General features: G+C 39.0%; 3 protein-coding genes across 7 annotated transcripts; 2 read left to right on the top strand and 1 right to left on the bottom strand.

Moving 5' to 3' along the window:
* The first annotated feature begins 11,619 nt into the window (after positions 1 to 11,619).
* TTR (transthyretin) lies at positions 11,620 to 19,604 on the top strand. The gene is made up of 4 exons (XM_010201648.2): positions 11,620 to 11,688; positions 12,468 to 12,607; positions 17,545 to 17,680; positions 19,497 to 19,604. The coding sequence occupies exons 1-4, from the start codon at positions 11,620 to 11,622 to the stop codon at positions 19,602 to 19,604; spliced, it is 453 nt and encodes a 150-aa protein (XP_010199950.1).
* Positions 19,605 to 22,012: 2,408 nt separating this feature from the next.
* On the top strand, positions 22,013 to 27,420 carry LOC104557426 (transthyretin). 2 transcript variants are annotated; one of them, XM_061995606.1, is made up of 4 exons: positions 22,013 to 22,092; positions 23,042 to 23,170; positions 25,674 to 25,809; positions 27,313 to 27,420. In XM_061995606.1, the coding sequence occupies exons 1-4, from the start codon at positions 22,013 to 22,015 to the stop codon at positions 27,418 to 27,420; spliced, it is 453 nt and encodes a 150-aa protein (XP_061851590.1). The 2 variants fall into 2 exon arrangements, with proteins under 2 accessions (XP_061851590.1, XP_010199949.1); XM_010201647.2 differs by having other exon boundaries at positions 22,013 to 22,081; positions 23,040 to 23,170.
* Positions 27,421 to 28,074: 654 nt separating this feature from the next.
* Positions 28,075 to 65,541, bottom strand: B4GALT6 (beta-1,4-galactosyltransferase 6). Of its 4 annotated transcripts, none has more exons than XM_061994859.1 (9): positions 65,232 to 65,541; positions 46,369 to 46,485; positions 45,926 to 46,039; positions 39,055 to 39,179; positions 38,479 to 38,595; positions 36,702 to 36,889; positions 34,393 to 34,515; positions 33,432 to 33,533; positions 28,075 to 28,149 (listed from the first exon to the last, which is right to left on the bottom strand). In XM_061994859.1, the coding sequence occupies exons 1-9, from the start codon at positions 65,344 to 65,346 to the stop codon at positions 28,131 to 28,133; spliced, it is 1,020 nt and encodes a 339-aa protein (XP_061850843.1). In that variant the 5' UTR covers positions 65,347 to 65,541; the 3' UTR covers positions 28,075 to 28,130. The 4 variants fall into 4 exon arrangements, with proteins under 4 accessions (XP_061850843.1, XP_061850842.1, XP_061850844.1 ...); XM_061994858.1 differs by lacking the exon at positions 28,075 to 28,149 and adding an exon at positions 28,691 to 32,206; XM_061994860.1 differs by lacking the exons at positions 28,075 to 28,149; positions 65,232 to 65,541 and adding exons at positions 28,691 to 32,206; positions 60,599 to 60,670.
* Positions 65,542 to 104,954: the final 39,413 nt, after the last annotated feature.

A 104,954-nucleotide genomic window follows, 5' to 3' on the forward strand; every position in this document is an offset into this window, starting at 1 on the left:
CCGCAACAATCTCTACCCAGAGCCACTGGCCTTCATTGTCCTGTCTTTGAGAGTCTCTACACCCAATAGAGTGCCAGCCTACCTCACCCTCTCCTAGGTTCAGCTACTTTCATTAACATCTCAAAAAGTCTTAAATCTAGGTGCCTATCACCACGCTTTTTGCATTTCAGTCTCTTTTTCCATCTCTTTCTTACCTTTTTTTCCTTCTTCTTCTGACCATTTTTTTCTTCAGTGCTTTTTAACAAAAGAGCCTGGAGCAGCCAGGTAAGGCATCATCTTTTGCAACCTTGCTATCATTTTGGGGGCAGAGACACAGTTAAAAGACATGCTATAAGCTGCCTGACAGCCCTGCTCAGCCACAACTCAGAGTGACTGGTAAGGCTTCACGTCCTGCTTGTCAGTCAAACCAGCATCAGATTCTCCCCCATAGTCCATCTCCAGTGCCTTTTTCTTTGCCTATGTTGTGATCCTCAGAGAAAAGGCTCCAGTGGCAACAGCTTCCATCCACCCTGCACAGCTTGTTCCCCTCACTGTGGAAGGGATGGGCTCCATCCCAGCGCTGCTGCCCAGCAGCAGAGGAGACAGGGGAGGTAATCCCAGCCAAAGGGCAACGCAGCCAAGGGTGCTGTTAAAATGAAAGTTTAATTTAATATTTACATTTTTAAAGGATTAACTTTGTTTTACTGGGTTGATCTTCAGTCAAGGACATGGCTTTTTTTTTTTTTTTTCATTTTTACAGTCATGTTTTGCTGTGAAACTGAGCAGCCAAGACCTGCCCTTGTCAGACCCAGAACCCTGTTTGACAGAGTCACTTTGTATCACAACGTGACCCCAGCTTGCTGGAGCCCTGTGTTCTTCAGTCAAACCAACCATGGCGGCGTGTGTCTGGCGTGTGTCTGGCTGTAGATCTTCAAGGCTGCTGGATGCCCTGCCATGGGCCATGGAGCAGGGCCCCCTTGGGAAGGAGCTGACAGGGAAGCAAATGGGCAGAACAGGGCACTCTGCTTCTTCTCCTCTACTTTTTGGGGTGGTTGGCTGAAAGGAGCAGCTGGAGAAGTTCTGGCTTTCAAAAGAGCCCAGGGATTGGTTTCTCAAAGCAATTATATCTGTGTTAATAGATGTTATTAGAGTACTTATGGACCCCTGAGGGAAATAAACCCACTATCCACAAGCTAAGTGAGTGCACACAGCATGCAGTTGTGCATGTTGCTTCAAGCAGAGGGGATGTCGTGGTTTCATGTGGACAGGTTTTGGTAGCAAGGGGGCTACAGGGGTGGCTTTTTTAAACAAAGAGCTGCCAGAAGCTTCCCCTATAGCTGATAGGGCCAGTGTCAGTCAGCTTTAAGATGGCCCCATCACTTACCAAGGCCAAGCCAAGTAGCGATGAAGGTAATGCCTCTTTGATAAATGTATTTAAGAAGGGAAAGAAGTTTCTGTGCAGTTGCTAAACTGCAGCAGCAGCAGAAGGGAGTGAGAGAATGAAAACATCTCCACAGACACCAAGGAGAAGGAGAGGGAGGAAGTGCAGGAGCACTGGAAGAGAGATTCCCCTGTGATCTGTGGTGCAGCCCATGGTGAGGCAGCTGTGCCCCTGCAGTCCATGGAGGAACTTGGGGGAAGCAGAGATCCACTCGGAGCCTGTGGAGGACCCCACGCTGGAGCGGGTGGATGCCTGAAGGAGGCTATGACTCTGTTCCTGAAGGATTGCACCCCATGGACAACCCATGTTGGGGCCGTGTGTGAAGAACTGTAGCCCATGGAGAGTACCCACATTGGAGAAGCTCTTGAAGGACTGTCTCCCGTGGGAGGGACCTCACGGTGTATCAGTGGGAAGTGTGAGGAGGCCTCCCCCTCAGAGGAAGCAGTGGCAAAGTCCATCTGTAATGATCTGACCGTAATCCCCATCCTCTTATCTCTCTGCCACAGTGGGGGAGGAGGTAGAAACCTGGAAAGAAGGAGGGGTAGGGGGAGGTGTTTTAAGCTTCATTTTTTTCTGCCTCATTTCCCTGCTCTGTTTTGATTGTTCACTAATAAATCAAAGCCTTTCTCCCCCAGTTGAGTCTGTTTTGTCCATGACACTAATTGCTGAGTGATCTCCCTGTCCTTATCTCAACTCATGAACCTCCCATTATATTTCTCTCTCCCCTGTCCAGTTTAGGAGGAGGAGTGACAGAACAAATTGGTGGGCACTCAGCCAGGTTTAAACCACCACGAAGTCTCTAAAGCCATGTACAGTTCAGTGCTTTCACGAACTGAGTTTTTCTCAGTTTTAGCATGACATCTCTAGGTTTAAAAGAAAAAAAATAAAAGACAACAAATTACTCAACAGAAAGGAGCATGACTAGCAATTACACACTTTTCCTGCTACTTACAGCCTTCCTCACATAATGGTACCAAGAAGAAGCAAAATTAGTATGTGTTTCTCTTTTCATGTTACTTTCTGTACTCCATGGAGGAACCTCAATAGACTCTTTAAGCTGATACTAATAAAAGGTCTATGGTTCCATCTATAGTCGAATATTTCCCAGATAATAGTCATGGGGTTTGTCCATCTCAGGCTATGCTGCTTTCATAATTTTTCAAAGACTAAAGCCTTTACTTGCTGAGTATCATCTTTAAAGAAAAAGCTAAAAATTACTTTTTTCCCTGTCATCAGGAGCCCAATAGCTAACACTGTCAATAGCGTAGAGAAGTCTAACTCTGAGAGCAGTGGGAATCTTTTAAAGTTTGTGAAAGAAAGCGGAATAAAGAAAATAATTCAGACTGCATGTCATTTACCCTCTGTTGGGGGAGAATGCTGATTAGCAAGGGTAGATAAGGATTTAGATCTGACATTTCATAGCATTTTGAGCAATACACACAATCCTAAGGACTTGACTATTTGGTGACACTTGAGAGTTAGTTAAGGCAGTATGTGAACACAAAGCATAGTAGCTACTCTGCTAGATGTGGACAAGCTGCTAGCCTTGGTGCCCTCTCTGGGCTACATGAAAAGGGATTAAAATTCCTTTGAAACATGCTTAGGGGGGAAAATCACAGAGATGAAAGGGATTAAACAAATTTAGTTTACCAGTACATATTTCCCTAATCTCGTTTCCAGTGGCTCCAATATTATGGACTGTGATGCAGTTTCAGGAAGACATGGGATGTTGTGCAGTGCATCATGTAGTAATCAAGGGACCATAGTGCTGCAGGAGAGCACTGCCAGGGAGATGACTTTGGGCAGGAGGCTTTGTGAGGTCCCCAGATCAGCTCTGCACAAATGCCAGGGTAATGAGGAGCCAGAGTGGTCCGTGAGCTCTTGGTCTGGGAACTGTTATTAGAAAGGCTGGTACAACAATCACAGTTCTATACTATAAGAACTAAAAACTTTCTGGGATTACATTAGTTGAGCAACACTGAAATCCTCAGAGATTTGAAAAAACCTAAACTCAACCTCTGGAGGATAAAATGTCCTAAAAGGTAAAACACAACCTAGGCTTGTTTTACTGGTACATTCTACAGCATTATCCCTGCTATAGAATTTATAGATCACAGAATTACACAAATGGTAGAGGTTGGAAGGGACTTATAAAGATCATTTAGCCCACCCCCTCCTGCTCAAGCAAGTCCACCTAGATTAGGTCACTCAGGAATGCATCCAGGCGGGTCTTGAATACCTCCGGTGATGGAGACTCCACACTCTCCCTGGGCAGCTTGTGCCAGGGCTCCCTCATCTGAACAGGAAAGAAGTTTTTCCTTAAATGGAGCTTCTCGTGTTCCAGCTTTTGTCCTGTCACTGTCCTAGTCCTGTCACTGGACACTATAGAAGAAAAAAGTGTTGCCCCATTCTTTTGACATACATCTTTTAAATACCTGTAAGTCTTAATGAGATCCCCCCTCAGCCTCCTCTTCTCCAGGCTGAACAGTCCCAGTTCCCACAGCCTTTCCTCATAAGGAAGATGCTCCAGTCCCCTGATCATCTTGGTGGCCCTGCACTGGACTCTCTCCAGCACTTCCCTGTCCCTCTTGAGCTGGGGAGCCCAGAACTGGACACAGGACTCCAGATGAGGCCTCACCAGGGCAGAGTAGAGGTGAAGCAGAACCTCCCTCGTCCTGCTGGCCACACTCAATGCATCCCAGAATGCCATTGGCCTTCTTGGCCATGAGGGCACATTGCTGGCTCATGTTCAGTTTATTGTCAACCAGGACTCCCAGGTCTCTCTCTGCAGAGCTGCTCTCCAGCAGGTCAATCTGCAGCCTGTACTAGTGCACGAGGTTGTTCCTCCCCCAGTGCAGGACTCTGCACTTGTCCTTGTTGGACCTCATGAGGTTTCTCTCTGCCCAACTCTCAAGCCGGTTTAGATCCTGCTGAATGGCAGCACAGCATTCTGGGGAATACTGAAGTTCAGTCACTGGTGTATATAGCATTCAGTAGACAAATATGTAGCGTCAAGGGATCCTTCGGACAGGTCTGCACCCATCTTGAATTGCTGTGAGCAAGGAAAATGAACCTTCAGAGAAAATTGCTCGAGCTCTCCACGTCCCATGACAGTGAACAGTGGGAATAATTCCCCAACAGTTCCATGCTCATCCAGCACTGTGGATCACTCCACTTGCACGGTGGTTTTTTTTAAACACAATATTTAAAATCACTAAGGTCTCCAGGTTTGTAAACCAAGCTATTGGAATTAGGAACTCAGGGCTTTTACCTCTCTGACTTGAGTACAGGTATACTTTTTTTTTTTCCTGACTGTAGCAGAGATCTGGATGACTGCTGTAAGCCAGATACTGTTTCACCCATCAGACACTACGTACTTCATAACACATAGAGGGTCTTCAGCATGAGGTGGGTTTCATTCTGCTTGAGATTGTCCTAAACACACAGCAGGTCTCTGCCTCATTAGTAAAGCATCCCTGGATGCAGAACAAGTCCTGAACAGTCCCGTGACTGAACAGTTTCTCAGCAATGGCATATGGTTGGCCCATATACTATCCAGACCAAGAAAGAGAAGCTATATGCTTCCCAGGAAGAACACATACAGACACAAAGCAGGCATAAAATGCATATTCCAAACAGCAAAAACCAGATATTATAACAGCTATGATTGTATTTAGAACAGTGGTACAGCAGTCACACATACAGCTAAGTTGTAGCCCAACAGATACATATTTAACTTTTGTGCTACAAGACCAAGTTCAGAGATAGTGAGAAAAGAAACTGCTATTTTTATCCTCCACATGTGTTACACTGAACTATTCACAAGCTCACTATAAACCTGAGCATGTACCTGTTAGATGACTGGAATTCAGTCTCTCAGCTTGTCTGGAAGTAGGTAAAGAGGGTTATAAGCACAGTGGCTTAATCAGGGAAAGCATGCACATGTTGCCTTTGGTCATTCATTTAAAGAAACAGCCCATGTTTGCAGTACTGTAAGGCAGATACCACTTCATAAGAATGCATACTGGCAAGTTTGTGGGTTTATTTATATACGAAAGCATACTCCAGCAATATTTTCCCTTACAATATACCAAGTAATGACTGCCAGGTAATCTGCTGATTCGTGTAGTCCACAGCATTTCAACATGTACAACTGGGTTTTGTCCTTTGTAGCACAAAACTAGCTCGATTTTCTGGGAATGTGGTGGAAAGCAGTAAGAATCTCAGAGCTACTCATATGTTTTTATAAGATGCCTTCACCTTCACATATTTCCTACCTTGCTCACAGAGTCAGTTTTCACATCCACTACTGGTATAACCAGCAACACCTTTTGGCACAGGTAAGCTAGTGTAGGAGTAGTGGCCAGTCTACAAAGGTATTAACTCTTTCCTTCTGCTTATGTATCATACTGGTTGCTGGTTCCACACCACAGAAGCATCTAGCACTTCAACAGATTTTCCCTTTGAAATGTTGTAGTGTACTCTGGTTTTGGTCTTAAAAGTTGAGGAAGAGTGAACAGACAAAAGAAGGAAATTCAGATACTATTACTGTATTGTACACAAGGGTCAAAATCTGACCTGTTCTTTTGAGACATTTTTTTCTTTCTATCTCTCAAAAGGCACAAGGTTGTTTCCTCTCAGGTCCATTTTCACACGGTACACATTTGGTTTTGCCAGACCAGTGACAATGGTAAATGTACTTGGAAGCTGATGCAAAAGTTCAGTGAAGCCCGTAATAGATACAGGAAGACTATGACATAAAATGATTAGTACAGCATTTCCTCTGAGCTTTTGTCAGGAAGCAAGTAGGCACTGGTTCAATTGGTAAAAAGAAAGGCATAGATGTGTCACTGTCACTGGTAGCCTCCTGCTCAACAGCATGCCCTGAGGACTTTATTCCAGGACAGGTGGGGGTCTTAATTCGAGGTAGGACAGATAGGCAGGAGAGATGTAGTGGCTGGGCAGCCCAGGACACATGACAGAGTGTAAGGCATCCTAGCTGCATCCAAATTATTCCATGTGGTTGTCACTATATATTGATATCTGCTAAAGAAAGAATTGAGTAAACTGAATGACATTGTAGGATGATTAGCCATTAACCAATGGCTAATTTGGCCCTGTGCAAATTTGAAGAAGCTTTTGAAGAGACTACCCAGGTGGCCCTGCATGCTGGAAAAACATGCATTTCCACACACTTATTTGTATTCAGCTACAAGAATGAAGTGCCTTAGACTCAGCATTTTATAATCTTGAACAGCAAGATGCTGAGCAAAGTACAGAGCCGCCATAGCCTTAGCAAATATACACACATCCTAAGAAAAGACTATAATTTGACCCTACCATTCTACGATTCCACAGAAACTTTTTCATGGTCATAATAGCTAGAGGAAGAATTTCATTATCAAGTCTGATCTTTCATTGTCATGTCTGATCTTTGATTGTAATGTCTGATGGTCATTTGACATCTGTGGTTCACTGAGAATAAACTGAAAATTTATGAAGATTTTCTTAAAAAGTGTCATACACTCCTGAAAGAGCCCAGTCAAGACCCTATGAAAATAATGGGCTCCATGGTTTTACATATAAATAGATCATGGATTTTTGCAATCAGAAACATTTGTATCATACTGCACAAGTGTGCAAAAAAAAAGTTTATTAGCTAAACCATCTAATCACTTTGCTAAGAAGTAAACTGACCTTTAAAAACATTGATCTTGTAGCAAGTTCCAAGCATCTTTCAGCAACAGTAAAGGTTAAAGCATCATGGCTGAAATAAGGGTTATTCAGTTACCTTTGTGTACAAATTGATTTTGGTTTTTTTTTGTCATTGCTTGTCTAGACTGATGGAGTAGCAGATAGACATGAATATATATCAAAGTTGAAGAACAGAAGTTTGTTTCAGAGGGATCACAAGGACTATAGGGGTAGCTAACAATGTAATACCTTATAAATAATCAGTGTGCAGTGACCTTGGAGTTTAAACACTTTAGAGCAAAAGCTTGCTGAGATGAACAGGTGCCAGGTGAATTCATATGTTACAAATGCCTCAAAGCAACAGTCACCTAATTAGAGGTTTCTCTTTTTGGACTGTGGGTTATATCCCAGGATGCTTCTTGGACATAACCTTGAAATGAAAAAAAAAAAGTGCAATTTTATATCTGAAGCCCAACCTAACCCACCCATCTTCTAAACTGTTTGTTAACAGATACACTTCCCCATTAACTAAAATTGATACATGACACAAGATAAGGATGATTTTCTTATTTTTCTGTTTAAAATTAGTAGCAGTACTTCTCATTAAAATAGCCAAAGTTAGTCCTAGGAACAAAGAAATCTAAGAATGAACACTAAAACTCTACATACTGACATATTCCTCATAGAAAATCAAAATGGGCAGCTAGCTGACAAAGATGCACACAGCAAACACATCTGAAATGCCACTATCTTTTAATATAAGTCTTTACAAAATGAAATTCAAGCTCAAAAATGAACCTCCCTGGGTACATTTTCTTAATTAGAAAAGTATTATCCCTGGCCTTCCACAAGCAGAAAACATTACATCATTAGCACACAGTGAAATGAATGGAAAACCTATCACTGGTTTCAGTAGTTCCTGCATTGCACACTTGCTGACACGCCAGAGCTCTGCCACAGCAACTTGGTGGCAGACATCTGGAGTAGAACTCCAAGAGTTCTCAACTCCAGTTCAGAAAATGCAGGCAAGCTTTGAGAGTAAATCTCAGGTCTTTTCCTTTATGGCCCTATAAAATGTTACTCCAGAAAAGTGGAAAAGGGTATCACATTCAAGTCTCTATTATAGAAAGTATTTTTTCAGAGGTCAGTAATTCATTAGTTATTTGGAAAGTGCTAGGGAAATCTATCCAGATTACTAAATAGCTTACCATCAGCCCCTTTCACTGCAATGTCACAAGAGAAGCTTATAGGTTTTTATGGTCAAAGTCAGATATTCCAGCTTGTCTGAGCATTTTGTCATGTAGAAGCAGTTGGCTTTCTGAATAAAATCAAATAGAAGGGAATATAGCAGAGTAAGGAGCTTATCTATGTAAAACTAGCATAAGTGTGTGAGACCACACGGAAGAGACAAAAACACTGTAGTGCAGTCGGAAAAATCCTTGACATAAACAACAGTATTAGCAGGACGTGTTTGTTCTTGACTTGAATATTGTAATGCTTCGAAGCAGGGAACATGCTTTCATTAAAAAGAGGCATTAATTCTAATTCTTCAGAGACAAAATTCAACCACATTGGAATTCAGATAAGCCTTAAAGCATTTAGATATTTGAGGATTATGTACATTTTTTCCATAACTGGGGGTCTCTGAGTTCCTGGCTTCCATAAAGCTGAGGTTACCATGCACACCTGGGACTCTTTGCCATAGACTCTTTGCTCCCTGATTGCCCTGTATGCCAGGTGATCACTCGTTCTTCTGGGTTTTCTGTGTCCCCTAGCCCCCAAGTAGCCTTATGCTGTCTCTCTATTAGCTGTATAACCCTACTGTTTCTTCCACACCAGGATTCCTAAATATATATTTCTGAGGGGTTTTCAGTGATGCTATTCACTCTTTTCTGGCAACAGGGCTTTTATGCCATTGCTCTGTGCTAAGGCTCTGTGTTGCACCGCTTTCCTTGTGGCATGTCTCTTGCTAGGAGGCCCTGGGAGCTGCCCTGTTTCTTGCTTTTCATTGCAGCTTCCCTACTTCTTCAGAAGGCCAAGAGTTTCCTCCCAGCCCCACTTACTTCTCTATGCTCAGCCCCTTGTGATTCCACATTCCCATATTTTTAATCTTTATTCAGTTTATAAGCTCCAGACTCCCATGTCACAAAAAAAGTTTTAACAACAGTCAGACAACAGTCAATCAGTCCTTACTGGATGCTAAGCCTTCAACTTTCTTTTTTGCTCCCACATTCACATGTTTTGATTCTCCACTAGGCAAGAACCATTTCTCTCCTGAGCCCTCCCATACATTTTACAGAATGCATTAGCATATTTTGCCAACAGGTTGAGTCTGACAGTGAAAGAAGAAAAATCTACTTAGCCTTGGTTTCACTAGGCTATAGTTATTTTAAATTAGGTTCACATAGGACTTTAATAGTATTATGTACAAATTCCAGACTCTCTATGGCCTTTCAGATCAGAGAAAAAAATAAAGACTTTTTCCCCTTCTTATTCAAGTCCATTTGTATCTTGGAACTTAAGAAACAATCTAGTTATCTACAAAATGTGTGAATGGAGATTCACAAACACACAGTCTAATTTCCCTTCAGAATGGTACTCCCACTAATAGTCAAAGGATCCCTATATAGGCTACATCTGGGATAGCAAGAGTTGGAAAGAAAAAACCAACCCAGCAAATGGAAGAAAAAAAATCATGTTCAGGTTAGAACTCATGCTTCTTACTCACTTTAAAAATCAGCTGCCAAAAGGTCAACATTATGAAAGAGGAAAGTAAAACAGATAATGTGGACTGACCTGATTTTTCAGAAACTGGCACCTTGCAGAAAAATGTAGGAAATAATAGTTATGTTTTTGAATCATTCTCCCATGGGAGAGCAATTGCCCATACAGGCAGGTGCCAGTATCATTAGCTTCTTGGCATTATTTCCTTGCAGAACAGCTGAAAGCAAATGACAGGACAGTCTACTTGCACTAGAATATAGATTAATTTTCTGACATACAAAGGTTTACTACATCACAAGACTTTTTTGCCAACATTGACAGCAAAGTAATGAAGAAAAGTGTTGATGCACAGATCTGAAAGTAGTATTCCAAGATCTGCATACAATCCAGAAGCACCAATCAGACTGCAATATGAGTTGTTAATGCTAGGCATCTTGTATTGACTTTTACATGCATGCAAAGCAAGGGTGGAAGGTGACCTACGTATCAGTCTGCTTTGCTGTAAGCACAAAGGGCACTTTGATCCCAGTTCAGGAGATTACTGTAACACAGATTTTTTCAAAACCCAACTTTGCCTAAAACAGAACAACTGCACAAAGCAGCCTGAAGCAATGAAAACCACTGGAAAATGTCGACCTTCATCATAACCCAAGTTCAGAGGCAAAATTACTTTTTGCTAGAATACTGTGAAATCAGTAAAAATTAAGTATGCCAGTTCCTGAGAACAGAAGTGTAGATTCAGGGTTGTTTAGGACATGAGGGGAAGGAAAAGCTAAATAGTGCTGTTTCTTTGTCTTTCAACTAGAACAGGGTACAGCATTGACAATTTTCACATGACACAGTTGGAGAAACCCAGCTACACTATGCTTACTCTCCTAACTGACATCTTTTTACAGTTTAAACTGGGCTGAAAAACCTCTTACCTAAATGTACATTTCAGAGCATAATAATAACAACATTTCCAGCACAATAGGAGTTTGGCAAGTGGAATGTTAGCTAGGTGTTAAGCTACCAGCCCTGCGTTAGTTGCCTTGGCTCCTTCTGGGGTACATGGAAGAGAGGACTCAGTTCTCTGAAACAGGATAGATCTCTCTAAGTCTCTTGCCAGTGACAAAGAGGAAACTTCAACATCTACCTGAAGGTCAGGCAAGATGACTCTTTAGGAACTTCTGATGAGAGGCAGATGTTATCAGATCCTATCTAAATTAGCTTTTGAAAAGAAACATTTTGCCTTTTGCACAATCAAGGGAACTGATTGGGAGTCTATCTCCCAGCATGGACCACTGCTTGAGTCAGAATGAACAATGAACAAATTTCATTGCCCATATACTGAGTCTGCATCTGTATGTGGGAACTGTTCTTCAGAAAGCACTGAACACATTGAGAAAGAAACATGGAGCAGGTGCAGAGAAATCATTGGGGCAGTATCATGCACAACCTGAGCGCAAGGTAAAGATCTCTGGGCAAACAAAGGTCATTTGCATTATTTTGTGGAGGGTTTTCTACGAGTCTAATCTCCTCAGGCAAGGGTCATGTTTGTGTCCATTACTTATTCTCTTTGCTCTAGTGATCCTGTAGTCCTTCCATTGACTTCAATGGCAGTACTATTCATGGACTGACTCTAGGATTGGACTGTTTACTAAGCAAATAATCAGAATCAGCAGATTTGGAGTCATATGGGCACCCAATAAGCAGCCTGTTTTGTTGTCGGATTGGCTATAAAATCCCAAATCCTCTCAGCCCCTAGCTGCTGGCACCAAGGCTCACTAAGAACACACAGAATGGCCTTTCACTCTGTGCTCTTCATTTTCTTAGCAGCATTGGTATTCTCCTCTGAAGCCGCACCACTGGTGAGTCTCCTTTTATTCAAACTCAACCATCACAAGAACGATAATCTAGATTTTCTAGATGACTAGCATCCTTCTCACTAATGAAATTCTGTAACCATTAGGCTTTGCTGGAATATTGTTTTACTACCAGTTTTTAAGTAGCTTCTTTAGAATTCTTGATTTTTTTTTTTTCCATTTGTCCATCTATTTTAGGACCTTGTGAAAGGGTCAGGGATCTAGGAGGTGTGACCTTTTATTTCTGTCTGATATTGTCAGTTTGTGACTCACATCCTCTGTTTTCAATAGAGGTAGTTTTACCTTCTTCACCAAGCAAGTGCTTCTCTAAAGGACTAAAAAAGTAATTTTAAGTATGACTAAGGATTACTTATAGTATAATGAAGCTTAAGAAACAAATACTCTTTCAGCCCTAGGGATGTCATTGGTATTTCTTTGTTGGCTAACATACTCTGCCTGCACTTACAAAAATTTACTATTTTCTTATTGTGACTTCAGCAAAAAAGGCACACTTCGTATGATTTTCCCAGGGCTATGTGCAACTCTAAATATTTACTAAGCAATCTGGTGTGTGTTGGGGTGTACGTAATAAAGCTATCAGTATCAAGCTATACAATACTCTGCTTTAAGAAATAGATGTTTGCAAACCAGCTTTAAATATCCCTTGGCAAAAACTTACTTTTAAGTCAACGCTAATTCTGCCGTAAGAATCCATTTTTCTTTAGAAGAAGGTTTTTGCAGGACTGGTGAACAGCTCCTGTACAACTTCTCCTGCTTTCTCCAAGGTCACTCATGGCTCTGTTGATTCCAAATGCCCTCTCATGGTGAAAGTGCTGGATGCAGTCAGAGGAAGTCCTGCAGTTAACGTAGCTGTGAAAGTCTATAAAAAGGCTGCAGATGGAAGCTGGCAGGACTTTGCTACCGGGTAAGTTATATGGTCTTATGGACCAAGTTTCAGGGTGCCTCAGGCAAACAGTTGAGAAATTAAGGGAACAGAGCTGTGATTAAAAAAAGCAGTATGTTTTCTAGCACATCCCACTAGCATTCTTGTAATCACGTGAATTTTTGTCTAAAATCTATCAGATTCAAGTGCATATTTACCCATGACTGAAATACATGCTAATTGCAAAAATGTGTTGAGATGCTCATCTTATACTTGTAAGGGAATAGGTTTAATAATTAATTTTTCCTTTCTATAAAAACAAAGAAAAAATGCAAAGCCTATGTACTAAAATTTTATAAGTCATTCACACTAACCTACTGTCTTCACATGCAATGGATATAGAGCTTTATTTGCAGCAGCCACACAGAAAATCCTCTCTGTAAGCTTTGTCTGCACACATGCAAGTAATAAGCACATTATTCTCCTGTGTTACCAACTTGTTGGTTGGAAGAAACTCCTTGACTAGAAAGTTTTGAAAGAAATCCACTGAAACATAACACAGAAACACAACCTCAGCATTTCTTTGTGGTCATTTCTACATATCTGTATGGCTTTTGCTAGAATAACACCTTAGTACTCAAGAAAGCATTCTCAAAACATCACTGAGGGGCAAGCAATACTGCTATCTGTATTCAGAGGAATAGAGTTTACTAAAATTCAAGTAGGTGAGATATTCAGGCATTTCACTTTCACTGTAACAACTCACTGAATCAGATTTTTAAGTAAGTCAAGAGAAATCTTTAGTAACAGCACGATATTTAAGCACGTCAAGCACAATCATGGACAGGAACCACCAGAGTATCCAATTGTCTCTTTACTAGGATTTTTATAACACATTTTACATAAAAGCTGCAGAAAAAAAACATAAACAAACAGAGGGAAAGAGACTCTCAAAGAGAGAGATGCCTTCCTCTCCAGCTGAAGGGTTTCTTTTTATAAAAACAAAAAACACTTTTCCCCACTGAAAAGGAACAAGAAAGCTTAGGAGACTGAAGGAGAAACAAACACATCCACTTCCAAATGGTGTGTTAATCTAGTAACACACGACTCTTAGAATGGATTTATGTACTTTAACAAACAGAGAAACCTCATGGAAAACAACATATTGATTTAAAGGAAAGCAGAGACAAGGATAATGTCTTGTCCTTAGTGCGTATTTGTTTGGAAACCCAGACTACTTAGAATGTTTCATCAAATGCTCCTGAACATAATACAAAATAAAATTTACAGAGGAGCAAGACAAATGCAGTATCAGTTGAATGCCATCAGTTTTGGGACATAACTATTTTCTTGTTCAGTTTGCAGTTTGTCCAAGGAAACAAATCCCACAGTTCTTAGCCAACTTTGACACTTTAGGTCAGTACATCCCTGAGAAATTCAAATCACTTCTTCTAAAACAGAGATTCAGATTAACTGTAGGACAGTGAGAAGCATTTTGCTGTGGGAAGGCAGTGGAGGAACATTAAACTACATATTTTTACTATAAGTAAGGATTGTGACATCTCCTTTGACTTGCATCTTAATCAAGTGTGCTTTCAGCAATACTATTGACTTGACTTGATGCCACCTGTTTGAACTGGGTTTATCATATGTGGTTGCAATTTTTTTTCCTTTTAGGAGTTTCCCAGTGTTAAATCAGATGAAAATCTGAGTGACATCAAGGAACATAATCTATAACTACTCCACTCAGGATAATAATATTTTTAAGCTACAGTACCTAGAGGAGATGAATATAGAAAAGTTACATTTAATACAAATGTCTTAAAAGGGGTTTTGAATTTTTTTCCCTTTTTTGTTTGCTTTTACTTCTTTGCTAATACATTTTAGGGAACTAAGCAAATGTACCTAGCAACTCATACATTTGCAGTATTAGTATTTAAAAGCTAAGAAGGAAGTTAGCAGAGCAGCAGATGACTTTCAGAGGTTTATTTCAAAATTAGTCTAGCCAAATATATGCAGGAACAGATAACAGGTTGAGATGCACTCTGAGAAAGGCTTTAGGGCACAGAGAGATGGGAAACGTGATTTGGGTTCTATATGCTTTCCTCCCATGACTAGTTTTGACCTTCTCACTCCTCACATGTTTTAGGAAATATAGGTCTTATCACATAGTTTCAGAGTTGTAGTCATCAAATGCTGTTCCTCCCATAACCTAGGTTATAAATCATAAGAACAAAACAAAATATGCCAAAAAAACAAACAAACTGAACCAAGACTGCAGCACATTTCAAGCGGTTTTCCCCAATCACTTTTTTTTTTTACTCCAAAAATAGTAATTCATGATGCTGCGGTATTTCTTCAGCAGCCTGCCTCTGAGGGCAGAGCTTGTCTCAGTGCAGTATGTGTCCCAGTAGTTCATAAATGTCATTGCACAGACAGCGTAGATTCATCCTGGTCACAATATACAACTAAGGTCCAGACAGTGAAAAGGAGATTCAAGATTGCAGCCTAGGCTGTAGCCATAGTAACTAAAACCATAGCTTGTAAATTTTTTTTGCTGGAAAAGCATAGCTTTTTCAACTTAACTGTCCATCTTAGAGAAACTGCTGACAATCCACATCCTGTTAAGAACAAGTAACTGCATTGTATATATTCCACCACTCAAACAGAAATACAAGTGCTCTTCAGAAGGAATCACTTGTAGCATTTTGCTACAAGGGCATCCTCTGCCTGAATCCCATGCTGTCCTGGTGGCTGTCAATGCAGCAGTAATACTGCAGGGTTTGCTTGTGAGACTACTTGCATTGAATGTCTACTACTTAATAACTAAAGTCAAGAAAGTGCCATTTATTCCTGGTAGTGGGTGAGAATCTTCAAGTGAACTCGTTCCTGGTTTCCCAGCTGTTCTGGATAGTTAACATTTGCCACTCTGGGAAAGCACCATTCATCCTGCCTCCACTCTTTTCTCAAACTAAAACTTACTTGTTTACCTGAACAAAGACTTTGAGGTAGACACCATTTTTCCTTTGAATTGGTTTGTGTCTAAAGTACTGAACTTACAAGCAGGTGTATGTGAATTCCTAACTTGCACTCTGAACACTTCTGTAGGATCTCAGCAATTCTGTTTCGTGTTTTCATTGCCAATGAATTCTTCATCCTTTTACCTATTGCCTTGCTTTAAGGCAATATAGGTTAAGTCAAGAAGCACAATTAAAAAGAAAACAGATGCTTACACTTCACAAATTGCCTGTGGGCCATGTCTCTCATAGCATTTGGATTCTTGGCAGCTTTCGTCTACCCTGTATACAGTTTATTTCACTTGTATTGGACCAGTGAGACTTGTCAGTCTTGAAAGTGCTAAGCTTTCAATATAAGAAAACCTGAAAATTAGCATGCAATTTTCAATTCCGTTACTTCTTAATTTAAGCAGAAGCTCTAGGTCTACTGAGATGATCAGGGGACTGGAATATCTCTCTTATGAGGAAAGGCTGTGGGACCTGGGGCTGTTTAGTCTGGAGAAGAGACTAAGGGGGAAACTCATCAACACTTATAAGTACCTAAAGGGCAGATGCCAAGAGGATGGGGCAAGTCTTACTTCTGCAGTGTCCAGTGATAGGACAAAGGGCAACAGATGTAAGCTGGAACACAGGAAGTGTGTTCACTTGAACACAAGTGAAAATTTCTTTTCTGTAAGGGTGAGGGAGCCCTGGCACAGGCTGCCCAGGGAGGCTGTGCAGTCTCCTTTTCCGGAGGTTTCCAAACCCACTTAAACATGTTTCTCTGTGACCTGATGGAGGCGAATGTGCTTTAGCAGGATGATCTCTAGAGAACCTTTCCAGCTCCTACCATTCTGTAATTCTCTCTCATTCTGACTTTTTTCATTCACCATCATTAAACAAAGATGACAAAGAAGATGAAGAATGAGGCAGCAGCCAAGAAATAAAAGCTGCAATAGAACTGTGTCTGACAAGCAGCATGGCACTGCTTTCTCCCCTCCTTCTCCTCCTCCTCAGTCTTTCCTGCTTTCTCCCTAGTCAGCTATTCCTTGACAGAACATGAGAAACTTCTGCTAGTTCTTCAAGTCAATGCTTTCTAAATTTTCCTTCAAATACATAATGTGGTTATGAAGTGCTATAAATATCAAACAAGTATTCTCAGCAGAAACAAAAAAAAAAGCTTAAAAAAATCAGAAATAAAAGGAGGAAAAAATGGATATATGGTGTTTAGGAGCTAAGTATGCAAATATTTAAACAGCTGTCACACAAAGCTTTCCCCTTTTCAAATAGTCAATGCCAGCTGTATTTTCTTCCTGCTTTTGGATGTCATTCACTCATAGGTTTTTTTGTTATGAGCCGAGCACATCATCTCTGAGCTGGAAATTCCTATTGCTCATTTACACAGCACCCTGGATAAGAAGCCCCTGCTCTTTGACCAAGGCATTATAATTCAAATTAATAAAATCTTGTGATGATAAATTGTTTTTTCAAGACACTACCCTCAAGTTCACATCACTGCACAGGGGTAAGACCTATAGCCTCAGTGACAATAACTAGAGAACAAAATAATCTTCCACTAAAACCTCTTCGCTAATTTTAATTTGAGCTTTGGTGACTTGCCTTTCATCATTACAATCCTTTTTCTAAGTCACTAACACTTGGTTCTAGAGGGCACCTGGTACAAGTTAAATACGATATTAAAAAAGGGGCCTCAACTATAATTGCTGCTGTAGCAACAGAAATAAAAAAGCCAGTCAGCTTTGACTTTCAATGTATATGGATGAGTTGGTAGCAAGGACAGGCTCCGAAACATGGTTACAAATACTACGTAGAGAGGAGGGAATTATTTCAGATTATTAGAAGTCATTCAGTGTAGAATTTGGCTGTGCAGCACCTCTGATATTTAGTATTTCACATCAATGATTTCTGCTTAGCATCTAAATGACAGTATAAAATATTTATGTAGCTATCTTACTATTACAGGAAAACCACAGAGTATGGGGAGATCCATGAGCTCACAACAGAAGAACAGTTTGTAGAAGGAATATATAAGGTTGAGTTTGACACCAGCTCCTACTGGAAGAGACTTGGTCTTTCTCCATTCCATGAATACGCTGATGTAAGTATTTGCAAATATATCTAATAGCCTATGTACTGTGTAGTGGCATCAGCTGGAAAGGACAAAACCAGACTTTTAATACTGAAGGGACAGCATCATCCAGTGAAGCAGTTCACTGCCACATAATATTGGGCAAATAAAGGCAGTATATAGCTGGCTAAGCTAAAGGAACTAGCCAGCTTCTGGAACTGTGCTTCTTCATGTTTTCAGTCCAGTAGAGACCTTCGTTCAAAAAAGAGATACATTATTTAAAAAAACAGAAAAAAACAGTCCTTTTTTAATTGTTGTTAAAGGAATCTAGGGATTTGGAAAGCCTAGTTTTACGGGAAATAAGCTGTTCTTTAAATCAGAAGTATTTCCTTCATATTCCCTTCCAACCCTACCATTCTATGACTCTATGACCTGAAAAATTCCTTAATTGTAATACAACTTGTAATTACCAGAACAATGATTTCTGACATCTTTGATGTTAAAAAAAAAAAAAAGTTCAGTACTGAAGCATGCAATATGGGGGAAAAAAGCATAAAAATGTAAACAAATAACCATAGTGGGAAAGGAAAAGTTGGTTGTTTCATTGGTACTCAGATTTCATAAGCATGCCGATAATATAATCACGTATTGTGCCTCGCTTCGTTTTCAGCCCTGCACTGATTTATGTTGTGCTCCATTGTACTAAATTTACTTCACACTTCCAAAAAAAATTTGTTTAAATTCTTCAGGCTTAATCTGCCATTAAATTTAACTTTCCCCAAATTAAGTAGTATGGAGTGGCTACAGGTTGGGTGGCAGAACTTTTTAAACCACAAATTTACAAAGCTCTATGGAAGGCTAAAACATATAACTGAGGACCATGTCCATAAAAGTCTTAGTTACAGCTTGGGTCATTCAGGTCAAATAAACAATCCTTAAAAATATTCCCTAACCATTCAGATGTCTGAAAGTTGCTCAGGGCTATTGAAGAGCTTCACTCCAAAAAGTGCCTAAAAGCACCTGGCTGAGACTGTTCCAGACAGGCTGCTGAAATTTTCCTATGATGTAATAACCTACAGGTCAACAAACTAGCCTGAGAAGTGGGCAGTTCCATGACTGTGTACAAGGTAACTGAAGTCTGCAGTTCTCTTGACACAGCAGCTTAGACCTTGTCATGACCAGAACACAGGAGGGAGCTTTCCAGTTTTGTTTTCTGAACTGCATCACAGTTCAGAAAACAGATCAAATATTAGACTAAAGAGAGCCAAAGAAAGTAGGAACTTAGCTGAGGTGACTACACTTTCTTGGGAACTCCCAAGTTCTAGAGTCCACTTTGGAGAGCGGCAAGTTTGAATGACCTTAGGACAAAGGTCTCTCCTTGTTCTGCAAAGTCTAGCCACGCAGTTCTTAATGCAAGAACTGACCAGCTCTGTTGAAAAGAAGAAAGCAGCTGTGTGCTCCAACTTCCTACCTTGCTTGGACACTTCAAAGAGGCTGTATTTAAGTCCACTAGATGGGATTTGACCTCTGTCTTTCTTATTGGTCACTTGAGATACCTTCCTCATCCTCCCATTCCAAATCACAAACTAGTTTGCCTGACTCAAGTGTAGGCATCTCCACACAGTTTCACCAGAACTAAGGCTCTTTGTGGACCTTTGTCCCAGTCCAGTCTTCAGCAAGCACCACAAAGTAATGGGGAGCATTATCTATCAGAAAGGCAAATCATTAATTGATCAGGATTGGCAAAATATTCTACAGAGGAAATGGAGCATGCTCCCTAATTCTTAATAAGGTAGTTTCAAATGTACATTGCTCTAATCATGATTACAAAATTTCTCTTTTCCAGGTGGTGTTCACTGCTAATGATTCTGGTCATCGCCACTATACCATTGCCGCTCTCCTCAGTCCCTTCTCTTATTCAACCACTGCTGTTGTCACTGAACCCCAGGAATAAACATGTACTGTCATTACACGAACACCCTCCTCTGCTAGAACTATCATAGGCTTTTAGAAGCATTTTTTTCCTACTGCTAATGTGTAACTTTTTGCTAAGTTAGGGTTTTTTCCATTTTGTAATCTGGCAAACTTCATTTAAGTCAATAAAATGTTACTACTTTAAAACAATTTTGATTCTATTGATGACATCTAATTATGTTCTAAGGTGTTAGGATTTGCGTCCAAGTGCAAAAGACGTGGCACTTGATTTGGTTCTGTTATCTTTCCCCACTACCTTAAAAAAGTCTTCAAAAAAACCCTTAAAATGCATTGGCTCAAAATAAGGAAGTTACAGAATTGCATTACCTTAAATCTGACCTAACACATGTACTAAAAACAAGAAAGTCATACATGCAACTTAATTTACAAGCAGAAGAGATGGGCCCACTACCAAGTAGGTCACAAAGTAAACAGGAGAAATTCTGAACAGCTATCAGCAGAACAAACAATGTAGAACGGCTGTTGAAATACATATATCGAGAGAGCTAAAATCTGTGTACCTTTTCTTAAAACTTCAGGTAAACCCAAACACTGTCATTTCAAGAGGAAAGTTTGGAACAGGCTGCCCAGGGAGGTTGTGGAGTCTCTTTCTCCAGAGGTCTTCAAGACCCATCTACACGCAGTCCTGTGCAACCTGGTCTAGGTGAACCTGCTTCTGCAGGGCGGTTGGACAAGATGATCTCTAAAGGTCCCTTTGAATGCCTACCATTCTGTGATTCTATGATAATCAAGCTAGGAAGTTCAGAAGTAACTGCAATTAGCAACATTTTAAACAACTTTGATCTTTAACCCAGCTGACTACTGCATTCACGTGCATTCCAATTAAATCTTTAATAAGTCAAATCTCTAGCCATCATTTAAAAAAAAAGTCCTAACATAGAAGCATCACCTTAACAGTCTCTTTCTATTTTTAGAAACAGGAAAAGGTAAGCTGATTCAAACATTGTTGTTGAAAAACTGTCCAAGTACTTTGAGCTCTTTTGCAGGGATTCCTGTGGACTAATAGCTTGTTGCATTTAAAATATCCTCAAGCAGTGGAATTGGATTTTCTTAACAGGATTAGAGAAACTGCAGAGATAGGTACTGAAACCATGCCTTTCACAAATCATCAACACTCATCTGCCACTGACCTTGGAGTTTATCTCTACATCCCAAGCCTGCTAGGATGACTGCATACCAAGTGAATTCACAAGTTACAAAAGCTTGCCTTTAAAGTTTCGCTATTTGGTTATGATTTCTGGACACTTCAGTAGTTACACAATTGTTGTAAACAGTGCCAATAGTTTCAAAACAGCACCCATCTTAAAGCATGGAGATGTCATGGCATCCTGCTACTCCTGGAGCTTGAAAACCAGTAGGTTTGATTTGCAGTGGGTTGTGCCCAGCCATCAAAGTAGAACAAAAATTTGTTGACACAAATGTAGTCACTAAAAAGAAAAAACAAACCTAAAAACTTCTCTATACATAGTCACTCATTTGATTACAGGACACCCACCTGGACACGTTCCTGTGCAACCTGATCTAGGTGAACCTGTTTCTGCAGGGGGGGGTTGGACTAGATGATCTCTAGAGGTCCATTCCATGATTCTATGAAATCCAGTAAGAGAGTGGATGTACTTGTGTTTAGCCAAAGACCAGAAAGACATAGTTTAATTGCCAGGAGTAACATTTCCCTGAAATGAAACAGATGCTTCTAGGGGGAGTTGACTTGCAGTTGAACAGGGTAAGTCCTGAACTTGTACTGAATCTAAGGGACAAGTGATAGGACTTAAGATATTGCTTAACTGTGCATCAGAAATGGGTATGTAGGTATCTGGTTATCATGCTGGAAAACAAAACCAACTTACATTTTCCTCCAGGGGAATGCAAACAATAACTAGATAGCCCACACGTTTTCCACTGACCTTTTATCAGAGGTGGGAGGAAGGCCACCACAGAGAGAAATCCCTTAATATATAAACATGGGCTAGTCAATTAAGACAAGCCTCCGTCACAAAGAAATTGTCACTGAAACAGAAATTTCCAAGTTGATGACAAATTTCTAGTTCTCTCAACTATGATATCTATAAAGCACTATTCCTCAACAAGGTGAAAAACAGAAGAGAAACTGTTTCCAAGAAAATATTGGCAATATTAACAACATTTCCACAGGCAATGATATGAGAGATTTATTTTTGCAGGCAAGGTTCATGTTTGTATGAGTTACTTATTTTCTCACTGTTTACTAAGTAAACAGAATGAACTGGCATGCTGAAAGTCGTATGGGTTTTTTGGTAAGTAGCCTCAGTGAAGAGGCCTTGATATAAAAATCACAGATTCCACCAGTTTCTACTTGCTGACAGCTGAGACTTTCCAGTGGCAGGCAAAATGGCTTTTCGTTCTGTATTTCTTGTTTCCTTAGCTGGCCTGGCATTGCTCTCCGAAGCTGCACCACCGGTAAGTTTCTCTGGATTGAGGTCTCTCATACTGATGTAGTCCCAGTTGCTTTTTTTTTTTTTTTAAAGAGAAAACCAACCACTCAAAACTTTAATATAAGTGACAAATAGAATACTCCATTTCATTGCAATTACTTTTGATTTTATGGTTATGTATTGACTCTAGCTCTCTTTTGCTGCTCCTTTTCTGGTCCTTCTACTTTTCTAGTGATTAGTGAGAGGGCTTTCTAGTTAGAGAAACAGCACTTGTCATTAGACTCATTGAGCACTTGAAAAACAATGGTAAGGTCAGAAAGGAAAAAAAAAAAAAAAATTCACCTTACAGCCTTGGGTCTGTAAAAAGGAACTACTAGCCCTTATAACAGAATGAAAAAATTGGTCTTGTGAGGGATTTTGTTTCCTGTTGCGTGATCCATGCTGGAGGAATGCCTTCTCTGCTTTACCCACTAGAGTTCTATCCCATGCAAACAAGAAGGGATCTCAGCACTCACTAATGTAAACAAAGAACAGCACCAAATCCAGGATCCTGCTTCCAGAAGGCTCATATATTCCAGCAAAGCAAGACAGAGGCAGATGCTTCGGCCTGAAATTCTCCTTGTGTCTCTTTCTCCCCCTATTTATTCTTCCTCTCAAGCTCTAATCTTTGGGAAGATGAATAGCTGAGCAATCTTTGTGAGAAAGCAGACTTTCATGGAGCTCCCAGGGTGTAAAAGCCAGGAAAATAGGTGTTGGCACTAAAGAGCTCCCTTCGTCAATGCCTCAAAAGAAACATTAGTGAAGGGCTTCTGCATTCCAGAAAGGGGGTCTGAGGAACTAGGACATACAGGCAGTACATAGTGATCTTCTTGAGGAAAATATGGTATATTCTGTAGATCTAAAGAGTAAAACTCCTTACTGCTTTATTATGCACCATGACTTAACTTTCCTACAACATAAAAATTCTCTCTTCCTATCCAAAGGACTCTGCTGACTCCAAGAACCCCGTTTCTATAAAAATTCTGGATTCAGTCCAAGGAAGTCCAGCTCCAAATGTTCCAGTTAAGTTATATAAAGAAGCTGCAGATGGATCTTGGGAACTGTTAAGTTCAAAGTAAGTCATACCAAAATAATGAGTAAAAGAAGGAAAAGGCAATTGGAAGAGGACAAATAGCTGAAAAATCAGTTTCTCTTAACAAGTCTTTTTACTCAGAGGAAAGATAACATATTATTGAATGAATCTGCAGCACAGTCTTTTAACTGTACTACAATTTCAACTATGAAAATGGTTTTATGTTTTATAGTGAGCACAAGTAAGTATTTTAAAACTATCCTTTAATTCAATCATCACTTCTCTTCAATTTCATTACAAAGGATTACATTACATTTAAGTAACTCAGCAATGAACTGCTGCATTGTTATCAGAAAAATCAGGAAGACTCTTAGTTCATTTGCAACTAAGACTGCAGTTGAGAATCCTATCTTTATGAGCCATTTCCCTTCTTTCTAAGTGGGTTTTTGTTTCAAAAAGAGAACACACCACTGTTTTGAACATATATCACATGATATTTCACAGCCTTCTTTGCTTCAAGAAACAGGAACTAGCCAAGAGGAAAAAATCTTGGGATAAAGCTTTCTCACCTCCTCCCCCCTCAGAGAATTAACTACATCTATAATAAGAAAAAGAATCTCCCAGATATTTATATGTTGCCACATCTTTGAAAAAAAATACATAATTGTAGAATTTTAAATGTAATTACTTTTGTTTTTAAATTGCCCTCAATTTTAGTGTCCATGAATAATCCAAAATCTCAAAAGCAACTTTTACTTAAAGTATAATCTTAAGTGAAACTGAAAAGATTCTTATGAGGTACAGAATGGACAGTCTTTATTCAACAAGCAACAACCCACTTCCATACTTACCTCTTTTAAATAGTTGCAGTTTCACCTAAGACCTTTCCAAGTCCATTAAGAGTCTATTCTACCTAAAAAAGTGAGACAGGGCTCATAAGGGCTAAAGCTGACAAAAAATGCACGATTTCGTTAGTGGGATCTCAGACTCAGATGACTTTCTGTACAGTCCATGACAGTGGGCTGGCAGAAGCAACAGTGCTCTTACATATGTCCTCAAATAATATAGCTACCATGAAGGTCACGCATATTTGTACAAGGTGGGAAAGAACAATTTATTCACACTGTCCTACTTAAAATTGCCTCCCACCTCTGAAGTCAGAAGATAGCTTCACACATATTCTGTCACTGGAAATGTTTTACATTTTCAATTAAGAGGGTGTTCAGTTTACCTTCAAACCTGAGTTTAGAGGCTTCATATAAAGATATTTGGCTGAACAGCTGGATGTTGACTGAAGTCTTCAAAACACAAAATTTGAAACAAAGTAACCTTTAGATGAGGTATGCAGAAGCTGTGCTAATACTAAGTCAACCTCTCCAGCCTCGTTAATTTGTAAATAATGGAATGTTAGCAAGAGATTCTGAAATAACACCTTGCGCTTAGATATCTTTGGTTTTGGCTGAGAAAGCTTATTAGAAAAATGAACAGTTATGTAGCAGTGATCAATCTAGAAAACATAGAAAAAAAGATATGTGAATGGATAAAAAAAAATGTGACAACTCCAGAGTGTAAGGTACAAATGGTGTTCTGAAACTTCATAGTTCTAAGATATATTAAAGCATGAATCCCAAGTAGTGCACTGGACAATGAAAAACACTTTCTCTGAATGCTGTTTGAATAAAGCATGTTCAGAAAAAGATTTGTCAGCTTGAATACAAAACAGTGATTTGTAACTAGTACAAACAGGCAGTATTAGCATTGGGTTCTGCCAATAACCTCCTCAATCAAAAACCTAGTATTACATAACATTTCACAGAAACAGGTTGCAATCAAGACACAGGTTTGAGAGTCAGTCCTAAATTGTTCTGGAGCCCTAAACTGGTTGTGTTCAAAGACGTACAATTTCAAGCCAGTACTATTGCCTCAGATAGCACTGACAGCATCTTCAAATCAAACAAAACCATCTGTCTGTTGAGGATGGAAAACCAACTGGTCAATACAGACAATTGGAAATTCCATAAGCTACACTGTTGGCCAATTTGCAGTTATTTCAAACAGCAGAAATCAAATTTTAAACAGTCAACTCTAAAACATGTTCATACTGACAGACCAACCCCATATATTTAAATAAGAAAGAAAACTATGGAAAAATCAAGAGAATTGACCCTACTTACACAGTAAGCACATCATAGTTTCCATATTGGTTACAGTAGTGAAGTTCTCCCCTCTGAGTGGGTTCATCTAATTAACTCCAAGACTCTGCCAAGAGTCTATGAACAATAATGCCAGCTTTTGGCTCACCCCCAAACCATGCAGAGTAGTGACATGGCAGGCAGCCATCTGCTGTGGCAACTGTGGAAGGAGCAAATGTCAAGATAAGCTCTGAAACATCCATAATACAGATGGACGTAAGCCATTCCAGATCAACAGAAGTATTCATCACATTATTTAAGCTACACAACATCACTCATTCAATTACTAAGAACCACACTTTTCTCAGGCTTTTAACCAAAATATAAAAGCGCATTCTTCTGCCATCACACAGACAAACCAATGACAACGGAGAGCTCCATGAGCTCACAACTAAAGAACAATTTTCAGCAGGGGTATACAAAATCGAGCTTGACACAGCCTCTTACTGGAAGAGACTTGGCTTGAATCCTTTCCATCACCACGCTGATGTAAGTATTCATTTCTCCTGTACTCCTGTTACAAAGAGTAAGGATACTTTATATATCTAGCCTTCAATTACTAATTGAAACCTTTGTATCCATGTACTAATAAGTGAACCTAGTTACTAGCTTCCCCATAACTCCCAATAAACTAAGATCTTATACATTATGAAGAGGTTTTCCATCCTTCTACCTCTACTTAGGCCTGGGATTCTTTCTGTGACTATTTCTAGACACCTGAGGGAGAACAACAGGTGGAGTACTCTGTTAAGTCGCTTGGGAAAAGGAATATTTTTCCAATTTGTATTCAGTATTATTTACAGCTGCAGAATTTACAAGATAATAAAGTATAAACTGTCCTCTGGATGCTTGTATCCTCAGTTTACAACAGGGGGAAAAACTGTGTATCAAGCCTTTTTAGTTTGCATGGGACAGATAAACCGGTTAGAAGAAGGTTGTCCAAACCAGGTACCAAGTGAGGCCAGCTGAAGGGCTGGGGACTCCTTGGGGCTGTCTCCTTCCCCTCCAGTCTGACTTCTCAGTAGCAGCAGCAGTCCTGTATTAATAGCTTCCTGGACTGTGAAAGATCAGTGAGCATCATCAGCTGTACAATTTGCAACTGCTGCTCAAATAGCCGTTCCTCATCTCCTTGGAGAAAAAGTCCCAAATACCTGGGTTAAATTTTGATTCTGCATCCCTGAAATGGATGAGATGACACGAGTTTAATCCAGAGTGCAAGATCAGTCTTTCTTAAAAATAAGCCTCAGTAGGGATCACATTTTGCTCAGTTTACTAGTTGTTCCATATGCATATTTTTTATTAATGTTGAAATGAGCACATGCTATGCATCACAGAATGTTATTAAACTCTATTTTAAAAGTTGACACCCGTCATCTTGTAACACAAAATAATCTGATATGTAGAAGAAGAAATCGAAGGACAGACACGAGCTGATGAGGGAAGAAGTTAAAAAGGCTGTTGTAAATCATTTATATGTAAGGTCACCATCACATTGTGGCCAAAGGACTAATGCAGTTCTCTCTACTAGATATGCAAGTAGTATTGAAGAAATACTGCTCTTGAAGAAATAATGCTTCATATTTTGTCCTGATGATAGTTACCATACCGCTGTGTTTAATTCTGTTCCTCAAAGTCCAGGACTTCTTAAGAGCAATAAAAATATTCAAATATTTTTTCTTTTCAATAAAGACAATCAATGGGGTTCAAGGTAGATCTTCAATAAGGAAGATTGTCAGTTATGAGTACCAAACAAGGAAGGTCTAATTTGGGTAATAAATATATTTGATAACATTTTAAATAATGTGACATGTATGCTTTTTAACAAGGGGTATTTAACCAGTAGAAAAAACTGTGACAGACAGTCACAGATCATCACAAGAGAAGATATTTAAAAGTTTCATGGAAGGTTACATAAAATGATCCAAATAGTTCCATCTAGGCTCCTATCTACAGATCACTTCTCATTTGTCTTTTACTTTTTTTTTCTTCCAGGTGGTGTTCTCAGCTAATGATGCTGGTTATCGACATTACTCCATTGCTGTTTTCCTCAGTCCCTTTTCTTACTCAACTTCAGCAGTAGTTAGTGAACCAGTGGAATAGAAGCTGACATTTAAGCATGAAAATTCATATGTGTAAGTTAAAATTTCCATAAATGACAATTAGTTTCTGACTGCATCAACAGCTTTAGATTTCATAGTAAATCACTAACAGTCAAGCTTTTTATTCACTTTGTCAACTTTAGGAAGAATATGTATCGACTTTGTTTTCAAATACTCTTCTGAATAAAAGTATTTCTGTGGTCTGCAAGTACTGCTCTCCAATAAAAGTTTAAGGTTTGGAACACTAAGCTTAGAAAAAAATGCATAAAAAGTCCACTACTGAGATTCTGAGAATAAACCAGTCTTCCATGAAGTTAATAAAACTACAGTCCTTCTTGCAAAGGAAGTGAACAAAATATATCTGAAAGGTGCCTTGTGAAAAGCACATAAGTGTTGGATTGCAATTTACTATCATCTACATGTTATTAGTGAAGTCCACAACACATGAAGTCCTATGGGACTACTACCCAAAGCCCCACCCTAATCACCTGATAAACCTGCCTCTCAATTTTGATTTTTAAGATCTAGAAGCAAAAGCACCTTAAAAGATGACAGCAAGGTAGAATAGCATTTAAGGATGCTACACATACCTGCAGAAAAGTATATCCGTCAAATATACTTGAAGTTTATCCATGTATTTTCATAAAATTCTGCAAAGATCTTTGTCCCCAGTTGAAGTACTCCCCAAAATTACTTGCATACCTCTAGCCATCAGAAATTTTTGTAATAGCTGTAAGATACAAATAAAAATAAGAAGGATAACTGATTATTTTGAGAAAACCAGTTCCCTATTTAAAGCCAGGAGAAATATACAGATAAATCCTTCTATTCCCCATATTGCAGTCCATATATAAGGAAGATTACTCCTAAACAGAAATAAGTAGAGAAGAGCCATCAGGGGATTCAATAGACTAGCAACCCTACCTTGGAAAAGTGTGCAAAAACATTGAGTCATTCAGCCTAGTAAAACCAAAATCGGAAAGCATATAAACACCAATAAAGGGAAAATGATTTGTTAGCCCAAGGCTTGATCCCATCACAGCCTAACCTGATGTATTTGCTGGTCAAGTATCCATTCTTTTGTTGTTACTTTGAGAAACTGAGCCCTAGAAAAATGAGCATTTTGTCTATAAACAAGGAAGATGATGTTCTCCACAGAACCTCAGAATAAACAAACCAACACAATCTTTAGAACATTGTATTTCATAAAAGACAATGATAAAAAAGTACAAACATTTTAATGAACAACAAAAACCCAAAAACTATGGTAGTACACAGGAAATTCCCAGCGTTTGTTTCAGTGCATTTTTCATTAAGCCTATTTTACATACCTCTACAAATAAAATTATCTTAAGTACACTTTCTCTTGCAATGCGATGGATGCTTTTAGTATTTTTACATAACTGGATCATTAGTAACCCACTACAACGCAGCCATCAGTAAACATAACAATAGAAAAATAGACTGGCAAGATCCAACAAAAATGACATTTTGCACTTGCTTCTCAATATATTGTTTATAGGAAAATGGATTTTGTATTCTACATTTTATATTCTCCTACTTAACTTTGAAATACAGCAATTGGGCTTAAGAGTTTGTTAGCATATCAACCAGAGTCCAGTGTCAAAATTTCTGTAATTACTTGTCAATCTGCAAGACCTTCAGAATCTTGTAAAGTACTCCCTCTTTCTTCTTCCTCCACATTCACTCCTTGAAGACATCCTTAATTTGCTCTGTCAGCAATACAAAAGCCAATATGATTGACTTTTCTCAACATTTTACAAGAAATATGAAAATACCAAAAGGAATGTGCACAACTCTTAGATCTGCATCGCATTTATTTTGATTGAAGGCACTGTCTATGTTAAAATTCACTACAGAATAGTACTGAGTTCAAGCAGGTAGTATACAAACTCTATTTTGATGTAATTTAAGATGGTAACTTTTAGAACTTCCCAACAAAGGGATAAAAGGTATTTAGAGAAGAGTGTTGGTTAACAATGAGGAAATTAACATCCATCACTTTGGGGCACCAAAATGTAAACTTTAAGAATTCAGCTATATGTCATAATTCATTCACATACTGTTTTAAGTCACTTTGTTTTTTTAAGACCATACATGACTTATCACTTAGAGCTGTAAAGTTATACTATTTCAGTCACAATATATGTATAATATATGCATGTATATATGTATGAAATATATGTATATATGTATCAGAATGTTTTAAATTGCACATTAAATTTCACGGAATGCCTAACAAATGGGCACAAAAGCATGCTTCAGGAAACAGTGCAGACCTACGGTATCAAAAGATGTCTCACAATCATAGGTGTTAAATTGTAGGTGAACTTGTGCTGAAAACCAGGAATCACTTCAAAATTACATCAGGGATTTAAGAATTTATTCAACAGTTCTTAAAGAATTGTATTAGCCTGCTATGAAATTAGACTAACTTTATTTTGAAGATATAGTTGTTTATACAGTGTAATAATTATCTCTCCTTTATCCATATGCTTCAGGATATTCTATACACTCAGTTATGGAAAAATATATCAGTAGGTGATCAAACCACTTAAGCATGCTTTTGAAGGATATTTTGTTCACTTTACACTTGCTTTTTGTTATTTTCATTGCATTACAGCACTCCTAAAGCATATTAGATTAACCAGTAGATTTTAAAGGTTTAAAATATGCCCTACTATTGTTGTCAACTACTTAAATGAAATCACTACAATTCTACTAAATATTTGGGATGCCTACAACTAAGTTTATAACTTTACCGAGGAATGGCTAAGGGCAAAATTTGCTGCTGGGACATCAAAGAAATGAAAGGTGTTCATGGCAAACAAACTCAAATACACAAAGCACCACATCATCTGTGGCAGCAATTCAGGAAACCAACACACAGTAACGAGTTAAAGTTAGTATTCTTTGTCAACACTCTTACAGAACACTCCACGGATAAACAACCCTTATTACATACTGCTTTCCATTCTTCATGGGAGCAGAAGTCAGTCTTTGGTTCCTAAAGAGTTGAGTAACTGTGACAAACAAAACAATTTAGTAGATCTTGGTCAACATTGTTGCATTAACACAGAAAATAACTGATCCAGTACTTTTCCTTTGTATTAACAACGGACGTAAAAAAAAATTAGGAAAATATAAGAATGCTTATCACTGGAATACTTTTAGGTGGCACAACATTACAAGCAAACAATTACAAACAGAAAATAAGGAGATACGTTTCTCATTATAAGCCAAGGAAAGAGGCTTGTTACTCATACATATAAGATCACAAAAATAGAGAAACAGACAGGGCCAGTCCTTAGGGGGACTGCACAACCTCAATCTCATTGAAAGTCATTGACTTGAGGATGCTTAGTGCATCATAGAAGCACTCAGCACTCTACCAGAACAGGCCCTTAAATAGCTATATTGATTAATATATCAGGAGTGGAATTTTAAAAAGCACTTGGGATTGGCCTGCTTTCAGTTCTGTTTATGCCATCGCCATCACCATCACCAGTGGGACATTTTGACCAAAATCCCATACTGCGAGCATTAGAAATATTAGAACTATATTTTATTATTTTCATTAAAAAAAAATCTAACTTTAATACTCTTCCAGTAAAGACACATTTTTGGCTCTTCTGATTTTGAAGTAATAAAAGTGCTGTTTACTAGGATTTTTTTTAAAAGAACAATACCAAAAGACTATGCACCCAGACACATTGTTTTAGGCATTAAGATCCCTGACATTGACACCAGTGGCACACTTGGAAACAGAGTTCCTGCAGATCAAAATACGCAACAACTGCAAGATTTTCCGTAATACACATGCAATATGCATATAAACAGGATTTAGATGGCAGGCAGGAGATAATACAATTGTGCTGGCAATAAATAAAATTAAAAGCTTTCTTTCTACCAAATTCATATATGAAATTGGTTTTTCTATATAGATATGCAGGAGGCCCAGAGCTCAAAACTAGTATAACAGTTTACAGTCATAGCTGGCCAACAATTGCTATTTCCTTCATTTCACATAAGGTATAACCTTTTTTTTTTAAGCATACTTACATTTTATACTTGTCCTTTCATGCTAATAAAAACATTTGTATAGAATTCAAATGAGAACACACTCAAATAACATACCAAAGCATAATATACTGAGCAATTTAAAAGCAATGTACACACATTAATTTACATCACATATTTACAAGACACATTTTAAAAAGAAACAGAAACATTCATTTAAATAGGAGGGAGGGGCAGTTTAGTATAAAAAAAAGTGGAAGCCAAGGCCTCTGTCCCTACTTCCACAGAAGCTTCAAGTCCGTTTTCTGCAGTTTTCTTAGTTGAGTTGTTAAGATAAAGAATATGAAGAATGAAGGCTTGAACAGTAGTATCATGCTGTAAACATCTGAGTGGTAGCTGCTGGCTTTTCTTTCAGAACAAAATGCATGGTATATACAATCACTTAACTTCTCATCCCAAATGCATTATCAAATGGTCAAAAATCTCTAATTCTGCGCTCCTGTTTATAGTTTTCGGTTTGTCCTGTTTTACAGTGTCTATTAGTAGCTTCCAGTGTTAAAAGCTTCTTCTGCTAGGATAGCTTGTCATTCCACCTCCATCAATAGTCTCTAACAGGAGCAAGTTCTGGTATGAGATTAACAGTTATATTTTTATACAATCTACTGACAAGTATTTTAGGAGTATATATTAAATTGTTCAATCCATCAATATACTGACGTTCTCTGGAATACCTCAGAAGTTTGTATCTGCAGAGGGAGTTGGAAGAAGAAAATGTGAGAAAGATTTGCAAGAAATAATTCAATTGATGTTAGACGTGATACTGGAATAGTTCATTTTAAAATACATTTTCAATTTTAAAACTACATATCAGCACCTTGAAATCACCAAATTACCTACCTGAGCTTTAAAAGCAAACCACTTTCTGCTTTTTTTAATACACTTAGATGTTCACATAACCTAAGAACAATAACCTAACACTAAGAATAACTGACAAAGGCAGCATTTCATACATGTACTATTTATGGTCCCAAACTCAAACGATTTTTTCAATTTCATGTTCTTTGGTTACAAAGCTCAAAGAAGATTTATAAAACTTCCTTGTTTGTGATTATACGTTTAAATGTCTGCATTGTTTTCAATTTCATTCTTAAGGCTCCTGCATCTGCAAACATCTGAATTTGAGGTTATTGAAAACCCAGTTCCCCTCCCCAAGATTAATGAGATACATTTTAAAAGTTTAATATCACATATTTAGTCATGTGTACTGTACATGGCTATTTAAAAATCATGAATAAAGCTGCAAACGAAGATGTTCTCAGAAATAGACAACCATTGATAATTGAATTGAACAGTATTTCTAAACATCTGAAAACACATACCATAAACCCCTTTATTTTGCATTTCACATGCTAATTTTTAGGTATAGCTCATCTGCTGCATTGTGGGTGCTATTTCAGTCTAGGGCAGTCAGAACCTATGGGCCAGTTAAAACGTTTTGCAGCTTCGTAGGAAGAGAAATGAATCTCCAAAGAAAATAAAGGAAATGAGACCTGTATCTCAGTGAAGAATAAAATACAATGGAAGAAATCAGTCCTTGAGCACTTTTAAAGCCTGTTTTCACACAAAAATCATTGCTTCTACCTGTACTGCTTCCTTCTGTAAAATATCCAACTTAACCAGCTTTAGGAATGCTGTCAGCACTAAGATCCGAAGTATTAAGGAACCTTAACATTCTGCATCAAATATTATGACAATAACATTCTGAGACACAAGCTTAGTTTCTCACAGTCAAACAAGAAACATCTGGCCATCAAACATAACATATTTAGGAAAATACAAGTTTTAACACTAAAGAGGGAACAACATTAATAAACATCGACTGCTGATTTGTACATGTGGAAGATCTGTGGATGTGTAAGAAAAAAATCTTTTATCTTGAGCTAGAGTATTTGAACAGTTCTGTTTTCTTACCGTCCTAAAAACTGGACTTCACCTCTGTGATGATGAGGAATGGATTTGTACTTGCCTAAATCTCCCTCTGGCCTTGTTACATTGAATCCAGCATAGTGAACCCTGAAATGTAATACATTTATATTCTATGAAGAATATTAAAAAGATGTTTTTACAAGTTACAATAAAAGTCAAAAATATGTATCAAGTCTTTTAAAGATTTGCATTCACTGACATTTTCTCCCTAAAAAATCCAAAACACTTACCCAACATTTAAAAAAAATCTCAAACCTGCAAACCCAATAAAATGTTAAAGTATATTAATTTTGTATTTAGTATTTCCTGCTTTTCTTTTAAAGCACAACAGCATAAAAATAGTAAAGAAAAAGACTGAAAACATACTAACTCTTCTTTTAAAATATATCTCTGTATATACACTCATGCAGACACTGTTTCAACAGCTGATCTGCAACATATTACACCTATTTACTGTGAGCAGTAATACAGCTAGCATTGTTGTCCACTGTCCAATTTGTGACTATCAATACAGTCCTCTATCAATATAGTCTCAAATTAACCTCTTTCAAACATTCCTAAGATATGAAAGACATAAACTCATGCTTACTCTACATGTCTATGGCATGGTATTCCATGCTAGCAGCAAGAGAGATGTAAATTAAAATGCAACACAGAGAAGGAATTAAACTAAATAAGCTTAATACTGTTTTATATTATTCTGTTATTTGTTACTAGACCACTTAAAAGCCTGTTAGCTGCCTGTAGGCCAAGAAGAAAAAAAACACCATACTTATGTCTTCTAATGATATGTTCTGACATTTCTAAAGTGAACTCTTTAGAATTTGTTCATTTGAAACAGATTAAAAAAAAAAAAGGTGACAACTGACAGAAAAAACTCTCATGTTTGCACTCAAAGGATAGATACCACAAAACAATAAGAAAGTCATAAGCACTGGACAGTCACCTGTTCCAAAGATCATCATCTTCTCCACCCCATCCCCAAAAGGCATTTGGAAACCCATTGATCTTCTTGAATTGTTCCACTGTCAGGCCACTTACACCACCAAAGAACTCATTGTATGGAAGACTGAAAACAAAACACAAATCCTATATTATTAGCTGAACTTACATAGCTAGTCCTCTCTTTGAACAATATCTTTCAAAAACCACAAACTAAGGACATGAGCAGATGCTGAACGTAGTCACTAAGACAGACCGGTTAACAAATTAAGGGCATTAACTAACATCTACAGAAGACACTATTCAACTGGAAAAACTCTAATGAAAAAAATTACATGAGTAATACATCAACTCAGTAATGTTCATTCAAAACTATTCCACTGAACTTAAGAAGAACAGTACTTAGTGACAGTGAAATCCATACTTATCTAAAACATAGTTTTCCAGCTTTTAGAGCTCAACTTATGAATCAAAAGGATCTATGGCTTTTTTTTGTCAGTAAGCATGCAGTAATTACTAATACATACTACTAAGTAATAAGCAGTTGGCCAGGACAGCCACTATAGCTATATAACATAACATGCTAAGATCCAGGCAGGGTGATTTCCAGTTCTCAAAACATTTTGTCAATCTAAAATTAAAAAATAGATATTTAAGTATCTATATTTACTTCCATCAATATTGACTTGCATCCTTAACCCAGGAGCTGCTACAGAAAAGCGTGTTCCTTTTTCAGAAACAGCAGACAGTTTCCTCAAAAATTAATTAAAACATATTCCTCAGGACACTCTTCCAAATCTGGAACCTTCAAGGAGTTAGAACTATCTACAAAAACATTTACCATTGCTTAGGACACAATTGCTACACTGAAGGAAAAAAAACTCGAGAACGCAAGGGGAAAGAAAAAGAAATACAGTCACATAACATCTGATCTCTGTGGAAACACAGGATTCATCCAAATCTTAATAACTTTTGGGGAAGCTTGTTATTGTATATCCCTTTCAACATTTACCTGAAATAACAGATATTCTAACCCCCTCCCACATCAAAATACCAAAAAAACAAACACCTCCTCCCAAAAAGAGCCAACAGAAAACCACCAACAATCCAAAACCTACCCATTCATCAAATTAAAAACAGTTGGGGTATGACAGTTAATGGAACTGAGATTTTTATTCATATGTATATATGTGTAGTACATTTGTACCTTTTTGCATATATACATAAATATATATATTTGTTGATATGTTTTATAAACATGTATTAACAAATATTTACAAAACAGGGAAATATATATTTTAGACATTTTATAAATTTTATATATGTATATATAAATATGTATTTTATAGCTAAATATATAGATGAAATATGTTTATGGGTGTTTGTTTATATTTTTAAAATACATATAAAATCTTTAAATGTTTGACTGCTAATTGTCTGACAATCTGAAATCCAAACAGAGTTATGTTCTCACTGCATTACCTTTGATCTGTAACATTGACCACATTGTCAAGTTGATCAGCTTCACAAATAAGACTTCAGGATGGCAAATACATACTTGTAGCGAGCAATAAGCTATAGCTTTATATGAAGTGACTGGAAGAGTGTCATGACATAGTGGAGTGTTAAAAGGCAAGTGAAACATTATTAATGTAAAATGGCAGAAGGAAAGGAAATAAGAAAACTGCAGAACGAACCACATTCATCAAATATCAATGGAGACTTACAACAAGATACAAAATGATCTAGCAGTAAAAACAAACAAACAAACTTCTGTTTAAAAAGCACTACAGAGCAGAAAGAAATTTATGAGAAAATTAAGACAGACATCTTTCCTGGAGTATTTTTCTGCAGGTTATCCACTTATCATTGTTAATTGCTACTTCAAAGGCCTACATAGCAAGAAAAGATTTCTAACAAAGTAAGTTTCTTTCCCCTGGACACCCATAGCCTTTTAAAAACAAACAAACAAAAATTAAAACAAAGTCAATCTCTCTGCAATATGTTCCACATTGAAAATTCACAGAGGGTTGGAAGGGACCTTGAAAGATCATCTACTCCAACCACCCTGCCAGAGCAGGGCCCCCTAGAGTACATTTTAAGTAATAGCTCCAAGTTAGCAATATGTCAAATGTAGACACTAAACTTAAAACTTCCTTTTAAAGAACTAGATTTTTTTTATATATATAAATAGCATTGTAGGAGGTTGTTTTATTGATGTCACCTACTGTATATACTGCCACTAAATTTATACACACTTTAAGAATGTTTCTAGGTCTTTAAGAAACCCTGTGAATAAAGACAATTACTTACATGTACATGTATTTGTCCAGCTTTGCTGCAAAATGGCGTGGCATTTCTCCACATCCATAATAATTCCGGTCATTTTCAGGTAAGTGATCTACATCATGAAATATTATGCAGTCCCAGGTAGCATCCTTCATAGCCTCTTTGAAGCCAACATTGAAGAGCATTGCACGATTAAAAGGTTGTGTACCTGTCTTCAAACAGAAAACAAAGGAGACATTGCAAGAATCAAGAAGAAAGATACAACATTTCAGTACCATGATAAACACATCCTCTACTAAAGAAAGGAAAAAAACAACATTGACAAAGATGCCCATTATTCCTCCGTCATGTATCAAATCATGAAATATAGTTGATGGAGTTAAGAAGTCTGGATGTTCTCTTCTCTTACACAAAACTTAATGGCAGTAGTAACTCATAGCATTAATAACCGAAGCATCAAAACATGGTTGGTTTGGATTAATACAGCATGACATTGCAAGTTAAAGAAATACTGTTACAAACTAAAGAAATAATTGTGTTTCTTTTTAAAATAGTCAGCAGAAAAGATTATTGCAGTTGGAAGGGATGTACAATGATCATCCAGTCCAACTGCCTGATCATTCCAGGGCTGACCAAGTTAAAGGATGTTAAGGGCATTGTACAAATGCCTTTTGAACACTGACAGGCTTGGGGCATCGACCATGTCTCTAGGAAGCCTGTTCCAGTGTTTGACCATCCCTTCGGTAAAGAAATGCTTCCTCATGTCCAGCCTAAACCTTCCCTGGTGCACCTTTGAACAATTCCCACAGGTCCTATCCCTGTCTACCACAGAGAAAAGTTTAGCACATCTCTCTCTACTTCCCCTCCTCAGGAACCTGCGGAGAGCAATGAGTTTGCCTCACAGTCTTCTTTCATCCAAACTAGACAAACTTAGAGTCCTCTTCTGCTCTCCACAGAATATGCCTTCTAGCCCTTGCATTAGCTTTGTTGTCCTCCTCCTCTGGAGGCATTAGAGGATCTTCACATCCCTCTTGAACTGCAGGTCCCAGAACTGCACACAGCTCTTGAGGTGAGGTCACATCAACATTGAACATGGGGGATAATCTTCTCTTTTGATGGGCTGGTTAGATCAAGCTTGATGCACCCCAGGACAGGGTTTGCCCTCTTGGCTCCAAGGCATACTGCTGGCTCATGTTGAGCCTGTTGTTGACCAGCACCCTCAGATTCCTTTCTGCAGGGCTATTTCTCTATCCACTCTTCTCTCAGTTCATACTTGTGCCTGGATTTACTCCATCTAGTTGTAGAATCTAGCATTTGGACTTGTTAAATTTCACCCTAATGATAACAGCCCAACACTCCAACCTATCCAGATCCCTCTGCAAGGCATCTCGTCTCTCAAGGGAGACAACAGCACCTCCTGGCTTAGTACCACTTGCTAATGGTGCATTGAAATCCTGCATCCAGATTGTTGACAAGTATATAGAATCAAACTGGTCCTAGAATTGGGCCACGAGGACACCAGTGGTGACCAGTCACCAGGCAGAAGTCTTTTTCTCCTTGAAAACTTACAAAGACAATAGATTCAAAGAGGTCATGTTATGATCTATAAAACATCAGCCTGTATTTGTAGAAAAAAGCAGCAGGTATTTAGCTGCTGCTCAAACTGGGGAACGGAGCTGAACTTCCCTTTTTTTCATTTGAAGTAACAATTTTTAAACTCTTGATTCATCCAAATTGTGACAAGAATATAAAATCTTTAACAAGGAATCTCAAGAGTCATTTTTCAAGTCAATGCTGTTACCTGTTCAACAACATAAAAGGCAAATTCCAGCCGCTGCTTCTGCAACATTGGTATCAGATGACGGAAGAAGATTGGAAGATGCTCATGGCGATTCCGAAAAGGAATAAGGATTGCCACCTTCAAAAAATCATATCTTTATATTAAACTATTATATTAGCATTTTAAAACACTGATGTTTCAATATAGATCAAGTTTCCCATAGCTTGTATAGGCTTTTCAACTTTCACATTTAAATTGTCTCGGTGTTTTACACTTTTGTTTCCGCTAAGAAAGCGCGTTTCTCTAATAATGAAAAAAAAAGACGACAATGGAGTAAAATATAGGCAACATTTTCCCTTTATGTTCATTTGCTTCTAATTATACTTTAAGGAACATACACATAGGACAAGTTTACATTCATATGATAAATGTTTAGTAATAGATGATAAAGAACCTTTATAAGATCTTGATAATCTTCGGCAGATAGTATAGCCATGTATACCGTAACATAGTATACAGAACACATAGCAGTAAAATCTTGCAGCTGTAAACTTCTCATATATAAACAGGAAAAATCCTAGAAAACCAGCACCTCACCTTCCATCGTGGCTTACAGTCTTTTGGTTTCCAGTGTCCTCCTGGTTTGATGTCTAAGTCTTTTGAAAACAGTTTCTGAATTTCACCAAAACTAATTTCACTCATATTGACATCAATAAGGCCTCCTAAACAGATGGAAAATAATATAAATACTATTGGACTGATTAATAAAACAACAGATCTAAAGCTGCAAGGTATATCCTAGACAAATAGCATCAGAACTCTACCTGCAGATAAAAAATAAACTGACACTAACCTACTAATATTCAGTTTTCACAGAATGAATTTCAGTATTTCCCAATATAACCATTCCTTTAATAAATATTGTAAGCAAAATACTCATTTTACAGGACAGAACACACAAAGTAATTTGAATTTTGCACCTATTCCAGAAAATCAGTTATTTTTCAATTACCACTGTTAGCAATTCCACACGATCTGCACTATTGACCTGATACTCAAATTCTCTTGTCTTCCCATCTGCACATTGACAAAAAAAAAATTGGAAATGCATCATCACTACCGTCAACAAGATTCCTCTATATCCTCTAGATAACGATGCACACTACATGTAAAGCCTTCACCCTCTAATTCACCACTTTCTGATACCCAATTCATAGCAAGGGGTTGGAGTTGAAGTTTTTAACATTATGTAAAAGAGGAAGAATGACAAGACAGTTCTTATATTAAGCAGGTGCTTCTAACTTGATGGGTCATGACGAAGTTCCCTCCAGACTGTTTAAAAAGCAGCTATAGTAAACACTGAAATATTGGTACTATCAAAAGTACACAGGAGATAGGCAAATGGAAGTCAGCGGTATTTCCCTGTCATTGTTAGGGGGCAGGAGAAGGCATCCCAGTAAATATTTGGGCTTAGTATTCACTGCTTCCATTAGGGCTTACCATGCTGCAATAAAACATATCTACATGACCTTCCAAAACAGTAAGCTGAGGAAGCAGAAAGCCTTTTGAAGAACAAAATGAGAAAAAAATTATTTCAGCAATCAGATAAACACTGAAATCAATAGAGTGAAATTGATGGGAAAAAAAAAAGTATGGATTGTTACTGAAAGGAAATGAAGCACACAAACAAAATGGGAAACACCTGGCTATGCTGCCATATGCACAAAGATATTTTGATAGTTTATAATGGATTACCAATATAAGACAATAAACCGTAACATAACTGCACAAAACTGGCAAGTCTCATTCTGGAATGCATTAACTGCTTTTATATGAAAGCTGGAGAAGGTAATTACTAGTTTGTTTCATAATCAGGGTTTTAGCTGGTTAGGATGCTTCAAAAGGAAATCAAATCAGAGAAAGTCTACAGTACAAAAATTAAGAATGACAAGAGTTTTAGAAACTACATAGTCTAGAAAGGCTGAAAGTACTGGTTTAGCTACAAAGGAAGAGACTGCCAAAAGCATAAGTCTGTTCCAAGACAGAATAATTTGGTACATAGACGGTAACCAACTTTTTTTCCAAGTATCAAGAAGGGCAAGGAAAAATCTAACTTGGAGGAGAGTGGGGAAAAAAAAAAGTAAATGTAGGTCAAGTATTAGGAAAAGCTTAACAACTCAGTTGATCAAATGCTAGCATATACTACTTCTGGAGACAGTTGAAGCTACTCTACTGATTACTTACAATATTTTAAAACTACAAAATAGATTTTTGTAATATCTATTTAAGATAGTTTAGGTATATTCAACCCCAGCGTACTGAGGTGATCAAACTAGAAAAATCTGGATATTTCTTACAGCTCATTAAGAGCCAGCTCTTAGTCAAACTATGAGGTGACTCAAGCAGACTGCCCAAACTCATAATTTGAGGGGATTTTTTTTCATATAACTGAAAAAAATTATCTCCTTTCCATTTACCTCTCAAGTCAGTATTAAAATTATGGTAATTAAAGTCTCAATTATACAGCTTCTGTCTTGAAGTAGAGGTGTCTTGCTTACAAATTAGCACAGCAGTACTCAACTAGTGAGTTTTACCCTGAAAGACTGAGTCACACACAAAAGGCACTAGCTGGTCCTATTTTAAGAGCATGCGTACTTGGGACAAAACATGATTTCACCACGTTCCTTTCAAAATACAAATTTGTCATATTGATGTAAAAAAGCTATAATAACTTTAGATTACTAAGTAGGTAACATAGATGATTCAAGAGGCTTTCTCCCCTGGCTATCTATGAACCACCTACAACATTTCATTGCATTAAATACTCTTCAGAAAGTTTTATTTAGAAAACACAAGGGTGAGGCATGTATCTCTCTGCTGAACAGTAACTTACCCAATGAATAATTTTCTATTAAAATTACAATTTTTCTATTACATTAAGAAGGATAGAATAAATAGATTACTAACAAAGACGGAAAAGAAAGCAGCAAGGAGACATATACACAAATTCTGGCAGAATTACACAGAATCACAGAAGGGTGGGGGTTGGAAGGGACCTTTCAAGATCATCTAGTCCACCTCCCCTACAGAAGCAGGTCCACCTTGATCAGGTCACACAGGAACATGTCCAGGCAGGTTTTGAAAATCTCCAGAGAAGGAGACTCCACATCCTCCCTAGGCAGCCTGTGCCAGGGCTCCCTCAATCTCATGGGAAAGAAGTTTTCCTTTAAGTAGATATTTTATGTTCCAACTTCTTTCTATTACCCCTTGTCCTGTCAATAGATACAACAAAAACAAGTATTGCCCCATCCTCTTGACATATACCTTTCAAATACTTCTAAGTTTTAGTAAGGTTCCCCCTCACTCTCCTCTTCTCTAGACTAAACAGCCCCAGTTCCCACAGCCTTTCCTCACAAGGAAGACGTTCCAGTCCCCTGATCATCTTGGTGGCCCTGCGCTGGACTCTCTCCAGAAGTTCTCTGTCCCTCTTGAGCCGAGGAGTCCAGAACTGGATACAGGACTCCAGATGAGGCCTCCCCAGGGCAGAGTAGAGAGGAAGGAGAGCCTCCCTTGACCTGCTGGACACGTTCTTCTTGATGCATCCCAGGATGCCATTGGCCTTCCTGGCCACAAGGGCAGATAACAGTCAAAGAGGTGGATAGCAAAGATGGCAGAGTTGAATGCATCTGCACTCTGGCAATTCTAAATACCTGACAGTGCAAACAAATCTGTATCAATGATTTAAGGTAACGTACTATAGGTAAATTGACATACTAGGGTACCATAGCATGCTTCTAACTCCTGGACTCATAGATAAGTAGAACATATAGCAGACACCAACAGTTTTGAACTGATCTGGTAGACTTCAACTGCCAGATCCCTTGAAGGTTTCATTAAAAATACTAATTTACATGCAATTTTCAATCAGCATAATCATTCTTGTTCCGCTGGTTATCCAGAGATGACATTTTTCAAACTTGTTATTTGTTTTCCCCAAGTAGCTGGAGTATTTACTATTGGAATAATTTTAATTTTATTTGTTTACATGTGCAATGTTGTAGAAAATAATATCCCTATGATTTTGCAAGTCAAGCCTTATTTCTGGACTGAGCTAACTGCAACTTGGCTTAAGAAAATTTTCTCCATGACTGAAGTTCATAAGCAACAGCAGATTTATACTTTTGGGCTTATGTTGAAAAAAAATGCAGACAACAAGCACTGTTACTCTACTCTTCACTGAATAAGCTACTCTGAGATTAGAAAAGGAGTTATAATGGAATCTAGATTAGTGTAATAAAATCCACTATTTTTCTCTGGGGGGAGGGGGGAAGATAATCAGCAATTCGGTTTGACTGTCAGTGCCGTTGTTTGGTATTATACGGATCTGAACTGCTATATTAAATACTTAATTACTTGCTCATGCTGAATGACAGTCCACATCTTAAGTCAGGTGCTAGCCCAAAAGACCAGAGATTAGAGCTCTGGAAGGCATCACAATTACCTTCTGAAATTATTTCAGATTTTGTCTTACAAATCAGTAATTTACTTGTTTGATATTAAACATACTGAGTAAAATAAACATGTTGGCAGAAGAGATATTGACAGTCACTTCTAGTAACACATTTACACTAATTTACAAAGAGTTGTTGATTCTTATATATATATATACATACACATATATATACACACACACACACTTAACCATCCCTTGCAAACAATCAATGGTGAAGGTCAAGATAAAGCAATCATCAATGAGGGTGATGTGCCACTTCCTTTTTAATGTTTCAAACTGGCGTCCTATCTAACATTTCTTGGTCTTTAAGGACTTTCTCTACAAGCCAGAGGAGAGCAAACAATGCCCAGAATTTTGTCTGAATCTAAACAAGGGTAAGTTTACAGGGAAGACAAATTCACACAAAAATTTACAGTTCTTAAGGAGAATTTTTAAGAACATTCCCAAACAAAGCTATACTTTGTCTACAGAAATAACACTACAGGCTCAGTAAACAGAAAGCTGTCTGCTAGAAAAGGATCTGGGGTTGTTTATCAATTGTTGTCTGAACACAAGCCAGCAGAGTGCCTGTCATGGTTTAGGCCCATCCAGGGACAAAAGACCACGATTAGACTCAAGTACCACAGACTTCAGAATTCCTAAAGGGCAGGGAGGGCTTAATTGCCACTTATGGTCCCTGTCAAAACAGACTAGGCTATTCAGCTTGTGGAAGAAAACCGAAAATAATTTAATCCACCAACAACTAAAACATAACCATAAAACCCCAAAACATAACAAACAGAAAACAACACAGTGGTACAACGATGAAGAGCAAAACCAGCCCCAGTCAGTCTATTCCTGATGGCTCCTGCTGTTTGTTTCTCCTCAGGGCAGGTGGGCTCCATGCCAGTCCTCCCTGCTCCTCTGTGTCCCTCAGACACCCTGCAGCCCTACACAGGCCATTCCGACATGCATTCATCCCAAAGGCTGCAGCTCCTCTCCGCCTGCAACATGGTCACCTCCTCATACAGTCTCTCACCTGTCCGGGTGCACTCACAAATTGCTGCTGGTGGCTCTTAGTCCTGCCACGGCCCTGCATGGGTTGCAGGGGCACAGTCTGCATTCTCAACACAGGCTGTAGAGTGGTCTCTGGTCTGGTGCCCCTCCTTCCTTCCTCCTTCTCTGACTGTGGGGTCCACATGGTCGCCTCTATCTTGTACCACTCTTACACCTCGTCCCAAGCACTTCAAATTCCTGTCCTCAAATACTGATGGCAGAGGCACCAGATTGGCCCAGCCAGGCTGGAGGTGGGTCCAAACCCAAGAGCCAGGGTAAAGTCCAAGAACTCTTTACTGGGTCTGCACTGCAGCCCTCTCCCCCTGTTACCAAGTAAAAGCAGCTCCTCACTAAACCATGACAGTGCCTAAGTTCCCAAGAAGGACAATGGCATTCTGGCTTGTATCAGAAATCATGTGATCAATAGGACTACCAAAATGATTGTCCCGCTGTACTCGGTGCTGGTGAAGCCACACTTCAAGTATTGTGTTCAGGTTTGGGCCTCTCACTACAAGAAAGACACTGAGGTGCTGGAGTGTGTCTAGAGATGGGAAACAAAGTTGGCTGAAGGGTCTGGAGAACAAATTTGGTGATAAGAAGCTGAGGAAACTGTGGTTGTTTAGCTTGAAGAGGAAGTTGAGGAGAGACATGGTAACTCTCTAAAACTACTTGAAAGGAGGCTGTAACAAGGTTTGGGTCTGTCTCTTTGACCAAGAACCAAGTGATGAGGCCTCAAGTTGCAATAGGGAAGCTTTAGATTGCATATTAGGAAGAACTTCTTCACTTAAAGGGTTGTCAGCTATTGGAACAGGCTGCCCAGGGAGGTGGTAGTCACCATCCCTGGAGACATTTAAAAGACATGTAGATGCAGTGCTTACGGATGTGGTTTAGCAGTGGATGTGGCAGTGTTAGGTTTATGTTAGGTTTAACCATACTTGCACTCAATGATCTTAGCGGTCTTTTCCAACCTAAATTATTCTACAATTCTATAAAAAAATCATGCCTACAGCCTTTCAGACACATTACTAAATCAGGTTAAGGATACTGTACTACATCAAAGAATTCTTCCAGTCTCAGTTTGTATAACTTGCTTTAATTCTCCAAGACCTGCTTACAAGACTTTCTACATAAATTGAGATACTGATACTTCAGACAGCTGTGATATACAGCAAAACAAAACAACAATGGTAGCAAAGTACTCAACTCAGTTTCATATTTCTGTAGGACATCTCTCTGCAACTAAACACTTTCAAACAAGATAATTACAAGTTCAGATTCTAGGCATAAAGACAAATAAAGCCAGGGTTACATAATCAAGTTTTATGTATTAGCTTGAGATTTTAAACATCTGGGTTAAAAAGCTTAATTTTGAAATTTCCTGATGAGAAGTACTACTTCCTTGTTATGACAGGGCTTTAGTATTTTCTTACCTTCATCAATCCTCACTTCATTACACCACCTTGCTCAGTTTCCTGCATATTGAGGTAACTGGGATTAGCTGATGAAGATTTGAGAACTGGTTTCTAACTCGTGAATCTTTATATTAGGAATATCATTTCCAAAATGAAATTTAACTATCCTTCAAGTTATGTGACTCTGAATAAGTACTTTTTATAACATTAGAGTATTCCTGCATATTAATAAGAACATTTAGTATTTCACTTGTAGAAAGTAAGATGACTTTTAAGTAAAATTCAAAACACATCAAGTGACTAGTAAAGAGGCCAAAAGCTTTAGTAACACAACAGTTACAGGCAACAATCTGCCAAGCATTATTAACCATTCTCATATGTATTTAATTCATTACTTTCTGCTATCTATTTGGACTCTTACAGTTATATTTTATATTCAAATAATTGTATTTTGTTTTAAGTGCAATACAATTTACTAGAAAAACATTAAGATCAATTTAAAACTTACTCATGTAAGGCAGCTTCTCTGGACAAGCCTGGTAAGGAGAGTAAGTGAAGTTTTCTGGAAGATACATTGTTGTTTGAGCAACAGAGTCACTAGAATTGTTTCCTTCAGGGTAATCTTAAAAAGAGGAATTGATCTTTGTAAAAACCTAAGTTATCCACTGAATTTGTAACATATCATCATGCAGACAAAAGCATTAACTTTGCAAGAAATAAATTCCTAGCAGCATAATCAAAATCCCACAAATTTTACTGCACTAGAAAACCAGTAAGTAAAATATGTTTGTTACAGCCATGACAAATATTTTCTACTAAAATGAAGTAACAAACAGCAGCAATTGGGATTTCATTCCTGTTATAGAGAAGTAGAGTCTAGGTTTTCATAAGCTATGTCATTAATGTCTGGGCATCTTTTTTTCACAATTAAATGAAATAAAATAGTCTTACCTGTGCCATTCAGTGTAGTATTTTTGTTAGTGTATAATCGGATCATGTGTCCTATTGTTTTTACATTTTCTCTCAGCATTATACCACGAGCTTGCACCATAAAGAGATATGTGTTTGCTGATAAAACAAAAAGTAATTTTGAATTTTAATTAAAACAAGATATTTCCAAATTATTCTAATATTCATTTATAATGTGTTCAACATTTGTTACTATATCTGAATCCATGGCTAGTGAACATTAACCCTTTCATATTAAGATCTACAAAGCATGAAATATAACATCAACAAAACAGAATGGATTAATAACCACAGGTCTCTATAAAAACCCAACATTATAAAATGTCAATGGACATTTTATGACACTTTCATTTCTTTTTAACTTACAGAAAAACAATTGGCAGTGCCAAGAAACCATCGAACTTATGAATAAAACATTTATAGAGAGACAGATATATATATATATGTATGCATGTATGAGGGATCTAGCATAGAAATACAGGACAAAAAAGGTCTAGAAAACTTAGTCCCATAGAATAGTCCCGCTTTTTACTCATTAATGTAACTTTCAGCCTAAGTGTACTGCTATTCATTCACCAAAGCAGCTGCTTCATTATACAACTGCTACAAATCACTGCCAATCTCCAAAGTATTAATGTTTTATAATTATTTGTGAAATATTTATTATAGGCATCAAGGGTGATTAAATCAACATTCTGAGTAATTAGGAGACTTGCTAATAACAACAACATGAAAGATTCCTCTAGTTCAGTCTTGCACTCAGAGCTCCAAATCTGACAATTTTTTGTCCTAAACAGGTGAGATTAAGGTGGAAAAGAAGTTGCATTTATATGTCAGCAAGCAAATGTCTACCCAGGGATCACAGAGCTCAAAAAATTATGTAAAGGTGTAGTGGTTTTGTATGGGCCAGGTTTTGGTAGTGGGGATACTACAGGAGTGGCTTCTTTAAGCAAAGATTGTCCTGAAGCTTCCCCTGTAGCTGACAGGGCTAATGCCAGTCAATTCTAAGGTGGACCCACAGCTGACCCAGGCCTGGCCAATTAGTGACTGAGGTAACACCTCTGTGAATAACATATTTGAGGATGGGAAAGAAGTTGCTGCACAGTTGCCAAACTGCAGCAGCAACAGCGAGTGAGGATGTGAGAGCAACATCTCTGCAGACACTAAGGTCAGTGGAGGACAGGGAGGAGGGTGCTTAGTCCCTGAAGAAAAAAAAAAAAAAAAAAAAAAAAAAAGACTACCCTGTGACCTGTGGTGAAGACCATGGTGAGGCAGCTGTGCCCCTGCAGTCCACAGAGGTCACTGGGGAGCAGAGATCCACTCACAGCCTGTGGAAGACTCCACACCAGAGCGGGTGGATGCCTGAAGGAGGCTGTGACTCTGAGAAGTCCACCCTGGAGCAAGTTCCTGGCAGGACCTGGGTGCCTGTGGGGAGAGAGAGGAGCCCAGGCCAGAGCAGGTTTTCTGTCAGGACTTGTGATCCTGTGAGGGACTCAGGCTGGAGTAGTCTGTACCTGAAGAACTGTTCTCCCGGTGGATGACCCACACTGGGGCAGGGTGTGGGAAGCTGCCCCTGTGGGAGGCCCTGTGCTGGAACAGTTTGTGAAGAACTGTGGCCCACGGCAAGGACCCATGTTGGAGAAGTTCATGGAGGATCATCTCCTGTGGGAGGGTCCACACACTGTAGCAGTGTGAAGTGTGATGAGGCCTCCTTCTGAGAAGAAGCAGTGGCAAAGTCCATCTGTGATGAACTGACTGCAACCCCCATCCCCTGCGCCACTGCCAGAAAAGGACAGAGAGTCCCAGGTAGAAGGGGGAGAGGTGTTTTAAGATTTAGTTTTATTTCTTATTTCACTGCTCTGTTTTCATTGTTCACTAATAAATCAAAACACTTCTCCCCAAGTTGAGTCTGTTTTGCCTGTGATGTTAACTGCTGAGCGATTTCCCTGTCCTTAACTCACAAATCTCTCGTTATATTTGTCTCTCTCTCGTGTCCAGTTTAGGATGGGGAGTGATAGAATGACTTGGTGGGCATCTGGTTTCCAACAAAGACTAAACCACCACCAAAGGGAAGGACAAATTCCCTTTGCAGAACAGTTTTTACTCTGGGTAGCAAAGAAGATGAATGAGATCATCTGTCACTTCACCTACATTATGCATCCATTCATCTGGATGATTTGTGGCTCACTGTAACTAGTAACCACCTCAACCAAAAATGCTGTGAGACTTTGGAGGAAAGAATTAAACACACTAGAAAAAGAACAGATTCATCTTAATCTGATCTAAAGAAATTAGAAAAATATCAGGAACTGTACTTCACCAGATGATCCAACACCAGTGACATGACACAAATAACCCCAGATCAGCTGAGACCCTCGTGCAGCCCAACTCAAAGAGACTTGAACTACAGAGAACTGTTTATAAAGGACTGGGGCATTTCCAGAAGAAAATATAGTCACTAATTCCACCATGTTAGCAAATAACACTACTGACACCCACAAAGAGACAAACAAATAGTTTTTCAAGGAATATTATTTGCAAATCTACAATAACGTTTGTTTTAAAAGACAGGTTCTGAACACTCCAGGTGCTATGTATGGCATGTAATTCTAAAACTCTTGGCCAGTACGACTAGCTCTTTTGGCTAACAAGAGTTTACATGTGTGTAGAAGTTATGTAGTTGCTAGGATCCCAAAGTTTCTCAACACTCTCAGCCACTAAAACCTTGGTCTGATGACAGAGGTAGGAAATCCAACAAGAATGATTTGTATTGGATCCAAGATGATACCATTCAAATATCCTTACAAAAACCTTGCATAAAATCAAAATCAAACCAATTCAATATGAAGTAGCACTTCAGGGTTCCAATTACATTTGTAGTTTTCCATTAAAATTCTGTAAGGTAAGTCCCCACCCAGTTGCCTCCACTCCCCTGTAGTGGAATAAGGGAAAGAATCAGAATGACAAGTGACCAAAAACCAAAACAAACACCAAAACTCACCACCAGGAGACAGCATCTCCCAGTCCCCATGCAACAGCTACTTTAGGCAGAAAAAACCATACAGTTTTATTGCTGAGCAAGACATTACTTGTCACGGAATATCTCTTTAGTTAGTTAAACACTGTTAGTTTATCTGTTAACTACTTAGTTCACAGAGTGACAGAATTGTGGACACTGCAGCCAGTGAGTATACTCTCCAGCATTGTTACTGATTGAAACATTGAGACAACAGATTTGCTCCACAAGTCACCGCAAGGATTAGAAGAATATACTCAAACATGTTACTGTTGCAGTCTTGGGAACCTGATATAGTACAGAACTGAGATTAAGACCTTGAAACAAGCTCACAGAAAAGTCAAGTGGATCATATAACTGTTTTCAATTCCTACAGGAATCTTTACTGCAGTCCAGAAAATGCAGACGTAAGCCTTCATAAAACAGATTTTTCTGCAAAAGCATCTGCATCTCCCCTTTGTTAAAGGGCAACTTCTTCCTTCTGACAAACAGGACAAAAAATAGAATAGATGCAACAGACCTTCATGAGACACAAAGCTAGAAAAGACATTTCTCCCAAAAGCAGGCAACATGAAAAGACAGAATTTTTAAAAATGAGCCAGGCAAAATTTGCTGCCACCTTAGCCTAAGTATTCAAGAGCTGCTCTTGCTAAGAGGAAGATCTAGCCTTGCCAGGTTTTCACCAAGCTATACTTGTAATTTACCCCAATTCAACGTCTTCTCTTCCTGGCTTATCTGCCTGACATCTCACCATCCAGTTCTACCCTAATACATACACACAATGAAATATCTTCTTTTCTGTTGACTCTTTGTTACAGCTACCCAGGCCTCCAACACAATCATAGTTACAAGGAATACAGACCTGATCAGTGTATTTCACTGTCATTCAACAGTTGCTTAGGCAGTAACAGATGCCTGAGTAGCCAATTAATTACTTCAGAAGCTAAGAGCATCAGGCAAAAAGCAAAGTCATTAATTTAGTCCTAAAAATAAATCTCATTTATTGGCACAGGTTTGTCAGCAAAGACCTGTGAAAAAGAGCACAGTTCACAAATCTGATCAACCAACAGCAACAAAGCATTCAAGATAATCCACAACAGCCAGACGCATAACAGACAGATACATCTTTTCTGATCGTATGGTGAGGGAAGAAGACTGACAGCAGAATACCAAGGGCTGAAGTTTGATGACTTCCATAGCAATCATCTTTTCAGCTGTCATTGGTATTTCAATACTAGTCATCTTGCTGAGCTCAGCACAACCTTCCTCCAAATCTTACCTATGCTGTGTTAAATATGGCCATTAATATGCTGGGATACCCTTCAAGTCCTTGCATACTAAGGCCCACAGTATGGGGAATGAACATTACAACTGAGAAGTCTGTATGCAGTTCCAGGGCTACATCCTTACTGGGATCACAGACACATGGTGGTATGGCTTCCATGACTGGAGTCTTGCAACCGAGGGATACAGGCTGTTTAAAAAGGCAGGCGAAATGAGGAGGAGGAGTCATTCTGTAGCTCTGCAAGGAATTCTATCTGGAGACAGGAGACAAGTAGGAGCTTACAGGTTAAGATTAACCATGACATTATAGCAGATACTTGTTATAGTTCACCTAACTGTGAAAATCTAAGTGCACTGTAACCTTTACAGACAGATATGAAATCCTCACATTCACAGGCCCTGGTCCTCATGGGGACCTTCAAACATGCCAGTGGCTGCTGGAGGGGCCACACAGACAAATAAAAGCAGTCCAGGAGATTCCTAAAGTGCATTGTTGGTAATTTCCTGACACAAGAGGGATCAAAGACATTAAGTGCTGTGCTGGACCTCACACTCACCAAGAAGATGGTGCTAAACGGGCCTGTGACGATGAAAGGCAGTCTTGTATCCAGTAACCATGAAACGGTGGAGTTCAGGATCCTAGGCCAAGGAAATGCAAACTTGCAAACCTGGACTTCAAGAAAGCAGACTTCAGCCTCTTCAAGTATCTGCTCAGTGAAGTCCCATAGGATAAGGTCCTCAGAGAAAGAGGACAGCAAGAAAGCTGGATAATATTCACCTTCCTCAAGCTCAAGAGAGCTCCATCTCAATTAATACAAAATTAGGAAAAAATGCTGGGTGGCCTGCACAAATAAACAAGGAGCTCCTAGCCAAAGTCAAACAAAAAAAGGAGGCTCACAGAAGGGGGAAGCAAGGACAATGTCATAGGAATACAGAAACATCACTTAAGCATTTGGGGATGCAGTTAGCAAAGCTAAAGCCCAAATGGAATTAAGTCTGGCCAAGGATATCACAGACAACAAGAACAGTTTCTTTAAGTACAAAAAGACTGGGGAAAATGTGGACCCATTGCTCAACAAGACAGGGACATGGAAAAGGATGCAGTACTGAACACCACCTTTGCCTCAGTCTTTAGTAGCAAGGCCTGTCTTCAGGAATCTCAGATCCTGTAGACCAGGAGAAAAGGCTGGAGTAAGGAAGACGTACCTTTGGTGGAAGAGGATCAGGTCAGGGAATACTTAAGCAAACCTATGTAAGCCTATGGGCCCTGATGGGATGCACCCGCAAGTGCCAAGGGAGCTGACAGATGTTATCACAAGGTCACTTTTGACAATCTCTGCTCAACCACAGAGACTGGGAGAAATGCACAAGGACTGGAGGAAAGAGATCACTCCTATCTTCAACAAATGCAAGGAGAAGACTGATCAGCCTCAATCTGACCCCTGAGAAGGCAACGGAACAGCTAACCCTGGAAACCATTCCTCAGGTACCCAAGTGACAAGAACATCAACAAGACTAGTTAGCATGGCTTCATGAGGAAGAGGTCACGCTTGATCAACTTGATATGCTTCTATTATGAAATCACCACAGACAAGCTGTTCATGTTACAGGATAGATGAACAAACAATGAGGTGGGTCAAAACTAACTGACTGAGCCCAAAGCATGAGAAGATCAGTGGCATGAAGTCTAGTTTGAGGTCGGTGACTAACAGTGTACCCCAGCAGTCAATGTCATGTCCAGTCCTGTTTAGCACCCTTATTAGAAATCTGGATGACAACACAAAACTGGAGAAAGTAACCGATAGGCCAGAGGACTATGATGCCATCCAAAGGGATCTCAACAGACTGGAAAAGCGAGTTGACAGGAACCTCATGATTTTCAACAAGGAGGAATGCAAAGTTCTGCACCTAGGGAAAAACAACCCTATGCATCAATATATGCTGTAGGCCACCCATCTGGAAAATAGTTTGTCAGAAAAGGCCTTGGAGGTCCTGATGGACAGCAAGTTAAACATGTCAGACGTGCTGTTGCTGCAGCCACATCCAATGCCATCCTGGGCTGCATTGGGAAGAACGTTGCCAGTAAGTCAAGATGATCCTTCCCAGCCTTCACTCAGCACTGGTGAAGCCACATCTGGAGCACTGTGTCTAGTTCTGGGCTCCACAATACAATAGAGACATGGACATACTGGAGGGAGTACAACAATGGGCCAAGAAAACAACAAAGGGACTATAGCATCTCTCCAATGAGGAAAGGCTGAGAGCCGCGATCGTTCAGCCTGGAGAGAAAGCTCAGGGTGATGATATTAATGTATAAAGAATAGGTGTACATGTGTATAATGCGTATGAAGGCAGGGTGCAAAGAGGGCTGAGACAGGCTCTTTTCAGCAGCATCCACTGACAGTACAAAAGGCAATGGGCAGAGACTGAAACACAGGAGCTTCCATCTGAACAACAGTGTGGTGGTTTGACCCTGGCTGCATGCCAGGTGCACATCACACAGCTCTATCAAGCAAACCAGGGAGGGGAGAAAATAAGATGTGAGTCTCATGGGTTGAGATAAAAGCAGTTTAATAAAGAAACAGCAAAGCCACATGCATGAGAAGCAAAGCAAAGCAAATAAAGCTGTCACTCTATACTTCCCATCAACAGTGATGTCCAGTCACCTCCTGAGAAGCAGGGCACATAACAGCTACAGTACACATAACACAGTACATATAACGGCTGCTATGGAAGGCCAAAATGAATCATGTCTCCCCCTTCCTGCTCCTCTCCCCAAGTTTATATTGCTGAGCTGACGTCATACGGTATTGAACATCAACTTGGTCAGCCTGGGTGAGCTGTCCTGGCCATGCTCTCTCAAGATCCTGCCCACCCACACAGTTACTGGTGATGGTGGGGGAAGGAATGCTGGAGGGACAGTCTTGATGCTGCATGAGCAGTAGCCAAAAGATTGATGTGCTATCAATACACATTTTTAGTTATCAACAGAAAGCACAGCACTACAAGGGCTGCTGTGGAAAAATCACCACCACTCCAGACCCAATACAATCAGGAAACACTTCTTTACTGAGAGGGTGACCAAGCATCAACACAGGTTGCTCATGGAGGTTGTGGAGTCTCTATCCTCAGGCATATTCTGAAGCTGGGTGGACACAGTCCTGTGCAACTGGCTCTAAGTTGGACCAGATGGCCTCCAGAGGTCCCACTGAATCTCAACTACTCTGCAAGTTTCTTCCACTGTTGTCTTTCTGCATTTGTACCAATCATTGCTCCTGTCAAAGTGAAGGGAATGCACAAACCAGGAAGGCAAAATTTCACATCTAGACACAGAAAATATGTAACAATGTAACCACTCTGAACTAGTTTTATTCATATTTTACTTTTTTCACCGCACATGGTCAATAATAAGAAAGAAACAGTACTTCTGATTCAAGAATCCAGACTGTCACAGAGTTTACAAGGTAAGCAAATGGGAAGTGCAGTACATGATATACAACACACTCACACAGGACACCTATTTTGGTGTAAATACAACAGGCAATACTGCACCTAGAACAACTGCAGTGTGAGTATGAGCTCATTCTTAATTCAAATGATGTGTTTCCTAGCAATTGATCCAGATCTTTACCAGCAATCATGGACGCACAGATAAATATCGGTTATCAAAAGTCCTGGGTTTAAGGCATTCTTTAAATTTCATTCTGATAAAGTACATTAGGGCATTAAAGAGGTCATCCTGTATTTCAGAGAAGATGTTGAAAATACCAAATGGATCATTTTTTGTCTCCATAGCTCAGTAGTTAATAGTTTTATGTGTTAAGACTGGACACAAGACCATTTGGGGAAGGGGGATGCATTAATTCTTAAAATATAAAAACATCTGTTAAAATGGGTCAATGTTTTACATCAGGTAGCTTCCTGTTATTTAAATATTCACCCAAGGACTATTTATACTTTTATTCCTCTAGACAAAAAAAAGTCTCATTTACAAATCACTCTCCATTAAGGAATCAAGCTCCTTCCAAGCAGTACACCAAAAATTAAGAGTACTTTCCCAATGCTGCATTACTTTATCACTCTTTGGCTTCATAGTAGAAGTACAAACCTCAGTTTTATGCAGAAATTTACTAGTTCATCATGTTCTACACACACCCCAAAGCAAAGCCAAAACAATGTGTCACACACTTAGAAGCAACCAATATACTAAAGCACACAACAGAATTGAAGTTCAAACTGGATGAATGACTAAGAATAGTAGGAAGTTAGAATTGTGATTATTTTAAGATAGTCAGAAATTAATTAGATTACAAACTACGATTCCTCAAATGCCAAAGACGAACATACTTGGATATCACAAAATTCACTTAAAAATGCAGCTTTTATGATACAAAAAACAAAACCAAACCCCAAAAATAAAACAAACATATTAGAAAAAAGTGTTTTCAAGAATGCTTTTAAAGCAAGTAGTAAAATAGTTAACACTCCCCATACTTAAAAGATTTTTTTTTTCCTGGAAAGTCAGTGAATAATGTTGCTACAGTTACTCTAATAATGATCTTACTTTTTATCTGGCATGTTCAGATAGAAGATACTCCATAGACAAGCCAGCGATGCTGCAAAGTTGCAATGTAATGAACACAGCTTTACGTAAAATAGGTCTTGCCAAATGACCATTGCCCCTGAAGTTACTCATCTGCTAGCCAAGACCTGCTTTCATGGACTTCTGAAAAGCACATTTAACACACTGCATAAAAGATGACATGGATTTGAATAGGTTAACAGAAAGTTCTTCGTTAGTAATTGTTAAGTGGGGAATCATTTCACAGGGACATTTGTAGAACAAGTCCCACATGAACGTCTTGTCATCTCAAGGTTATACATTATTCTCATCAAGACTAGTTATAAATACACTATTGGCAAAGTTCCTGCATGTGAAATTAACACAAAAATCTTAAAGATTCAATTCTACAAACTGCTCAAAATATACAGTAAGAAGAGCCCAGCTGCAGATTGCTTCCTGAACATCAGAGTCACAATTCTAAGAGTTAGGACTATTTTCCATAACTACGGAGTAGAGATCCTAGTCTGTAAAAAAGATTCATTAAACTATCCTGCAGTGAAGGAAGACATTCAAAGTAATGTAATGTAAAATTGCTGTGAAATGGTTCCTAGTCACAAACTGAAATTTACGGTGAACATGAATAAATCTTATAGTAACTCTTCAGTTTTGATAGGATTTCACTTATTTTTACACGTTTGCTGTTAAGTAGAAAACATATGCAGCAATCAGAAAGAGGCAAACTCTATGTTTTGAATCATATTTTTCAACTTGATTTGTTGTTGAATATTTTACAACAGTTTTGCACTATTTATAACTTAACAGTAAATCCAAACTTATTTCATAGGGATGGTGAGACTGCATTGAAGTCAGCATACATATATATATATAAGGAAAATACACTAGAAATATACAAATGACCTCAACCTACTGAAAACACCATAACCAACCAATATTTCTGGAGGCTAACAGGGATTACTCTTGTGGTGTACATGGACAAATCCATATCAGATACAACAGAAAGGCTTCAAAATGGGTTTTAGAGGTGGTATTTTTTCCAATACTCCAGACAATCTCTGTATATTCACTATCAGAAATGACATGCCTAATGGATGAGTCCTCTGACTGCAAGTCTACAAAACTGAAAAAACATCAGTTCACTATCTACTGGAACTAGTAAAAGAGGAAATCTCCTTAATCAAGTCCCCATTTATGATTGAAGGAAAAAAAGAAAAATAACACAACTTAAAGCAAAATTTCTTTCTTTAGCAATATTTTTAAGGATGATAAGTGATACAATGTTCCACACAATTTCTAAAACATTTGACTCTATTCTGTCTTCCAAACTCAGGTTATTATTTGATAACATAGCAAGTCAGAAATAATTGAATAGCTAATTCAGAAACAGCATCCTAGAGAAATTTAAAAATCAGCATTTCTATAAGCACCAGCAATACAAAAGTAATTGTTTCATTTGGATTTTCTCTCCAGTCAAGGTAGAGTCAACTAAAAAAGTAAATTTTTCCTTTAATTTCTTCTATTTTAGCAAAATTTCAACTCCAACTTTAAAATACATACAGACATTTATTCAATTATGACTGTTCCAGGCAGTTCAACTTTGGATATCAACAAATACACGGTTTTAGAGTGACATTTTAAGACTAAGCCTTGCCATTTCTTCCAGAAATTTGTTTTAATTAATTAATTTACCAAGAACAATAGAAAACTGCAGTGACTGTAAGCCAGTTATTCCAAGTATCATCGTAAATTAAAAAGAATACCCAAAGTGAAGGTAAAGAACAACTATATATAAAATGGTGTACTAGAAGGGCTGTGGGCAGTAGGTCAAGAGAGGTTCTCCTCCTCAACTGTACTCTGCCCTCATGAGACCACATCTGGAATACTGTGTCCAAGAAGGACAGGGAGCTGCTGGAGAGAGTTCAGCACACAGTCACCAAAATGATGAAGGGAGGTGAGCATCTCCCTTATGATGAAAGGCTGAGGAAGCTGGGGCTCTTTAGCTTGGAAGAGACTGAGGGGTGACCTCACTAATGTTTACAAATATGTAAAGAGTGGGTGTCAGGAAGATGGAGCCAGGCTCTTCTCAGTGATGTCCAATGATAGAATAAGGAGCAATGGGTATAAACTGGAACATAAGAGATTCCAAAGAAACACAAGGAAGAATTTTTTCACTGTGAGGGTGACGGAGCACTGGAACAGGCTGCCCAGATGGGTTGTTGAGTCTTCTTCTCTGGAGACATTCAAAACCCACTTGGATGAGTTCCTGTGTGACCTACTCTAGTTGATCCTGCTCTGGCAGGGGAGTTAAGACTAGATGATCTTTTGAGATCCCTTCCAGCCCTTAAGATCCTGTGATTCTGTGAAAATGAACTGACCATTGGGTGTACCTTACTAAAAAAGCTTTTTTTTAATATCTGAAAGTCTGGAAATCATCCTCTCACAACAACTAGCACTAAATCCCACCGATGCACAATCGTTGCATAATTTGAACACAAAAGATTCCCCAAAACAGATTAAAAGATGTAGAAAAGCAAGCAGAGAAAGTCACTTACAGAAAAAGTATGAGTAATGAAAAGACAGTGGATAAGCTATCTTGCACCACAGAAAGATGTGGAAGTAGTGAAAGCTTTAGCCATGTCAGTAAGACACTATACTTCAAATAAATGTTTCCAGAGCATACACTTTCTCCTCTTCAGTGGATGAGAAGAACACATTCAAATAACCAGTTGGCTAACTGGTCTCATGTGAGGTCTCATAACTACTTTGTCCTCATGAAGTTAGTTGCACATCCTAAGTGCCTGTTCTTGCTTTCACTTTTCTGACTAAGAGTGACAGCACAAAACAAATATGCCAAGAAATCTTATACAAGCAAGTTTCCTGACTAATAACAAAGTACATCATCATCATGGTTGATGTCAGAAGGTTGGGGAAACACTTTTTTCTGTTGTATCTAGTGACAGGACAGGGGTAATGGAAAGAAGATGAAACACAAAAAGTTGCATTTAAACATAAGGAAAACCTATTTTACCAAGGGAGCACTGACACAGGCTGCCCAGGGAGGGTGTGAAGTCTCCATCTCTGGAGGTCTTCAAAACCCGCCTGGACACATTCCTGTGTGACCTGACCTAGGTGGTCCTGCTTTGGCAGGGGAGTTGGACTCTAGAGGTCCCTTCCAACCCCTCCCATTCTATGATTCTATGATATCTAAGGGCTGTAGGAAAACTATCAGATAGAGATGCAAAACAACTGATTTAGAAAGTAATACACACATTCATTCTGTTGGTAAAAGTGAAAGACAGTCATGAATGACTCAACTGCAATAATTTATTCAACATTAGGTGCTAGGAATGACCATGCTGGGCCAACAACATGGAAAAATCTTTGCAACTCCCAGGATAAGGCAGAAAACTTATCCATGAAACTGCCCGAGTTCATAATGAGCTCAAGCCATTAGTCAGAACACCAAGGAACTTTTTGACCTTTGGAAACCAGTGATAGAGCAGAATAGTGTGTAAGTCTTATACTCCTCTTTGCACAAGCAAAAAGAAAAGACTTTATTCAACAGGAAGTCATCTAAAATTTTTCTGCTAAAAGGTTTGATTGTCATTTGTGGAACCGAGTGAAAAAACTGCTATGAGAGCAAGAAAAAGACAATGCAGCTAATTAAATGCCTCCAAATGAAATCTTTAGCAACAAGAGAACTTTACTAAAAGATTATACCTGAAAACAGCTCACAAACAAAAACTAAGTCTGTAGTACAGACAATTCCCCGAGGAAATTATGGAAAATGGGCAGACGAGTTTTATTCACTCAAGAAACTTCTAATGACATGAGAACAATTCCCTAGAAAGAAGCAAAAGAAAGTAATGGTAACAAAAAGCACCCATGAAACTTACTACATCCTACAAAACCAAACAGCTTTTTATAAGATGTTATTTCCACACAGCATCAGAGGAGGAGAGCAACACAGAATTTATTTTGTTTCAAACAGGTTAGCTGTGTAATTTCCCTTTCAGTGCAGCCCTTGAGCTGCATTAAACCTACTGCCTTGTAGACACAGGCTCTATTACAAAACCTTCAGACAAGAAGCAAACAGTCAACAGTATACTGCCCTGTACTAGCAGCAGCATCACTAGCAGATTGATAGCAGCAATTATCCTCTATTCAGGGAGTACTCCAGTAAGAGACAGACATTAACATAGCAGAGCAAGTCCAGCAGAAATCTTCCAAGATGGAGCATGCAATATAAGAGTAGCAACTGAAAGAAATGGGTTTGTTCAGTCCTAAGTAGAAATAGCTAAAGGAAGATGCTTTTTGGGTTTTTTTGCTGTCTTCAGCTATTTAGTACAAGTGTGTAGAGAAAATGAGATTGAACACTTGGAGGTACTTAGAGAAAAGACATGAGGCAAGGAACACAAGGTGCAAGATGGGAAATTACGATTAGATACTACAATTTCCTCCCAGTTGTCAAACACTGGAAAAAGTTTCCCTGAGAGACTGCGGAATCTGCATCTCTGGAGTTACACAAAATTCAGCTGGGCATAAATCGTGAGCAATCTGATCTAGTAGGATCCGCTTTCAGCGGGAGGTTGGATTAGATAACTTCCAGAGGTCTCTACCAATCTAAATTACTCAATATGATCAAAGAGCCAGTCTTTAGAAATACCATAGTTGCCACAGATACCAGGAACAAAGAATATTAGCGCAAAGGCTGAGTCCATATCCATGGGTTTAGCATTTGGAAGCACTGGCAATGATTCCTCTTGCTGATGACATTTTCATCAGCAAGTTCTAAAAGGAAGGATATCACCCTTTCCTATGAGGAAAATTATTTCCTATTAACAAAACAGGAAATAGATTTATATCAATCTGTGTGTTAAAACCAATGGAAATGTTTCCAAGTTCTGCCCAGTCTGTACAGCTGGCCTTTACTATTTCAATGGCAACCCTAACCAAAGTTTTAGTAAGAGAAGCAGAAGAAAAACAGTAGCTTTTTTCCCCCCCATCTCAACCTCATTCCACTGATCAAGATTTCTAGTCACTCTCATCAAAGACTGCTTCTTCCCTGATCGCTGGACTGTTTCATAACCCATTCTTATAAGAATTGCAAAGATCATCACATTCAAGCTGGCCAAGTTAGATTGCAATTGTTGACAATACTGAGAGCTCTAAGGTACTCTTACAGCCAGTCTGGTAAAGGTTCTCAGCTACAGTAGGACAAAAAGGAATAAACCAGAGTACGAGATCGTTTTCTGAGGTTAGTTATGCTGTTGAATGCAATTTCAGTTACGTTGCTGATAGAAAATGGGAAAAGCAAAGAAAAAAATTACCTGGCAATACTCAGATTGGCTTGGCAGTGAAATACGATCAGCAAATGCTCTCTCGGTCACTGTGGCCTTACTGCTTTGTCTTATTCTCCTCATCTTTTAATCATTTCCACAACATAAACTTGAACCTAAATATGTCCTGAACAGCTGTCAGCACCAGCAGCAACTATTCAAGTCCTTTTGATCAGCACTGTTTTCTACACCACTGAAAAAGAAGGTTTAGCACCAAAGACTCTGCTCTCAGACAGCTTTTTCAGCATCCAAGTGCAGCACACACGGATATTTGTAAATTGCAGTGAAGTTTCAGAATCACAGTCCGTCTTCATTGACCAGTTAAACATCAGCAACTTCAGTCTGTATCTCTGCTTTTCATGTACCTGAGAAGGAGCACCAGATGAAGTACTGTCAGAAAAGTGGTCTTTCCGGAGAAGTAGCACCTGTTATCTTGCTATCAAATACCTGAGACTACCACAGGGGAAGAAGTAGCATTTAAACATTTTGAAGAGATTTTTCAATTTAAGTAGTTGAATTATTTTGCTACCATAATGCCTTAACATCCTATCCCCCTAGGTTTTACTTCAAAGTATCCACTTTATTGAATGGGGAAAATGTAAACCAGAAAAATAATTGTCTTCTCTAATCAGCAGTTAGAAATCAATATGCTTCCATGGTCTCCAGGCTGCTGAGGTAGGGTTGCAGCCATCTCTACCTCACCACAGCTTCTGTTTTTACAGATGATGGGAAAGGCTACACATGAACAACCCAAATATAGTGTATGAATTCTTCTCAACTATATAAACCCCTTATTTTTCTATCATGTGAAATATTACATGTATTAGCCTCAAAATACAGAACACTATGTGAAAATCTGAAATTTAAATGCTTCTCCTCTCCTCATATTCTGCTAATACAAGTTTCTGATAATAAAAGTTTCTATTTCCCAAAGAACAAGCATCCTGTGAAGCCTCTAAAGAAAGGAGTAATATATTGTACAAATAAAAATGTTAAAGTATTAGATAGAAATAACTAAAGACCTTAAAATACATAATAAAGATTTTCCCCTCTAAATGAATTGTCAACATTCCAAATTGACTCAAACTGCATTTGTCAGTTTGCTTTAAAAAAAAAAAAAAAGCTAAAAATACAGAAAAACATCATTTTGTAATTAGCATCAAAGACAGTGAATGTGACAATAACCTCTTTGAGAATTCTCAGTGGTAAGAGTTTACTTGTGCAGACATCTCCTCCCTTTGATAAGCCATGAACTGCTTCTAGGAGGGAATTCCACTCAGCCCATATAAATCCAAATTTTCAGACAGTTTTCACATCTCAGGAAGCCATTCTGCTATATAATCCACTTGTTTTTCCCCCTCCCACCTTCCAGTACACTGATGCTGAATGCAGGACTCTTTCTCGTTCTCTTTTGAGCTCCTCTAACTCTCAGGAAGATAAACCAGCCAGGGAGCAGCTCCACTTTTCTACAACACAATAAAAAATTTCCCCCTCTCTGCCATTATGCCTTGTAGTTCGTTGAGGAAGAAAATGTTCTGATGAATCAAAATATCTTCACTAAAGTTACATAAATATAAATTATGACAGATCCCAACCATTTATGACTTATCAGTAGAATGCATTTCAAGAAGAGCTGCTAACAAGTACGGTTACTGAACTTCCATAATCAACCTTAAGCCCTCCTCCTCTCCACATACACAAGCAGCTTTGACTTACATATACCTATTTCGTCACAGTCCCTGGAGAGGAGCAAGCACACCAAAATACTCTATTCTATCATGTAATGGAAAAGGTCATGTTCATTAGTCAAATCATGAAAGAATAGTTGTGTAAGGAACCGTTTAAAGTCATTGTAAAAGTCTTGTAAAACTGTAACCATAAAGTTTCTACAATGTGCACAGGTGCAGTTGACTGAGATGCTCATAGCCCGTACAATAGGTTGCGCATGAGCTGAAAAGAGCCAAGGGAAGAGTTCATGAGCGGGCCACTAGAGGAAGACTACTGACTTCATCCCAGCAACCACCTTACGACTACCAGGAGCAGAAGACCCCCTAGTAACAAGACAGGCACATGCACAGAGTACACCAGGGAGCGATGCACCGGACCGATAAGGACTGTATAAAAGGACGGTGAGACGGGGGGGGGTCGCACGCTGTTGGTGGAGCAGAGTCTCCCGGCCGCCCAGCCGTGTTTTGTTTATTTGCCACTTGCTTAATAAATTTGATCTATGAGTCACTTAAATTGGCTTGTGAACTTTTTCACAGCAACTAATATCATGATACGCAAGTGGCATAGTATTATTAGATGAATTAACTGCCTATAAATTTGGAAAGTGAGGCACTATTAGATTTTTTGAAAGTGTTCCATTCTTACAATTTACATTTCCCTCAATAATACCACCAGGATGCCTGACGGCTTTAGGATAACATTTGACCTTCTTTCTCTCCATTATACATAGTAACATTTTCAGGAATAAATTCCTGGAAAATAAGTATCACATCTACAAGCTGACAGGCTGAGATTACGAGTGTAAAATTTTCCTGTTGACCTTTACCATTTTCTGTATTCCCTCCCCCAATAAAACCAGCCCGGCACAGAAGTATTTTGAACTGAATACAAGTGCTACAGACAAAGATAACTCCAATAATGCAGGGGTTTGATTTGTTTAAACTGGATGAGGCCACAATACAACTGCATACAGAGTTAGGGCGGCACAGCATTGATCAGTAGCCAGAAAAAGCTGTAATCTCACAAACTCATGTAACTACTGATAATTTTTTCTATTGTTAAATCACAGTTTGAAGGTATAACTGCAACATTTGTGTCTGAGATAGCATGAGTGACCATTTTCAGTGCAATTTTTCATTTTACTTGAAGTCAATACAATCTAAACAACCCACCCCAAGAATAGTTTTGGTTCATACTGTTGCTTTCATCTCACTTCTAGTACAAAGAAAACTGAACAGACACTTAAACCCTAACAGCCAAGCATCGAGACGAAGTCAAGAAAGAGAAGTCTTTGCACTAGAGGCTCTGATTCTGAAAAAGGTACTGCATAAGCCGTGTTTCATGCCAAGAGGATGTATTTCCACGATACTTGAGGAAAGAACATTTAAATAATGAAGTAAAACTCCAGCTGCATACATTATGTAAGATATTAATAATTTCATTTATAAAGACATGAAAACTGCACTTTGCTTCTACAGCACACACCAACTGCTTGTAATTAAAATCTACTCCGATATTGCACTAGTGTCTCATAGTGTCTAAATGGACCCTAGCAGCATCATTCTCTCAAGACTAAGTTACATCCCTTTCAGCAGGGAATCACCAACAAACTCAAGAACTCCCACCCATTATATATTCTGTAATATTTTTTTATATTTATTTGAGCTGCAGTAATAATTGAAAGTCATGTTGATATTGTATGTAAGTATGAGAGAAATAAGTGCACCTTGAAAGGGTTTACAAACAGAAGACTGTGAACTAGAGGATGCCAAACCACAAAAAGGCACCAGCCAAAGGAAACAATACCTGCAGATTCAGTGGTCAAATCAAAGTGGACATTTTGTAATAATGACTGCAGAGAGGAGTTTTAAGCACTGAGGACAAAGAGCAAGATGGTTTTACAGGTATTTAGGTAGCACCTGACAAATAAAAAGCACAGGAGAAACTGACATTTTTTCCTGGGGGAAAAACAAAACAAAACACAACACATTGCCTAGTGAACAGATAGCCAACACAGGGAAACATTACAGAGCACCATGCAGGGTATCACTTGCTTTAGTTCACGGGTAAGGCTAACCAGTTCGGAAGGGATACATCCTTGAGAGAATGCCTGATGTACTCTAGAAACATCAGAGAAGCAAACTACCAAAAACAGTTTGGGTTTTTTTTTTTTCGTTTTGGTGGTTTTTTGGGTTTTTTTTGGTTTTGTGGTTTTGGTTTTTTTTTTTGTCTGACTCATATTTGTAGTTCTTTTACATAGTTTTTCTTAAAAAAATTCTCTCCCCTCTGAACTGGTTCTTCCAAGACTGGAAATTAACAAACTGTAAAACCTGAGAAGAGAGATCCCACTGACAGACAACAATTATTCAAATTGGTTCTCAATTTCTGCTCACAGGTGCTTTATTATTAATGCAGCTACTAACAACATAAAAGATGGACACACTTAAGGCACTCCAGTAGGCAGTTTCACAGTTCTTTCCTGGTTTCTACCATTAGTTTACAGCAGGACGAAACAGCAAGCTGCATTTTTTGCCTCCCTTTTCCGTGCTGGGAAATAAGAACAGTATTCACCTACCTCGCGATGGCAGATGAATCTTCTAGAGTGTTTGAAACCAACAGAACAAACATGCGAGATTAGCACGTTACCACCGGCATGACGGCACTCGTCAGCCACTCCGACTCTCCCTCGGCAGCGGGGCTCGCGCTCCGGCACCCCGGGCGTCCCTCGCCCGGCGCCTCCCGCGGTCTCCCCGCCCCAGCACCCGGCGGGACAGGCGGGGGGAGGAGGGTGCGCACCGCCGAGCCGAGGTCGCCCCCCGCCCGCTGGGCCGCGGCGCCCCCCTCCGCCCTCACACCCCCCGCACACACTCCCCCGAGGGGGCGGCTCCCCACTCACCGATCCCGGGGGCCACGTAGATGAAGTAGAGGCAGGAGGAAGAGAAGGAGAAGAAGAAGATGAAGGCGAGCATAGAGCGATTGGAGATCCGCAGCACCTTTCGAAGCACTGGCATCCTCCCTCCGCGCGGGCGGCCGCCCGCTCCGCTCAATCCTGGCGAACCGCGGCGGCGCTTCCCCAAGGGAGGCTGCCCGCTCCACCCATGGATCGGGCAGCGAGAAGGTGACGCGGGGACTCCGCTCGCCCCTTCCCTCCCGCCGCCTCCGCGGGAGCGAGCGGGCGAGCCGGGGGAGACCGGCAGGAGCCGCGCCGCGGCTGGCGGCGGAGGCGCCCTGTGGCCGGCGCGGCTGCCCCCCGGCCGGGCGGCGGGAGGGGGCCTACCTTCCTCCGCGCTTCGCCTCCGGGCGGGCTGGACCCGCCGCCGCGCCGCGCAGGTGGCGGCCGGAGCGGGGAGGGGCCCCTAGTGCTGACGCGGGGCTCGGGGAACGCTCCCGCCGCTGCTCATGCCGCCCGGCGCCGCGGCCGCCCGCCCTCCCGCCCGCTGCCTCCTGACAAGCGGCGGCGGTAGCGGCAGCAGCATCCCCGCTTACCGGGGGGCAGTTACCTCTGCGCCCAGCCCAGCCCTGCCCCGGCGCTCCCACCTCCTCCCGCACCGGCGCGGCCCCGCCTTGCCGAGCTCCTGCTACTGCAGCGGCTGCAGCGTGCGCGAGCCCCGGCGCAGCGGCGGACTGCAGAACTGCTGCGGCGGGCGCGCGCCCGCCCGCCCCGCGCTCTGGCGGAGGGGCCCGGGGGCGGAGTAGGGGAGATGTTGCGCTGACGGTGCCGCCGCTATACTGCAGCGCGCGACCGCCCTGAGCTGCGGCCCAATGGGAGGGCAGGGAGAAACGAGCCCGCTCTTCCGATTGGTTGGTGCGTGTACGAGCGCTCGGTGGGGCGGGGCGGAGGCGAGCGAGGGAGCGCGGCGTGGCCGGGGTTGGCGGGGCCTTTGTTGGGTGTGTTGCTTGCCTGAATCTTTCTGCCTGCTCCGGCTGATCTTGCCCTTCAGGCGGGGGGTACTTTTGTCGAGACTCGCCACCGCGCCTTTTGCGGGGCAGGGCCGGGTCCCGGAGGCGGGGGCAGCACGTGGCCGCTTGCGGGGGGGGGCATACCTCAGCCGTGCTCACTTTTCAGCGTTGATGCTGCGCTGCGCCGCTCGTCCCTTTCGTGGTCGGCACCGTCCCTCTGCCATATGCGGCCACGGCCGGATCCCGTCAGCAGCTTCTAATACAGTAGAGTTGGAAATGAGAGTCAGGGCTAGCAGACCCCACGGTTCTCCGCAGAGCAGATTATGAAACCGGTTCCTGAAACCAGCTGCACTTGAGCTTTCATATTTGCTGAATTCGTGTGTGTTAATCTACACACTCCATCAGCGGTTTGCTCCCAAGCCCGTTGCATGAAAAAGGTATTCTCAAAGTCGGCAACATAAGCTTCACATCGAGTTCTTCTTTCTTGCTTTAGCAACTAACCTTGGCTACCACAAGTTGTAAGGTGATAGGGTCAAGTCAGTGATCTCTCCAGTCCTCTGCAGAATGCTGTCACTGATGGGAAGATGTGTGCCAATGAGTTGGCAGTGGGCCGGGACATGCCCTGAGAGTGCACCTGAGATGGCAGCCAGATCCCATTGCATAAGAATCCAGGTCTGCATTGTTTGTGTTGAATTTATTCAGACATAGAGTAAAAAAGAATAGAGATGCAGAATTGCTCCCCCAGCTTACCCAAATACCATTTTCTCTCAATCTCTATACTTGCACTATGTTTTTTATAAAACATTATTGATAATGTAATTTTCTTTCAGTAATAACTGAGACAAATTATTTTATTTACTCAGATCAGCTCATGGTTAAGTAGAGTTTATCCTTGAGGCTGAGGGGATGACCTTATCACTTCAGTCACATGCAAACAGCTTTCAAACACTGCAGGCTTTCATGTCAGTGTTTTTGTATCATAAATGTAAAAAGCCTAAGTCCGTTGACATGTAAATGTCAGAGCTAGAAATACAAAATCATTGGTTATTTGATGTAGTGATGCAAATAAGTGATAGCAATAACAACACTGCAGGTCTACTCACAAGATCTTAAACAGTCAAAAAACTCACAAGATCTTAAACAGTCAAAAAGGGATTACTCTGTCCTGCTGGATGTTGAACAGGAACATTTCTATGTACAGTAGTCTACCGTACACACTAACAATCTTTAGCCACATCATGGAACTTCCTAATTGTCATTTTGAGACAGACCGTAGACATTTCCAGTAAGGATTTCCTTAGGAGAGAGAGAAATTATACACCTTCAGCTCTGAAACAGATTTGTCAGTAATATTTTGATGAGTGTTATTGCAATGGGTATCAGATAGATGGATAGACTGATACATTTTGTCACAAAATTGTTTCAGAATTGCCAGCAGCAGTTATGTAACTTGATGTATGTCATTTACTTTATTGAGCAGAGTGTAAAACTAGCTATAAAAATGCAACATCAAACTACTGTATGCATGTATGACTTAAATGCGAGACTTGAGCTGACAGAGAAGTACCCTATGGACATGAACTTGGGTTTGTGAAGTAAAAATGTACTGTATCTTTATGTCTTGCTACTATCTCACATTAAAGTAAAATTTATCTGTGATGCAGTGTTGCTACTGCTTTGTTTTTAAATAACAGCTGTTAATTTACTGTATTAACTGCAATAACTGAATATTAATTGACACATGCTTCTCTGGTATTCCACTTTTATTAGTATTTTCAATACTGTTTCAGATTTGTTTGTGTGCTGCAAACATAGAGACCTTGGAAGATCAATATGATGTCAACTTGCTGAAGCTTGTAAGAGATGAGTGAGATCTGTGGTACATGAAATCTTAAAGAGTGGCTCTAACTTTTGTGTGGAGGAACATTAAGTGATGCCGTAAATATCACTGTCTCTGCATAACTAAAGCAAGTGCCACATCTTAATCCCAACAGTATTAATTTTGCATTGATTGCTTAGACTGTTAGGTGCACTTTTGTAAGACTTTAAATGCTACCATGATAAGCATGAGAAAACCTATGGAATAATAACTTAAATATATAGAGTTGTTTGTGGAAGAATATCAAAATGGAATGTCAGAATATGGATGTGTCACACTTAATTGAATCTCCATCAGCAGGACGTTCCAGAAGCGGCAGCATGACTCACACACGGTGGTAGAGGACTAGGCCCAGGTATCTGCTCTGAAGAGACTTTGAAATATCCTTCATCCTCTTTAAATATTACTTTATTAGATAAAAAGATTACTACACAATAAGTAGCTCACTTCTTTGAATAAGTTGCAATACTGCAAATTACTTACTATTGTAAGAAAAGGAAATTCCATTACTTACACTTTGCTTTTTCTATATTTCATCCCGCAATGAAATTCGTGCAGAAAAGTTCTTAATTGTAGCTTACTCTGGAAGAAAATGATAGTTCAAAAAAACTCCCTCCTCTTTTCTGTTTTCAGTCTTACCATACAAAAGTGAATTTTTATGGATCAGCAAACAAAATCAAACAAGATCTCACCAGAGCAACAGCTGCAAAATCATCAGTGTCTCCAAAGCTACAATAATCAAAGCATCTGTCAGTTGTTCCTAAAGGTCATGTATTTCATCAGGTCTAACAAATGTTGCCATAGGAAGTATATGTGTGAAACTAAATGTGCTTCCCATGTTGCACTGGCACAATTGTGCCTGACAGTGTTAGTTATTGATCTGCTGGGGAAAAGTAACAACACTTTTTGGATAGGGTAAGAGGGAGAGGTTAGATGATTTTTCATCTGAATCACTTCTGGAATTCATCTGAAAGAGCCATTGGAGATTTATAATTGTGGATATAGGGTACCATGAGGTAACAGTTAGGAAGGAACAACAGAAGCCCCCAAAGGAAGTGAAAGTGTCTTAAACTACTTTAGTAACTGAGTGCAGAATCTGAGCCTGACACAAGTGCCACTGAGGCTGTGTCAGAGGTTTCACTATCCAAGGAATTAAAAGATAGTATTCTGCTTAAATACTTTGTTAGAGCTGAGGGTTAAAACAGGACATGTATGAATGTACTGTCTATATAACATTCAGTTGTAAAATCTGCAATACTAGTTTAAAATCTCACATTTTATTCTCCATGACATTTACTGCTACACATTTATGTCATTTCTTATTGCTCATATGCAGTCTTTGAATCATCTGCAGTAAATTATTGTTTAACCAACAGATTTTTATCTTTTGGATAATGATCTGTCTTGAGTCTGCCTTAACTCCAATTAATACACCTGTACACACTGTTAAGTTTTACCTGGCTGCCTCCATGTTCTATATTGCTCAAGCAGAAAGATTACAAGGTTCTGTCACAACTTTTTCTTGTCATTTATCTGTTTAAAATTCTTTTTATCAGCTATAAAGTATCAAAGTACCACGTGAACTTGCAATTTTTGCACTATCTTCTTTGATTCTCTAAGTTTGCTCATTAACACCAACATCACTGTGTCTTTCTTACACCCTACTTTTAAATTCCAATACAATCGTGTATTTGCCGTCTGGTTGCTGACTGTCACTTTGTCTTCACTTTCAGCTAAGCCAGCCCATCTGTCTTGTTTAAGCTGTAGTTAATAGTACAGCAAGCAGAATTATTCTTTCACAATGTTTTTGCAAGAACCCTCTCCTATTCACACCATCTATTCCCCAAACAAGCCTGGTGAACTGCAGCCAAGCCACAAATCTCCTTTGGTTCTAAGCAAACCCCTGAGCCATAGGCAAAAGTGTATGGTCAGCTTTCTCCTCACCACAGAAGATTCCATGAAATATTCTCCATTGCTTGGCTTCTTTTGGCATCCCTGCTTTAGTTTTCGTCTTTGCCTTTTCTGTTTTCCTAAGTGGTAGTAATAAAAATTAATACTTGAGCATAGTATGGTTTCATTATTAATCCTACATGTAGCAGTTACTTTGTTGGTATTGATGATAAATACCTTTGGATTTTAATTTACCTGGACTTAGCTGGATGATTTTTATTAATAACTTGTTGTTACATAGGGCAGCAGCATTTTGGGATCCTGTATAATAATTTATATGTAATTCCCCTTGCAAGTTCAACATGGAGTTGAAATGCCTTGAGTTAAAAAGCTCAGGGCTCACCCTGAAGCATGAGAACAGGCCTCTCAATTCCGAGAAAATACACAGGCTATAGTTTAAAGATTAAGATTTCTAAAGATTAAATCAAGTTATGCCAGGGTGTTTTAGATTGTAATTCATCAAGGAAAGTTAGTGTCCTTCAATGTGGCACACAAACACATAAAACTCACACCAATAAATGCTGAGAGCTGGAGTAATGTACTTAAGTTTGGGGTCATGTGACCTAACCTCATTACAACAGTTATAATCCTATTATGAAATCAAATGTCAAATTGAAAGTATTTTGAGAATGTTTTGGATTTTTCTGGTAGTACAACTTTGAATCTGAGACTTAATAAGTGCAGTCTCTGGGTTCTACATTCAAATACAAGTTTATAAGTGCATTGTAGTTGCTGCCAAAGAGTATTATCCAACAAGAAGGGCAGGGAATCTAGTTTCTTTCACAGTGGAAGAAAAAAAAAGAAACATTAGGCAAGGCCTTGTATTCTTTGTTTTCAGCATTCCTCTGATAAGTTTCTCAAGCCATGATAGTCTGTAAAATCATACTCTTTTATCTTTAATTAAGTTAATAGATAACAACCAGGTTTACATTTCTCTCATGTTTAACTTTTCTAGTTGATAACTCCTTTTTTTGGTTTGAAGTAGATTCAGACACATTTCTTACAAAAAGCCTCAATTTCCACTTTAGGAAATAATCACTTCTGTGGGAAAAAAGGCTACTTTTTCTGACACTAATCTTGATAGATCACAAGCAGTGTCCATTCCAGGGCTAACCCATGCAACATGCAGAACAGGGAGGAGAGCAGTTAGTTGTCATTAAGAGTCTCATCCTAGGATCTCATCTTTTTTTAACATTTCTGATAACCCAAAACAAAGTAATTTCTTTCAGTAATAGTTTAACAAAAATCAGAAAAAAATATTTTTGAGAAGAGGATTGTTTCTGAATTTTTAATGGTAAGTGTTGGAAAACTGCTTCCATTGAAATAATTTACTAGCCATTGTATATCCATCTACTAATAACTATAAAAAGTGCAAAGCTCCTCAGCCAAGTTGTAACACCAAGTTTCATAAAGTCAAGGGACAGAAATATATAATAAACTATTACATGCTCTATTAATATTTTATGGAAGAAAATGGAGCATGTAGTTAGGGGTGAGGTAAGATTTTAGCTCAACAAATTAAGTTACAACGCTCCTATTTAATAATTTGTCAATTTTATGCCAGCAGAAGAGCAGTTCATCAAAACCAAAATATTGAACATAACAGCTTAAGCAAAACTTTTCTTGGAAAAATGTGTCTGTTCAGAATGCCATTTCTGAGGATTTCACAGAACCATGGAATGGTAGGAGTTGGAAAGGACCTCTAAAGATCATCTAGTCCAACCCTCTGCTAAAGCAGATAGACCTTCAACCCACCATACCCCTAGTTTCAGGTGATCATCTAACAGACACTAGGCAACAATTTGGCAGCTGCAGAATTTCAGGAAGAGGTGCATGTCTATCTACTTGTTCGATTCTTCTACAGAACAAGAATGTTTGCAGGCCCTTGCTTCTGCAAGGTTGGAGTTTGGTACCCTGTAACTTTTGTCATTTCCATACTTTGTTGAAATCTGTCGTGATAAGGAAATCTTAACTGTCTTTATCTTTCCAGTGATAGAGCACTGATGGTCAATCAGTTTCTCAGAGTCAGTTCAGTTAGCTTTTATCACTAACTTCTACAGCATCAAAAGGGAAAAATAAAGGGAGATACAGCAAGTAAAAGAAGTAATTGTCACCTTTGGATTTACAAGAAAGCCTTTTACCAAAATCAGTAGGAGCAGAGGATTGACATTTCAGAGTATCATATGATCAAGTTAAGCCATTATCAAATCATTATTCATGATCAAAATCACCATGGCTGTGGTTGCTTTTGCTCTATAGCACATATCAGAACCACAGAGCCACAGAACACATGTTCTTGTTCAGTCCTTTTTTGATATTAAAGACAGACCTGTGCAATTAGATAGAGGGGATAATTCTGTTACATAATTCTAGGCCTTCTCACACAATGAACATAGAGAAAGAAGCACCTAATTTACATTTTACAGACTCTGCTGTTCATAAGGAGCCTCAGTTGACTAGACTGTGTGATTATTTACTGTGTTATCAGATGTTCATGAGATATCCAGAATCACAAATAGTCAACCATTACTGTGGGAAAACATTCATCATCTTAAGCAGTGCTGTCATGTAGCTTAAAAAGACTGAATGTAATAAATATTATCATCTTGAGATTAGGCAGTTTATAATTTTTTCTTTCATTAATGTAACTACTTGCTATGCCATAACATTGTAAGCATCTTACGTGGAAAGGACAGTATCTTGCCTTAGCTCATCTATACATTCAATAAAGTCATGTGTTCATACTTGTATGAAATCTCCATATCAAGGATAATAAATATTTTATTGCTGTCAAAGTGTAGTATGAGGACAGATTGATAGAGAGTAGGCTTACTATTTGAGTATCATGAGATTTTTTTGCATTCTAACTTGTAGAGGTGAAAAATAAGTGCAAAATGAGACATAATCACTACTAATCACATATCACATATTCACATATTCTATTTTTACAGGAATCAGAATTTAAGTGGCCTAAATTACTGGCATCTGAATTGGTCTGAGACCTCTTTTTCTGCAATTAGAGTAGTAGCTGTTCCTTAAAGCATTTCTGGAAAAGGAGTGTGACTAAGAAATCCAAACAGCAGACTGCAGGCTAAGCTTACCCTCTTGAACTGCTTCCCTAACTCCACTTTTAAAGATGTAATTCAAGTCTTGAAAATCAGAGTACAAAACTAAATCATGTAGTTTGGCTGTTAATCACTTCAGTGGTGAAATAAATTAATAGGAGATTTTGTGGAAGGCTTGAGGATTTTTACTTTGCTTTGTTTTTCATGGCTAACATCTTATCCCTAAAGATGCAATTCCTTTGCATATATAAATAGAAACAATCTGGTTCCACTCTTTCTACTGCAATTAGGAAAAAAGCAATCGGAATTTGTTAAACAGACTTCAGAGGGAGTCTTATGCCTTAGAAGACAGATGTTTTCTGATTAAACTTTCTATCATGGTCTCATTTAGAAATTGCACAAGTCACAAATAACTTTAGCAAAGGTTATAGTTGGTGCAATTCCACTGCTGTGTTCAGTTCTCAATATCATCTTTGTTTAGTTTATGCCATAGTGTTTAAATAGTTTGAACCTTCTTTCTTAAGAGGTGAATCAGTGCTACTGTCATCAGAAAAACTGTTTGGTCTACTGCAAACCTAAATAATAAAATCTAAAGTTTCCTAAAGTGTCATCTGGATACTTTTATGATTATGCTGTGCAAAAAGGGAGTGCTGAAACATAGAATAATAGAATAGTAGGGGTAAAAATGAATATATTTAATTTCATGAATATTTTCTTGTTCATGCAGAGCATGACAGTTGTGTAGAGATGATTGCGCTGACCATAGTTGTTGTTGCTTATGTTAACCACTACCAAATCTCCATTTATTTGCTTGTAATTTAAGTAAACATTAATTCATTAGGACAAAAAAAATCTGTGTAAATTGTCTTCCCTAGGTTGAACTTTTACCAACTTTATGAAAAAATACTAAATAAAAGAATGCCAAACTCTTCACCTCTCTTGTTTCCAAGAGAAAAACAGCAAGACCAATTGGTCATAATTAAAATTATCTGTGTTTTGAAAGAGGAATAGTGGCACAGCCAGCTGGAACTTGGCATTCACAAGTGGTTAGATTTATTTTATAACTACAAACTACAGCTAAGAAGTACAACAGTTGCCACCAGTACAGACAAATCAAAACAGAGTAGGAAAATGAGAAATACAACATTACCCTTAAAGCATCTTCACCCCCGCCTCATTCTTCCTGAGTTTCTACACCCAGCAAAACAGGGGCATGGGGGTTACAGTCCATTACAGATGGACTTTGTTTCTGCTTATTCTTAGGGGCAGGATTCCTTACACTTTCCTTGCTACAGGGTGGGGTCCCTCCCCACAGGAGACAGTCCTCCAGGAATTTCTCTAACAGGAGTCCATCCCACAGGCTACAGTTCTTCACAAACTGCCTCAGCATGGGTCTCATCCATCCTTCAGGAATGAACTGCTCCAGTGTGGGTCCCTCACGGCGTCACAAGTCTCGACAGCAAACCTGATCCAGTGTGGGCTCCCCTCTGTCCACAGCACTTGCCAGGAGCCTGCTCCAGAATGGGCTTCTTATGGGGTCACAGCCTCCTTCAGGCATCCACCTTCTCCCATGTGGGTTCCACTGTGTGTGGATCTCTGCTTTTCCATGTCCTCCATGGCTGCAGGAGCAGGGCCTGCCTTACCATGGACTTCACCACATACTGCAGGAGAATCTCTACCCTGGCCCCCAGAGTACCTCCTCCCCCTCCTTCACTGACATGGGTGTCTGTGGAGTTGTTTGTTTCATATTCTGACTCCCTTCTTCTGCTGTAGTTTTAGCACTTGTGCAGCAGCTTCTTCCCTTCTCCAATACGTTATTTACAGAGGTGTTACCTCTATTGCTAATTGTCTCAGCCTTGGTCAGTAGCAGGTCTGTCTTAGAGCCGACTGGCTCTGGTCCTATCAGCTACAAGGGAAGCTTCTAGCAACTTTTCACGGAAGCCACCCCTATAGACCCCCACTACCAAAACCTGGGCACACAAGCACACTACATCCATTCATGGAAAATAACCTTGAGATAGTCTTATAAATGTATAAATGAAAGAATGAAAATAAACCCACACACAAACTTCTACAACTTGCAAAAATATGTCTTTTCATCTGCTTCTTAAAGGTGATTTTTTATCTTGATCTGAAACAAAATGAAAAAAATGAAGTTCACGGAGCTCCATGTGCTTAGTAAGAACAACTGAAAAACACAGTGGAAATCAGCCTCCCAAAAACCGGTTATGTGAAGTAATTGTGTATTGTTGCTCTGAGAGTTTTTCACAAGGGAAAACATGCTAAGATTATTTTTTTCCAAATTCTCATGTTAAAAGCAGTAAGAATTATGAAATTCTTATGAGCTGTGGTTATTAAAATATTTTTTGTGTTCTACAATATAACCAAAACCAATCAAGTATTAAATATATTTAATTTTACTTAGGAATAAAGATTTGTTAAAACTAAAGCAAGAGCAGCATCTTAGAGAAATTCTTGAACATTTTCTGAGCATGCATCTACTTTTTTCCCCAAGATCTTTTAGTAGAATGATATTGCAAGCATTCAAATATAAACTAATAAGAAGACAACAGGAAAGGATATAAGGAGAAGCCATTCTGCATTTCAGAACACTTGGAGAGAATCACGCAGACCAAAAATATGGGTATGAAATTATATTTAAAGTGAGGATTAGTGACATGGCACCAAATGCATTTTCTTCTTTTTTTTTTTTTTGCCATGAGTTTTTCTGCACCTTCTCTTCTCATATCACTGGTTACCCTCTTTATATTTTCCAGCTGATTGCCTAAATTAAGAGTTCCATTTCAATTCTCCCAAGGAAAGAAAAAAAAGATGCAACTTAACTTCTGTGGAAAGCAAACACAGGCAAAACTTTACATTGCAGAAACTATGCACAGTGCAACCAGTCAATACTGACACAGTTACAAAACATCTATGTGATATGTTAGTTCAAGTTTCTAGTTACTTCTTTTCCTTTTTTTCCCCTAGCTTGCTTTTTCAGTGCACTTGTGACATTTGTGCTTTCACTGGTGGTCTTTTAATTGTCTTAGTTTCTTCCACAATCTCTTGAATGTTTTCATAATTTCATTTTTTTTTCCTGTATTCTTTTCAGTAAATACAGAAGTTCTCAAAAACATATGTGAACAAAAGAAACCTTTGAAAATAAATAGCCCTGTAAATCAAAATAAAATGTATCATTTATAATATTTGTGATTCAACATAAAATACTTTTTAGCTTTTGTTTCCTTAAAATCATATGTTTCTTTTAATTATTCCTGTATTCAGTGTGGCTTAGTTCAAGATCCTTAGCTCATGAGTTTAGATCTCCTTGTATTATACTGAGTGTAGAAAGAGTTTAAATGACCAAAATGCTGTAAGAGGCAATGCTAAATTACCATATTTCTATTATCCTAGATGCATAGGGGATATGCAGAAAGGTGGAGATAAAAATATCAAGAAAACATGCGCTTACAGTCCTGCAGGGAACTTCGTGATATTTGTGTCTGCACAGGTTTCATTGATGGATAAGGAATTAAGTACGAAATTTTTCAAGTGTTGTATAAAAAACTTATATTTTTCGTGGATAAATTCATGGTTGCAATTCGGAGCATTGCACCTCCAAGAAGTATTATTTAAAAGGGCACAAGGAGAAGCAAAGAGAGGCAGAGCTGTGGGTGTCTGTTTTAATGAAACTAAATGGGTCAGGACATTTCAGTTTGGAATCTGACAGCTACAATAAGGTAATTAGTGAATAATTATTCATTTCTTTCTTCCAAACACAGAAACTGAGAACCCTCCAGATAAATGGAAGCTTAAATCATACAAAAAGAAGTGTATTTTTATACATTGCAAAAATGAATTTTAGAGTTCACTGCCTCAGGTAGTTACTGGGGGCAAATGTTAATGTAATTTGAGAAAGATTAGTCAAAGCCACAGGAGATATATGTAATAATTACTGAGGCACTCAATGATCTGTCTGAATTTCTCATTACAGTAACCCCCAACCTGCTGATCAGAGAAGCTGAGGAGTTTCTGTGTCATGGAGAAGCAAATGCATCCGTCCACTTTCTTTGCATAGCCTTTCTGTCTGGGACAGCATAGTGAGCTAAATGAATCTCAAACGTTATGGACATTTACAAATTTTTCAGCATGAGAAATCACAGCAGGTTAATCAAGCAAGTAAGTACTCTGCTAATGGTACACAATAGAATAACATTTTATCTGTAAACCTAAAGTTGTGAACTTTTTACTGCTTTTAGCATAACAGAGAAGTTCATCCACATATACAAGAAACACATTACAAAGCTCACAGATCTGTGATACAGAGCCAAAATTTCAGTGGAAGTTATCAGACAACCTGTCCAGAGAACAGAACAAAAAGAATGAAGTCCTATGTTTGGAAGCAGGACTAAATAACTTGCAAATCTATTACTCAGCACAGACAACTGTGGATGTTGTCCACCTTGGCTTTAGTAAGGCATTTGACACTGTTTCCCACAGCATTCTCTTAGAGAAATTGGCTATTCTTGGCTTGGAAGGGCATACACTTTCCTAAGTGAAAAACTGTTTGGCTGGTTGAGTCCAAAGAGTCGTGATCATTCCCCTGTACTTGGCTTTGATGAGGCCGTGCCTCAAATACCGTGTCCAGTTTTGGACCCCTCTCTACAAGAAGGACATTGAGGTTCTGGAGAGAATCCAGAGCTGGGCTACCAAGCTGGTAAAGGATTTGGAGCATCTCTCATATGAGGAACAGCTGAGGAATCTGGGGCTGTTTAGCCTGAAGAAAAGAAGGCTCAGGGGAAACCTTATCACTGTCTATAACTACCTGAAAGGAAGCTGCAGCAAGGAGGGGGTCAGTCTGTTCTCCACAGTGACAAGCAATAGAACAAGAGGAAACAGCCTCAAGTTGCGCCAGGAGAAGTTCAGGCTGGATATTAGGAGTAATTTCTTTACTGAAAGAGTTGTCAGGCATTGGAGCAGCCTGCCCAGGGAGGTGGTAGAGTCACCATCCCTGAAGGTGTTTAAAAGGTGGGTGGATGTTGCACTTAGGGAGATGGTCTATGGTTAATAGAGCTGCGACAAAGGCTGGACTTGGTGATCTTAAAGGTCTATTCCAGCTGAAACGATTCTATGATTTATGCTCTTGGAATCCATGAGCCATGTTGCAATGTCTATGGTTGGATCACTCCATGTTAATTCTTAAATATTTTTATTTTACAGGATCAGCAGCTAAGAATCTGTATCACCCAAAGCTATAATTATTGTAGTTTTACTGAATATAGTAGAGATTAAAGATTACAGTTCAGATCAAACCATTTTGTTTAATACACACAACAAAACAATACAAAAGGCAATGACTTCAAACAATGAGGTTACAAAAGAACAAGGTTAAGAAGAGGAGCTGTGCCTAAGGCTCAGACTTATAATCCACACCGCTGATTTTGTAACTCACTGGATATTAGGAGGGCTTACAGTAGCTGGAAACATATGCATTCTTAGCCCCAGCAAATGCAAAACGCTAAGTAGGATTGCATAGGAAGTCTAAGCCAAGGCACATGATTGCTGCTGCCTGGTCCTGCTCTATGTTCTGTGCAGCTGAGAAAAAATAGCAAGGTCGGTGCATTTTTTTGTTCAAGAAATCCAGTCAGGTACCAAGCTTGGATTCATGATCTTTCCCTTACTCTTGTGTCACTGTGGACAATGGGGTCCAGGCCAGGAAACTGTGGAAAAATTCACCTCTGAAACAAGAAGCAGATTCCTGTATAGACAGAGCAGCTCCTCCTTGTTATGAGGAGTTCAGTGTGTTTATCTGGAATGAGAGGGAGGATTCCACATAGGCGGGGTTGCACCTTTTCATTATCAGAAACTTGCAAAGGTCCTAAAAAACAGACAGAGAGAAGAAGCAGCCCCTAAATGTGAACAGCCATACTCATTATCTGTCTCTACCACTCCAAAGTAACCAACTGAAAACTTACATTGCCAAGTACTGGCTAGCCCAGCTAAGTTCTCATTACTTAACAACCCCAGTCCAGCAAAATACATAACAAGTCCAGTCTGGAAAGATCATCTTTGCATAATAATTTTTGTCTTTTGTAGTGCAGGACCTTCTCAGCACCAATTTAGAGCTCCATCTCAACTGGTTCAGGACTCTTCACCTGATTTCTGTCTGACTCTTGCAACAGAGTTAGCACATGCTTCTCTCCTCTCTCCTCCACCACCCCATACACTCCATTTTAATGTTGTCTTTAGTATTGATATTTTTTTGCAAGCAATCTTCACATTCCATGATCTGAACAACTGTGGCTAACTGGTGACAAAGATTTTATACTGTTATTAAAGTTAGTAACATGTGTTAACCTTGCAATTGTGTTCATTGCTTTGTCTGCACAGGTACACTGCCGCAGTGAAAATACTCCTGTCTAGTATTCACTAGTAAAGCAGAGACGGGTACCACTTTGGCCTAAGCTACTCTCAATTAACAGTGTGTCATTTTATTGGAAATTGTGATATTAGCATATTTACTTTGCTGTCACCTTTGTGCCTAGAGACTGCTCTTTCTTCCAAATCTATTGATATGTATTGATACGAGTATGAATGTTCAAGTCAGGATGATGCAGAGGAGAAAGGAAGGTAGTGTCTCATTTTCCTAAAGAATGAGGATCAGAAAAAGAAAACCTTCCAAGTACCTGTCATAGAAGAGTTTATCCCTTTTCACTTCCAATTCTCACCATTTGTCTCCTGTGAAAAAAAAAAGATGTTTACACCTGCCTCAGCCATTTACTTAAGGCAATTTGCCCACCTTCTGTCTCTTCTTTCCTCTATGTTTGGAGGTCTGCCCCATCACCTTGCTGAAGGCCACACATAAAAATAGAATGCAAGTATCCCTGGCGTCTAGGAATCTGTTCTCTTCCACCCCAACTTCGCTAAACTGCTGAGGTTACAAATCATCTTTTAGCTTAGGCTGAGGAAGTGCAGTAACTTTTCACGCATAATTGTGGTTGGTTTTCCAAATTTTCACAAAATAACACAGGAGCTTCCCATACCTGAATACAGAAATGCTAGCTACACAATATAGGTTAATAGCTTTTAAATGCCTACTATTTATTTCAGGAGAATCTACCAACACTTTTGATAGTATGGGGTTTTTTCTGCTTAGGATCCGTGGTTGGAATGATGTACTTTAAGGTGGTATGCCATAGCAGACAAGACAAAGCCACTGGCATATTCTCTCCCTTCCTACTTTTCATTAGACATGACCATGCTTCCAAACCTTTATTTGTGTATCTATTGCTATAAAAAGTGCTAGATATATATGTATATCTATAAAAACAGACTTGCGCTACATTAATGGGCAAATGAAAAGGGAAGATGTTGGTCAGTGAAATAAAGTGGCAATTAAGGCTTTTTAATAATTTTTTGGACCTGTCAGCTCTCAAATTGAAATTGTAATGCTTTCAGATTTTACCAGGGTACAAATCGAGCACATCAGCCTTGCTGATGATTCAGATCTCATTTGTTCTGTTTCAGATGGCCTGTCCAGACAAGATAGCTTCAGATGTTTCAATGATAGGAACTAGCAAGGAAGCAGATTTTTTCTATGAGTACGTTGTTTTTCTAATTTGTTTTTCCTGGAAAAGATCTTTGTTGCTGCAAGGCCAGTCAGGTGACAGTGTGTGTTTATTTAGTCCATTGCCCTTATAAGAGACAGATTTTAGGTCTTAAACAATGTTTGAAATGTCTAAAAATTACAATATCTCAGATTAGGTTGGGGGGTTTTTTCCCTCTATAAAGGTTTTATTCCAGTCATTAAAAAGGCACATGTGAGAGAGGAAGAAACAAAAATGTTGATCTATGATTTATTTATTTTTATTTTTAAATCCTACTACCTAGTGAACTGATTCCTGCCAGGAATGCAGTCTTATCCATGACAGTGAACTCAGCAAAGTTAGCACTCATAAAAGTTGAAAGGATAGGGCAAGAGGACACGGGTTCAAGTTGAGCTAGGACAGGTTTAGATTGGGTATTAGGAGAAACCAAAATGATTGTCAAGCATTTGAACAGGCTGCCCAGGGAAGTGGTTGAGTCACCATAGGGACATAGGTTAGTGGTGGATGTGGCAGTGTTAGGTTAACAGTCAGACTCAATGTTCTCAAAGATCTTTTCCAGCTCAAACGATTCTATATAGTAAGCGCTGAATTATTTTCTGCAAGTACTGCATTTTGGGACATTTCCTAGACATGGCGTTAGCTCTTCTGACAGGAAACCAGGAATCAGACTCAAGACTCTCTCAGCTGCTGCAAAGTGTCACAGTTCCAGTAAGCCAAAGATCAATCAGGCTATGTGTCAGATTATAGAAGACAAACAGAAATCCACTCTTTAACAAGGGTCTATATTTGCTGTTGCCTCAGTTTGTAAAACAATAAAATGTCTTATGTCTGAACAAAAGGGAATAGCCTTTAAAAACAGGGAAAGGGAAGCAATCTAATCATCTAAATTACAGAATGCTTTCCAGTGAGAAAGGGGAAAAAAAAAACTGTGACAGAGACAGTACATACCTTAGGAAGAAAAAAGGAGGGGGAAAGGGTACTGTATGACAACAGGCAGGTGAATTCTTAAAGTATGTCATTGTGCATATTCTGCTGTAGTTTCCAGCATAGACCAATAGAGCATTTTTCTGTGAAGCCTCAGGATAAATATGATAACCCTCTTTCAGTCTCTGGAAGTAGGCTGAAATTAAACTGAGTTCTTAAATTTGGGTTCTTAATATTAAAATATTACCTGAATAGTACATAATAAGCAAAAATATAGAAAAAAAAGGTTACCAGAATGTTTAAAAGAGACCTGAAGGAGAGAAAAGCAGCCAATTTCTCCAGGATGGTAAAAGCTAGAAATTACTTAGTGGTGACTAATCAGTGTGAAAGCAGCAGCCTGATTCCATTACCTTTTGCCATGTAGGCCAACAGGAAAGACAGAAACAAAGACAAGTACTTAAAGATTATTTTCACTCAGCTTGCATAAATGGAAATCATACCTATGTCATTTACTTCTTCCAGGGAAAAGACAGTGAAGTTTCACATTTCTGGCTTTAGAATGCTGAAATACCAAGTTAGAATGAGATAAACAGTCTTCAGGAAATATTTGGGATTTTTTTTCTGTCTTTTTACTCACTGTAAAGCCTAGAAAATGTGTTTAAGCTCTAGCAATTTAACAATATCTTCAGAGTTTAGGATTTTTATATCTTTCATTTTTAGACTAATAGACAAACAAGGAACATCAGACACTTCAGAAAGACTAAGGGAAGGATGAAAAAAATTAAAACCAGCCAAAATAAATAAAATAGCATAGCATATAATAGCATACCATAGCATACCATAGCATACCACAGAATAGATAATAGTTGAGAATGGATGCATGTTGATTGAAATTCAGTCTTTTCAATAGAATGAGGATTTTCTTTCATGGCATCTTTTTCTGGTCCTATTATCTTCATCAATTGCTTTCAGTTGGCTTTTCTCGCCTACTGTTGGCATACAGCATTACTATTTCTGAAAGTGTGTTTTATTTGCCACATATACTTTGTCTGTTTTGTCTTGCAGAGTTCCTGTGAAAGAATCTAGAACTGACGGTCACAGTTCACACTTCATAACCTCAGAACACCCTTAAGTAGACTACAAGGTAATTCAAGCATTAAACACACTGTAAAAGCCCTTCACGTGAGTTGTTTGCAGCAGGCATCAGTTGATATTTTGTATTGGGTCATTAACATCAAGATTCCATGTATCGATGATCCCTGGTAACCTAGGTAACTCATTTTAATTACATTTGCAAGAACAGAAATGCCAGCTCTTTAAAATGAATCAGAAAGATAGTGTTCTTAATAATAAGTCAGTCTGAAAATTAATTGTATACTCCAATAAGAGACAACGGACCTGAAAATTTGGAGCATCTACTTTAGTTGTATGTCAAATATCCTTCAATTGCCTGTTCTTATTATCCTCATTTTTTCATAAAACCAAATTCCCCCGAATTACAATTATTAACAGATAATGAATATATCATAACTAAAAATTGCAGGATTAAAAAGGGGATAATAAGACGTATGCCTGATTAGAGACCTTTGAATAATATATTAAGACAGTAGGAGGGAAGGCCATTTGAATTTAATTACAAAGAATGATGTAGGTTGCCTTGTAAACTGACTTAAAAAAAATCCCTGGTATCAAAATGTATTAGAACCATGTTGCTAACCCTAACTCCATGGATCTTTATGAGACTTTTAGAATATTTATTTTGTCATGATCTAGGTTGACTTTCTTCTGCAGGGGGGTTGGACTAGATGATCTCTAAAAGTCCCTTCCAATCCTACCATTCTATGATTCTATGATTTATATATTATTGGACTAAAACATGCTTATACATCCACCTACATACATATTTGTATTTAGTAAAGATCAAGGAAGCAGCTGGCAATACTATGTACTCTGAGAAGTAAGGACGTGGTTAAATTAATTAGTTTAGCCCTGAATCTACAAATCTAGATTTCTCCACTTCATAGTGTTAAGGAGGTAAAAGACATATTTCTCAGGTTTATTGCATTTATTACATTATTATTAAACAAATTGAAATCTCAATGCAATAGTCATCTTAATCTAAGCCCCAGCACTTCTGAAAAGTATAAAAAAATGTGTATAATAAAGAAGACTGCAAACTGGCACATAAATTTTGATGGCCAACTTAATGAACAGCACAAATACTGGTTATTATATGACAGTGGAAGATGCAAATAGTGTTCCAGTGGCACAGAACAATTCTAGTAATTAAGAAAATCCTTCTGTGATTTTAAGGCATACTGACAAATGTACTAATATCTTTCTTGTCTAAAAGGTTAATCTAGAATGTTACTTTTCATTGTCCATAACTTGGCTACTGGACACCGAAAAGCTTCTGATTTAAACTACACGGTATACCCAGGTTTATAGTTTTGAGTGTTGCTTGTTATGAAGGCAAAGAGTTTGTGTGGAGCTAACAGTCTTCCAAAACAATCAGATAAACTCCTTCAGGATCAAGCACCCCAGTATTGCCCCAAGCAAGAGGGTAGGTAAATTTATAAATAGTTCAGATGACTGAGGTCATAAACCTGTTTCTCACTCAATTAAACCAGTTATCCAGATGGACTCCATAATAAAAATATAACACCAGCATTTCTAGCAGTGTTCAAATATGAAGGGGATCAGATCACTTCTAACAATCCATGAAAAATCTGAGAAGACCAGAAATACCATTTCTGAATCATGTGATTAATTCTCATGTCATTAATTTAGTTACCTTTTCTGTAATTTCAGGCAGAACAAAAAAAAATATATATTCTGCTCGCTGAAAAGATTAAGCATTAGTCATAAAAGACCTTGTCAGCTAGGACTTCAAAACATTTTTACAAATGTTTTGTACATAATGAAAGATATGTACTACACAACTAGGATATTAAGAAAATTAGGTTATTTTTAATATGCTTGCTTGAGCATATTTTCAAAACTGCTCAAATAGGCATAAAATTAGGTTCTGTAAAAAGATATATTCCTATTCTTTTCTCATTTCCAAGTGTAAACCAGCAAGAGGAACTACAGAGAGGAAATAAAGACTCACCCCAAGTGAAGTGGAGTTATTTAACCTCTGCAACAGAGTCCCTTTCAGCAAACTTTGGGAAGGGAAGCAGGTTCTGTTACCTTACTTGTGCAGTATTGCCCCTTGCTTCACTCTGTAACCAGTGAGCAATTAGGCTACAGGCACAACAAAGTGGAAGTATTGCACAAGTTGGTTGCTATATAATGAAACTTATGATCATGTATTATGAAGAAGAAAATCAATTCATTTGAAAGACTAGTCAACTGGAGCCTTGAAATAAAGTAGGAATATGAGCCATTTCTCTATTTGGGGTTGGGGTTTTTTTTGAGGATAGCAGCAGTTCACTGCAGAGAAAATTTTCAATAAAAAACAATTCCAGCTAAAGAAACTTTCTGATTTTCTGTATCTTTCTAAGATTTTGCGACTTCTCTTACCATCTCAATGCTGCTCCAGCAATTAAATCAGCACAAGGCACTCAGTACAGGCAGGAAAGACAGGCAAGAAAGAACCCCTTTCGAGAGAAAGTGGAGGTTTTTTTTGCAAAGGCCCTTTTTTTTTCCCATTCACATACTTTTTTATTCTCATTAGCCTCGTCCATTTCAACTTTTTATACATTTTGTTGAGGAAGAAGGGAGTGGCTGGGCCTATTTTTAGAAGCAGTTATTTTTATGAACTGTTTTTTAGAACAATCTTTTATGCTTGCCTATTCCCATCAGGCTGAGATTACTGATGGTTATTAGTGCAGTACAATATCTGGCATAAATAAAAAAATACAACTACAGCATCATCTGAAATTACCTTAGGAATCTGCCAAAATAAAAAGACCCACACATTTGATGGGTCAATGTTGTAGCTTCTTTTTAATAAGTCAGATTCAAAATTCAGTTTCTTTTAAATATTTAGTATGTTCTTTCCTTCCAGGTTCAGCGATATTATAATTTATGTCTGAAGGGATCCTTTTAATCACTTGCATGAAGAAGGAGATTGTATCAGTTAGCTTTGTCAACAACCTGAACCAGAGTGAAACTGCCAAAAGGAAAGAAGGAGCACTGAAGCAGAAGTTATTTCTCAGTCTGCAGTATTCATTAATATTTTCATTCATTTTTGTTCTCAGCCAGTCAAGTAGAATATATTTTATTTTTATATAGCTTCTTATTGCACAAACCTCTCTCTCTATATTTCACTTATACTTAATTTATAACCTTGGGGCTGCACTTTTCTTTCACATCCATCTTGTGCCAGGGAGCTCCATTAATTTCTGTGGAATTACTTTCAATTTCAAATGAAAGAATGCATCTTCCCTTCATTCTCTCTCTGTTTGAGCAGAGAGTGAGCAGCAGCTGTGCTGTGTGTTTAATTCTAACTTAGTGAGGTAGATATAAGATACCAGTAATAGCATTACTCAGTTTAAACAGGAATTGCAGTACTATCAAAAACAGATAGGTGTACATGATGTTCCTCATTTTAGTAACTGTACATTCTTCTCTGACAGGGAAAGCAGGAGCATCCCATTCAGAACATTTCATCCTACTTACCAAGAAAGAGAGATCTAGCTTATCTTTGTTACCTCCATTGTACAAAAGAGAATCAATACTTCTCAGATGAAGTTTTCTCATTTGGCCTCCATCACCAGCCAAAGGCAGTACAAGAGCTAATTCTATTATCAGATTGAAAAAAAACTCACCAGCTGACATGATTTTCTTCAAGCTGTTGGCTCACTGATCTCTATTACATCTAAATGCTGCTATCTTGCACAAGGACTGCTCTCAGCCATTATATTGGATTAAAACATGTTCGCTTCCCAGTCACTTTGGACTCCACTATTTTTCAATAAAGCCAATTTAACTTGAAAATCAGATATGGAGAGATGAACGCTATTCGTGGAGAGTTAAATGTTCTCCATCTCTATTTCAGTTAAGAGAGGCCACAGCATTATACCTGGGCATATTGAAGGAGAAAAAAGAGGACAGAAATGGAATGTCCTCTTACACATTTCTTAGGCAGCCAGGTATTATGAAATACACTGAAAAAAACTGAATTACAATCAAAGAAAACCTGTGCAAAACCATGCTAGGGCACGGCTCCAGCTGAAAACCAGAGGAAGCTCAGGGAACAACTCAATCTAGGGTCTGATTAGAGTATATCTATTGTTAATTAACAATCTTCATATGCTAACTGTACTTAATAAAGGCAGATGTTTTCTGAGAAGATTAAATTATGGTGTTTTTACTTGACATGGAAGTTAGAAAGTCACACAATAATTGCTTGAAACTTTTTGAGATGCTGAACATCTGTACAGCTAACTATGTGATGCTTATTACAGGAGTTGCTACCGCTGAATTTGTGAAAGTTTTCAAATGGCTCCCACCTGAGTTAGAAAATGGAAAGTCATGATTTAAAAGAACTGCAGCTAGGCAACTTGCCTACCAGTCAAGCAGAATAGTTTTGCATTACTGCAGTGGTATGGAACTGATGTTTTTCTCCTTTTAAAAAGATGAAAACCATGTAACTGTCTTCAACATATATGATAAGCCAAGGATATCAGCAATCTTTTACTTTAGGGTAATGTTCTTGCAATGAATGTTTCCTATAGTCAGTGAACAAAAGTTTTTCAGGCCATTCATTTCCTTTCAGCTTATTAAAAATAAATATTTAGCAATGCAAGAAAAGAAAAATATTCAATAAAACAATTTTTTACCTGAGATGCCAGAATGTTTTCTGATACGATATTAAATTCACCCCAGATCCTGCATAAAGGACATAAATACTCCATTAACCATTTGGGGGAAACTCAGAAAAACCCACTCAACCACACAGAGTCTAGTTGAATTTAGCACAGCACAACAGAGAGTCAAGACCCACCCATTACTCACCAGACTGTCAGCTCAGTATTTATGAACACAAACATCTGGATATATTCTATTTTCCCCAAGTCTTAGTAACTCAGTGATTTTTGTCCATCTGAGGAAAAAACCAAACATGAAACCAAACTTGGTAAATTTAGACTAATTAAGGAAAATAGCATATAAGACTCACTCCTCTAATATGTCACATTTCCGTGAGTGCAGGTAACTATTACAAGAACCTTTTTTAAAATATATATTAACATTCTTTCCTAAAGAAAGAATCATGACTTAGAGTCATTTCCCTCTGACTGCTGAAAACTTGTAAGGCTTCACATCTTAAACAGAGATTCACTGGTAGGTCTGTATTCTTAGTTTTTCTACTACTACCACCCCCATGTCTGCACCTTACCACTTAGCACTGCACCACAGTGTAGGGTTGCAGCCCATCTTGCTGCTCTCCAACAAGATGCAGCAAACTTGAAATCATGCCTCTTAGAGCAAAGAGGGCAATGCTCAGTACTAAGTGGAGGATATATTCAGCCAAGGTATTGCAGGAAAGCTTTTCACTCAGAGGCCTTTGCACATTTCTCAGTGTGTTTTGTCACAGATATTCCCCTCTCCTTTTGATAACTTCATCACATGATTCAAATTGGGTAAAAACTTCACATTTTACCAACATGAGTCAGTATGATGAGGCTTACATTTTGGGTGACAAATTTGTCAAGAAATTTGGAAGTATCAAGTGGCTTGGAGGAAAGTTTGCATGTTTATAAGAAATTTTTCATGGACTCATAGAATCATAGAATGGTAGGGTTAGAAGGGAGCTTTAGAGATTTAGTCCAACCCCCCTGCAGAAGCAGGTCCACCTAGATCAGGTCACACAGGAATGCACTGAGGTGGGTTTTGAAGACCTCCAGAGAAGGAGACTCCACACCCTCCCTGGGCGGCCTGTGCCAGGGCTCCCTCACCCTCACAGTGAAATAGTTTTTTCGTATGTTTAAATGGAACTTTTTGTGTTCCAGCTTCTTTCCATTACCCCTTATCCTGAGAAAATAGGGAAAATAGGGAAAAAAGTGATGCCCCAACCTCCTGACATCCACCATTTATATACTTATAAACATTAATTAGATCCCCCCTCAGTCTCCTCTTCTCCAGACTAAACAGCCCCAGTTCCCGCAGCCTTTCCTCATATGAAAGATACTCCAGTCCTCTGATCATCTTGGTAGCCCTGCGCTGGACTCTCTCCAGCACTTCCCTGTCCCTCTTGAGCTGGGGAGCCCAGAGCTGGACACAATACACCAGATGAAGCCTCACCAGGGCAGAGTAGAGGGGGAGAACCTCCCTTGACCTGCTTGGCCACAAGCACACATTGCTAGCTCATCAACTGGCACTCCCAGGTCTCTCTCTGCAGAGCTGCTCTCCAGCAGGTTGACTCCCAGCCTGTACTGGTGCAGGGGGTTGTTCCTTCCCAGATGCAGGACTCTGCACTTGTCCTTGTTGAACTGCATGAGATTCCTCTCTGCCCAACTCTCCAGCCGGTCAAGATCCCGCTGAATGGCAGCACAGCCTTCTGGGGAACCAGCCAGTCCTCCCAGTTTGGTGTCAGCAGCCAACTTGCTGAGGGTACACTCTGTCCTCTCATCCAAGCTGTTGATGAAGATGTTGAACAAGACTGGTCACAGAACCAATCCCCGAGGAACTCCACTGGCCACAGGCTTCCAACTCGGTTCTCTGCCATTGATCACCACCCTCTGGGCTCTGTCATTCAGCCAGCTCTCCATCTACCTCACTATCCACTCATCCAAGCCACACTGCTTGAGCTTTCTGAGGAGGATGTGATGGGAGACACTGACAAAAGCCTTGCTGAAGTCAAGGTAGATGACATCCGCTTCTCTCTCCTCATCTAGCCAGCCGGTTATGCACTCGTAGAAGGCTATCAGGTTGATCAAACAGAATTTCCCCTTGGTGAAGCCACGTGGACTCCCCCTGATAATCATCTTTTCCTTCATATGTTGAATGATGACATTCAGGATGAGTTGTTCCATCACTTTTACAGGGATGGAGGTGAGGCTTCCAACCTGTAGTTTCCTGGCTTCCCTTCCTGCCCTTTGTGAAGACTGGCATGACATTGGCCTTTCTCCAGTCCTCAGGCACCTCACCTCTCCTCCATGATTGTTCAGAAATGATAGAGAGAGGCTTAGCAACCACATCAGCAAGTTCCCTCAGCACTCTTGGATACATCCCATCAGATCCCATCAATTTATGAGTCTTAAGCTTGGCCAGCAAGTCTTTAACCTCATCTTCATCCACCAAGGGCAAGTCCTCTGTTTTCCATACCATCCTACTGTCCTTGCTGGACTGGGCTTCCCAAGGGCTGGCCTTGGCTGCAAAAACTGAAGCAAAGAAGGCATTCAGTACTTCAGCCTTCTCTGTATCTTCTGTCACCAGGGCACCCTCTGTGTTCAACAGCAGGCCCACATTCCCCCTCATCTTCTTTTTGCTGCTGATGTACCTTAAAAACCTCTTCTTGTTTTCCTTTACTTTCCTGTTCAGGTTTCATTCTAAAAGGGCTTTAGCCTTCCTGGTTACGCCCCAGCATGCTCTGGCAATGTTCCTATACTCTTCTCAGGAAACCAGGCCTTTTTTCCACCTCTCAGAGATGTCTGCTTTCTCCCTGAGTTGTCCCAGCAGGTCTTTCCGTGTCATCCATGGAGGCCTCCTGCCTCCTTTTCCTGCTTTTCTACATGTGGGAATACACTGATCCCAGGCTTGGAGGAAGTGGCACTTGAAGATCAACCGACTCTTTTGGGCACTTCTACCATCTAAGAACCTGTCCCATGAGATCCCTCCAAGCAGGTCTTTGAAGCTCACTTGAAATCCAGGTTCACAATCCTGCTTGATGCCCTGCTTCTTCCACACACAGGACCTTGGACTGTACCAACTCATGGTCACTGCAGCCAAGATTGCCTCCAACCTTCACATCCCAACCAGACTCTCCTTATTTGTCAGTACCAGGTCCAGCAGCACACCCCTCCTCGTTGGTTCCTCAATCACCTGTGACAGGAAGTTGTCGTCAACAATCTGCAGGAACCTCCTGGACTGCGTGTGCTTGGCTCTGTGGCTATCCCAGCAAATATCAGGGTGGTTGAAGTCCCCCATGAGGACCAGAGATTGTGATTGTGAGGCAACTCTCAGCTGTTTGTAGAAGGTCTCATCCACTTCCTCCTCCTGATCAGGTGGCCTGTAGCAAACTCCTACACTGGCATCATGAGTATTACCCTGCCCCTTCATTTTCACTCAAAAACATTCAATCTACCCCTCATCCCCACCCAGGCAGATCTCAATGCAGTCTAATTGCTCTCTCACATAGAAAGCAACTCTACCTTCTCACCTCGGTGACCTGTCTTTCCTAAACAATCCATAGCCCCTCCATGGTTGTGCTCCAGACATGTGAGCTGTCCCACCACATCTCAGTGACTGCAATGAGTTCGTAGCCCTGCATCTGCATCCACATCTCCATTTCCTCCGGCTTATTCCCCCAACTTTCTGTGTTGATGTATAGGCAATGCAGCGGCGTACTCGAACACATGAGTTTCCCTGGATGGATGCAAGTAGATCCTCCCTGATTTGATACTCCCTCAGGGTGTTCACCCTTCTGCATCTCATCATGGTGTGCAGCTGAGGGGCACTCATCCCTGCATTTCCTGCCCTGACCGATTTCCTTGTTAGATGAGATGGCTTGTTCTTTGTCATTTCTCCCCACACTCCCCAAGTCCTTCAGTTTAAAGAGAACTTGATCTCTTGATCAAGTTGGCCAGCCTATTCCCAAATATTCCAGTGCCCTTGTGAGAGAGGTATATTCCATCCTGCCCTATCAAATTACAGTCACCAAAGAAGGTTCCATTGTCATAAAAAACAAAACCTTCTTACTGGCACCAGCATCTTAGCCAGGAGTTAACTTGTGCAATTTTTGCATTAGAGACCCCCCTTTTCCTCTGGTGGACAGTATGGAAGAGAAACTATCTTGTGCCCCCCTATCCTTCACTTGCTCCCTCAGGGTTTTAAAATCCTTCTTGATTCTGGAAATAGCATGTCTCATTACATCATTCATACTCACATAGAAGAGCAGTAGGGGATAGTAGCGCACATCCCTGATGAGCCAAGACACTCTCTCAGCCACATCACGGATCTTGGCTCTCAACAGGCAGCACACCTCACATGACTCTTATCCCATCCACAGATGGGTCTCTCGGTGCCTCTTAGCAATGAGTCACCCACAACAAGCACCCATTGCTTCTTTTCATGGTGCCCACTGTCTGTTGCTGGTGGAGCAGCTGGTGGTGAATTATTTGCTGAGTTTTTCCCTTCTGGACCTTGCTTGTCTATATCCCCCATGGTTAATGTCTCATACTTATTTGCAACTGGCACACTGGAAAGAGGGTTATGCAGGGGAGCTCTCCTTTTTTTTGTTACCAAAGTCCAAGGCATTTAATTTTCACTGAAGACTTGTACCTGATTGTGGAACCATCTATCAATCTCCATCTCCACTTTTCTAATACTATGTAGTCCCCTAATGCTTATACTAATGCTCTTCTGTATGCTTAAATTGCATTATCATATGCTTTCTTGCTTTTATTTCATAAAAGAGTCAGGTAAGGAAACAGAAAACCTCATGGAATTGTTCCAGAGAGAGTAACAACACAGGACATTTTTTGTCACTGCAGTTACCATATATGGTGATTAGCAAGAGATTAATTCCTCAAAATACATTATAACAATTGCACGTATTTCGAAATTCAATTTTTATGTAAAATTCTTTGTACTGTAAAATGGGGTGTGATACAATGTTAGATTGGTTAATACTGCAATGCTGAACACTGCAGTGAGCTGAAGGGTCAACTTACTCAGCAATTGGGTAGGTAAATGAGCAAAATGGCATCCTCAGCTTCAACATGATATCATAGAATCATAGAATGGTAAGATTGGAAGGGACTTTTAGACATCATCTAGTCCAACCCCCCTGCAGAAGCAGGTTCACCTAGATCAGGTCGCATAGGAACATGTCCATGTGAGTCTTGAAGACCTCCAAGGAAGGAGACTCCATAGCCCCTCTGGGCAGCCTGTGCCAGGGCTCCCTCACCCTCACAGTGAAATAGTTTTTTCTTAGATTTAAGTGGAACTTTTTTGTGTTCCAGCTTCATCCCATTACCCCTTGTCCTGTTGCTAGCTACAATAGAAAAAAGGGATGCCCCAACTTTGCCTCTGTGTTTTCATACTCTTACTCTTCATCGTTTCCTTGTGGTTTATTATCCAAATGAAACCCCTACAGAAGCCAGTCAGAACATGCAAATACCTGTATGAAGACACATTTTAGGTTTTGTGTAGACAAATCAGGATTTTGTGGAACAAAGTGTTAGGTAATCAGTGTGTAGTAAGCATTAAGAAGAGCTTTAGGAAAACTCTTGGTTCCTGGTCAGTATCTGTATAACCAGATGACAATATCCTGTGGGAAAAAGTTTCCATATCTGCTTCAGTGAAGTTCAGTTTTAGGTTTGCAGAACAGAAACTCCTCTCAAGTACGTTTTTACTGAAAATGTAAGGGGTTTTTTTCTGCCCATACCCTTAACACAGAACACTGTTTTTTCTGTAGAAGCCTGTCAGATCAGACTTACACTATCTCACGCTGACATTTTCTGACCTTTCCTGTGACTGATTCTCTTGTAAGCAATGCCCACACAGAGTGAATCAAACCAAACATTAAAATACACACAATCCCAATATATTTCTTCCAGGATTCCAGCTCACATCTCATTTTCTCTGTTCCTGCCTATTCATTTGTAAATTCTTTGTCTCTCGTACATTACAATGTTCATTCCTGTCACTTAGAAAATGAGTAAGGGTGAAAAAAAGTTTTGTGTGCGCTGATTATGCAGAATGCCTTCTATCTGAAGAACATATTGGCTCTCCAGCTTTGCTGTATGTAAGTGTACTGTGATATTGAAGATATTTATCCTCAGTACCCTTGCATTTTACTATTCTTTCTTCTATGCAGCTGGAAATTCAAGGTACAGACATAGCAACGGTTAGATCTGCCAAAGGAATTTAATGTCAAACTGTTCAAGCAGCCACATCAGTGTAAACCCCCATTTAGAGTCTCCACTCACACATTGCCTAACCTTAGAAACATATAGTCCCTAGATAACTGTTTGCACTATGAAGGTCACTAGATACCAAACTGAGTTTTCTTGAGGGTGCCCCAGATTGTCCAAATCTTTCCAGTGCCAAGTAGCTGGAATCTTGAGACAAAATGGATTTGGAAGCAGAATTTGTTCTCCAAGGATTTTATAAGGATGGGCTCCACAAAGTTTTCCTAGAGAAATATAACCAAAAAGTTCTGACCAGACAAGATGATGATGATAGTCACGATCACTGAGCCACCCCAGATCCAAAGTTGTAGCAATGCCAGTACCAGTGCCACTGTAATGATTCAATATCTCCACAAAGAGAAATAATGACAGATTAAGTGATATTTGTCACAGGACAAGAGTAAGGATGGGTTATTAAAAGATTTGTGAGATACAGAGTGGAAAATGTATTTTATCTACTAAGGAAGATCCCAGGTAAAATCTAGATGCTAAAGAGATTACCAATTTCAGGGCAAAGTACTAAATCTAAAACTTTCATGAATAACACCATCGCATCATTTATGTTTCAGTTAGCACCTGTGAAATTGTCTGGTGCAGCTGTATTGTCAAATGCTTCAAAGTTTGAAGGTTAGTATAACTTCACCTGAAATGATAAGAAAATGTTTGGGAAATGTAAAACCAATCTCCATAGCCTTGAAACTTTGGCATATTTTCCTATGCCTTGTACATTTACCCCCAATACATTTTCACTATGGCACAAGTACTCTGTTCATAGCTATCAGAAAACGCCACCTCCCTCACATATTCTTTTCCCTGTACTTTAATGAGCACTGAAACACTTAGCAGTGATCTTTAGAGTATCATGACTGACATTTATACCTCACTACTATTGTTTCAGTTCTCTACAGATCCAGGAAGATAAATGTATAATGATTAATGTGTCCATTGTATTCTCACAGTTTGCTTTTAAACACTGCAATTAGAGAGTCAGTTTTTCTTTTGAAATTATGCTGAGCATCAGGAGAATAATCTTTAGCGCTGTGCAGGCGTTCTATAAAGGAAGCACTCTCCTTCTTTAAGGAACACTGATCTGATGTGTGTTCAGAAGAAGAAATGTGATCAGAAAAAAAATCTTTAATGAAATGAATGTGCTTACATTTTTCAGTAAGAAAAACACAGTTTGATCTTTTTCAGCTATAAATGCAATTATATGCTTAATGAAAATAATTTGAATCTTCAATCAGATTAAAAATTACTTTATGTCTCTACTTTTAGAGATAGAAATAACCAAATACAGACATTCTTCTATTAACACTACACATACATGAGAAACCTTATGAACTTTTTCCCTGTTGTGGCCTGCTCTGTGAGTCAGTAGCACAATTATGTTGAATGGAAGAGGACTGCTCACTCTCATTCAAAAGGGAGGCTTTGGGCCTCTGTGTTTTTACAATGTAGGTGAATTTCCATTCCTGATTAGTAACCTCTTTTAAGGGACTTTTAACAAATTTTTTTCCTCGGTATATTTCATATAAATGAGAAATTAAAGTTTATTTCCTTAACAACAAATTTGTGCTGAAGAATGGGATGCAATCCTAATTTTTAATTCTCAGAGTCTCAGAAACATGAAGTATTTTATTGCTTTTTCCTCTTACCCAAATGCACTGTTTATCTTTAACCCTAACTTTATTTTCTTTCAAGTCGTATTGTCTCTGGATATGGTTTTCAGTTCCTCTTATTTATGTCTTTCATTAGGGGGCAGCAAAGAAAGAATCAGAAGATTGTTTCTATTTTATAACTCAGCATTAAAACCTGAACTAGTCACTAGATGTCATTCTAACACACCAAATAATTTGTTTGAAATTAGGCAGTTTTTTACCAAAAAGTGCTATCTACCTGTCTCTTCGATTTCCATTTAAAGCTAAATGCTTACTCTACTGCAGTCTCTATTCATTGCAGCTGCAACTAATTCAGTGTTCCAATGTTCTGACAATGAAAAAAATCTATGAAATTGTTGGAGCTGAGTGATTAACAGCAAAAGCAATTCTTACATTACATTGAGTTGTCTTCTGAGTCTCATTAAGTAATAAGCCAGTGTGAGTTCACAAAATTTCAAAGTTAATATAAATTCTAGAATATTTGAACAGTGTCTGAAAATTCATACTGAAAAATTCATTATTATCTCATTATACCAGCCATCACAGGAAAGCACAAGAGCAATACCATACAACTTCAGTCACCATTATGCTACTTGAATGAGTGGCCACCAGAAGCAACCCTCTTAGAGATGTTTGGGTTTGGGGTATTTTTTGTAGAAATAATAATACCATCTCTTTTCAAATTATGCATGTCAGAGGAATTAAACATCATTACATGGTGCCATCGTTCTGCAATGGAATAGGACTGGTTACTGCCAGGGCATAATAGCAGGTAATTCTTGAGTTTTAACTCACAGAAGGAGGATTGACTTCTTGCTTCCTCCTTTTGCTCTTTGATCCCAAGGTTTCTTTCTCTGCTTGTTGGTATTTTAATGGTGGCATGATGGTCTAAAACATGCACCTGACATTGTACCCGTGTACAACATATACTCCAATTCAGGGCTGAAGAGATTGAAGACAGGAACAAGATCAGGCCATTGTTATCTTTTCCCTTTACTTTTTTTCTGTTTCTCCTTCCTCTCATTTTCAATCCTCATTCATTTCCCTCTGTAGTCTCCATAGTATAAGATAGCTACTTTCCAGATAGATCTATTCAATATTGCAGACATTTAATTCCACAAATTCTTCCTGGAACATTACCTTAAGACCTTGGATGTGACTGGATACTCTCTTTACAGATTGATGGCTGATGTATTTGCTGAAAAAATTCTCACCCTTGTTTGTTCAGGGCTCTTTACAGGAAATTGTCCCCTACTTCCCAATTGGTAGAAGCAAATGTGTGAATCCCCAGTCCATTGCAATCAAAATCAGTTCAACTAATTAATGCAAGAAGTCTCAATAAATCTGTCTGATTTTGATTGAGGTGGCCTAGGCAAGCTTCCTAAAAGCTCTTCAGAAGAGAAGTGGGGAGTAGCATTTGAAAGCAAAGAACACCTGAGGATTATCAAGGCTCTGTCTGACATGGATCAAGAAAGGAATATCTGCCCACAGGAAATGTGAAGGGAAAACAAAAGATTTCTAGAGAAAACTTTAATGTAAAAAAAGTTTTAAAAATTCAGTTTAATGTAGAGAAAACTCAGATTGTTACATCTATCAAAAGTGAACTGAACTAAGCACAGTGAGAAATTCACACATTGAAAGCCTGCTTCTCTGTACATATTTTGCTCCTGGCCTATCTTATGAAAGATTAAATCTTCCTCCTCATAATCCATGGACTACTATAGCAGGAAAGAGTGGCAGAAATGTTAAACTATTGGTGGAGTCTCATTAACAGTCGTACCTATGCAACTAATTTGTAAGGTATTATAGTGCATATTGTTCTACAAATGAACACAATATTTACCAATTGATGTCCAAAGCAATTAAAAAGAGTGCCTAAAGAAGGCAAGGAAGCTTATAGTAGTGTATATGGATCTCTGAATCAGTACAAATTTTAAATTGATAATTTAGGTAGATCTATACACAAACACACCTTTTTAAAACATTACAAATTTGCAGTGTGACAACTGATGATTTCCATCTACCTAGAAGGTCGACGAAATTAGTTTGCTACAAAACAATTTCTACACTGAAAGTTACTTTTTTTTTTTAATGAAGGACATGGCAGAAACCTAAAAGCTTTGCATTTCAATCCAGTTCTTAATTTGTGCAACCACTCCTTTCCAATTACAATTATGTTGTTGACAGGATACTGTTGATACATGATAAAGGGGAGGAAGTGACAAATCCTGTTGCAGTAAGGGAAGGTGAGCTACAAGCCTATGCATATTTTATGTAGAAACTCAAACCTTGTACTTTAATAATTATTTTTACAGTAAAAATTAACACTAATTTACTCTTGGCAGTAGCTCAGTGGTAGATATCACTGGCCGATTTGTCTCAAACAGGAGAGGCACAAAGACTTTTTCATCGCTTCAGCTAATTCTTCATTTCAAGAATTTCTTCCAGACTACCTGCACAGTGTTAGGGGTTGGTTCTAGTGACTGAAAATGGAGTATGAGATTTCCTCTCCTATTCACTTCCATGGATTTCCTCTGGTGGATATGGGTAGGTGCTGCATTTTCTTAAAGAGTATGACAGTAATGTATGATTACTTTTGCACATTTGGAAGGTATATTCTGAATTTTGCCTTCTTGATTTGGGACCCAGCCTTTCTAGAAGGAAGCATCTCCAAACCACCTGCAACAGTGTTTTGCACAGATCAGAGCGTGATTTTTTGTTGCATATGCCAGAAAACAGATTGGCCAGGAATAGTCCATGACCAATTCTGTATGAAATTGTCTTAGCTGAACCACTGAAATATTTCGGAGTTGTAACTGGAAGACCTACAGAAATGAGATCCCATTACATAAAAATATTTCTCAAGCTGTTTTCTAGGAGGACAAAGGAACAGAAAATCTGAATACAAGTATTTGTATTCAATATTTTTCTTCTTACAAAAGAAGAAAAATAAATCCTGCAGATATAATGACTGTTTCTGTGAATGTTTCTGTCTCTCAACTTTTCATTGAGTCAATACAGAGCAATTGTCCTAACCAGAATGACTCACATGAATGTAGTTTGAAACCAGTAAACTAACTTAAATTATTCTTTCTTAAGTCATAGATTCTCTTTGATAAAACATTCATAATCTTACTGAAAAAAAACCTGAGATTAAATTATCCTCCCAGCAGTAGTTACCAGAAGCTAAACATGAATCAAAGAGATTAGTTACAAAATATTCCAATGAAAAATAGCAGAATGGTGCATAATTTTACATTTTTATCTGTCATCCTTGATCAAATTACTGTTGGCAATAAAATCATTATACCCCAGACACTTAAATCTCTGCAATTTATAGGAAGTATCTCTGAAATATCATTTATTGAATTTGCAAAATTTAACAGTGTGAAGCTATTTTAAAAGACAATCGTTATTTCAACCAATGATCATGAGCAATTGGCAGACAAAAGTGTCATTCTTTCGTGGAAGACAAACTCTCTTTTAGTATAATTCAGGGCTTTATTTAACAATAATACAAAATATAGGTTTTTTCCTTCCACCAACACATACTTAAAGATAACTATGGCCTTAAATGAAATTCTGACATACATATGGGGTTCTGCAACCTGTCCAGATTTCTCTGGTTTGAGTCATTTTTCATACATGTTACAGAGATGCTTCTGGTGTAGCTGTACCAATATGTCTGTGTTTGGAAGATGCAATATTTGCAGAAAAAATGCTTCTCACCTAGTTATCTCTTCTACCTCTCCAAGACCTACAAGCAGCTAACCTTTGTTATAAGCATAGTGGGCAATGACATTATATTACTGGCCAGCTGACATAAGTCTACAATTTAGACCAACACCAGCGAGTCTGAGCACTGTAGACAAAAGTGTTATTTCTCTCCACCCCTGGCAGATATGGCCATGTCACCAGAAGCCTTATACTGTAGAGAAATTCAAATCTTTTAATAGTCAAGAATTTCCCAAGTTGTCAATGCTAGTCAGAGAAAGTGAAGCATTTTTGTGCAGGGTGGTTAAAGACTTGGGCCAGGGCTTGAGGAATACTTTAGTATATAAATCATCTTTCACTGGTTTATTTTGCATTGAGTGTGTGTGTGGAAGCTTTAGTACTTTTCCTCCCATGCAAGTGAGACCCAGTCAAGTCTCTTGGGCTACAGGTATAATTGCCAAAATTATCATTATTGCTAATTAATGAGAACGTGAAAAGATTGCTGGCTCTAGTAACTCCCCTCATAGTACCCTGTTCTATTGTTAAATTACCTTGAGCCTTGTTGCCAATGATCATTATATAATTACTGCAGCCCAAGGGATTGGGGATCACTTGAGTATCAGGAACTTGAAATAGGCTAAGAGTATATTTTCATTTTGTTGACTCACTATGGAAGATGTATGCTGGGTGAGGAGGTTTAAAAAAAAAAAAATCTATGAGGAAATTGCAAGATGGCTCAAAATAGCAAGGACAGAAGAAATTTAGTTCCTACTCTGGCTTCACCATTAAGATTTTTCTCGTTAAGTTGCTATCTTCCATTAAATTACCACCTGGACATTCAAAACCCACCTGGATGAGTTCCTGTGTGACCTACTCTAGGTGGTCCTGCTCTGGCAGGGGAGTTACACTACATGATCTTTTGAGGTCACTTCCAACCCTTGAGATTCTGTGACTGTCAAACACCTTTTTTTTTTCTCTCTCTTATTAAAAAAATAAATGCTTCAACTCATTCCACTCCTTTGCATCCTACTGCAAGTTCCTTATCTCCCCATTCCTGTGTCTTCCCTCATGGGGGTTGGACTAGATGATCTTTAGAGGTCCTTTCCAACCCCTAGCATTCTATGATTCTATGCAAGGAGAATTGAGTGTCCCCCGTCTCTCTGTACAGTTATCCCCCACCTCATCAGCTCCATCAGATAGATAAAACCCCCTACAAACAATCCATATGCCCTCTCTCTCCCACCCTTCCTACTTCTACAATTCCATACTTTATTTGAGCTGGTTCTGGAAGTCAGTCTAGAAGTTCACTTGCTCTCTTCCGAGTGATTACTTGTGAAAGAAGGCCTAGAGTAGTTATATAGTGGCTTTTCGTTTTCATAGAAAGCAGGCAAAAGCAATGTAGATTGTTCCTAATGGAGCTAAGATTGGTATTACGTGAAAGTTGTAAGGCTGTATCAGTTAAAAGTGTGAACAGTTTTTCCAAAAACAGTAACACTTTACCTTAAGCCAAAGACTCAACGTGCTAGGAAGGAAGTGCAACATCACATCAGGGATCAGGGGTTTGCTGGTACAGGCCTTTTGTCGTAGTACAGGCTATATGAGAGATAGAGGGAGAATCACAGGAAAAATATATCAATTGTTAACTGGGCAAAGGAAAACTTCATAGCTGGGCAAGTACCTCTAAAACCAAGTATTGTTCCTTTGGCTTCTGCTTATATGAAAATAATCCCTATCATAACAAAGAGAAAGGAAACCTCCACAGCACAGCTACTTTCCTTTGCAAAGCACTTGTCATCTATTTTCATAGAAATTTGTATGACAAACTGGTTTGACCACTGACAGAAGGAAGCAAGCAGATTACAAAGTACTAATCTTTAGCCATCTAAAGCTGCTAGTATTTGAGACTAAACTGTCTCTGCCAACAGAGACAAAAGTAAGTCCTATTCATTTGTGTTGTGCAGCTGAGCAGCCTGATCTAACCCAGCTAAAGGCAAAGCCTTGCATCCACACAGGCTATCTCACAGCATCACCTCCTAGACAGAAGAAGCCATCAATGCTGCAGCTACAAGAGGTTGCTTAAGGCTGGTGGTGTCCACAGAGCACCAAAATATTCAAGTATCTAAGCCAAAAGTGCTGTGAACTCTTGGATTTTCCGCTGAAATTGTCTCAAAGACAGTCTGTTATAGCTGAAAGGCCCCTCACTACCTTTGGCAGAGAACTACTGTCTTCAAGCTAAAAGCAATATCTGACAAAACAGAAGAAGACTCAATGTGTCCAAAAAGTTATGTTTGGTGCATCAAGAATCTGTCCATAAGGAATACTCAACCATCTTCCCACATCTTGTGAGGTCTCCTTACAGTCAGATAGAAATACTGACCAAAGAACCAAGCCTGCAGCACCTGCATGTGAAGTTAATGCTTTAGGCATTGAGCCATTTGTCATCTGTTTAAATGAGAGCAGGATAAGAGTGAAAATATACATTTATTCTGCAAGAACCGATTTAAATTTTTAAAAATCCAGAAAGCTGAAAACCAAAGGCTTTGGTTCATGGATCTGTAGCTCAAAATTAATTGCTAAAACTGCTACCACAATAAGATTAGTTAATTAGGGCTCTCTGGTTCCTTGAGCACTAGAGGACATGATCATCTGACTTTGCTGTTTGTATACTGCTATGTACTGAAAATAGAAAATAAAAGTTACACATGACAAAGTATTGATTAATTGTCTCCAAAAAACAAAAAGACAAAACACCATTAACCAATTATACAAATCTTTAAAAGACAAACTCATGGAAACAACATTTCCTACTGTTGTAATTTTGTTTGGAACAGCAGGCTGTGCTCCTGAATTAATTTTACAGCTGAGACACAGCTAATCCGCAAATAAGCCTGTTACAGTTGGTGGGCATAACAAAAGAAATGCTTGCCAATAAGCACACATGACATATGGAGCTTGAAGACATTTTCATGAGGAAGAGTATGTTTGGTAATATATTAAAACCTCTTGAAAAAGCACATGCTTACAACACACCTGCAAATACAAGAAAAGTTATTTTTCTGATTCCCACTGATATAAAATTGTGTATAAAAAAGTGAAAACTCATGCCTTTCTAATTCTTTAAGTGTATTTCTTCTACAGAGAGAACTAAACTGATAGACTAATTTTAATTTTACTGTGCTACTACTGAAATCTATTTTCAATACATTGACTACTGAAGCACATAGGTCTTTCAGTTTGAACAGTACTGTGTGTGGTACAGGTGAGATCCTGACCCTTTTGGAGTCATTGGTCTATCTCCGACATTATTTATGAGACCAGAACATTACCCTGCATATTCAGGTCTATGTAAAACATAAAGGTGATGACTGTAAGAAGAATTTACTCTGCAACACTCAAAAGTATTTGTTTTCCAAGAAATTTGGAAATTTCAGGAGTTTCACACCTGAAAAAGGAAAAGTAGGTTCTGGAGGTTTTCCAAACCCACCTGGACACGTTCCTTTGTGACCTGATCTAAGTGGACCTGCAGGATGGCTAGACTAGATGTTCTTTAGAGGTCCCTTCCAACCCCTAGCATTCTATGATTATATGAGGTTTATTCACATCTTGTCCCTGATAGATATGATGGCAACCAGGAGAGTAATTTCACTGCATGAGTGTTGGCACTTATTACACCCAGGCAACATCAGATTTTTTAAACCCCCATAGGCAAGTTCAAAGCCCTGTTCTTAGTGTGGAGATGAGAAAGAAAGCTACAGCTGTTACCTAGCTTCCATATGTACTGCTCTCCCAATTAAAATAACATTCAGACAAACACTTGAGCACACGGTAATTTAGGTAATGGCTTTAATAGATGATTGTCATGCTTAAACATCATATGCATAATGAAGTGCTTTGAAAAGTAAAACTGTCACTCAAATAAAGAAGTATGAGGCGATTTTAAAAAACTGATGTTAGTAGTTTCTCAAGCATAACTGATTTCTGTGTTGGTCAAACTATAGAGAGCAACACATTGGTAGAGAAGATTCTTTTTCAGTATTTATGACTAAATTCAAGTCCTTTGAGAAGGCTAATTATAGTCCCATTACAACTATATGTTCCACAGCACTTAGTGAAAACAGGACACCAGTAACATGAAATTTAACGACAAGAAGGAAATTCCCAGTTTATATGGGAATGAATTGCTAATAAGGGCTAAAATGTAGATAACTTGATGCTTTAATGCTAATTATTTAATTCCAGTGTGTATTGTTAAACTCAACTGCATGTAAAGGAGTAACTATAACTTGAAATGTACTGGTCTTTGCCTAGTGGCCTGGAAAATGCACTGCGTAGTTGAAATCACGAACCAACTGTGTAAAACGTCTTCTTGTTGTATTACAGGATGAATCGTATGATTTCTATTACAACCAGTGTAATAGACAGGGCTTGGTATCATTTTTACATTGCTTTGACAATGCTGTCCCTACAGCCCACAAAATTTCTAGTAAGCTCAAATTTTAAAAATCCATTCCTGAAAACTTATGGAGAGGTTTGCATTAGATTTGCAGCTGCTCTGCCAATAGTATTTATGCAATAAAATACTGTTAACTGTTAATGATGTTAAAACATTTGGTCTTGGCTTAAGACATTGACAAGTTGCATTTCAACAACATATTTGACTGCTTGTTATCTTTATGGGTTTCCAATAGAGATGATACACACTCTGTTTTATCTTCTGGAGCAGTACTGCTGTAATGTAACATCCAGTCAAGTCTCTGATGTCTCCCAGAAAAGGGTTTGTTTATAAAGGACATGTAAAAAGTTGAGTTAGAAGAAGTAGCTGTGCCAGCTCTGGAACTTTATTATGCAAAACCTGCTGGTAGAGCTTTGCAAAAAGCTTCAGGTTTGGATGCAATACAATGGGTTCAGGTGTCAGTATTTTGTCAGGAGAACATTAATTGCTCTCTGGGCTCCACTAACTTGTTTGCAATCATCTTGCAGCAAGAGGGCAATAATTTTGCACAGACATACACCACTGGGACAGCTCTTCAGTATTTTTAATCTTCCGAGATTTGCTTTTCTTTTCCTAATGCAGGAATTGCAGGCAGCATAAAATAACTGGAATTTACGGTGGTATTGGAAGTTGGCTGTTGCCTAAGAAGAAGCAATTGCACTCCTTGTGGCCAAGCTGAGGGGAATTCGTGCTGTGAAGCAAGCACTGGGCTGTTGCAGAAGAGTTAGTGTCTCAAAGCTGATGGAAAATTTTGTTCCACACTTAAAATCGTCAAGTATTCAAACAAATATATGAGTCGATGTACATCAGCACAGAAGCTGATTAGAGCCCTGTATTGTGTTTAAATGCCAAAGAGAAACTTTACAGCTAAAGAAGCACTAAAGAAACCACAGAAACACTGTAATCCTTTGTATGCAGTTCTTTTTATCCTCAAGCAGTTTCTAGGTTGAAAGTAGTTTTCTCCACTGCTCTGTCACAGATAGGAAGAACAAGATCACAATTTCCCTTCCTCTGTGTCTTCATGATCAAGATGAAAAGATGATCTGCACAGTAGAACCAGATCTTTCAACCTCTAGTTATAGAGAACTTCCCATCATGAAAGCAGACAAAACCATATTCTAGGGAGCTTTTTTAAGTTAATCTTTGTAAGTGGATTCACAAATCCAGCCTTCAGCTATGAGAAAACACAGTGCAGTATAGTCCAGAGTGGATCTGAACAGCTCTATGCAGTAACTGTAAGATTCTTTTGTTGTGTTTAGGTCTCCCAGCAATCCCATGACTAGACCTTGAGCCTATTTTAATATGACCAACAGACCATGATGCCAGAAAAGATTCATATAGATCCTC

This window comes from Colius striatus, chromosome 4 (assembly GCF_028858725.1).
Source record: "Colius striatus isolate bColStr4 chromosome 4, bColStr4.1.hap1, whole genome shotgun sequence".
In the NCBI taxonomy this organism is placed as follows: domain Eukaryota; kingdom Metazoa; phylum Chordata; class Aves; order Coliiformes; family Coliidae; genus Colius; species Colius striatus.

Bases quoted from the DNA above. Each gene is read 5' to 3' on its own strand.
- TTR (XM_010201648.2), top strand. From the start codon at position 11,620: ATGGCCTTTCACTCTGTGCTCTTCATTTTCTTAGCAGCATTGGTATTC. The intron at 12,608-17,544 runs GTAAGTTATATG...TTACTATTACAG, and splicing joins TGGCAGGACTTTGCTACCGG to GAAAACCACAGAGTATGGGG. The intron at 17,681-19,496 runs GTAAGTATTTGC...TCTCTTTTCCAG, and splicing joins CATTCCATGAATACGCTGAT to GTGGTGTTCACTGCTAATGA.
- B4GALT6 (XM_061994858.1), bottom strand. From the start codon at position 65,346: ATGCCAGTGCTTCGAAAGGTGCTGCGGATCTCCAATCGCTCTATGCTC. The intron at 39,180-45,925 runs GTAAGTTTTAAA...CCATCTGTTTAG, and splicing joins AGAGAAGCTGCCTTACATGA to GAGGCCTTATTGATGTCAAT. The intron at 36,890-38,478 runs GTAACAGCATTG...TTCTGTTTGAAG, and splicing joins CCTTTTATGTTGTTGAACAG to ACAGGTACACAACCTTTTAA.
- LOC104557426 (XM_061995606.1), top strand. From the start codon at position 22,013: ATGGCTTTTCGTTCTGTATTTCTTGTTTCCTTAGCTGGCCTGGCATTG. The intron at 22,093-23,041 runs TGGATTGAGGTC...CTATCCAAAGGA, and splicing joins GCACCACCGGTAAGTTTCTC to CTCTGCTGACTCCAAGAACC. The intron at 25,810-27,312 runs GTAAGTATTCAT...TTTTTCTTCCAG, and splicing joins CTTTCCATCACCACGCTGAT to GTGGTGTTCTCAGCTAATGA.